This window comes from Leopardus geoffroyi, chromosome C1, assembly GCF_018350155.1.
Source record: "Leopardus geoffroyi isolate Oge1 chromosome C1, O.geoffroyi_Oge1_pat1.0, whole genome shotgun sequence".
In the NCBI taxonomy this organism is placed as follows: domain Eukaryota; kingdom Metazoa; phylum Chordata; class Mammalia; order Carnivora; family Felidae; genus Leopardus; species Leopardus geoffroyi.
The window spans coordinates 104804463-104908780 of NC_059328.1; the positions used below are offsets into that span (position 1 = coordinate 104804463).

General features: G+C 47.3%; 12 protein-coding genes, 1 long non-coding RNA gene and 1 pseudogene across 24 annotated transcripts; 6 read left to right on the plus strand and 8 right to left on the minus strand.

The window, feature by feature from the left end:
- Positions 1–11037: 11037 nt before the first annotated feature.
- Positions 11038–11662, minus strand: LOC123598626 (histone H2A type 2-A). The gene has a single exon (XM_045478974.1). The coding sequence runs from the start codon at positions 11536–11538 to the stop codon at positions 11146–11148; it is 393 nt and encodes a 130-aa protein (XP_045334930.1). The 5' UTR covers positions 11539–11662; the 3' UTR covers positions 11038–11145.
- Positions 11663–11749: 87 nt separating this feature from the next.
- LOC123598627 (histone H2B type 2-E-like) lies at positions 11750–12749 on the plus strand. The gene has a single exon (XM_045478975.1). The coding sequence runs from the start codon at positions 11894–11896 to the stop codon at positions 12272–12274; it is 381 nt and encodes a 126-aa protein (XP_045334931.1). The 5' UTR covers positions 11750–11893; the 3' UTR covers positions 12275–12749.
- Positions 12750–20464: 7715 nt separating this feature from the next.
- Positions 20465–21950, minus strand: LOC123598628 (histone H2B type 2-E-like). The gene has a single exon (XM_045478976.1). It carries the CDS (start codon positions 21849–21851, stop codon positions 21471–21473), a length of 381 nt encoding a protein of 126 aa, XP_045334932.1. The 5' UTR covers positions 21852–21950; the 3' UTR covers positions 20465–21470.
- A 67-nt stretch (positions 21951–22017) lies between these two features.
- On the plus strand, positions 22018–22707 carry LOC123598625 (histone H2A type 2-A). The gene has a single exon (XM_045478973.1). It carries the CDS (start codon positions 22207–22209, stop codon positions 22597–22599), a length of 393 nt encoding a protein of 130 aa, XP_045334929.1. The 5' UTR covers positions 22018–22206; the 3' UTR covers positions 22600–22707.
- Positions 22708–22817: 110 nt separating this feature from the next.
- On the plus strand, positions 22818–24150 carry LOC123598623 (histone H3-like). The gene has a single exon (XM_045478972.1). It carries the CDS (start codon positions 23518–23520, stop codon positions 24091–24093), a length of 576 nt encoding a protein of 191 aa, XP_045334928.1. The 5' UTR covers positions 22818–23517; the 3' UTR covers positions 24094–24150.
- A 643-nt stretch (positions 24151–24793) lies between these two features.
- On the plus strand, positions 24794–28208 carry LOC123598624 (annotated as a pseudogene).
- An 18547-nt stretch (positions 28209–46755) lies between these two features.
- On the minus strand, positions 46756–49009 carry LOC123598633 (histone H2B type 2-E). Its single transcript, XM_045478982.1, has one exon. The coding sequence runs from the start codon at positions 48959–48961 to the stop codon at positions 48581–48583; it is 381 nt and encodes a 126-aa protein (XP_045334938.1). The 5' UTR covers positions 48962–49009; the 3' UTR covers positions 46756–48580.
- A 246-nt stretch (positions 49010–49255) lies between these two features.
- On the plus strand, positions 49256–49725 carry LOC123598631 (histone H2A type 2-C). Its single transcript, XM_045478980.1, has one exon. It carries the CDS (start codon positions 49289–49291, stop codon positions 49676–49678), a length of 390 nt encoding a protein of 129 aa, XP_045334936.1. The 5' UTR covers positions 49256–49288; the 3' UTR covers positions 49679–49725.
- A 94-nt stretch (positions 49726–49819) lies between these two features.
- LOC123598632 (histone H2A type 2-B) lies at positions 49820–50380 on the minus strand. The gene has a single exon (XM_045478981.1). It carries the CDS (start codon positions 50225–50227, stop codon positions 49835–49837), a length of 393 nt encoding a protein of 130 aa, XP_045334937.1. The 5' UTR covers positions 50228–50380; the 3' UTR covers positions 49820–49834.
- A 4995-nt stretch (positions 50381–55375) lies between these two features.
- Positions 55376–56873, minus strand: LOC123598634. The gene is made up of 2 exons (XR_006712731.1): positions 56652–56873; positions 55376–55977 (listed from the first exon to the last, which is right to left on the minus strand). It is a non-coding gene; the product is annotated as an uncharacterized LOC123598634 (long non-coding RNA).
- A 3839-nt stretch (positions 56874–60712) lies between these two features.
- BOLA1 (bolA family member 1) lies at positions 60713–61905 on the plus strand. The gene is made up of 2 exons (XM_045478989.1): positions 60713–60821; positions 61166–61905. Exon 2 carries the CDS (start codon positions 61169–61171, stop codon positions 61580–61582), a length of 414 nt encoding a protein of 137 aa, XP_045334945.1. The 5' UTR covers positions 60713–60821; positions 61166–61168; the 3' UTR covers positions 61583–61905.
- Positions 61906–64504: 2599 nt separating this feature from the next.
- On the minus strand, positions 64505–78916 carry SV2A (synaptic vesicle glycoprotein 2A). 5 transcript variants are annotated; one of them, XM_045478987.1, is made up of 13 exons: positions 78189–78304; positions 73654–74604; positions 72179–72359; positions 71197–71348; positions 70952–71085; positions 70226–70315; positions 69876–69986; positions 69617–69705; positions 69150–69314; positions 68824–68957; positions 67717–67923; positions 66965–67124; positions 64505–64550 (listed from the first exon to the last, which is right to left on the minus strand). In XM_045478987.1, exons 2-13 carry the CDS (start codon positions 74273–74275, stop codon positions 64520–64522), a joined length of 2076 nt encoding a protein of 691 aa, XP_045334943.1. In that variant the 5' UTR covers positions 74276–74604; positions 78189–78304; the 3' UTR covers positions 64505–64519. The 5 variants fall into 5 exon arrangements, with proteins under 5 accessions (XP_045334943.1, XP_045334940.1, XP_045334939.1 ...); XM_045478984.1 differs by lacking the exons at positions 64505–64550; positions 78189–78304 and adding exons at positions 64723–66567; positions 78784–78916; XM_045478983.1 differs by lacking the exon at positions 64505–64550 and adding an exon at positions 64723–66567.
- Positions 78917–88640: 9724 nt separating this feature from the next.
- Positions 88641–93374, minus strand: SF3B4 (splicing factor 3b subunit 4). Of its 2 annotated transcripts, none has more exons than XM_045478999.1 (6): positions 93289–93374; positions 92688–92816; positions 91684–92226; positions 91148–91354; positions 89288–89461; positions 88641–89076 (listed from the first exon to the last, which is right to left on the minus strand). In XM_045478999.1, exons 1-6 carry the CDS (start codon positions 93320–93322, stop codon positions 88889–88891), a joined length of 1275 nt encoding a protein of 424 aa, XP_045334955.1. In that variant the 5' UTR covers positions 93323–93374; the 3' UTR covers positions 88641–88888. The 2 variants fall into 2 exon arrangements, with proteins under 2 accessions (XP_045334955.1, XP_045334956.1); XM_045479000.1 differs by having other exon boundaries at positions 91166–91354; positions 93289–93369.
- Positions 93375–94402: 1028 nt separating this feature from the next.
- Positions 94403–102258, minus strand: MTMR11 (myotubularin related protein 11). 7 transcript variants are annotated; one of them, XM_045478998.1, is made up of 18 exons: positions 101943–102134; positions 101492–101582; positions 100953–101074; positions 100669–100729; positions 100369–100511; positions 99820–99898; positions 99553–99688; positions 99216–99303; positions 98971–99059; positions 98761–98885; positions 98303–98369; positions 97987–98057; positions 97270–97436; positions 96798–96971; positions 96364–96546; positions 95575–95868; positions 94922–95106; positions 94403–94651 (listed from the first exon to the last, which is right to left on the minus strand). In XM_045478998.1, exons 1-17 carry the CDS (start codon positions 102006–102008, stop codon positions 94960–94962), a joined length of 2103 nt encoding a protein of 700 aa, XP_045334954.1. In that variant the 5' UTR covers positions 102009–102134; the 3' UTR covers positions 94403–94651; positions 94922–94959. The 7 variants fall into 7 exon arrangements, with proteins under 7 accessions (XP_045334954.1, XP_045334950.1, XP_045334953.1 ...); XM_045478994.1 differs by having other exon boundaries at positions 94403–95106; positions 99571–99688; positions 101943–102258; XM_045478997.1 differs by having other exon boundaries at positions 94403–95102; positions 101943–102258.
- Between the last annotated feature and the right edge of the window lie 2060 nt (positions 102259–104318).

Sequence of the window (104318 nt, forward strand, 5' to 3'; positions counted from 1 at the left end):
TTTAAATAAAAGAATGCATAATAGTTCCCATCTATTGAATACCTACTATGTACCATTTCAAATCTTCAGAACAACCCCACAAAGTCAATAATACCTTTATTTTTCAAAGCAAGAAACTGATGTTTAAGCTGCTTGAATAATTTGGCATTCTCTGATACATCCTGGTGCTCCTGAATCTTACTAAAATATTTGTTTAAAATTTTCAAATCGCAAATAATAGGATCTTTGAATACATTTGTCATATTCATTTAATGAAACCAGTCCATGTGGATGATGGAAAGGACCTCATCTGGTCTAATTTTCTCATTATGTTTTTCCTCTGGTTTCGAGACAAAACTTTATGCCAGCTTCCATTTCCTACCAGATCCCTCATTGGTATAGATGTTCCTAAGAGGCCTGTCCTTCGGGCCATCTCTTTGGAAGCTCTTCCCAGGAACTCCCAAGTGTTTCTCTAGCTCCTAAGGGCAGATGAGAGAATCCAGCTGGGTCTCTAGACCTACCTCCAGATCTACATTCCCAGCTGCCTGAAGGACACAGCCACTTGCCACTGCCTGGTGACAGCTCTGACCCAGCATGGCCTGACGTGAACCCCTCAGCAGCACCCCCCCACCCCTGCCCCCGGCTGCCTGTTCCTGTGAAGATGGCAGGATCCTCCAATAGTCACTCAGGCAGGACGGTCTCGAGATATCTTTGATTACTTTTTGCCACAACAACCTCCTTCTGTCCGTTCCCCCATCCAGGCCCAGGCAATCTTCTACATTCAAAAATATCAAAACTTTCCCTCCCTTGTTCTCTTTTATCCTCATTTCCTGAACATCCCTTCACTCCACAGAGAAAACTACTGTTTAAAGTTTCTTTTTGTTTCTATGTATGACTGCAAAATATATTAATGTATTTTTTTAAGTTTATTTATTAATTTGGGAGGTGGGAGGGGCAGAGAAAGAGGGAGAGAGAATTCCAAGCAGGCGTCTGCATTGTCAACGCAGAGCTCGAATTCACAAATCATGAGATCCTGACCTGAGAGGAAATCAAGAGTCAGCTGCTTAACCAACGGAGCCACCCAGGTGCCCCTAATGTATTTTTAATTTACATAAATAGTACTGTTTTAAGTCAAATTCCATTTATTTTTATTATTTTTTTTCATGTTTTATTTATTTTTGAAAGACACAGCATGCATGGGGGAGGGGCAGAGAGAGAGGGAGACACAGAATCCAAAGCAGGCTCCAGGCTCTGAGCTGTCAGCACGGAGCCCAACACAGGGCTCGAACCATTGAACCATGAGATGATGACCTGAGCCAAAGTCGGATGCTTAACCGACTGAGCCACTCAGGCACCCCATAAATCAAATTCCGTGTATTATCTTATTTCCCTTAGAACTATGTTTTTAAGATCTGTCCCTTTTCCTTTTTTAATTAGAGAAAGAGAGAGTGTGTGAGCAGGGGAGAGGAGCAGAGGGAGAGAGAGAGAATCTAAAGCAGACTCTACACTGAGTATGGAGCCCGATGCAAGACTGTCTCACAACGCAGGGATCATGATCTGAGCCGAAATCAAGAGTTGGACACTCAACCAACTGAGCCCCAAAGATCTGTCCTTCCTATGTGTTTCCTCCTGCTGCAGTCCTCCATGGAGCGAATCCACCGCACTTTCTCCATCCACTCTCCCAGTACGAATGCCCATATTGTTTCTAACGTCCCATCATCCTTATCATGTGCCCTCATCGACCTGTGTGAGATTTTTCAAATAAATATCCAGAAACAGAATTGTTGGTTTCTAGCATGTGTGTCCTTAATTGGCCCAAGAAACACCAGGCTGCTTTTCAGAATGGCTGCCCTCATCTGTCCGTACCCCACCGGCAGGGCACCGACCATCTAGGCCCTCCATCCTTGCTAAGCCTTGGCGTTATCCAACTTTCCAATATTTCCCAGAGTATCCAGAGTGACATCTTCTATTGCTTTAATTTGCTTTTCTCTTATCACTAATATTTCTGAGCATCTCTACATATGTATGTTAAATATTTTGCTTCCTCTTTTGTAAGCCTTTCTCCTACACTGTTTACAGAATAAAATCTGCACCTCCCCCCCACTTTGGCAGGCTGACTCCCCAAAAAGACTCCCATTAAGCTGGCCTCAAAGTCCCCACCACTGAAAAGTCATTTCCCATTCCTGGCCTTGGCCCCACCCCGTGGACCAGCCACCATGCACAGTTCTCCCTATTTCTGCTTCCCCTGCCTGGGTTAGACTCCCTACCTCAGCCTGAGTTCTCCTACAGGAAGTGTTCCCTGATACCCGCGGTTAGAAGTGACCTTTCCTTCTGAACTTCCGGAGAACTCCTCTGCACCTTTTCTGCCACCTACCAGAGCATGCCTTCCATTCTAGTGCATGTACTCTTATGCGGTCTGAAGAAAGGATTCCCATTTCTATAAACGCATACACATGCTTCCAGGTCTGAGAGATGCTGGGACTCCTGCTCAACAAAAGAACAATTTTTTCATCTGAGTGGGGATTTTACTTTGTTCTTCGTAATTTTCTCTATCGCAAGTGGTTTTCAGTTGCAGGTTATAACCCATTAGCAGGTGGTAAAGTCAATTTAGAAAATGGGAACCAGTGGGGCACCTGGGTGGCTCAGTCGGTTAAGTGTCTGACTTCAGCTCCAGTCATGATCTCATGGTTTGTGAGTTTGAGCCCCACATTGGGCTCTGTGCTGACAGCCCAGAGCCTGGAACTTGCTTTAGATTCTGTGTCTCCCTCTCTCTCTGCCCCTTCCCTGCTCACACTCCATCTCTCTCTGTCTCTCAACAATAAATAAATGTTAAAAAAAAATTAAAAAAGAAAATGGGAGCCAGTATCTTTTATTAATGAAGCAAAATAAGATTGAAAATATCAGGGTGCATCCCGTGGTGGGGGGAAATCCTTTTGTACAACTGGTTTTGATTTTTAGATGAGTGTGAATATGCAGTAGGTAGTATTGTAAAATTGTATCTTACTGTGGCTTGAAGTCAGCAGAAATCAGAGCTACTGATACAGTGATATTGTATCTCTCTGTATGTAATTATCGCAGGTATTGCTTTTTTCTTCTGAAGAATTGAATCTACTACAAAAAGAAAAGCAAAATACAAGACTCAGGTTCAAGGCTATTTTCTGGCTGGGTGACCCACATTCCCAGGTGTGTTTCCTTCACCAGGTTATGTTTCATCAACTATTCAACAGGAATTAAAAAAAAAAAAAAAAAATCCCTTCCTGCCTCCCAGGGTTATTGTGAAATGGAATGAGAGGAGAGGTGAGTGAAACATGAGCTATCAGCCATCTAGGAACCTGGATATTATTACTGCCTGGGCCACACAGTCTAGAAGCTCGTCATGTATTTAAAATTATTCATCAATTTTATGTTTTATGACACGGTTGTAACTTGGACTTACATTAATTCACATTAATGTCACTAATATTTACATTGTCAATGTTAATGATATCATTAATACTGATTAATGACCACATGTAAGGCTCTGTTCCAAGCATTTTGTATGAACTGTACGGTCTCTTTTCATCCTTGTAACATTCCTGAAGTGGGTACAATTATGATCCTGCTTTACACATGAGGAAATGGAGATCCCAGTCTTTTCTCTCTGGAGACTTTCCCTGGTTAGGGGTAGGAGTCCTGGTCCTACCACAAAGGCCTCAGGCCTCTGCCCCAGTTGGTAGCAGCAAGGACCATGGACTTCATTTTCTATCCCTTCTCTGCCATCCTTCCTCCTCTGCCCACTTCTGCTATGTACACTTTACTCTCTCTGCACTGATCACCCCCATTCTCCTATCACATCTCAAACAAATCCTATCAGCAGGGCTGAATCTGATGTCTTGGGGAAATAAAGACAGACATTCTGCTCCAGATCATCTGCTTTGAGGAACAGATTATGGGAGTATCTCAGTGAACTCTTCTCAGTTACTATCATAGGAGCAGTTTTTCCAGACACCCTGCCCGTGGGCAGTTTCCTGCTCCCATTTTCCAGGACACCCCCCGCAAGGACCCTGGAGGTTCTTTGCGGAGGTCCAGTTCAGACCTGCTCTTGATCTGTGACTGCAAGGACCTTAAAAGCTAGAGCCTCTTGTTCCCAATTCTCTCATATAAGGCAAGAGTCAAAGGGCAGATGAAGCAGGCCCCTCGCCAAGCGTTGCCTGACCACGTGTGGCACGCCAGGCACTGCGTGGGTGCTAATGCCACAGGGACCAAAGAGAGAGAAAACAAGATGATCTTCCCCCTGAGGAATGCTGCTGGCCTCATGTTGAGGGCACAGTATAGGAAGGGGTGTAAGGAAGGGGTGTAAGAGGGAGAGGCAAAGACAAGGGCCCAAAGAGGTGAGGACGAAGAAGAGAAGGGGGAGGGGAGGCTACATAAGGCTGGGTCTTGAAGAACGAGTGGGGGTTCTTTGGGGCTACAAAAAGGGGGAGAACAGACAAATTCTAGACAGAAGAAATGGAATGTGTGAAGACATCGTATACTTGGGGACTGCAGATGTTCTATGGGGCTAGAACCCACTTGTTTGGCTGGCGGAGCACCAGAAAGCCAGGGAGGCTCTGAGAAACACCACCAACTAGAGGTCTATTACTTCTTCCTGGGATCTTTTCCATTTAATCACGGTTAACAGCGTAGCTACAATTAACTGAATGTTTGTTCTGGACCAGACATGGTGCTGGGTCCTTTATAGGAAATACACTTTTAATATTTCCCAAAACACTATTAGCAAGATGCTATTGTCCCTTTTACAAATGGGACATGTGGGGCCTATGGAGATTTACTTGCTAAAGTCACATACCTGTTATAGGGGCAAGCCCATCAAATTGGGGTTTGTCTAACTGCAGAGTCCCTACTAGTTATTAACCTCCATTGCTCTGAACTACTATGCAGAAGAAGGTGGATTTTAACCTGAAGGGAACAGGAAGGAGGTGGAAAAAATTAAAGCATGAGAGTGACAGGCTCAAAAAAAAAAAGTTCTTTAAAAGAGACAGCTCTCACACAGACAGGAAGCCTAGTGGCAGGGCAGAGAGTCTAGCCTGGACACTTAATCTTCCAGATCAGGGTGGGTGGGGGCCTCAGTTAATGAAGGGACCATGGATGGATACAGAAAGAGTGATGGAACTGAAAGTCAGAAAGTAGATGTCATAACATTTGGTGACTCATGAAATTTGGACAGAGGGGAAGAAGAAGGAACTTCTTCCCTAAACAGACTGGGGGATGAAGGTATCTTTCAGTAAGATGGGGAACATGGAAGGAGAAAAATAGCTTTGGGAAGCAAGATGATGCTCTTTTGGAAATATGCTGAGTTAGAAGCACCTATCCAGAAGGACCTGGCCACCAGGCAGTTAGAGATGTTGGTGTGGAGCTCAGGATGGTGGGCTCAGCAGGAGATACCAACTCGGGAGCACTTGAGAGAGGCAGAGATATGGCAGGCAGGGAATCCATGATCTCACTTGAGTTGCAGGGGAAAACAAAGCCAAGGCCAGGAATATTGATGGGCCTGGCAGAGATAGAGGAGGACATGAGGTGGAGGTGGATAAGGATGTGGAGACGTGGAGACGTGTGCAGACGTGGAGAAGGATAAGGAGGACCAGGAGAGGGTGTGAACCCAGAGGCCAACTCCTCTTCCAAGGAAGCAAAGGGTAATGTCTACAGGTCCATACCTCATCGTTTACCTCTACCCATACACACATACCCGTCCCCCACTACCCTAAGGCAGATTTAAATCTGAACAGACACTGTTTTTCACTTCTTAAAAATCCCAGGTTCAGGGTAGACATTTCCTGCAACCGAGCTATCCACATAGAAGGTAATTATTACGGGAAGAGCATTTATTTACCTTGTCCTTAACTATCGTTTAACTCTCATCGGAGTTAAACTCTCATCTGAGGGTAGAAAACGATTTAAGTACAGAAAATATTAAATGTGAAAACTTACATTTTAAATTGTTCTCTTCGGGGCACCTGGGTGGCTCAGTCTGTTAAGCGTCGGACTTTGGCTCAGGTCATGATCTCGCAATTCATGAGTTCGAGCTCCGCATCAGGCTCTGTGCTGACAGCTCAGAGCCTGGAGCCTGCTTCACATTCTGTCTCCCTCTCCTCTCTCCCCCTGCCCCGCTTGCAATCTCTCTCTCTCTCTCTCATATAAATAAACGTTTAAAAAAACTTAAAAAAAATAAAAATAAATTGTTCTCTTCTATTGATGTCCCCAGGTTGCGCTGTTCTCCTAACAAAAAGATTGGAAAGATTGCTGGGAGGGTAGGCTTTTACAGTCACAGGAACATGGATTTTATTCTATTCCTGACTGGGTATAAACAATGCCACTAAAGTTCCCTTTGGGGTTCAGACAGGGAGACTTGTTGAGGCTAGAGTTGCTTTGGCTGCTAAAGTAAAGCAGTGTGATATTGAGGCTAACACAGGACAGAAAGGCCTGACATCTGTAAGCAACATCACAGGTTTCCGGGTCTGTGCAGCCACTCCTGGGCCCGAATGCTGCCCAAGCTACCCGAGAGCCTCAGATTGTACCCCAGAAAGCCCTTTCAGTATGTCAGGCTGTCAGTCGGTCAGGCTGAGTGGAGCACTCTTTGACTGTCAAGACCCACCTGCTGTTGTGTAGAAGCGCTGAAAGGCAGATTAGTGATGCAGAGGAGGTCCATCCTCTGAAGGGCTCACCTTTGACAGGAAACCAGTTAAGACCACCCAGGGAAGGCCACCACTGTCCCGCACCAGTGAGGGGCCAGGTCCTAACTCCCCCGTGCTCTTCCTCCTCTGCTTTCCTATTTTCCTTCCACACCCTGCAATCGTGGATTTGGGGAGCGAGCGCTCCACTTGTTGTGGTGGGAGGAGCACACGTGGGTAGAAACGCGAGGAGAGGGGTGAAGGCAGATCATAGCCATTCCCACTAAGCCAGGAATCCCTGAACTGCCTTAGCCACGGCAGATGCCCGCAGGCTGTTCTCAAATCTCAGGGCCACGGGCAGGTCTTGAGCATCTTTGGTATTTTAGGTTGGTTGAAGCTGATGTAGTATCAGTTTGAGGCATGGGATCCTGAGGAGGAAGGGCTCCGGCATGGAAATCAGGGGTCTGCTGAGCCACTAAGGGCTCTGCCACTCTGGAACGTAGTTCTCCCTTTGAAGACTTCCAAAAGGCTGCACTTTTGGAAACAAATTTCAACGGACAAGAGATGCGGGCTGCAAAGGGGTCATCCCTGCAGAGCTCCGAGTCACTGCTACTTCTGCTTATAACTAAGTCACAGGGGATCCCATCCCGTACTGTTGGTCTGAGCAGGGAATGAGGCCCCGGGCAGAGACCATGGGGCCTGTATTGATTTCCTAGGGCTGCCCTCACAAGATACCAGACTGCCTGGCTTAAACAACAGAAATTTACCGACTCCCAGCTCTAGAGGCTAGAAGTCCAAGATCAAGGGGCACCTGGGTGGCTCAGTTGGTTAAGTGCCAGACTTTGGCTCGGGTCATAATCTCACCGTTTGTGGGTTGGAGACCCGCGTTGGACTCTGCGCTGTATGGAGCCTGCTAGGGATTCTCTCTCTGTACCCCCGCCCCTGGTGCTCTCTCTCTCTCTCTCAAAATAAATAAATAAAAACTTACAAAAAAACCTTTTTTTTTTGTTAAGAAGTCCAAGATCAAGATGTCATCAGGTTTGGTTTCCTCTGAGGCCTCTCCTTAGCCTGCAGGTGGCTGCCTTCTCACTGTGTCCTCTTATGGTCGTCCCTCTGCTGACTGTGTCCTGATCTCCTCTTATAAAAAAGACACTACTCATATAGGATGAGAGCACATCCTAATGACATTTTAACTTAAATGCCTCTTCAAAGGCCCTATCTCCAAATACAGTCACCTTCTGAGGTACTAGGAGTTAGAGCTTCAACACAGGAATTGCTGGGGGGGGGGGGGGGGCGGGGAGGAGAGACACAATTCAGCCGGTGTCAGGGCCTATTCTGAAAATCTCTGAGTCTGGGGCTGAAAACTGGGGACCCTCTGGCAGGAGCAGAAAAAGTTTTCTTCCCTCCTTCCTCTCTCTCTTTCTTTCCTCCCCACACTCCTTGCAAAGGGCAAAAGTTTTCAAAAGTTATCTCTGCCTGTTTCTGTTCCCCTCAGTGAATTTTCACCAATCTCTGTGTGAACCAAACCACCAACTCTGGTCTCTTCCGGGTGTACATAAACGATGATCGAGGATAAGAGGTGTCATCTGAGACGCACACAGCTGCTGCTGTTTGAGTTCTTGCTCGTGTAATGCCAGCTTCCCGAGGTCCTGCCCCACTCTTCTAGGTAAACAGACTCATTTCTAAGACCCCGAGAGGCGTGAAGACTTCCATTTCATCTGGTGTAATAAGAGTGGCCCCTCGGAGAGAAACTCAAGCCTCCGCCCGCACAGATGCTGGGGCAGACAGACGTGGGCAAGGAGGGGAAGGGAGCAGGGCGTGCTCTGCCTTCCCTTGGTTCCAGCCGCCCGAGAGCTTGAACTACTGAGCGCCCCCGCGCTGGATAACTCAAGTACCTGCACAAAACTCCTCAAATGTCTCCGCATGTGGGGTTGTCCTCCTGGAAGAATCGCGAGTCTCCTGCTGTGGACGTGAGCAGGGAAGGATACCGACCAGGCGGAGCTCCCGGGGAGTGGTGTCGTGTTGAGGAGGCCTTTGAATCCCGGTCCATCTTCCCACCGCCGCTGTTTTAGCGAAACCCATAGGACTGTCAGAGCTGAATGCTGGGCCACACAAGCCAGACCCTCCTTGTCCTGTGTGTTCCTGCCCGGAGCTGCCCAATCCTACCTTCTTCCTTAAGGTTCCTTGGCATTCAAAACGAAGGGCGGGGCGGGGCGGGGCGGGGGGAGAAAGGCGGGGTGAGAAAGTGCAGAGCGCGAGACCTCTGGCAACGTCGCTGCGGCGAGCAAGGGAGTTTTGACAAAGTGGGTGAAGGGGATGAATGGCACCCGCTAAGTGTCCCGCTGCCCGGGGCAACCTGGGCGTTGCCGACACCCGACGTGCAGGCAGGGTTTGGGAATCCCGACAACGACCTAGCAGAAACCTGGCGGTACCAAGGTGGCGGGTGGCGGATTTGCCCCCTCCCACCAGCCAGAGCGCCGCGCCCCTGGGGGCCACTTCCGGCGGGGGTGTGGAGGCCGCGGGAGCACGGCTCCCGCTGGGGAAGAAGCCGGGCCAGCCGAGTCCGGACCGCTCCCTAGGGACTCTTCGTCGTCTCGGCCCGTCCTGGAGCCCAAGGCCCCTCGTCTCCTGTCCCGACAGCTTACAACCCGGGGTCACCGTGGGGCACGTAAGGACACCCCAGGAAGAGAGCACGCATGCCCACCCCACAGAAGCCGAAGTGGGGGTCCTGGCCGCACCCGGAAAGGGAGCCAACAAACGGGACGGGACGCCCCTGGACTCGGCGCGTGGCCCCGCGAGCTACCTCTACCTGCCGGGAGACCCTCAGCTTTACCCGGTTCTGGTGCCTCATCCGCGCGGTGGGGGGGGGGGGGGGGGGTCTGCTTTGTACAGGGGAGGTGGTAGAGTATGAGAGCGTCGGCCGGGAGACAGCGAAGACGAGTGGCACAGCTTCTTTCAGGTGCCGTCGTGGGTGGCTCTGAAAAGAGCCTTTGGATGGGATGGAACCTCGAGCCGAGCGCGCACTTTAAGCCCGCTCCCCGCGGATGCGGCGGGCCAGCTGGATGTCCTTGGGCATGATAGTGACGCGCTTGGCGTGGATAGCGCACAGGTTCGTGTCCTCGAACAGGCCCACCAGGTAGGCCTCGCTCGCCTCCTGCAGCGCCATCACGGCCGAGCTCTGGAAGCGCAGGTCCGTCTTGAAGTCCTGCGCGATCTCGCGCACCAGCCGCTGGAACGGCAACTTGCGGATCAGCAGCTCGGTGGACTTCTGGTAGCGCCGGATCTCCCGCAGGGCCACGGTGCCCGGCCGGTAGCGGTGCGGCTTCTTCACGCCGCCCGTGGCGGGCGCGCTCTTGCGGGCCGCCTTGGTGGCCAGCTGCTTCCGCGGGGCCTTGCCGCCGGTCGACTTGCGGGCGGTCTGCTTTGTACGGGCCATAGCGAACCAAAACACCAACTCACCAGCGCAGCGGCAGCGAGAGTAACGGGGCCTCGGCCAGCCGCCGCACTCTTTATAGGCACCGTCTTCTTCCGATCGGGCGGGGCGATAATTGAAAGTCCCGCGCTGGCTGTCCATTGGCTGTGACGTCACCCGTCCCGGCATCACTCATTGGCCTGGGCAGAATCCTCCCTACCCCGCCCACCCGCCTCGCTTTCTACTTTCCAGTTCGCCAAGTCTTTCTCCTACCTTGTTTTTCCTTTCTTTTCGGCGGGCGGGGAGGGAGAAGGGGGGAGGGAGAAGAGGGGGGGGGGCTCATTTTTGAGCTCAACTCTGTCCGAATTTTCCTCCCTGACCCTTTTACCCCTTTGCCGCGCAGTACCCTCTTCCTTCCCTCGCGGGCTCCCCAACTCCACCTCACTCTTCCGTTTGCTCCCCGCCCCGCAAAGAGCCTTGTCCCCTTCTAAGAGCCCCCTCGTTGGTGTGATGGATCTTCTTTTCCCGCCTTGTCGGTACTTTTCGGATGGGAAAGTTGTCGGTCTCACCCCACCCCCTCGCCTCCCGAGCGCAAGATCCCGCCTCCGGGAACCCAAGCGGGGACCTGTCCCTCCGCTGCGAAGGCGGCCCCCTCACTTTTACTTGAGACAGCCGGCTCAGCTAAGCCAAGGTCAGGGCCGCCACATTCCCGCAAACTGCCAGCTCCCCCGCCGACTGGGGGGTGCACGTGTGTGTTGGGCAAAGGCCTCGCGAGCCCCGGAGTCGCGTACTTGGCACCCACTCCCGAGGGAGGAGCCCGGGGGCCACCCAACAGTACTACTCCTAGCGCAGTCGACCGTGGCTGCGCCCAACGGGCTCTGGCTCCTCTCCCAGCCTTCAAGTCCTAAGTAAGATCTACGAGATGGTTGAGGCGCAAGATTTGAGAGGCCGGGAGCGGCTCGGCGACTACTGGCCAATAGTGGAACGGAGAGGAGTCGCTACTGTGAACAACTCTTTATTTGAAAGGGTGGGTGGCTCTTAAAAGAGCCTTTGATTTCACAGGTACCCCTTTGCCACCAGGGCTGGCTGAGCTTCCGGACGCCGGCCTCACTTGCCCTTTGCCTTGTGGTGGCTCTCCGTCTTCTTGGGGAGCAACACGGCCTGGATGTTGGGCAGCACGCCGCCCTGGGCGATGGTGACTTTGCCCAACAGCTTGTTCAGTTCCTCGTCGTTGCGGATAGCCAGCTGCAGGTGGCGGGGGATGATGCGCGTCTTCTTGTTGTCGCGGGCCGCGTTCCCCGCCAGCTCCAGGATTTCCGCCGTCAGGTACTCCAGCACCGCCGCCATGTAGACCGGCGCGCCGGCCCCCACCCGCTCGGCGTAGTTGCCCTTGCGCAGCAGGCGGTGCACTCGGCCCACCGGGAACTGCAGGCCGGCGCGGGACGAGCGCGACTTGGCCTTGGCGCGGGCCTTGCCTCCTTGTTTGCCACGGCCAGACATGACGGCAAAGCTCACCGCGACCACCTCCCGCTCGACGACCGAGAATAGTCGCCGCAAACGCCGCCGCTTCAGCCTTTTATAGGCAGAACCCGGATTGTCTACGGGGCACTTTGATTGGCTAAGGCAGATCTTTGTTCTGACGACCAATAGGCCGGCTCGGCCAGAATCCGCTCATTTACATAATCTCGTCCCCCTCGCAGGAGCGCGGCCGAAAACTCGCGAATCACGACGCAGCGTAACCAGAACCTTAATTTGCGTGGGGCCTCTTTAAGTACCGAGTCGCTTCCGGTAGCCTCGGCCCTACGGTGGGGTTTGCGTTCCCGGTGGTCGGCGTCCGTGCCTTGTGCTCGCCGCTATGCCCGAGCCGGCAAAGTCCGCCCCCGCGGCCAAGAAGGGCTCGAAGAAGGCGGTCACCAAAGCCCAGAAGAAGGACGGCAAGAAGCGCAAGCGCAGCCGCAAGGAGAGTTACTCCATCTACGTGTACAAGGTGCTCAAGCAGGTGCACCCCGACACCGGCATCTCGTCCAAGGCCATGGGCATCATGAACTCGTTCGTCAACGACATCTTCGAGCGCATCGCCGGCGAGGCCTCCCGCCTGGCGCATTACAACAAGCGCTCGACCATCACCTCCCGGGAGATCCAGACGGCCGTGCGCCTGCTGCTGCCCGGCGAGCTGGCCAAGCACGCCGTGTCCGAGGGCACCAAGGCCGTCACCAAGTACACCAGCTCCAAGTGAGTCCCTGCCGGGACTCGGCGCTCGCACGGGTCGCCGGCCGCTTGACTCCAAAGGCTCTTTTCAGAGCCACCCACCTTCTCGGGGAAAGAAGCGGTTTTTCCCTATTTCAAAATGTTATTTTTCCATGCTATTTATTCTTTTCAATATCAGCCTTTTCCTTTGGGTGACAAGAAAGGACTCTAAGATTGGACCTGATTCTTCTAACATTGTGGAGAGCTAGAGTACGTGTATTTGTTCTCAAAAGTAACTCAGCTTTAACAGTGAAGCGGTCAGCAATGCATGGCAGTCAACGTGTAAATAATACTCATGATTATAGAAATTAGTGCTAAGCAGTGTTTGCTGTAAGGTAATTAGCTTGAATCTGTTTATTGTAATTGCATTTTTCTTTGGAAAATTAATGTGTTTGTAAACATGGAAAGCAGTACTTCTGAAACCACGCCCAGCACCCATAAATAAATTTTTCTCGGTACCTCGATATCTTGATTCTGTGGTTGAAGTAATTTCTAGTTTACACACTTTTTGCCCCAATTCGGTGTTTCTTTCAGGTACACTGAATCGGTACGTATTCACCGCTCAAATTGGAGACGTTAAACTGTCAGAATAAGATAATGCAAAAGCCACTCATCTATAATAAACCCTTCTTGCTCAGGTTGATAACCTACATTCTCCATAGTTGTAGTTTTGCTGTTTTCCAACCTGGATGAGGGAGGAGGAAAGAGGGTTTATAAATCCAGAATCTGGGCCTGTTAATCATAAAATGTCCAGAAACATTGTTAAAACTACTTAGGTCTTAAAAATATCGTGTGCTTAGGGGCACCTGGGTGGCTCAGTCGGTTAAGCGTCTGACTGCGGCTCAGGTCATGATCTCCTGATGTGTGAGCCGGGGTTCAGCCTTGGGCTCTGTTCTGACCACTCAGCCTGGAGCCTGCTTCAGATTCTGTGTCTCCCCCTCTCTCTGCTCCTCCCATGCTCATGCTCTGTCTCTCAATAATAAATAAATGTTAAAAAATAAAAAATACCGTTTACTTAGAGCTAGAGCAGTTCATTTTCTTTTTCTCTGAAAACAGGGGCACTAAATATTAGAGAATAAAAAAGGTCTTCTCCATTTCTGAGTTAGATGTTTAAAAGCAGTGTTTCCTAAAACAGTTCAAAGGCCATTAGAGCCTGAATCAATCAGTGGGTTTATCCCTTAACCCCCACATACTTCCACTGAACCCAAATCACTGGGGCACTGTGATTGGTGGGGTGAGAACCTCTGGGACACACCAGGTGATTCATGTTTCATAACGGACATATTGGCTATGCAGTTGCCATGTTATTTGGTAACCATCTGTTTGCAGTTTTCAGTTACCATCCAGACATGTCCTTTTTCCTAAATTGTCTTTTCCCATAATTATTCATAATTATTTTCCCATAATTATTCCCATAATTATTCATTATTCCCATAATTATTACATACAAAACTAGCTTCATTTTTTCTCTCATTAATCCAGGGCACCAAATATAGCATAAGACTTTGCCTTTCTACTTTTATTAAGGTTTGGAAACACATTTTAAAGAGGTCAAATGAGAACAAAAAATAAAGTACTAAAAGGCACAAAAATGAAACTTTCTGAAAAAAAATTAAGCACACTGCAAGTGTCCTAGCTCATCCCCTTGCTTATATACTTTTTTTATGTACCTACATAAAATCTCAGATATTATTGGCAGACCGTCCTATCTGCCCTGCCCAATTAAAAAACAGTAACTTATTTCCTAGTATTGTGCTAAAGCCATCCCTTCTTTCCAATGCTTAGGTCTCAGGAAACATTTCCCTACTTTTGCACATGTCTTGCTTGGATCTACCAAGAGATTAGAAAGAAGGCCAAAGCTTGAAAAGTTCAGGTAAATTATGGAGATGGGGAAGGGAAAAGAAAATAGGAGAAGGTTTGCATTTACAGGGTAGGAATATAATGAAAACATATTAAGAGGCACACAGGATGTTGGGCAAATACTGTAATTACATGTGGGGGAGGGAGTGGTCACCTTTGGTTCTGAAGATTCTCCAGATATGGGTAGGAAAGCAGAAAACAGCAAATTCTTAAAAGTGGAGGTGACTCATTATAACTGTATTACCTATCAATAGTTCCCTTTAGCACCAAAATTTACACTTACAAGTGTGAAAGCAAAACAAATATCCTGTTCAGGCTCCACTAGGAGTATTTTTGCACACAGTTTCCTGCAATAAGGGAGAGGGGGAAAAAAACACATTTTGCACCCTCAGATAAATAAAACATGCTGGGGGTGCAGCAGTAAACAGAGAAGGAAAAGTCGCTATCCACATAAAGCTATATTTTAGTTAATGGATGCTGAAAACAAAAAAATGAAAGAAATGCATAATAATATAATATTCAGGGGAATGTATGTGTTATGAAGTACCACAGAATATGGAAAGGAGTGTGGACAATAGGTCTGATCTGTTAATAGTTGAGCAGAGGCCTGAAGAAAGTAAGATAGCCATAGGCTATCTTAGAGAAGAGTATTCTAAGAACTGTGTATTCTAAAATCCAGTGCAAAGCCCCTGAGGCAGATACAAGTTTAGAGAGTTTAAGGAATAAGCAATAAGCAATAGTGTGGCTGAAGCACAGTCCACAAAGGAAATATCTGCAAGGAGAAAAGATCACAGAGGTAGTTGACAGATCATGGGGGCTTCATAGGCCATGGCAAAGATTTTGTCATAAAGGAGTTGGAGTGCCTTTGGAGAGTTTGATCAGAGTAATGACATTATTTGATGTTTTTTTTTTTTTAAAGCTCATCCACGATGCTATGTTAAAAAATAGACTATAAGAGAACAAGAGTAGAAGCAGGGAGAATTTCAAAGAGGCTACAGTAGTAGTTCAGGAGAGAGAGAGGTGGTACCAGTTGAGATCTGAGAAGTAGTTAAGATACATTTTGGTACATTTTGAATATATTTGATAATATATTCAAATGTATTTGATAATCTTGGACATATTTTTAAATTGATGACCTGAATGTTATGACAGGAGAAGAATAAAAGATTAATTGCAGGTTTTTGGCGAGAGCACTTGGAAAGAGCTGCTATTTACTGACACGAGAGATGAGAGATTTGGAGAAATCCAAGAGTACTGTTTTGGACAAAAATTGTGAGACTCCCGGTAGCTATCCAAGTGGAAATATCGAAAAGGAAATACTAAATTCCCAAACAGGAATATGATATATGAGAATCTGGAGTTCAGGGAAGAGAAAGGGGTTAGGTGTATAAAGTCTGGCTCTTGCTCTGTTGTAGATGATCTACCCTTTCTTTTTGAAAGCACTTAGAATCCCTATAACACATCAAGATACATTTTCTCCCTGAAAGTTACTTAGCTGTGGTCTCAGGATGTGACTAAATTCCCCTATTCAACTCCACTTTCAACCTCAGATTTTAGAAGACAGAATAACCAAATGTCTAAGCCCATGTCATTTGAGCATCCTTGTGGTGCTATCACTTAAGTCACCGTTACCACTAATGACTATAGCAAGTATGATAAACAGGTAACATTCAAAGTTCTGGTTAGTATATGATCACTGTCAAACATTCATAAGCCTTTTGATGAGGTGAAAAATCTTACACATTCATGATGAAATTGTATCAGGGTGCTCCTGGGTGGCTCAGTCGGTTAAGTGTCCGACTTCAGCTCAGGTCATGATCTTGCGGACTGTGGGTTCGAGCCCCGTGCCAGGCTCTGTGCAGACAGCTCAGAGCCTGGAGCCTGCTTTGGATTATGTGTCTCCCTCTCTCTGCCTCTCCCCTGCTCACACCTCTCTCTCTCTTTCAAAAGTAAATAAACATTAAAAAAATTTTTTTTAAAGAAATTGTATCAGTTAACAGATTTACTGCACAAACAAAATGGGATGTCTATGAAAGCTGTTTCTGTAGTATTTAAAGTCTTTAATTGTAACTTTTAAAAAATTTCTGAAGGAGGGGGGAATTCAAACCTATAGAAAAGTTTGTGGATGTTCAACCATTTCTTCATCTAGATTCACCAATTGTTACTATTTGCTGCATTTGCTTTATCACCTTTTTTTAAAGATTTTATTTTTAATTAATCTCTACACCCAACATGGGTCTCAAACTTACAACCCTGAGATCAAGAGTCGCATGTTCTATGGACTGAGCCAGCCAGGTGCCCTGTTTCATCACTTTTCATGCACACATGTTTTCTAAACAATTTGAAAGTAAATTGTAAGCATCTTGACACTTCTCCTTAAACACGTCAGCATGTCTCCCTTAAAAATAAAGACATTCTCCTATATAATTACATACCATTATTACATACAACACATTTAATAATGACTTAATATTAAATAATACACAATCCATATTCAAATTTCTCCAATTGTCAAAAAATATCCTATAATATAGTTGTTGTATTAACTTCCTATGGCTTAATTAGAAAGTCTTTGCAGATGTAACAACTTGCAATTGACCCTTGAACAACAAGGATCTTGGGACACTGACCCCTGAGCAGTCAAAAATCTGCATATGAATTTTGATTTCCCCCAAGCCTACTGTTGGCTGGAAGGAATCCTCTCCAATAACATTAGTCATTAACACATATTTTGTATGCTATATGTATTCTATACTATTGTCTTATAATAAAGTAGGCTAGAGAAAAAATGTTAAGAAAATCATAAGGAAGAGAAAATATATTTTGAGCCCTGTGCTGTATTTATCGAAAAATATGTGTACAAATGGAACCGTACAGTTCAAGTGTGTTGTTTAAGGTCACCTAAGTGTATTAAAAACTTTGTGGCTTAAAACACACACATGTATGCTCTTACATTTCTGGAGGTCAGAAGTACAAAATCAGTTTCACCAAGTGGAAACCAAGACTGCTGTCTCCAAAAGCTCTAGGGAGAGAATCCATTTCCAAACATTTTTGAAAAGCTTCTAGAGGGGGCTTTTTTTGTTCCTGGTCCCTTCTTTCCTCTTCAAAGCCAGCATCACATCATCTTCAAATCTCTCTCTGCTTTTATCACCTTCTTTCCCTTCTTGGCTTTCTGCTTTACTCTGATAAGGACCCTGGTGATTACATTTGGGGTTCCCGCAAATAATTGAGGATATTTTCCTATTTCCAAATCATATCAGTAAAATCCCCTTTGCCATGTAATATTCACAGATTCTAGGGATTTAGATGTGCACATATTTGGGGGCCATATTCAGCTTACCACAGCTATTGACTGCTGTTATGGGTTGAATTGTGTCCCCTGAAAAGATGTTGAAATATGACTCCACAGTGCCTTAGAAAGTGACTTTATTTGGAAATAGAGTCTTTGCAGAGATGTACAGGCATGTCTCTGAGATCCTGTGGGTTTGGTTCCAGACTACCGCAAGCGAGTCCAATGACATTTTTGGTTTCCCAGTGCATATAAAATTATGTTAACACTATACTGTATTTTATTAAGTGTGCAATAGCATTATGTCAAAAAAAAAAAACCCTGATATACATACACCTTAATTACAACATTTTATTGCCAAAAAATGCTATCACATGAGCTTTCACCAAGTTGTAATCACTGATCGCAATCACCATAACAAATAGAATAATGAAAGTCTGAAATATTGTGAAATTACCAAAACGTGACAGAGACACTAAGTGAATAAATGGTGTTGGAAAATGGCACAGACTTTCTCCATATAGTGTTGCTGCAAGCCTTCAGTTTGTAAAAAATGCAGTATCTACAAAGCACAATAAAATGACATATGCCTGTAATCAATTTAAAATGAGGTCATCGGGGTGGACCCTAATCCAATGTGACTAGTGTCCCTATGAAGATGTAGAAACACAGGAAGAAAACTGAGCCAGAAGTCAGAGTTATGCTGTCACGTGTCAAAAAATAGCTGAGGCTACCCAAGGTGAAAAATAAGCAAGGATTCTCCTTGAGAGCCTTCAGAGGGACAGGACCCTAGCAGCACCTTCAGATTTCTAGCCTCCAGAGCTATGGCAGGATAAATCTCTGTTGTTTTAAGTCGCTCAGTTCATGGTACTTTGTTATGTCAGCCCTAAAAAACTAATACAAATACTACAATTTTAAATAATAGAATTATATTAAGTTTTTATTTTTTTTATTTTTATTAAAAAAAAAATTTTTTTTTTAACGTTCATTTACTTTTGAGACAAAGAGAGACAGAGCATGAACGGGGGAGGGTCAGAGAGAGAGAGGGAGACACAGAATCTGAAACAGGCTCCAGGCTCTGAGCTGTCAGCACAGAGCCCGTCTCGGGGCTCGAACTCACAAGCCGTGAGATCATGACCTGAGCGGAAGTCGGACGCTCAACCGACTGAGCCACCTAGGCGCCCCTTGTTTAAGTTTTTAAATCACATCTGTGATTTGTTTAAATCTCAGACATTCCTTCTTGATGGTAATATTAACCTCTGGCCCTGGTCACATACTGATTTTAACACTTGGAGACTTACTCCAAACATGTAGTTGGAGCCCCTCTATTTTTTTCTTATCTACCCTATTTATCCTCTGAGACCTTTCAGGACAAAAGGCCTATCATCTTTTATGCTGGGAAATTATGTGCTATTATTTCACAAATATTTCAAGAGTCAAAGTAGTTGAAATAAAATACGTCAGACAAACAGGCTTAACCGGATATCCGAAGGTACAGCAGGGCTCCAAGGTTGGCTGAATTCCAGGAGTGGCTCAGAACACTGATTCTCCCCTGAAGATGTTCCTTCTTCTAGTGTTGTCTACAATTCTTCTTTGCCTTCACACCCCAGAGCACTCCATCCTCCTTTGCCCTTCAAAGAAACTTCTTTCCCAAAAGATAAAAGCAATCTACATTGCCTTACTCAGTTACTTCAATTTCTGAAATGTTTGTGCTAATCAGATTGGTCTAGATTTCTGAACTAATCAATGTGCAAAGGGGGCTGGGATTACACTCCAACCAATCAGGCCAACCCTGTAGGATTTGTTGTCTGGGAAACACATGTGGCAGTGGTTCTCAAATTTCCCTGCCCCTTAAAGTCACTTGGAGAGCTTTTTAAAAATCACCCAAGTGCAGACTGTTAGATCCCAAACCACTTAGATAAGAATTTCTGGGGATGTCATCCAAGCATCAGTATTTTTTAAAGTTCTCCAGGTGATTATAATAGACAGTCCAATCTGAGAAACACATAAGGGATTAGGTGGATTGCTTAATGAAAATCAGGACGCTATTAGAAAAACAGAATAAGAAAAATAAATGCTACAGTAATATTATAGGACTATCAACTACTAAGCTGTATTTCATGACAAACACATAAGAAGAAATAACATTTTCAAGAATACATTAAAGCTGGGCACCTTGGTGGCTCAGTTGGTTGGGCGGCCAACTTCAGCTCAGGTTATGATCTCACAGCTGGTGAGTTTGAGCCCCCCATGCGGCTCTGTGCTGACAGCTCATAGCCTGGAGCCTGCTTCAGATTCTGTGTCTCCCTTTCTCTCTGTCCCTCCCCTGCTCACATTCTGTCTCTCTCAAAAATAATTTTTTTTTTTTTAAAGAATACATTAAGGAGTCAAGGAGAAATAGTCTGGAAGAATACTTTAAGGTGATAGTCCTTCATCCCCATTCCTCTGTGTTTGTGTTCTTTTCCCTGAGTACTAGATGCACTCTCAAATTGCCAATGCCATATATCCACCTGAATATTAAAAGCTTCTCAAATTTGACTCAGAACTCTAGATCACTTTTCAGTGCCCCAAAAGCCATACCTCCTCCCAATATTCATCCTCATTAATAGCACCAGATGTTCAAATAAAAAACTTAGGGGTTTTGCTTTTAACTACATCTTATTCCTCACCAAAACCTATCACTTTTACCTCCAAAATCTAATCCTAATTCCAACATATTTAACCATCACATTATCATTATACTCCAACAGGTCTAGACTACCAGTGGTTCTCACACTTTAGCAACCATCAGAATCAGCCAGAGGACCTGTTAACACTGATTACTGGGGCCTGAAATTTTCATTTTTGATTGATTCTCAGGTAATACTGACGCTGCTCATCTGAGACCAGACTTTAGTAATCACTGCTCTACTTCACAACACTGCTATATAGTCTAGTAGTTGGTTTTCTTGCTTCTACTATGGACAACCTAGAATCTAGATCCACTAAGCAACCAGAGTAATTTTTTTTTTTTTTTTTTTTTTTTTTTGGTAAGGAGCAGCAGGCAGAAGTTTATTACAGATCGGAAAGTATGAATAGTATGAAGTCTCTCTTTACAGAGAGGGGGCATTTACAATGCGCCCAGAGTAATCGTTAACGATTACTAATGAGGTCATGTGTGCAGATCCTTGCCTAAAACAATCCAAGAGTTCCCAAAACACCGAGAACAAACCCTCAAGCCAATCTAACTCCTTTTCACTTTCCCAGCCATATTGGGGCTTTCTACTCGGCTAGCATTTTACACTCTCCTGCTTCAGAAATTACGCATATGTTGTACCCATTCTGTGGAAATAGCCTTCAAATTGGACAAGCTTTTCTAATAATTCTCATCACGACCATATATTAGGCAATTTTGAGGATTTGCACCAGCATTAACGGTTACCAGGTATCAAAATCCGCTTAAATCTTTCCATGAATGAAAAAAAAAAGAGCAGGTGCTCGTGAATCAGGGATACCGAGTCAATGAATTTGTCAGAACCAAAACTAAAAGTTATCCTTTTTAGTTCACAACTCTAAAGCACATGATGGAAAGACTGAAGTACCACCACCGTTTTACCAATTGGGAACACCAACCAGATAGTTGGTTGTACCTTTGTTAACCTGACAACTTCCTTATCCGGCATAAATAAGTTAATGAAACAAACACAGCATTTCTCAACGTTAACGACTTAGCAACGCACACGTTCAACTCTACGCAGCAAAGCCAAAGCCAGTTTCAAGGGAGGTCCTCTACAAGCCAAATAACACCATTTCCCATTACGTTCTTCTACCCAACTATACAGGAACTACTCTATCATCTAACAAAAAAGGAAAAGGAACGGTCACTTGTGCTTCACAAAAGAATTCAGTGTACTAAAAGAAAAACCCCAAAGGCAAACTAGGAACCATAACAGAGAAAGCGAACAGCGTCTTTCCCCGAGAAGGTGGGTGGCTCTGAAAAGAGCCTTTGGAGTCAAGCGGCCGGCGACCCGTGCGAGCGCCGAGTCCCGGCAGGGACTCACTTGGAGCTGGTGTACTTGGTGACGGCCTTGGTGCCCTCGGACACGGCGTGCTTGGCCAGCTCGCCGGGCAGCAGCAGGCGCACGGCCGTCTGGATCTCCCGGGAGGTGATGGTCGAGCGCTTGTTGTAATGCGCCAGGCGGGAGGCCTCGCCGGCGATGCGCTCGAAGATGTCGTTGACGAACGAGTTCATGATGCCCATGGCCTTGGACGAGATGCCGGTGTCGGGGTGCACCTGCTTGAGCACCTTGTACACGTAGATGGAGTAACTCTCCTTGCGGCTGCGCTTGCGCTTCTTGCCGTCCTTCTTCTGGGCTTTGGTGACCGCCTTCTTCGAGCCCTTCTTGGCCGCGGGGGCGGACTTTGCCGGCTCGGGCATAGCGGCGAGCACAAGGCACGGACGCCGACCACCGGGAACGCAAACCCCACCGTAAGGCCGAGGCTACCGGAAGCGACTCGGTACTTAAAGAGGCCCCACGCAAATTAAGGTTCTGGTTACGCTGCGTCGTGATTCGCGAGTTTTCGGCCGCGCTCCTGCGAGGGGGACGAGATTATGTAAATGAGCGGATTCTGGCCGAGCCGGCCTATTGGTCGTCAGAACAAAGATCTGCCTTAGCCAATCAAAGTGCCCCGTAGACAATCCGGGTTCTGCCTATAAAAGGCTGAAGCGGCGGCGTTTGCGGCGACTATTCTCGGTCGTCGAGCGGGAGGTGGTCGCGGTGAGCTTTGCCGTCATGTCTGGCCGTGGCAAACAAGGAGGCAAGGCCCGCGCCAAGGCCAAGTCGCGCTCGTCCCGCGCCGGCCTGCAGTTCCCGGTGGGCCGAGTGCACCGCCTGCTGCGCAAGGGCAACTACGCCGAGCGGGTGGGGGCCGGCGCGCCGGTCTACATGGCGGCGGTGCTGGAGTACCTGACGGCGGAAATCCTGGAGCTGGCGGGGAACGCGGCCCGCGACAACAAGAAGACGCGCATCATCCCCCGCCACCTGCAGCTGGCTATCCGCAACGACGAGGAACTGAACAAGCTGTTGGGCAAAGTCACCATCGCCCAGGGCGGCGTGCTGCCCAACATCCAGGCCGTGTTGCTCCCCAAGAAGACGGAGAGCCACCACAAGGCAAAGGGCAAGTGAGGCCGGCGTCCGGAAGCTCAGCCAGCCCTGGTGGCAAAGGGGTACCTGTGAAATCAAAGGCTCTTTTAAGAGCCACCCACCCTTTCAAATAAAGAGTTGTTCACAGTAGCGACTCCTCTCCGTTCCACTATTGGCCAGTAGTCGCCGAGCCGCTCCCGGCCTCTCAAATCTTGCGCCTCAACCATCTCGTAGATCTTACTTAGGACTTGAAGGCTGGGAGAGGAGCCAGAGCCCGTTGGGCGCAGCCACGGTCGACTGCGCTAGGAGTAGTACTGTTGGGTGGCCCCCGGGCTCCTCCCTCGGGAGTGGGTGCCAAGTACGCGACTCCGGGGCTCGCGAGGCCTTTGCCCAACACACACGTGCACCCCCCAGTCGGCGGGGGAGCTGGCAGTTTGCGGGAATGTGGCGGCCCTGACCTTGGCTTAGCTGAGCCGGCTGTCTCAAGTAAAAGTGAGGGGGCCGCCTTCGCAGCGGAGGGACAGGTCCCCGCTTGGGTTCCCGGAGGCGGGATCTTGCGCTCGGGAGGCGAGGGGGTGGGGTGAGACCGACAACTTTCCCATCCGAAAAGTACCGACAAGGCGGGAAAAGAAGATCCATCACACCAACGAGGGGGCTCTTAGAAGGGGACAAGGCTCTTTGCGGGGCGGGGAGCAAACGGAAGAGTGAGGTGGAGTTGGGGAGCCCGCGAGGGAAGGAAGAGGGTACTGCGCGGCAAAGGGGTAAAAGGGTCAGGGAGGAAAATTCGGACAGAGTTGAGCTCAAAAATGAGCCCCCCCCCCTCTTCTCCCTCCCCCCTTCTCCCTCCCCGCCCGCCGAAAAGAAAGGAAAAACAAGGTAGGAGAAAGACTTGGCGAACTGGAAAGTAGAAAGCGAGGCGGGTGGGCGGGGTAGGGAGGATTCTGCCCAGGCCAATGAGTGATGCCGGGACGGGTGACGTCACAGCCAATGGACAGCCAGCGCGGGACTTTCAATTATCGCCCCGCCCGATCGGAAGAAGACGGTGCCTATAAAGAGTGCGGCGGCTGGCCGAGGCCCCGTTACTCTCGCTGCCGCTGCGCTGGTGAGTTGGTGTTTTGGTTCGCTATGGCCCGTACAAAGCAGACCGCCCGCAAGTCGACCGGCGGCAAGGCCCCGCGGAAGCAGCTGGCCACCAAGGCGGCCCGCAAGAGCGCGCCCGCCACGGGCGGCGTGAAGAAGCCGCACCGCTACCGGCCGGGCACCGTGGCCCTGCGGGAGATCCGGCGCTACCAGAAGTCCACCGAGCTGCTGATCCGCAAGTTGCCGTTCCAGCGGCTGGTGCGCGAGATCGCGCAGGACTTCAAGACGGACCTGCGCTTCCAGAGCTCGGCCGTGATGGCGCTGCAGGAGGCGAGCGAGGCCTACCTGGTGGGGCTGTTCGAGGACACGAACCTGTGCGCTATCCACGCCAAGCGCGTCACTATCATGCCCAAGGACATCCAGTTGGCTCGCCGCATCCGCGGGGAGCGGGCTTAAAGTGCGCGCTCGGCTCGAGGTTCCATCCCATCCAAAGGCTCTTTTCAGAGCCACCCACGACGGCACCTGAAAGAAGCTGTGCCACTCGTCTTCGCTCTCTCCCGGCCGACGCTCTCAATACGCTACCACCTCCCCTGTACAAAGCAGACCCCCCCCCCCCCCCACCGCGCGGATGAGGCACCAGAACCGGGTAAAGCTGAGGGTCTCCCGGCAGGTAGCTCGCGGGGCTACGCGCCGAGTCCAGGGGCGTCCCGTCCCGTTTGTTGGCTCCCTTTTCGGGTGCGGCCAGGACCCCCACTTCGGCTTCTGTGGGGCGGGCATGCGTGCTCTCTTCCTGGGGTGTCCTTACGTGCCCCACGGTGACCCCGGGTTGTAAGCTGTCGGGACAGGAGACGAGGGGCCTTGGGCTCCAGGACGGGCCGAGACGACGAAGAGTCCCTAGGGAGCGGTCCGGACTCGGCTGGCCCGGCTTCTTCCCCAGCGGGAGCCGTGCTCCCGCGGCCTCCACACCCCCGCCGGAAGTGGCCCCCAGGGGCGCGGCGCTCTGGCTGGTGGGAGGGGGCAAATCCGCCACCCGCCACCTTGGTACCGCCAGGTTTCTGCTAGGTCGTTGTCGGGATTCCCAAACCCTGCCTGCACGTCGGGTGTCGGCAACGCCCAGGTTGCCCCGGGCAGCGGGACACAGCGGGTGCCATTCATCCCCTTCACCCACTTTGTCAAAACTCCCTTGCTCGCCGCAGCGACGTTGCCAGAGGTCTCGCGCTCTGCACTTTCTCACCCCGCCTTTCTCCCCCCGCCCCGCCCCGCCCCGCCCTTCGTTTTGAATGCCAAGGAACCTTAAGGAAGAAGGTAGGATTGGGCAGCTCCGGGCAGGAACACACAGGACAAGGAGGGTCTGGCTTGTGTGGCCCAGCATTCAGCTCTGACAGTCCTATGGGTTTCGCTAAAACAGCGGCGGTGGGAAGATGGACCGGGATTCAAAGGCCTCCTCAACACGACACCACTCCCCGGGAGCTCCGCCTGGTCGGTATCCTTCCCTGCTCACGTCCACAGCAGGAGACTCGCGATTCTTCCAGGAGGACAACCCCACATGCGGAGACATTTGAGGAGTTTTGTGCAGGTACTTGAGTTATCCAGCGCGGGGGCGCTCAGTAGTTCAAGCTCTCGGGCGGCTGGAACCAAGGGAAGGCAGAGCACGCCCTGCTCCCTTCCCCTCCTTGCCCACGTCTGTCTGCCCCAGCATCTGTGCGGGCGGAGGCTTGAGTTTCTCTCCGAGGGGCCACTCTTATTACACCAGATGAAATGGAAGTCTTCACGCCTCTCGGGGTCTTAGAAATGAGTCTGTTTACCTAGAAGAGTGGGGCAGGACCTCGGGAAGCTGGCATTACACGAGCAAGAACTCAAACAGCAGCAGCTGTGTGCGTCTCAGATGACACCTCTTATCCTCGATCGTCGTTTATGTACACCCGGAAGAGACCAGAGTTGGTGGTTTGGTTCACACAGAGATTGGTGAAAATTCACTGAGGGGAACAGAAACAGGCAGAGATAACTTTTGAAAACTTTTGCCCTTTGCAAGGAGTGTGGGGAGGAAAGAAAGAGAGAGAGGAAGGAGGGAAGAAAACTTTTTCTGCTCCTGCCAGAGGGTCCCCAGTTTTCAGCCCCAGACTCAGAGATTTTCAGAATAGGCCCTGTGACCGGCTGAATTGTGTCTCTCCTCCCCCCCCCACCCCCCCCACCCCCCACCCCCAGCAATTTCTGTGTTGAAGCTCTAACTCCTAGTACCTCAGAAGGTGACTGTATTTGGAGATAGGGCCTTTGAAGAGGCATTTAAGTTAAAATGTCATTAGGATGTGCTCTCATCCTATATGAGTAGTGTCTTTTTTATAAGAGGAGATCAGGACACAGTCAGCACAGAGGGACGACCATAAGAGGACACAGTGAGAAGGCAGCCACCTGCAGGCTAAGGAGAGGCCTCAGAGGAAACCAAACCTGATGACATCTTGATCTTGGACTTCTTAACAACAACAAAAAAGGTTTTTTTGTAAGTTTTTATTTATTTATTTTGAGAGAGAGAGAGAGCACCAGGGGCGGGGGTACAGAGAGAGAATCCCTAGCAGGCTCCATACAGCGCAGAGTCCAACGCGGGTCTCCAACCCACAAACGGTGAGATTATGACCCGAGCCAAAGTCTGGCACTTAACCAACTGAGCCACCCAGGTGCCCCTTGATCTTGGACTTCTAGCCTCTAGAGCTGGGAGTCGGTAAATTTCTGTTGTTTAAGCCAGGCAGTCTGGTATCTTGTGAGGGCAGCCCTAGGAAATCAATACAGGCCCCATGGTCTCTGCCGGGGGCCTCATTCCCTGCTCAGACCAACAGTACGGGATGGGATCCCCTGTGACTTAGTTATAAGCAGAAGTAGCAGTGACTCGGAGCTCTGCAGGGATGACCCCTTTGCAGCCCGCATCTCTTGTCCGTTGAAATTTGTTTCCAAAAGTGCAGCCTTTTGGAAGTCTTCAAAGGGAGAACTACGTTCTAGAGTGGCAGAGCCCTTAGTGGCTCAGCAGACCCCTGATTTCCATGCCGGAGCCCTTCCTCCTCAGGATCCCATGCCTCAAACTGATACTACATCAGCTTCGACCAACCTAAAATACCAAAGATGCCCAAGACCTGCCCGTGGCCCTGAGATTTGAGAACAGCCTGCGGGCATCTGCCGTGGCTAAGGCAGTTCAGGGATTCCTGGCTTAGTGGGAATGGCTATGATCTGCCGTCACCCCTCTCCTCGCGTTTCTACCCACGTGTGCTCCTCCCACCACAGCAAGTGGAGCGCTCGCTCCTCAAATCCACGATTGCAGGGTGTGGAAGTAAAATAGGAAAGCAGAGGAGGAAGAGCACGGGGGAGTTAGGACCTGGCCCCTCACTGGTGCGGGACAGTGGTGGCCTTCCCTGGGTGGTCTTAATTGGTTTCCTGTCAAAGGTGAGCCCCTCAGAGGATGGACCTCCTCTGCATCACTAATCTGCCTTTCAGAGATATGGCCTTGCTGCCTAGTTGGCGGCCCCTAACTGGGCTTCCTGCTCTGATAGGCTATAGAGCCATGGAGGGCCCTTTGCTCTGGGGTCATTCTGCGATGCTGGAGGAAAAATTAGCTTGATTTTTAGTGCAGTGCTTGTGCGTTACTGTGTACACACGTTTAGCTAGTAAAACCGATATTTCAGGATCTCTGCTCATTTTCTGAGGGTTCCATAAAAGGCTTTTTGCAATGGAATTACCTTTGTAGGTGGTTTTGCAGTTTTCTTAAGACTTTTCCCTCGCCACCCCACCCCTTTTATCATCCTTAGCTGAACAACTCTTTCCCGGCTACTGGCTGCCAGAAACTCATTGAAGTGGACGACGAACGTGAACTTCGTACCTTTTATGAGAAGCGAACAGTCACAGAAGTTGCTGCTGATGTTCTAGGTGAAGAGTGTAAGGGTTACGTGTTCCAAATCAGTGGTGGCAATGACAAACAAGGCTTCCCCATGAAGCAGGGTGTCTTGACCCATGACTGTGTCTGCCTGCTGCTGAGTACAGGGCCTTCCTGCCACCAACCCAGAAGGACTCTGGGGGAAGAAAGCGCAGATCTGTTCAGGCTTGCATTGCGGATGTCAATCTCAGTGTTCTCAACTTGGTCATTGTAAAAAACGGGGAGAAGGATACTCCTGGACTCACTGATCCTACTGTGCCTTGTAGCCTGGGGGCCCCAAAGACCTAGCAGAATCCGCAAAGTTTTCAATCTCTCTAAGGAAGATGATGTCCGCCAGGATGTTGTGAGAAAGTCCCTAAACAAACAAAGTAGAAAACCTCATACCTGAGCGGCCAAGATTGGGCGTCTTCTCACTCCATGTGTCCTCCAACACAGACGTCGGGGTACTGCTTTGAACAAGCAGTGCATGAAGACAAATAAGGAAGAGCCTGCAGAAAATGCTAACCTTTTAGCAAGAGAATGAAGGAGGCCATAGGAACAGACTGCTAAGAGACAGAGGCTGTCTTCTCTAAAAGGTTCTACCTCGTCTGAGTCCAGTCAAAAATGAGATTTTGTAAGAGTGGCAAATAAATATTCATTTCTTTGTTGAATAAAACAAATGAATTTTTATTTATTGAGCGTCTCAGGGAAGCTCAGGAGCAGGAACTAGCCTGGTTGAGAATGGGGAACAAAATTCTAGGCCTAGGGGTAAGGGAAGAGACACCCAGAAGGAGGCGGGGTCTCTTCTGATTACCCCAAATAGTCCGCTGGGGCAAATGTGAGGGTACTTGGAGGACGCTCCTTGTACAGGGAAAAAGGGCACTTTTTCATAAGGGCACTTTTCATGCATTGTGTATAGATCATTAAAACTATATTCCTCAGAGTGTACAAAAGATTTTTTAAAAAATCTGTCTTTCAGCTCTCCTATACAACAGCAGGTCTGGGTCTTGACAATGGAAGTGTTCTCTATTCAGCCTGACTGAGCCCCCTGTCTTCACATAGGGCCAGGAAACCACAGGCAGTGGAAGCAGGTGTATGCACACTCACTTTCTGAGGATTTGGAGCCTATTGACCGAGTCTTTCTCACCCAGCAGAGGGTCAGGCCTTGGCAGGACACTGCTGCCTTACCTATTAGCTGCCATATTGGTGATTTGCCTCAAGGGGCTAGGGCAACAGAATCTGATTCTCACCGTGAACATATTCTGGGAGGACTATGAGGAATTTCCCAGTGCCTTCAAGGGCTTCGCAAATTGCCACAGGCATTCTAGTGACAACTTGGACACCTGTTTGGCAATAGGACAAAGTTGACATCCCTGCCACTATCCTGTGAAATCCAAACTTCCTAGGCCTAATAGGAAACTTTTGGAATGTCTTTGTGGGTTTGAGAAACTAGGGTGAAAATTAGTACCAAAAACTAGTACCAAAAATTTTTAAGTCAGCATCAAAATCTAATTGTTTTAGGTACTTAAGTAATTTCCCACTTTCAGATCAGTCAGAAAGAAAAAAAAAAAAGTCAGGCAAAAAGCAATTCATGTTCTCTTCAAAAGTCTTCTCATGTCCAACCTGGTTGGAAAATCTGTCAGCCAAGGAGCTGGTATTGTTCATTGGACTTTGGGTCCTTTAATCAGAGCTGATGGTGGCCTCAGCTATAGCAGCAACTAGGAGTGGACAGAGATGAAGTGATGGATTTGAGGGAATTGTAGGGGGAAAAGTTGGTAAGATGTGGTGATTTAGGCATTTGGAGAATGCAAGAGAAAAAGGAGATTCTCCTTGACCCAAGGAACTAGGAGATGATAGAAGATTTCACTAAGGTGAAGAATTCAGGGAGAGCAAACTGCTTTTGGAACCAAGAAGATGCTTAAAGGCCCTTCTGACATTGATGTTGAGAATCCTGTTAACCATCTAGAAGGACGCATTCACCAGGAATTCTGAATATTAATCTATTCAGTAAATGGGCTCACCTGGAAATACTTTGGGGGGAAGCCCTTAGCAGAAGGATAAGGGAATAAGGGCTAACAGAAGGCAGGGAATTGGATGAGATGTAGCCAGAAGTCCAGGAGAAGAGAAGAGGGCTGAGGCAGCACCCTGGCTGCAAGAAGGAGCAGTGAGGGGGCTGGTAGAAGAAGGGAACGTCAGGAGACAGAGGATAGCTGGAGACAGATGAGGACCACCAGGACAGCATATGTCCCAAGGAGGCATAGGTGGTAGCAACAGCACTGTATTATGCACATCATTCAGAAATGATGATAACCACTCATGTTCATCAAGCTCAGTCACTTTTTTTTTATGTTTATTTTATTTTTGAGAGAGAGAGCCTAAGCGGGGAAAGAGAGACACAGAATCCCCTCTTGTGAGAGAGAGAAATGAAGACACAGAATATGAAACAGGCTTCTGGTTCTGAGCTGTCAGCACAGAGCCTGACACGGGGTCCGAACCCAGGAACCACGATATCATGACCTGAGCTGAAGTCAGACACTTAACCGACTGAACCACCCAGGTGCCCTGTGGCTCAGTCACTTCTAACTATGCTTTCTACTGCATCTCTCTTTTAATCATCGACAACCCTGCAAGGCAGGTAGGTGTTTTCTCATCATTTTACAGGCTAGGAAGCTTAAAGTATCTTGCCTAAGCTCCCACAGCTAGTGAGTGCCATGATCCAGGATTCTGCCTGAAATGCTAGGACTCCAAAGTTCAAATTCCTAAGCAGAAAACATCAAGTGAAGAGGACATCCTGGCAGCTGAGCAGGGACGTGATGGGAGGTTCATGATGTACAGGGTTGAGGGCCTTGCTGCTTCAACGGGCCCTTTGATACCTGCTTACCCACAGTCCACCTGTCACCACCACTATCAAGTGGAGAAAAACGTCTACCCTGTGCCAGAGTTGAGCTTTACAGTCTCCATCTCCTCCACCCTGTTACCTTCAGCAATGAAACACGTGCCCATGTGTCATGATCAGTACAGAGAAGCAGAGGCTAAGTGCAAGGCCACAGACTTGAGTTGGAGTCCTGGCTCTGCCTCTTATTACCTATGAGGCTTTGGCAAGATGCTTCATCTCACCAGGCCTCAGTTCCTCATCTGTAAAATGGGGATAACAGTACCTGCCCAGTGGTGGTGTCTGGAGACGTTTAAAGAAAACAATTCCGGGGCGCCTGGGTGGCGCAGTCGGTTAAGCGTCCGACTTCAGCCAGGTCATGATCTCGCGGTCCGTGAGTTCGAGCCCCGCGTCGGGCTCTGGGCTGATGGCTCGGAGCCTGGAGCCTGTTTCCGATTCTGTGTCTCCCTCTCTGTCTGCCCCTCCCCCGTTCATGCTCTGTCTCTCTCTGTCCCAAAAATAAATAAACGTTGAAAAAAAAAAATTAAAAAAAAAAAAAAAAAGAAAAAGAAAACAATTCCCATGAAGTGACAAGCCCACGTCTGATCCAAAATAAACAATAGGGAAAATATGTAAGACTATCATTAGCTATTTAGAAAAGTTGAAACAAAATTATGAAGGTAAATACCCTTACAATTCCCAAATTGCAAACCTTCCCTGGCTTTTAATTAGATGCTCATTAGCCATTCCCCTGTTTACACAAGTTTGTTCTCGCCCTACCCAATGTCTGCAATTCACAGCTACTCCCATGACTGGGCATAACCCTTCCTTCCGTCCACGTATGTCCCCCACTTTGCAGGCTTACTGTTTAGTCTGTAAAATTCAGCCCTGTGATGCTCTCCTCATGTGCCCCCCACCCCACCACCCCTGCTCCTCCTCCTCAGACCAACAGCACTTTCCTCAGGTTCTAACAAGCATATGCTCCCCTCTGTTTTAGCGGTTCCTCCGGTATTGTTTATCCTTCCAGTTTCCCCATCAGATTCTGAGTTCCTTCGGGATGGGCATTTTGTCTTACTCATTTCTGTAAGTCAGCATCCTGACTGCCTAGACGGTCAGGGAATGCCTCATGAAGGACCTAAAAACCTTGGCCTCTGAATCTTTACTCGAAAGGACACACCACCCAGTACCCACACTCTCATCCCACCCACAACCCACCCGTCTCTCAGGGAACTCTTAGGAATTTGCGGGTCAGGAGCAGGCCTAGCCTGTACCCTGGAAGGAACTTCCTATAGGTTGTAACCCTTGTCCACAAATGGCTAAAGCCACCACTAGCCTGTTTCTGTGACCTTAGCTGAAGGCAGAGTTCACCACCACCGATCCCTTCAATGGAATCAGTGCTTCAAGGGTGATTCTTTAGGGAGGGGGGCACATTTGTGGTAAATTGGACAGCCCCTCCCCCAAGATGTCCACATCATGATCCCTGCAACCTGTGAATATGTTACTTTATATAGCAAAGGGACTTTGCAGCTGTGATTAAATTCAGGACCCTGAGGCAAAATTTATCCTGGATTATCTGGGTGGGCCCTAAATATCATCACAACTGGCCTTATTAGAAAGAGGCAAGAGGTCTAATGGGGAGAAGGCAAAGTAATGACAGTGCTGAGGCCAGGGGCCAAGAGAGGCTAGCAGCCTCTAGAAGCTGAAAGAGACAGGAATGGATTCCCTCTCTAGAGCCTCCAGAAGGAATCAGTCCTTCTGACACTGATTTTCGCCCCTTAAGACTCATTTTGGGATTTTGACCTGGAGACCATAAGAGAATAAATTTGGGGTCGTTTGTTAAAGCAGGAAAAGGATACACACGGTCCTTTTCATTCATCAAAGATGCCAGGTTCTTTTAACTTGGTGAAGGGGGGGATGGGGATCTGAGTGTCATCAGGAGCAGAGTAGGAAGTGTACTTGCAGAAAGGAGTGGGGGTGGGGTGGAGGAAGATGTGGCTGAGGAGGAAAAAGGGGTCTGGGAGACCTGGTGTTCCACAGCGAACAGGTTGGCTCCTCCACGAGCCTGACCAGCCTCCCTGACCTGCTTGGCCCGGAGTTCCTCAAGGCTTCCATCTTCATGAGCGGCGCTGAGCGCTCCCAGACACTGCTTGGCCTCTCCCAGACCTGGGCCTCTGTAGGGCTCCCCAAGGCCATGCGGGGCAGGAAGAACCCAGACTCGCTTCACCTTCACCGTGGGCTTGTAGCAGTGGCCAAGCTCTTCTTGCTCTTGAGGAAAGCTCACACCCAAACTGCTGCTAGAACCTGTTAGGGTCCTAGGGCTGCCAAGATTCCCACAAACTTGGTAGCTTGAAGCAACAGGAATTCATATTCTCACATTTCTGGAGACGAGTGGTCCATCCAAAGTACCGAAGTATCAGCAGGGCCAGGATTTCTCCAAAGCTTCCCCGGCGGAGGGGAGGGTGGGGGGGAAGAGGGCGGGGCTTCCTCACCTTTTTCAACTTCAAGTGGCTCCTGGCTTTCCTTGGCTTGCGGCAGCAAAATCTCCAATCTCTGCCTGTGTCTTCATATGGCCTTCTCCCCTGTGTCTTTCCCGCTCCTTTCTCTCTCTCTCTCTCTGTCTTTTTTTTCCTGAGTCCCATGTCTGTTTCTTTTTATTTACTTATTTATTTATTTTTAATTTTATTTATTTATTTTTTAAATTTACATCTACGTCAGTTAGCATAGAGTGCAATAATGATTTCAGGAGTAGATTCCAGTGATTCATCCCCTATGTGTAACACCCATAGTGCTCATCCCAACAAGTATCCTCCTTAATGCCCCTTACCCATTTAGCCCGTCCCCCTACCCACAACCCCTCCAGAAACCCTCAGTTTGTTCTTTGCATTTAAGAGTCTCTTATGTTTTGTCCCCCTCCCTGTTTTTATGTTATTTTTGCTTCCCTTCCCTTCCCTTATGTTCATCTGTTTTGTATCTTAAAGCCCTCATATGAGTGAAGTCATATGATATTTGTCTTTCTCTGACTAATTTCTCTTAGCATAATACCCTCCAGTTTCATCCATGTAGTTGCACAGGCAAGATTTCATTCTTTTTGATTGCCGAGTAATACTCCATTGTGTGTGTGTGTGTGTGTGTGTGTGTGTGTGTGTGTGTGTACATCTCTATCCATTCATCCATCGATGGACATTTGGGCTCTTTCCATACTTTGGCTATTGTTGATAGTGCTGCTATAAACATGGGGGCGCATGTGTCCCTTCGAAACAGCACACCTGTATCCCATGGATAAATACCAAGCAGTGCAATTGCTGGGTCATAGGGTCATTCTATTTTTAACTTTTTGAGGAAGCTCCATACTGTTTTCCAGAGTGGCTGCACCAGTTTGCATTCCCACCAGCAGTGCAAAAGAGATCCTCCTTCTCTGCATCCTCACCAACATCTGGTTTTAATTTGTATTTCCCTGATGATGAGGGATGTTGAACAGTTTTTCATTTTTCATTTCATTTTTTCATTTGTCTGTTGGCCATCTGGATGTCTTCTTTTCCTACTCCTTTCTCTTATTCCATCCTACATCCAGGAGAATTTCATCTAAACATCCTTAATTACATCTGCAAAGACCTTATTTCTAAATAGGGTCACATTTTGAGCTTCCAGGTGGACATGACTTTTGGGAGGACACTATTCAACCCACTGCAGATTCTGAGCTCAGAGCCTCTTAGAGGGCCTTCTCAAAGCAGAACCAGACTTCCCCTAATTTTCTCTTTTTAGGTGCCCCTGCACTTTCCATCTCCAAAAGGCCCTTCTGTCTGTCAGTTACACCTGAGTATAAACCACGAGGAACAGATTTGCATTTTTACTCACACCCCCTGTGTCCGACAGTGTGGGGGCCAGAGGGGAGGCTGTGTCTCCACTTAGAAAACTCCAGCCTTCAGAGCAATACACAGAGACGTCTGTGACCCTTGGCTAGATACCTCTGGTGACCTGGGGAAGGCCCAAACTGGACAACTAGGAAACTGTTCCCCAGATTCACTTGTCTGGGAAAAACTGGAAGAGAAAAGACAGAGCTATTACAACCGGGGCTTGATGTTGCAGTTTGAATATCTGTAAAATAGTGACAAGAAAGGTACATACCTCATAGGATTACCATAGGGATGAAATGAGATAAACACAGTCCATGCAAAGTACTTAGGGCAGAATCTCAACATGGCAATAAATAATTATTAGTCATTTCATTAACATTCTGATAAACACTAACCAGTACAAGTCCTAGATCTTTACCTTGGGAACCTCACAATCAGGATGTGGAAAGACTCACAGGAAACAATGGGTACATTATATAATCTAGAGGAGTAGCATCTAGAGATTCTTCTAGACTGTGACCCAGACAATAAGAATATTTGGGTTCCTGGATGTTTTGTGACTCACAAAAGCCTTCCCCTTATGTCTTCTCGTTTGATTCTACAATAACCCTGGAAAGGAAGTAGGTCTTTTTATTCCTGTTTTACAGATAGGGAAATTTCTGGTGAAGATGAGCCCCCTGGGGATACGGGTCACCCAGCTAAAAAGTGACCAGGAAAGGGGCGCCTGGGTGGCGCAGTCGGTTAAGCGTCCGACTTCAGCCAGGTCACGATCTCGCAGTCCGGGAGTTCGAGACCCACATCAGGCTCTGGGCTGATGGCTCAGAGCCTGGAGCCTGTTTCCGATTCTGTGTCTCCCTCTCTCTCTGCCCCTCCCCCGTTCATGCTCTGTCTCTCTCTGTCCCAAAAATAAATAAACGTTGAAAAAAAAAAATTAAAAAAAAAAAAAAAAAAAAAAAAAAAAAAAGTGACCAGGATGGAATTTGAGCCTACGCTTTGTGTTTTACTTTTCTTTTGTATTAGGTTCAAGGTTTCCAGGGAAAGTGATTACACATAGATACAAATAATATCAATATTTGCACTGTAGTGGGGGTAACTGGGTGGCTCAGTCGGTTAAGCATGCAACTTCAGCTGAGGTCATGATCTTGCAGTTCGTGGGTTCAAGCCCCGCACCAGGCTCTGTGCTGACAGGTTGGAGCCTGGAGCCTGCTTCCGATTCTGTCTCCCTCTCTCTCTGCCCCTCCCCCACTCACACTCTGCCTCTCTCTCAAAAATAAATAAACATTAAATATATATATATTTGTACTATAGAGAAGAGAAAATAATTTTCCCTCTGTCCTTCTGCATTCCTAGCTGAGACTCCCATAATAAAAGACAAATTAACAAGAGAAAATCAAACAGAAGTTTATGTACTTATTTATTTTAATATATTTTTTTAATGTTTATTTTATTTCTGAGAGAGAGAGACAGAATGCGAGCAGGGAAGGGGCAGAGAGAGAGGGAGATACAGAATCCAAAGCAGGCTCCAGACTCTGAGCTGTCAGCACAGAGCCTGGCGCGGGGCTGAAACTCACAGACAGTGAGAAAGTGACCTGAGCCAAAGTTGGACACTCAACCAACAGAGCCACCCAGGTACCTGTAAACAGAAGTTTATTAACATGCATACCTCATGTATACATGGGAGACACCCAAGGAAAAATAATTAACTCCCCAAGATGGCTTAGAATTCAGACATAAATACCATCTTAATAGTGAAAGAGGAGGGGAACTGGAGGCCTCTTAGGAGACAGTAAATGCCTTTTTAAAAGATGAATGGGCCCTTAGAAGAATACACGGGAGATATGAGAGTTTGTGACAAAGTTTGTCTGGCTGTGGAGTCGAGTTCTCCTGTGATAAGGGGTAATATTCCCTGCTTGATGAAACTCCCAGGAAAGGGACTTATGACAACTGAGTTCCTTCTGGAGGCTGTATCTTGAGGCAGGTAAGTGAGGGGAGGGTCAGAGAAAATCTGTCCTTACATTGTTGTTTGAGCCTACAGCTCAAAATATCAATATGCCAAAGTAGCATATATTGGGGGAATATGTTATATGACCCTTCCGCACAGTAGAACAAACCTCTCGACCTCAACTCACAGTAAGAAATTCATTTTACATTGCCTCTACACAAGAATATAAATTGAAGGGGCACCTGGGTGGCTTAGTCAGTTAAGCGTTCAACTTCAGCTCAGGTCATGATCTCATGCTTCATGGGTTCGAGCCCCGCTTCAGGCTCTGTGCTGATAGGTCAGAGCGTGGAGCCTGCTTCAGATTCTGTGTCTCCCTCTCTCTCTGACCCTCCCCTGCTCGCACTCTGTCTCTCTCTCTCTCTCTCAAAAATAAAATAAACATTAAAAATATATATATAAATTGCAACAAGTTTCACAAAATGATACTATTTGTGATATACTCTATCTTCTTCTTAAAAAAAGGGAAAAGTAAAAAGATGACCTCTATCAAGTAAATCAATTTTCATAACCCACTAATGGTTTACAATCTATAGTTAGGAAAAAACCACTGGCTACAGGAAACTACAAAGAACAAAGTAAAAATCATCTTACTCATGTTTAATAAATCTTAATATTTCTCTGAATATGCCTTCTGAATCTCTCTATGCTTGCACAAACCTATGCCTGTCTTTGTAGGGAGGTAATACCCACCTCAGTAGCTAGAGTGGAAGGCTTATTGTGGTAGATGACTAAAGGAAATGTAGGTTGAGCTCTGTGGGAGCTGAGAGGAAAAGGTCCATTCCAGCTGAGCAAATTTGGTGGTGATATTTTGAGCTGGGTTCTAAAGAGTATTTAGGTTTTGAGGCATGTTTAGATTGGGGGCTAGGAGAAGGTGGTGTAATCCAGGCAGAACAGACAATGAAAACAAAGAACTTTTATGGGGCCACATGTAGCATGGGCAAAGGGCAGTGACGAGAAGTGAGCTTTAGGGGTGCCTCTGGCTCAGTCAATAGAGCATGCAACTCTTGATCTCAGGGTTGTGAGTTTGAGCCCCATGTAGGTGTAAAGATTACTTAAAAAAAAAAAATCTTAAAAAAAAAAAGTGAGCTTTTAGTACCAGGGACTCCATGCCAAACTAGGGAGAGGCTAGGTTTTATTCTAGAAACAATGTTGGAGCAAAGGATATGAACAGGCAATATACAAGAGAACAAACACAAAAGCTATCGAACTCATGTAGAGATGCTTGAACTGATTAATAATCAAAGAAACAAAAATGAAAAGAATAATGAGATATCACTTTACACCAGCGAGTGTAGAAAAACTCATAAAGTTGGATGACCCAAGGGTTGGTTGGAAGTAGGCTCAGAGGAGCACTGATACCATGGTGTTGGAAGTCTGGGGCAACCATTCTGGAGGGGAGCTTGGTACTCTTTGTTCAGTTAAGAATAAACAGATTCTGGGCTTGCCTGGTGGCTCAGTCAGTTAAGCTAGGCTTTGGCTGGGGTCATGATCTCACAGTTCATAAGTTCGAACCCTGCATCCGGCTCTGTGCTGACAGTGCAGAACCTGGAGCCTGCTTGCAGTTCTGTGTCTCCCTCTCTTCCTGCCCCTCCGCCGCCCCTGCTCACACTGTCTCTATCTCTGTCTCTCTCAAAAATACACATTAAAAAAAAAAAAAAAAAAAGAATAAACGGATCCCAATAAGCAGTTCTGTTCCTGGGTCTTTATCTAATTTTTTTTTTCAACGTTTATTTATTTTTGGGACAGAGAGAGACAGAGCATGAACGGGGGAGGGGCAGAGAGAGAGGGAGACACAGAATCGGAAACAGGCTCCAGGCTCTGAGCCATCAGCCCAGAGCCTACGCGGGGCTCGAACTCACGGACCACGAGATCGTGACCTGGCTGAAGTCGGACGCTTAACCGACTGCGCCACCCAGGCGCCCCAGCCTGGGTTTTTATCTAAAAGATATTCTTACCTAGGTCCATAAGGGAAATGTACAACAATGTTCATTGTAGCACTTTTTGTGATGGGGAGTTAGAGCAAACCTGAAAGTTTGTCACTGAGAGTGAGGAGATGAAATGTGGTTTTGCCCATCATGCAGTTTAATGCAGCAGTTCAATCAACAGATTGAATGTTCACATCACAACAGGGATAGCACAGACACAGGTTGCGTTCTGTGGGAGATGAATGAGCAGGAAAGGCCAATTTTTAAAATAGGATTAGAGAAGGGAAAAAGTAAAACATAGAATAAGATATAAAACACGATCCCACTTACATACATTCTCAGAGAGTAGAAATTAACTAGAACTGAGAAAGTAAAAATGTGTTCTGCTATTCATCAGGCTGGGATAATAGATACAGCTAGCCAAAGAAATAGCAGGAAACATAGGTCTCAAGGACATGCTGCAGCTATATTGTCACGATCCCCTTCTTTGAATGACTACTGCTTTCTTATTCACTGAGAAATCTGTTCTAAAAGTCACAGACTACCAGAACCTTTTCAGTTTGAAATCACATCAACTAGAATGAAACATCCCCCTCCCGCCAAGAGGACCTAAATCACTTTGACACAGACCTTGGTTTTCAACCCAAGTACAAAACTTCAATAAGAGGTTTCTAAACACAACATTCATCTTTATCTTAACTTTGTGGTTTCCAAGGAAACAGGAACCTGAATACACTTCAAAGCCTAATTCTGATGTCCATCCTTTCACACAGCCCTGCTTTGCTTTAAGCCCATCAAAACTCTACAGTCCATGCTTCCCCACAACCTATTAACTCTAGTTTTTCCTTGTTTGGTGAGACACTTCACTGTTTCTCTGGTATATGTTCTTCCTCTTTGAAAACTAGTCAGTAAATATGGCTTGATATTAATAAATAGCTAAGTGCTGGTTGCAGGTTGATTGAGATAGGATGATTTTTTTTTTCCTATATTTATTTCAGCATTCCTACATTTTTGGTTATTTACAATATTGTTAACTGCTGTAAATGCTGCCTCAATATCTTGCCTCTTTGACATTAGTAGTACAGCATAATGACTGAAAAGAGACTCTGACTTTTAATCTTGGCTTGGCCACTTACTGACATGTGACTTAACCCCTCAGTGGTTCTGTCTCCACATCTGTACAATGGAAATAATGATGCTACCTGCTGATAGTGTTATTAGGTTATTAGATAGATTATTAGGGGAATAAAATGAGGTAATCCAGGAGCGCCTGGGTGGCTCAGTTGTTTAAGCATCCGACTTCAGCTCAGGTCATGATCTTGTGTTTCATGGGTTCAAGCCCTGCACTGGGCTCTGTGCTGACAGCGCAGAGCCTGGAGCCTGCTTCGGATTCTGTGTCTCCCCCTCTCTCTGCCTGTCCTCTGCTTGTGCTCTCTCTCTGTCTCTCAAAAAATGAATAAATGTTAAAAAAAATTTTTTTTAATGAGGTAATCCGTGTAAAGTGTTTAAAACATTGTCTGGCACCAAAGAAGAATTTTTCTATTGAAAACAATATATATGACATTCTATTTTACCTTTGCATCTATTTAATTACTAGTAAAGTATGTTCTGTAGCTTTTTAGTGTTTATTTTGAAATGGTAATAGACTCACAGGAAGTTGCAAAAACAGTACAAAGAGTTCCATGTGCCCCTCACTAAGCCTTTCCCCATGGTGATGTGTTAAATACCTGCAATGCAATAGCAAAAACCAGAAAATTGACATTGGTACATTACTGTTAACTAATATGCAGACCTTAATGACTTCTCACATGTTTTTTTAACCTGAGTTCATGTGCGTGTGTGCATGTAATTCTATGCAATTTTATTCCATGTGTAAATTCGTGTAACCACCACCACAATCAAGATACCGTCCCATTCAGTCATCTCAAAAGAACTTCCCAGTGTCTTCCCAACCACCTCCCATCTCACCCCCATTCCCTGGAAACCATTAATCTATTCATCTCTGTAATTTATTATTTCAAAAATACCATATAAATGCAATATATAGTATGCAAGGATAATTTTTTTAAATTTTTTAGTGTTTATTTTTGAGAGAGAGAGAGAGAGAGACAGAGAGAGAGAGAGCACGCTAGCGGGGAGGGGCAGAGAGAGAAGGAGATACAACATCCGAAGCAGGCTTCAGGCTCCAAGCTGTCAGCACACAGCTTGACACGGGGCTCGAACTCACGGAGTGCGAGATCGTGACCTGAGCTGAATTTGGATGCCTAACCCACTGAGCCACTCAAGCACCCCAAGAATAATTATTTTTAATGCATAGAAAGCAATACACCTTTTGCACAAACACATAGAAGCAAAATTAGAATGATTGTCTGCAAGGGAGTAAAAAATAAACATACAAAGGAATAATAAATAAGAAAAAAGGGCAGTGGTTCTGCTAAATATATACAGCAAATACAGTAAAAGATCCTCAGATTATGTGTGATTTGCAAATTTCAGAAAAATAAGTAACATTTAGGAGCACCAATTTATCCTGCATGGCTCTGTCAGAGTAAAGATTAAGAGGGTCAGAATAACCTTCCCCAAATACTGCTCTTGACTTGCTCAGTAACCCATGCCAACTGTCCAGGGCCAACCCTCTGTACTCTCATCACCTGATTTCACACCCCTCCATGACCCAGTCAGTCCTCCTTAAAGAGCCTGACTGGCTCTCCTGAACTGGCTGAGGACTTAATCTATGACAGAGGCCTCAGCAGCAAAATTGACTAGTCAGGAAAATCACTTCAGAGCATAACTCTTTTAAAGTTGATGTTCACGATTTTTTAAGTGATTGTACTAGCAGAGTCCCAATCCCAGACCTGTAGGTCCATACACAAGTCCCAGGAACACTTGGAGTCCATTGTTGCTGTCTAGATTGAGTGCTGGTTATATTGTTGAAGATGTTTTATTTATTTTTTTTATTTAAAATTTTTAACGTTTATTTATTTTTGAGACAGAGAGAGAGACAGATCGCAAGCAGAGGAGGGGCAGAGAGAGAAGGAGATGCAGAATCTGAAGCAGCTCCAGGCTCTGAGCTGTCAGCACAGAGCCCAACACAGGGCTCGAACCCACAAACAGATCTTGACCTGAGCTTAAGTCAGGTGCTTAACCGACTAGCCACCCAGGCACCCCTCTTGAAGATTTTTTAAACTGTTTTTCAGAATTAATGAAGATGAATTGAGGGTCTACTAGATGCCAAGCATTAGGATAGGTATTTGAAGCATTATTTTCACCAAAAATATTCTCACAGCACCGGGTTTTTGTTTTTGTTTTTGTTTTTCCTTAAGGCCAATAACCCCACTGTCCAAATAACCTCTGCTGACAATGATTTCAAGCATACATTCATCAAAAATTCAAATAATGTTGAAAGATATAAAGAAAAAGTAAAATCCTCCTTCTGGGCTACCCAAACTCTTCTCCTTATGACTAGCCACTATTATGAGTTTTATCATATGAAATTCCAGAAAAATGTTTCCTTCATATATGCATGTATACATACCAATACATACATACACTTTTTTATTTATATCAAAAGGGATCCTGTCACTCTCTTTTCACCTATTAGATAGTTAAGTACTTTCTGAGTGTTTAATATGAAAAATAATACTGCTTTCTCTTTATTGAAGCTTGCCAGCTAATAAAATTGAGGAGTGCTAGAATATCATTTTGCAGCCACTAATGAATTAAAGGATCCAAGCATTAAGCATCAACAGCTATTGTCACAAAAAGGGGAGCAACTACACATTGTGTGTCTCCTGATAGAGAAAAAAAAAAAAAAAAAATAGCACCACCTGTGCAGCAGTCTTGCCAGAAAGTACAAAAATGAATCTAAATCTAATCACCTTCTGCTCCATTTATTCTCTCTGTTTCTACAGGAAACGTAAAGGGACAAAGAATCACAACAAACTACATCACAGGGAAGCCATAGGCAAAATCCCAACTGGAAAACTCTACAGGAAAAACAACCATGTCTCTTTAACAAAGAAATTACACGAAAATAGGGATGGTGGCACCTGGGGAGGCTCAGTCAGTCAAGCGATTAAGCGTCTGACTCCAGTTCAGGGCATCATCTCTCAGTTCGTGGGTTCGAGCCCAGTGTCGGGCTCTGGGCTGACAGCTCGGAGCCTGGAGCCTGCTTCTGATTCTGTGTCTCCTTCTCTCTCTACCCCTCCCCTACTCACGCACTCTCTCTCACTCTCAAAAATAAACAAACATTTAAAAAAGAAAAAAAGGGGGCACCTGGGTGGCTCAGTTGGTTGAACGTCTGACTCTGGCTCAGGTTATGATCTCGCAGTTTGTGAGTTCAAGTCCGCGTCGGGTCTGTGCTGACAGCTGGGGGCCTGGAGCCTGCTTCAGATTCTGTGTCTCCCTCTCTCTCTGCCCCTTCCCTGCTCATGCTCTCTCTCTCTCTCAAAAATGAATAAACATTAAAAAAATTTTTTTAAATAATTAAAAAAAGAAAAAAGAAAAAAATAGAGATGGATGGGAAACATATATTAGAGTTGAAAGACGTGTCAACCAACCATTATGTTCAGAACTTATTTGGATTCAGATTTAAACCAAGCATTTTTTTAAAGCTGTGACATGTAGATTAACTTTAACACCAACTGGATATTTGATGAATTAAGGAACTATTGTTAATTTGTTTAGATGTGACTTGGTATTGTGGTCCTTATCTTTTAGAGATACATAAGGAAATATTTATGGATGAAATAATATGCTGTGATCTGCTTCAAAATGATACAGGACAGACAGTCTTAAGTTGGTAATTGATGAAGTTGGGTAATGGGTATCTTCCCCTCTGTGTATATGTTTTAATTTCTCAATTATCAAGAATTAAAAATATGCTTTTAATAAAAAGCTGCTGTTGGGACACCTGGGTGGCTCAGTCGGTTAAGCGGCCGTCTTTTGATTTAGGTTCAGGTCATGATCTCAATTTGTGACTTCCAAACTTTGCTCTGCGCTTGGAATTCTGTTCCTGTCTCTGCTCCTCCCTGGCTCCCGCACCCACACTCTCTCTCTCTCTCTTTCAAAAATAAATAAATAGAGGCGCCTGGGTGGCTCAGTCGGTTAAGCGGCCGACTTTGGCTCAGGTCATGATCTCACCGTCCGTGAGTTCGAGTGCTGACAGCTCAGAGCCTGGAGCTTGTTTCAGATTCTGTGTCTCCCTCTCTCTGACCCTCCCCTGTTCATACTCTGTCTCTTTCTGTCTCAAAAATAAATAAAACGTTAAAAAAAAATGTTAATAAAAATAAATAAATAAACTTTTTAAAAAGTAGAGGGGTGCCTGGGTGGCTCAGTCAATTAAGTGTCTGACTCCCATTTCGGCTCAGGCCATGACCTCGCGGTTGGTTGGTGAGTACGAGCTCCGAAACTGGCTGTGCGCTTCTGGCACAGAGCTTGCATGAGATTCTGTCTTTCCTCTCTGCCCCCTCCCCCGCTTGTGCGCATGCGCGCGCTCTCTCAAAATAAATTTTAAAAACAATTTTTTAATAATAAAAAAAGTAGGAAAAAATAGAAAATAGAAATAAAAAGCTGCTATTTACCCTCCCTGCATAAGTATCTTGGAGGATTTTGTTTAGACATTTTTGTTTTGTTTCGTATATGAAAAGGGAATTGTGATAGTTATTGTTACATTACCCACTAAAAAGTTTGCACCACATTCTTCTCCCACTAATAGTGTATAAGACTACCCCATTTCTCTAACCTTAACCAGCACTGGGCATTAGCAAACCTTTACATTTGACCTATTATGAATCTCACAGACCCCTCGGAATCTCATGGTTCCTCAGAGCGCCATGATGGCTGGTATCAGCCTGGATGGCCTGATGCAGCCATTTCTATGTTAAGGGATACCCCACTGCAGTGAATGGCTACCCATTTGAGGGCCAGGGTGCCATCTGCCCCAGAAGGTGCTTTAATGGACATAGACCCTGTGGCCTCTGAGACTGTGTTTTCACTGCCATTTGTGTTTTCACTGCCATTTGGCTCCTTCCTGTCTCCATAGTCACATTAGCCTAGAAGCTAATGGGGTTCTCTAAAGTCTGTTTCCATATGTCTGGTCTAATCTGGCAAGGCCTGGGCTCTACCTTCCGGTGTAAACTCGTTTTACTGTGCTCTCCTCCTTGCCCTCCAAATGCTACCTAAACTTGCCCTCTAAACTGCTTCTTGTAGTTCCTCCTACTTCTCTGAGCCGGCTGGCTTTTGCTCTCCCCCAGGCCTTTGCCCATGCCACCCATGGCCTGGAACACTCTTCCTTCCCATCCACCTCAGGCCTCATCCTAAAGTCCCCTCCTCCCAGAGGCCTTCCTCGCCCCCACCAATGTCAAGTTAGGCCTCCCTCCATTGCACTATCTGTGCCGGCACTTATCCCACTTAACACTCATCACACTTTATTATAGTCACTGGTTTAATATCCAACTTCTCTCCTAGGCACTGAAAGTCCAGGGAGGCAGAAGCCACTCTGTTCTGTTGAATCTTGAATGCTCACTGCCCAGCAGATTGCCTGATATCTAACACACTCAACCAATTTTTGAATGAAAAAATGAATCAATGATATCATATCTAGCAATGCTTAGGAGTCAGAGAAGAGGAATGATCCTAGAGAGCCTTTCTTATAGAACTTAATATCAATAGATACTTAATAGATTTACAAAATTAGTAGACAAAGATTTTCCATTGCCCATATGAAATGAATGATGAAACGTAGTCTCCCTAGGCACAGGGACAGTCTTGCAGTTAAGGGTCACTTGCTGAAACCCAAACAGATCTGCCCTTTAGGCTTACTACTCTCTGTGTCAGAATTCCTGATTACCTGTATTGTGAGCTATGTTAACCTCCCTCTTAAAGAAAGGCCCCCTCCCCAGGCCACATTATGAAACCAAATATGGTAAGAATTACTGATAAAGTTTTACATTTTCTGTGTTATTTTTTTTCTCTTGAAGGCCAAACTGAGGCAGTGATACAGGCCACTGGAGGTTTATCAGCAGGTAGGTGATGAGGTCAGACCTGTGCTTGGAAGATTACTCTAGCAGGAGAACATGGAATATCCGAGAGGTTTGATCCTAGAAGAGGTGAGGTGCAACCCTAACACTTTCTCCCACTTGAATAGAACAGGTGCGTGCAAGTGGGTATGATAGAGAAATGAAGGAAGAGATGTCATTTGAGCTGGAAGGTATGACTTTGGCTTGAAAGAAAACTCTGGCCAAGCCAGAAGGAAGGAGCAATCCAATCCAGACCTGGGAAGGAGCAAATGGGTTTAGTGGAAGGTGAACAGACCATTTGAAGTAGAGCAGAAAACCCACCTAACCCTATAGGAGAGCAGTAGAAGACACAGCTATAAAAGGAGGAAGAGGCAGATTTTGGAAAGCTTTGAATATCAAGCTTTTTAAAAATGTGTGTTGGATTACAGCTCCACCACTTACTTCCTAAACAATCCTGGACAAGTTATTTAACTTCTCTGAGGCTGTTTCCTTTATCTAGAAAATAAGGATGATGATAATGGAATCTACTTCAGTGGTGCCAGTTATAGATCGAATGATGCAGTGCAGAGGACCATGAAGTAGTTAAGTGCTCAATAAGTAGAGGCAATTATTATAACAATCATTGTTAACCCCAACATAAGCAAATAGACAACAGATGTCTGAGCAGGAGAAAGAAGTGATGAAAAAGGTTCTTTAGGAAGATTAAACTCACTATCACTAATTAGCTCCCCTCTGGAGTTAAAATTTCAAATTCTATCACCTCTTCCCCTTCCCCACTCTGCAGTTTCCTTGCTAGTGAACACCATGCCCAGGAGGAGCCTGAAACCAGTAACCAAGACTCTCTCATATTAGTGAAGGGATTCCAACTGATAAGCAAGTTGAGATATGGCCTCTCCGATGGAGAACCAGAACCCCCTCAAGTCCCCTCCCCAAGGATTTCAGCCACCACCACCACCATAGATTTATATACAGGGCACATCCTGAAAAGAATAAAGCAGGTGATATTCCTTTTAATTGTAAAGCATAGATAATTTCCCCCCAAAATCCAAGGAGGGATCCAGGTTTTCAGAGATTGATCTTACTCTCTCAAATCCCTTAAATCCTGAACTAGCAGTTTATTCTCTGGAGAGTTTCTGAGCAGAAGTCTTTCTATGCCTCAGTTTCCTCAACTATAAAATGGGAGATAATAATGGTAACTATTTCATGAGGTTCTTGTGAGGATTAAATGAGTCAATATGTATAAAGGGCCTGGAGAACATTGTCTGGCACATAGTAAGTGCTCTATAGGTGTTAGCTAAACTTTCTTAAGGACTTTATTTCTTCTACCTTGTTTATAATGCTTCTTATTTGTGGTCATGTCTTTTTAAATGACTAAACATTAACAGTGTCCTCATAACAAGCTACTTCAACCCCAGTGCACCTCTTGGGTAGAAGTAATTTTGGCCAATGGTTTATAAATATTTATCCTTTTCCACAGACCCAGCAGTGGTTGTATCTGTTTACTTCATTTAATGAGAAAATATATTGCAGATAAAAAGAAAGCAGCCAAGCTTTTAAATTAATCGGTAATTTTATTAATACAATAGCATCTACACATACTTGAAAACACGCATGTGGGAAACAGAAGACTTATTCAGTTCATGATGTCTGGAGTCCGTCTGAATTCACAAAACTCTTAGGGATCAACCCCAGAACCCCTTAGCCAAAAGCAGAGTTGAATAACTGATCAGTGTCTTCATCAGCAAAATCAAGGCTTGGACAGAAAGACTGTGAACATTCTGTAATCACACAAAATAAAACTAAAATGCAATTGTCCACGCATTTGAGGATACAAAGGTGGAAAAGTTGGCTGCATGACCAGTGAACCAATCCCATTGCTTTTCTCAACCTCCTTTGCAAAAGGGTTGTTAACCTTGCCTGTCTTACAGGGTCTATCTTTTCAGGGCTTCCTGATAAATGAGAAGGTGAGTGTAAATTAAATGCTCATCTCCATGGGGAACAGAGGATCAGGGTGGAAGTGATGGGTTTCAGAAAAGGAGACTGGAAAAGGATTCAATGCTCTGAATTTAACGAAAATCCAAAAGAGGTTACGCTACACTAAGGAGCGTAAAGGGAGAACCAACCATTGTCACCTATTTGGCGCAAAAAGAATCTTAACACGGGCCTCCTCAGAGATCTTGCCCTGAGGTGACCACGGACGGACTTGGGCAAAGAGCTCCAAAAACATTTCCATTTTCATGTCTTCACATGTATCTAATGGAAATGAACGGCACCCATCCATCCATGGGAGCGATTAAGAAAAGGATGGGGTGGGAAAATTAATTCGACAGATCTTAATAATTCAGTAAGTATTTAAGTGTCCGCTTTGTGCCAGGCACTGATTGGCACGGACAATACAGAAAAACAGACCAGCAAAGTCTCTGTTAAGGGGTTGAGAACAAAGACCATACCTAAGAAACGAACCAATTTCTGACGCTGCGAGGAGGAAGAGAAAACCATGAGACCGGATGACAGGCAGGAACAAGAGGCGCAAATTCCTGAGTGGGACTTGGGAAGGCCTCCGAGAGGTGGCTTTTGAGTCCAGACCTCAATGACCAGCGCCGTGCAGTGACCTAAGGCCGGAGCGTTCCGAGAAGAATTAAATGCAAAAACGATCCACAAACCGAGAAATAACAGGGATTTCAAAGACCCAAAGTAAGCAGCGGAAACCAGAATCTACAAATTCCGGAGCGGGCGGGTGATTTTAAATATTCATGTCGTCCAATCAGGGAAAGGCTAGGACCCGGCAGCACAGGCTCCACCCTTAACGCCCAGACCGCTGGGATCCACAGGAGGCCACACCGCAGGGCAGAACTGGTGACTGGGCACCCAGGCAGCTGCCAAACGCTCGTAAGAATTCTTCAGCGCTCTGACGCAATATCCGCGGCCCCCGGGGCTTAGTTGTCCTGGGACTCTTTCTTAAGTGAGGATGACCGAAATCACTCATTTCGTTTTAGAACACCGATGAAACATACACCCAACAGAACGACCAGGACACAATAGTCTAGGGACGGAAGGTGAGGAGGAACAGATTCTCCAGTATCTTAATTTGAAAGGATTTGTAGGAAAACTAAGACAGTTAAAAGTTTTTAAGACGCGCTCTAGATTAAAAAGCAAAGCCAGTCACGCGCCAGGAGTCTCAAGTTTAAGAAAGGCTTAGATACTACGTGTGCCATCTTCCATGACCTTTCGCAAGTAAAACTTACTTTGTGAGAAGGAAGTGAGGGGAAAATAAGTGAACAAAGCTCTTTTCTGGTGATTAGGTGGGTGGCTCTGAAAAGAGCCTTTGGAGTCAAGCGGCCGGCGACCCGTGCGAGCGCCGTGTCCCGGCAGGGACTCACTTGGAGCTGGTGTACTTGGTGACGGCCTTGGTGCCCTCGGACACGGCGTGCTTGGCCAGCTCGCCGGGCAGCAGCAGGCGCACAGCCGTCTGGATCTCCCGGGACGTGATGGTTGAGCGCTTGTTGTAATGCGCCAGACGGGAGGCCTCGCCGGCGATGCGCTCAAAGATGTCATTGACGAACGAGTTCATGATGCCCATGGCCTTGGACGAGATGCCAGTGTCGGGGTGCACCTGCTTGAGCACCTTGTACACGTAGATGGAGTAACTCTCCTTGCGGCTGCGCTTGCGCTTCTTGCCATCCTTCTTCTGGGCTTTGGTGACCGCCTTTTTCGAGCCCTTCTTGGGCGCGGGAGCGGATTTTGCCGGCTCAGGCATTGTACAACACCACACGCGTTAGCAAAGAAAAGAAGTGCGAGAATGGGCGGGCCTGATCCTTTTATAACCACCGTATGCAAATTAGGGCTCCAAAAGTCCTTTATTTCCATTGGGCCTTGCAGGGACCTTGCGTTATCGGTAATAACTACGTAACAGCACCTACTCTTGGCCTTATTGGCCAGTTCTGGAGCCAATTTAGGACCAATGAAAAACTCGTTCCTGACCCCACCCCTAGCAAAGCTTATAAAGGCTTTTCAATCGCTGAGCTTTCAATCCTGTTTTGTTGTGAGGTTCAGAGCTTTAGGTGTTCTAACCTCACTTTCAGTCATGTCGGGTCGCGGAAAGCAGGGAGGCAAGGCCCGCGCTAAAGCGAAGTCGCGCTCGTCCCGCGCCGGCCTGCAGTTCCCGGTGGGCCGAGTGCACCGCCTGCTGCGCAAGGGCAACTACGCCGAGCGGGTGGGGGCCGGCGCGCCGGTCTACATGGCGGCGGTGCTGGAGTACCTGACGGCGGAAATCCTGGAGCTGGCGGGGAACGCGGCCCGCGACAACAAGAAGACGCGCATCATCCCCCGCCACCTGCAGCTGGCCATCCGCAACGACGAGGAACTGAACAAGCTGTTGGGCAAAGTCACCATCGCCCAGGGCGGCGTGCTGCCTAACATCCAGGCCGTTCTCTTACCAAAGAAAACCGAAAGCCACAAAGCCAAAAGCAAATAAACCATGACAAGCCAAAGACCAAAGGCTCTTTTTAGAGCCACCCAAATTTTCAAAAAAAGAGCTAATGCGCTATTCCGTGATCAGCCCCTCATTTGACACTTTGGTGGCTCTTAAAAGAGCCTTTGGGGTTAGTGGGGATGGTCTCAAGCTTCCTAATTACTTGTTCTTGCCAGGCTTGTGACTCTCCGTTTTCTTGGGCAACAAGACCGCCTGTATATTGGGCAAGACGCCGCCCTGGGCAATGGTGACACCCCCGAGTAACTTGTTGAGCTCTTCGTCATTTCTCACGGCTAGCTGCAAATGGCGAGGGATGATGCGCGTCTTCTTGTTGTCGCGGGCCGCGTTCCCCGCCAGCTCCAGGATTTCCGCCGTCAGGTACTCCAGCACCGCCGCCAGGTACACCGGCGCGCCGGCCCCCACCCGCTCGGCGTAGTTGCCCTTGCGCAGCAGGCGGTGCACTCGCCCCACCGGGAACTGCAGGCCGGCGCGGGACGAGCGCGACTTGGCCTTGGCGCGAGCTTTGCCTCCCTGCTTTCCGCGTCCAGACATTACGGCCAAAAATGCAGTTACAGCTTCTTATTCAAGGAGAAGGAAGTGGAAAGGATAACCAATTTGGTGTAATTTATAAGAGCTACCGGGAGGGGTGAAGGGAAGTAGCCCAATCAAACAGCCAATCGGAAGGCAGAAAGCGGACTCTTCGTTTGCATCCTGCACTACAAGGAAATGACGGATTTCGTACGTACCTACCAATCGCTGGGAGCCACATTAAAGCTCCTAATTTGCATGAGAGGATTTTTAAAGAAAGAAAGCTTTCGGACAAAACGCTGGTTTGGCGTTTTACTGAGTGGCAATTTTTGTTTTCAGTTTAGAGAAGGCGAGGCGGAGGTAGGCGGGGGGTGGGGAGAGGGGGGAGGGAATTGGTTCTTTTTTTTCCAGTTTAGAGCTAGAAGGGAAATCCTAAGAAGGACCCAAAAGGCCTGCAGAGGGGCCTCCAGCAGATGCAGAGTTGTTCCCACTCAAGGGTAGGGATTCTGAAGCCAGTTATCCCCTTGAGCCTTAAATTCTCTCCAAGTCCCGCCTTTTCTGTCTGTTCACAGCCGAACTCCCAGAAAAATTACCAAGGCCGTCTGCTTTCTCTGCAATTTAGTCGTGGCCTTCGGTGTGGCTTAGCCCCACCCCCAGCCATCCCCGCTCCTCGGAATACACTGTAACCAAGGACTGAAAAAGATCTTTCCTCCTCCGGACCTCCAGGAGGCATCCGATTACCGCCTTGAAACTTGCTCCTTTGGCTTTCAAAATGTCCCCCGACTTTCCCTATCCTGCTCATTTTCCTCTACCTGGCTCTAAATTCCCGTGTCTGTCTGGGCTCTGCCCCCTACACAAAACCCCCCTCCATTCTTCGCTCTTCCCGAGGAGTCTTCCCACTTCCATGCTTTCAGCTATCCCAGATTTGTTCTAGAAGCTCAGACCCTTACACCAAACTGCTTAGTGGGTACCTCAACTCATTTGTCCCAACAACTCGACCAATCCAGATGCGAATTTACCCAAACAACCGCCTACCTCCTCTGTTTGCTCTTTTTCACCAAATTACACTTAGAATCCACTCACCTGCATCTCAACAGCATATCTGGCTACTTACTTAGCATCTCTTCAGTTTTTAATCCATGTTCCTGTCTGCTTCCTCACTGCTCTCTTAGATTTCAGCAACAGCCCTGTAACACTTGTTTTCCTAATCTTCCAACTGCCTTCTAGAGAAACCTTCTGGAAAGTGGTTTCTTCCTCCTCAGTTCCCATCCTGGGTGGTTCTACATCCCTCACACCATTTGCACCCTCTCCTGAGTGTTCCATGAGGACTGGAGGACTTAAATCCTATTCATCGAGCCCATTTCTGATGTCCTCTCTTTTATCCTCACCTTTATTGAACTGACATTTATCAAGTACATGCTACCTACCAGGCAATGGGTATACAGATAAGTGAGACTAGTGCAAAGAACTGTCATAAGATGCTTCTAGAAAATAGAGGAAATCTCAAGTCTGCAAGTTAATATCAGCTATCTGTAGCTGGTAAGAATGTTGGTATAAACATGTGAAACACCCAGATCCAATCAAAGGTGATGGGAGAGTGCTTTTTCAATAGCAGAATGTACCTGAAGGTAATTCTAACTCAATCAATTATATCATTTCAGAAGATGCATGTGTTAATAGAAAGATGTAGTCCACACAGAGTCTACATGAGGCAATTACAATAGGAATGTGTTGTTTCTCCAGCACTGTGAATACACACACACACACACACACACGCACACAACCAAGGGTACTTGGTTGTGAAATCATCAGCCTTTCTTACAACCTGGATGAAATATTTCTGAAGACTGCCCAACTCTCTTAGCTCAGATACTGGGCTCGACAACTTTCTGATTATTCTACTTCAAGATAAAAATATGAGACTGAGAATGCATGAGCTAGTTATAAGATACATCACTAGAAGTTAATGAATTTGCACCCTAGACTATTCATAAATTTCTTGTCTGTTTTGTTAGTGTGAGTCTCTCCCCCATGAGCCAATCAACGCTGGAAGTTCTGACAGTGTCAACTTTTCAGACCTACAGGGTCTGAACCCAGACAGTCCAGATTGGGGTGGAGGGGCTACTATAACTCTGGTAGCTTGAGAGACCCTGCTTGAGGGGGCACTGACCTCCCCAACTCTTCCACTTTTTATCTCTTTTTTACCTCTATCACAATGACTCTGTGCTGTTAGGAAAGATGAAGGGCAAAGAGAATATATGGAACCTTATGTGATAAGCCCTATGCTGGGGGCTACCTATGAAGTAGATGTAATTGTTTCGCAGAAAAGGAAAGTAAGGCTCAGAGAAGTTAGGGCATGCTGAAGGTGACATGGCCATGTACTAAGACATGATTAGAACTCAGGTCTGCCTGACTCAAAAATTGTGCTCTTTACACTATTTCACTCACTAGATGTTGGGCTTCACAAGCCACTTAACTTACACAGCCTCCCCTTCTTCCTCTGGGAAAGAGAGAAAGAGAATGAGAGAAAATTAGATTTAATATTTTAGATTCCATCCAGCTATAAAACCTTATTAGATTAATTTAGATAGGCCAATCTCCCACAAATTATACCAGGCTCAATTACTATCTATTGCTCCCCAGAGCTCTTTTCCCAGCATTCTTACCAGAGCTATTAAAACGTGAAGTAGAGCAGGCCATCCGTACAAGTAGTACACCATCACAGACAAACAGACTGGATCTTACCTCCTTTAACAAAAAGACAACCGGGATTTTTAACCAAAGGCAACTGAGTTCCTTCCCAAGGAATCCAGTTAATCAAACCGTTATTTTGCCTCCTTGCCCCATTCCATAATCCTCTCTCTTCCCCTCTCCCTCCACCTCTGTCACCACAACCACCACCTCCAGCCTCCTCCATACTGAGCTGCACACCATTCAGTTAGGACCTTTCCATAGGTCCCTAACATTGCATGTACACTTGCCTTTGATTAGAAGGCTTCATCTTCCTCTTGACCTGGCAAAACCCTCCTCATCCTTTGAGTTTCAGCCCAGATATCACCTCCTCCTTCATGAGGCCTTCCCTACTCCCATACGCACACAGCCTCAGTGTACCCATCTCTGTGTTCAAATCCTGGTGATAGTGCTTACCCCTCTGCTTTGGCTTTGGTCTCACTTCCTTTCTGTAACCACCTCAAGGGAGAGACCATGTCTTCTTCATCTTTGAATCTGAGTCCTTAATTCCTTCTACCTGGCTCTTAAAAAGGTAATTAAATGTTTTCGGCATGAATACATGAAATAACACTCTTAGGGAATTAGTGTCTTCTTTTCAAAAATATTTCTCTTTACTCAAGAACCATTCTCCAAATGCCACCTATAAATAGTAGACTGTGATAGCCAGAGTGATGGAAGATATACTGGAAGCTCGTCAATTAAACAACTAAACAAAAATATATATATATACACATACATATATATCCAACCATAACAGACTTGTTAGAATAAATGATGATAAATGTAAAGAACCTAATACAGAGCCTGGAACCTGAGAGGTCCCAAAGCTGTATTAGGAGGCCAAATAGCTTAATGTTTAAGAGCCCAAATTCTACAGCCTGACTCTGCATTGTTTACCAGATTTGTGATCATGGGCAAGTTACCTAACCTCTAAGCATCTCTGCTTCCTCACGGGTAAATCAAAAGTAATAATAGTAGATGGGGCACCTGGGTGGCTCAGTTAGTTAAGTGTCATACTTCAGCTCAGGTCAGGATCTTGCAGTTCATGGGTTCGAGCCCCACATCAGGCTCTGCGCTGACAGCAGCAGAGTCTTCTTTGGATCCTCTGTCTCCCTCGCTCTCTGCCCCTCCCCCGCTCACTCTCTCTCAAAAATAACAAACCTCAAAAAAAAAAAAAAAAAACGTAATATTAGGTACTTCATGGGGCTGTTGTAAAAATTAAGAGAGTTCATAAATGTAAAACATTTAGAAAAGTACCTAGCACCAACAGAGCAGGGGCATCCCCAAAATTCTTTGAACCAATTGTTCTTTAAAAAAAATTTTTTTTTATGTTTATTTATGTTTGAGAGAGAGAGGGACAGAGTGCAAGTGGAGGAGGGACAGAGAGAGAAGGAGATACAGAATCCGAGGCAGGCTCTAGGCTCTGAGCTGTCCACACAGAGCTCAACGCAGGGCTTGAACTCACAAACCGTGAGATCATGACCTGAGCCGAAGTCGGATGCTCAACCTACTGAGCCACCCAGGTGCCCCTGAACCAATTTTTCATTTCAAAAATAAACATTAGGGGGACGCCTGAGTGACTCAGTCTGCTAGGTGTCTGACTCTTGATTTTGGCTGAGGTCATGATCTCGTGGTTGTGGGACTGAGCCCCGCACCAGGCTCTGTGCTGAGCACGGAGTCTGCTTGGGGTTCTCTTTCTCCCTCTCTTTCTACCCCCTCTCCCTGCTTGTGCTCTCTCTGTTTCTCTCAATAATAAATAAATAAGCTTAAATACATACATACATACATACATACATACATACATACATAAAAATAAACATTAGGTTTATCATATGACCTAGCAATTCCACTCCTGGATATGCAGCAAACAGAAATGCAATGCACTTGGATGAATCTCACAGACAATGTGGAACAAAAGAAGACAAACACAAATGAATTCATGCTATGTGATTCTTTTTATATGAAGTTTTAAAATGGGCAACACTAATCTATGGTGATAGAAGTTAGAATAACGATTACCTGTGGGGAGGTGGTATTGATTTTCCTGGAGCCTTCCAAGGTTCTGGAAATTTTCTGTATCTTGATACACGTGTATTCATATGTAGAATTAAACTGTACACTTAAGATTTGTAAATTCCTTATGTGTAAATTATACATCAATAAGCACAAATTAAGTTTTTCATGATCAAATATTGAAGTACTCATCATGGGGGGAAATGAGTATTTTGTAAGACACCCCATCCTCATGTCACAGATTAGTGTTTATTGGTTTTTTGTTTTGTTTTGTTTAATTACACCTGAGGTGGCCACCATAATCTTTTGATGTTCAAAGCCTCTAAAAGTCTCAATCTGGCCAAGACAAACCTTCACTAAACAGGAGATATTATTCTTACTATGTTTTTATTAAAAACAAAGACACTATAACTTGCCCCATGGAGTTTACAATTTACAAAGCTTCCATTTATTTTTGCAACAGAAATAACAATGACATCAGCCCTATTTGCACATTAGTTCACACATCCATCCAATACATTTAAGAACAACAAGTATGCCAACACTGAGCTTAACATAACACATCCAGAACATAATGAATACATTCCCTCTGCCCAGATCTCTCTTTCCTCATGGTTAGTTACCCCCTAATCATTCAGATCTCTGATTAAATCACCTCCCTAGCAAGGCTTTCTCCAACCACAGCCTCCCAACATTCCCTATCAGTTGCTGGATTAGCAAGTTGCAAAGCCCTGACCAAAAGCAAGTCCTACAGATTCTATCTTTTTTAGCAACATTCTGATCAATTTATTTCTCTGTAGCCCATCTCCTGCCTTCACTCAGATTATCTTTCACCATACTACTGTGAACGGCTTTTCTATTCTTCCTGTTCCTCTAATACCATCTTCACATGCTAGCCAAAGTGATTTAATAGAAAATTGGATTCTTTTTCACCATATGCTCTCTCACCCTTACCCACTTCCTCACCCACCCATCCATGATGATCTCATTCCATCTTCAATAACTCTTGCTTCAGATACACTTCTCAGATGCTAAAATTAGTAGACAAAAGCTTAATGAGAAACAAGATAGTACATAGACTCAAAATATCACCCACAATTACAAATGGAAAAAGAATTTTACAATGGAGAAACTGAAAGATATCCCTTTAACGAATGATCAGAATTATCATCAGCAATAAGACAAATCAAGCTAATGCCCACTGGTATGGTTCACTGAGAAGGACTCAATATCATTTGGCAGTATTCTTGCCAAAAATGCATATCCTAAATCTGCAGACAAATCCAAATTGAGGGACATTACAAAATAAATGTTCTGTACGCTCCAACAATGTCAAAGTCATGAAAGACAAAGACTAAGGAACTATTCCTGATTAATGGAGACCAAAGAGATCTAACAACTAAATACAACATGTGATCCCAGATTGGATCCTGAACCAGAACATTTTTTTTTTTCATTTTATACAAAAGACACTAGTGGAAAAATTAACAAATTTTGAATAAGATCTGTATATTAGATAATAGTACTATATCAATGTCAATTTCCCGAGTGTGACAATTACATTGTGGTTATGTGAGAAAATGTCTTTTTTTTTTTTAACTAAATACTCATTAGTAAATATCAGAGTTCTCCAGAGAAACAGACACATAGGAAATATACGGAGAGAGAGATAGAGAAGGATTTATTATAAGGAATTGGCTCACACGATTATGTAGGCTAACAAGTCCCAAGATCTGCCAGGTGAGTCAGCAAGCTGGAAACCGGGAGAGCTGACGGTGTAGTTCCAGTCCAAGTCAAAAGGCCTGAGAACAAAGAGAACCAATGCTGCAATTCCAGTCTGCAGGCCAGCAGGCTGAAGACCCAGGAAGAGTCAATGTTTCAGTTTGAGTCCAAAGGCAGGAAAAAAGCCAGTGTCCCAAATCAGAGGCACTCAGGCAGGAAAGAACTCTCTTTCTCAAAGATGGTCAGCCATTTTGTTCTATTCAGGCCTCTGACTGAGGAGGCCCACCCACATTAGGAAGGGCAATCTGATTTGCCAATTTAAATGTTAACCTCATCCCAAAACACCCTTACAAAAAGACCGAGAATAATGTTTGACCCCATATCTGGGCACCCAATAGCCCAGTCAATTTGACACATAAAATTAACCATCCCAAGTACTTAGAGGTAAATGGGGCTTTATCTCTGAAACTTACGTTCAAATGGTTCAGCAAAAAAATTATATGTGTGTAGATAGATACATAGATATAAAGCAAACCTGATGAAATGTTAACATTTGGATAATCTGTATATCAGAATGAGGGATCATATATTGGAAAAACTTAATTTTCCACTTGTGTCAGGGAAAACCTTACTTCAGTCTATCTCCTGTGTGTTTCTTCCCTGTGAATCTCCTTCACTAGTCACATAAAACACTTCACTTCCAAATGTGTGCTTTTTCCCCACACCAAGCAATTTTCTGCAACACCAGCTGGGTGGTCTGCAATTTTTTTTATGAGTTTATTTTTATTTATTTTTGAGAGAGACAGAGCGTGCATGTGAGGAAGGGCAGAGAGAGAGAGAGAGAGAGAGAGAGAATCCCACACAGGCTCTGCACTGTCAGCTCGAAGCCCCAAAGTCGGGCTGGACCTCACACCATGCGGGGCTTGAACTCACAAACCATGAGATCACGACCTGAGCTGAAATTGGGTGCTTAAATGACTTAGCCACCCAGGCGCCCCCACACCCCTGGCCTACAATTTAATTCAGTTCTGACACTCTCTACCCAGAGATAGCATCAGATCCCACAGGTTAAAGGGCTCGGTCCTATAACACTGTGCCCCACCCACCCCAACACACACACACACACACACACACACACACACACACACACACGCTTAAGATGCCAGCCACAAGCCCAGGTTGTCTGTCACCTGTGCTTCTGACCAACTGATTATAAATTGAGGTTCCACTGACCCCTCCTTTGGGGTCTATAAATTTGCTAGAGCAGCTCACAGAACTCAAGGTAATATTTTACTTACATTTACCAGTTTATTATAAAAGGATATGATAAAGGATACAGCTGAGCATCCACATAGAAGAGATAAAGCAAGGTATATGGGAAGGGGCTCTCCAGCATGCCACTCTCCCGGCACCTCCACATGTTCACCAACCCAGAAGCTCTCCAAACTCCATACTTTTGGGATTTGACGGAAACTTCATCATGTAGGCATGATCGATCATTAACTTCATTTTCAGCCCCTCTCCCTTCTCAAGAGAATGAGGGCATAACTGAAAATTCCAAGCTTCTTTTTTTTTTTTTTTTTAATTTTTTTTTTTCAACGTTTATTTATTTTTGGGACAGAGAGAGACAGAGCATGAACGGGGGAGGGGCAGAGAGAGAGGGAGACACAGAATCGGAAACAGGCTCCAGGCTCTGAGCCATCAGCCCAGAGCCCGACGCGGGGCTCGAACTCCCGGACCGCGAGATGGTGACCTGGCTGAAGTCAGACGCCTAACCGACTGCGCCACCCAGGCGCCCCCAAGCTTCTTTTTAAAAAAAAAAATTTAAGGTTTAATTTTGAAAGAGAGAGAGAGCACACACATGTGTGCCCACAGGGACATGAGCAGAGGCCAGGCAGAGAGGAGGGTGGGGGGGAGAGAGAATCCCAAGCAGGGTCTGCACTGTCAGCACGGGGCTCCACACAGGGCTCTAATTCACCAACCGTGAGATCACCAAACCAAAATCAAGAGTCAGATGCTTAACTGAGAGATGCAAACTGAGTCAGATGCAAACCATGAGATCATGACTTGAGTCGGACACTCAGCTGACTGAGCCACCAAGGTGCCCCCCCAGTAGTCCATATCTTATGGAACTAATGCCATCCATCCAGATGCACAAACCTGATACTCATCCTTGACACTTCCCCTCCCATAACTAACCTATCACCACATCCTGTGAATTCCCTCCTAATATATATCTTGTAAGCACAGTTTCTCTCCACCTCTGCCTCTACTGCTGCCACCTTGATCCAAGCCATCATCATCTCTCACCTAGACTGCTACAAGTAACCTCCCAGCTGCTCTCCCTGCTTGCTCTCTAACCTCTCTGACAATTCACACTGCAGCCCAGTGATCTTTGCAAAAACACAAATTTAAAGATGGTTTAATGCAATGCATGATCCTTGACTGGCTTTCCAAAAATAAAAAACTATAAAGATCACTAATGAGACAACTGGGGAAATCTGACTATCAACTATCAAGTATAGATAATAGTATTATATGAAGGTTAAATGTCTTGAGTGTAGTAATGGTATTGTGATTATGTAGGGAAATGTCCTTGTTCTCAGAAGATACATGCTGAAGTAGATAGTGGTGCAATGTAAACATTTTTGCAACTAAATTCCCAAATGATTCAGCAAAAATAATAATTATTTCATTATTGTTATTATATACATACAAATTCAAAGAGAGACAAAGCAAGTCAGGTAAAATGTCAGTGAATCTGGATGAAGGGTAAACAGGGTGCTCATTGTACTAATCTTGCAGCTTTTCTGAAAGTTTAAAAAAAAATTTTTAAGGCTAGGGAAAATATATGTCATTATGTTAAATTTCTTGAGTGTGACAAGTTTATTGTGGTTATATAGGGGAATATTCTTGTTTTTAGGAGATATATGTTGGAGTACTTAATGGTGAAATGTCTGCTATCTGCAACTTATTTTCAAGTGGTTCAACCAAAAAAAAGTATATAAATATATTTTTAAAGTATATAGATATATACAAAGTACTTAAATATATAAGTATATATGTATAAGTATATTATATATATAAATGTAAAAAATAGTGAAAGGTAGAAGACGTTGCTTTGGATTTTCTGAAGCTTTGACATTTTTCCCGAATTAGAAGTTGGGGAAAATACTTAGGAATATATGGAGATATAATCGATAAAATATTAAAGATACAAAATAAAATACAAATTGAAAGCTTATATATCATCTTGGAAAAAAAAAAATCTCATCCTGTTACAGCCCTGCTTAAAATCTTCATTAGCTTCCCATCGCTCCCAGGAAAAAGACTGGCCCACAAGGCCCAGTATGGTCTAGCCCCTGCCTTCTCCCAGGCAGGCCTTCCTACTTACTTCCCATCGCCATCATCTCTGCCCCGTGGGCTCCAACTACACCTAAGTACACCTAAAGTAACCACTCCCCCAAAGTTCCCTCTTCTGGCCTTTGCATGTGCAACTACCACAGCCTGACTGCGAGGAGCTGAGATAGGCTTTCGTGCTGTCTCTTCTAGACTGTTACCCTAAAATCTCCTCTGAAGTTTTCTCTGCACCCCCAAGTCTGGGAGACATGACTCCTTGGAATCCTGTTCTCCCAGTCCCATCATAGCACTTAGCACACGGTATTGTAATTGCCTGCTTACTTGCTCATCTTCAGGGTTCTGTACACTCCTTGAGACAGGGCCTGCGTTATTCAGGACTGGTCTGCGCTCAGTAATTATGTATTCAGTAAATGAAATGGGCTTCCATTTTCTCGTATATAAAATAAAGGAATTCAGCTAGATGACAATAAAATGCAACAAATAACAGCAGTCCCAACTGCGCAGGAATTCCCGGCGGTGGTTTTTTGTTTTGTTTTGTTTTGTTTGTTTGTTTTTTGCATCATTCTGCTTTAAAACCTAAAACCACGAGTTGGGGGGGGGGGGGGGGGGGGGGAATCACAGACTACAATTCCCGTGAGACCTCGGGGCATCACGTGGCGTCTGCCCAGGCTACTATCGCGTAGTCAGAACTCCATTTCCCAGCGTGCCTCAAGACGCGGGGTCCGCATTTCGCCGAGAACTTCAGGAGTCGGGTTTCTGAGCGACGACTGCGGTAGCCAAGGCTGAGTGGAAGGTAGAAAAGGCCCAGCCTGGGGTTCAAAGGGGACAGTGGCTCAACCACAACCCGGAGTTGCACATACCCTACCTTTGCAACCCCCAGCCCACTCCTGCTAAACGTGCCTCTCGGAGGCCCTTTCCAACCCCTGCCCCCCGTCGCTCCTCTGCTGTCCGCGGCTGGAGGCCAACCCTTCCCCCCCGCCCCCCCGCGTCACCCGGAGGAAAGGGGCGGTGTTTGGAGTCGAGGCGGGCACCCTTCGGGAGCCGGGTGTGGACGTGGGCGGCTGGAGGTGGGAGACGGGGCTCTCACCAGGTGGAAGGCCCAGACCCTCACTGCTCTGGGCCTTGTCTCTGCGTTAGCGGATGCTGAGTGTGCAGCTGGTCGGGCGCCTGTTCTCGATGGCCGGTCGTGTCTGTCTGTCCCGGAGCAGCCCCGGGTTGGGGACTGTCGGTCCCGTCGAGGCAGCCATTCGCACGAAGTTAGAGCAGGCCCTGAACCCCGAGGTGCTGGAGCTGCGCAACGAGAGCGGCGGCCATGCGGTCCCACCGGGCAGCGAGACACATTTCCGCGTGGCGGTGGTGAGCTCTCGCTTTGAGGGACTGAGCCCCTTGCAACGGCACCGGCTGGTCCACGCTGCGCTGTCTGAGGAGCTGGCTGGACCGGTCCACGCATTGGCCATACAGGCACGGACCCCCGCCCAGTGGAAGGAGAACCCTCAACTGGACGCAAGCCCCCCTTGCCTGGGTGGGAGCAAGAAAACTCGCGGAACCCCCTGAGCCCCCAGAGAGGGAAGACTAGGATCCTAATGGTTTGGGAATAAACTACGGGCTTTCTTCCCTTCAATACGTTCTGGTGTTTGTACGGGACAAGGATCCTTGGGCCCCATTCAGCCAGCACGTACATATATATCCTCTGGAGATAGCAACTCATTTCAGATCAAAGCTTATCCAAGGAAAGAGAATCACTCACCACTGCCCTTGCCCTGGACTATTTAGGAAAAGCTGCCTAGTCGTTTTATGTTAAATTGTGACTAAGGAATCACCAGACCTGATGAGTTGGAAATAATCCTGTACATTAAAAGATAAATTATCATAGGAGATACACTGCTTTGTGTTGATAATGGCCTGTTGAATGAGTGCTACAGATGTTCTTGGGAAAAGATACCTGTAGCCTAGAGTAGGCTAGAGGGGCTTCATTGTGGGGAGTGACCTAATTGGATCTTTAAAGGAAAGCACAGAATTAAACCAGAAAAGAGAGGAAGGATGTTATAAGGAGGGGGAAGAGCTCAAGCAAAAGCATAGAAACTGCAGCCACCGATTGGACGAGGCAGGAGTTATAAGTATATTTGAATTTCCTACTGGGAGAATGTTTGGTTTTCTATCAGCCTACCCATTTCCAAAAGGATTTGCATTTGTTTCTCAGAAATATCCTTTATGAGGCGTGCCTGGGTGCTCAGTTGGTTAAGCACCTGACTCTTGATCTTGGCTCAGGTCGTGGGTTTGTGGGTTCGAGCCCTGCGTAGGCCTCCGTGCTAATGGTGCAGAGCCTGTTTGGGATTCTGTCTCTCCTCTCTGCCCCTCACCTGCTTGTGCTCTATCTCAAAATAAATAAACTTTAAAAAAGAAAACAGAAAAATCCTTACAAGACAAGTGAAAACACACTAAGGCAGTGAAAAGATAACATGGAATATGAGTATAGAAGATGGAGAAAACTTTGTATAGCCCTTTTTCTTACAAGCCTTCTAAAGTCCTATTTCTGAGGGGAGCTCAAGTGATGTCTAGATAAGTACCTTGATGACCTTAATGTGGCAAGAGAATCTAGATACTGAAGAAAAAGATTAACATACATCATGACCATTTTGAGCTACAGTTTCGACTGCATCTGGTTGGACAATAGGAAGTCATTGAAGAGTTTTGAGGAAGGACATGCCAAAGAGCATTCTGGTGTAAATCCTGGCAGTGATGTGTAAGGAGGTTGGCATAGGAGATTGGAAGCATAGAGAGCAACCAAGAGTGAAAATGGGACCCTGACTTCAAGGTCAGCTGTAGGAATGGAAAGGAAGAAGTTTTGAGAGCTACCATAAAAAGTCAGAAAATGTCTTGATTAGAACAGAAATATGAGGGGCTCCTGGGTGGCTCAGTCAGTTGAGTGTCCAGCTTCAGCTAAGGTCATGATCTCGTGGTTAGTGAGTTTGAGCCCCACATAGGGCTCTGTGCTGACAGCTCAGAGCCTGGAGCCTGCTTCAGATTCTGTGTCTCCCTCTCTCTCTGCCCCTTGCCTGCTCATGTCTGTCTCTCAAAAATAAATAAACATTAAAGAAAAAAAAAAAGTGAGGGAGAGTCAAGGGTAACACCCAGGCAGTGATTTCCAGATAGCCTAACATAAGAATTCCCATGGGAGCTTGTTTCAAATGTGGATTCTAGGTCTCCTCTCTTTAAAAAAAGGGGAGGGGGAATTCTGATTCCGCAAGAATGGAATCTGGAATCTATCTTTAAAAGACACACAAGAGGATTTGGAGGAAAGCTGGCTCTATCCTCAAGAAACGCTCATAAATTTTTGTTTTGATTTAGGGTTTTTTTAATTTTATTTTTGTAAATTCTGTTTTATTATGGTGGTAACACAACATAAGGTCTATTCTCAACAGATTTTTAAGAATACAATTCATTATCATTGACTATAGGTACAGTCATACACATCTATAGGGCTTATTCATCTTGCTTAACTGAAACTTCATGCTCTTTGATTAGTAACTCCCCATTTCCTTCTCTTCCCTGCTCTTGGCAACCATCATTCTACTCTTTGATTCTATGAATTTGACTATTTTCAGTTAACTAATAGAATTATTTGGTATTTGACTTTCTGCGACTGGCTTATGTGACTTAATATCCTCATGATTGGTTCATATTATCACATATTGCAGAATTTCCTTTTTAAAAGCTGAATGGCTTTCCATTGTGTATATATACCACATTTTCATTATCAGTTCATCTGCCGATGAACATTTAGGTTATTTCCATGTCTTAGCTATTGTGAATACTGCTGCAGTGAACGTGGGAGTACTAATGTTGCCAAGATCCTGATTTCAGGTTTTTTTTTTTATGTTATTTTTGAGAGAGAGAGAACGCGAGCAGGAGAGGGGCAGAGAGAGAGGGAGACATAGAATCCAAAGCAGTCTCTGTGCTGATCGCTCAGAGCCTGACGCAGGGCTCAAACTCACAAACCGTGAGATCATGACCTGAGCCGAAGTCTGACGCTTAACCGACTGAGCCACCCAGGCACCCCTGATTTTAGTTCTTTTGATAAATACCCAGAAGTGGGATTGTTGGATCATATGGTAGTTCTATTTTTAATTTTTTGAGTAACCTCCATATTCTTTCGCATAGCAGCTGCATCATGTTGCGTTCCCCCTGTGTACTACTGTTCCAGTTTCTCCACATCTTCACTAACACCTTTAGTATTTTGTTGTGTTTGGGGTTTTTTTTGGGGGGGGGGGGATAGTTTTTGGTAATAGCCATCCTGACAGGTGTGAAGTGTCTCATTGTGGTTTTGATTTGCGTTTCCCTGATGGTTAGTGGTGTTGAGCATTTTTCCATATACCTGTTGGCTACTTGTGTTCTTCTTTGGAGAAATGTCTATTCAAGTCTTTAGCCCCCTTTTAAAATCAGGTTATTAGTTGTTTTTGCTATCGAGTTGCAGGACATTACTCCAAGTTTTCAAATCCCAGAGACTGAGAAGACCCTCCATCTGTAGAAGTGAAAAGGTCAGGATAAAGTGGCCAATTGAGGAAATAAATATGGTGCATCATATTATTCTGGCTTTCAGTTTGGGGAGAGAGGAATGGCATTTCCATCTCACCACCTTTCCTTCCAAGCAGGCAGAGGATGTAGGTGGAGTGGCAAAGAAGGAGATGTAGCCATTTTGGATCTTAAGGATTTATTTCCTTTTTATTTTTCATCAAGATTTTTCATTTCATTTTTCACATCAACAGAGTTGGGTTTAGGGTGTCCCAGGAGAGCAGGAGAGATGGATGGGTCCCTCCAGGGGGTAGAAGGGACAAGGCTGCGTCCAGCAAATGAAGGGTGAGGAAAGGGGGTACACACTCATACACTGGGCACTGGAGAAGGCAGTCCTTTGAGCACAGACACCAAAGAGTTAAACAGTCCCCACCTGGGTCAGTGTTACAAAATGTGGGGGAGTGACTATAGGGTGGGGGCACCAGACGCAGAATGAGGAAGATGAATTTGGATTTTTCGTTGTTGTTTTCACTTTTTTTCCTTTTCACTTTTTTTTTTTTTTTTTTTTTAACGTTTTACAAACAGCTAAAAACTACAACACATCACAGCTACAGTGGAGGGCAGGAGGGCACCAAAGAAAGCAGCCACACAGAGTGGGGTGGGGCAAGGGCAGCTTAACCTACAGGGGGTATCTTGTAGAAAGGGTGAGACAGGGAAACTGAGGCTTCTGGTCCCACATTAGGGGTCCCTGGCTTATTGTCTAACCTTCTTCCCCCTTCAGAGGAGTCCCTGGGAGGGCCCCTGCCTCCTGCCCCTGCCCCAGCTCCTTGTGCTTTTTGATCTGCTGGTTTGACCATATGCCTGGTTTCTTTCCCTCCCCTGCTACCCTGCGTGTGAGGGGACAGGTTGGGGGTGGGAGGGCAGCTGTGCTGTCCCTGTCTGTGCTATAGTGGGTGGAGCCTCTCACTCCAGAGGCCTGTGCTTCTTGAGGGAGGGGAGGATTTGGACCTTGTCAGGTGCCCTCAGGTCTCTCTAGACTGTGGGACTCTTATCCTAGCCTGGCCTGGGGCACCTCCCTCCCAGGCCTGGCACAAAAATAAGATTAGGGGAGGTACTGTGGGAGGCAGAGTAGTGTGTGTGTCCACTGAGATTATCCTTGGCTGTATCTTAGGACAGTATGGTGACACCCCGCCCCACGGCACATACACACACGTACATAAGTGTTACACATGCATTCACACACACAGTCCTGCTGAGCTGCCTCAGAACTCAATATATAAATAAATAAGAATCAGAAAGCTAATTTGATAAAATTCAGGCTTCTTACTTATAGCCCAAATTGAGGGGAAAGTGGAGGCCAGGGGGCTGAGGTTTATTGCTACTCCCCCAGCATCCAACAGGTGTGAGAGGGCACCTGCGGCCTTTCTGACTCTTAAGTTCTTTTGGTCCATGGACTACACCAAGCCCCAGCTCCCAGCATAACCACATGCCCATGGTTTCACCAGGGCCTAGGCAGAGGGAATGAGGGAGAGGGCAGGAAGCCTGTGCTGGAGCCCCTGGAGCCAGGAAGAGCTAGGGCCCCTCACTAACACTGGGGGAGAAGGGTGTGCACGTCAAGGGGTGGGGAGTAGAGCTGCATCCCAAAACTGGGATGAAGGAGCCTTCCCTGTATCCCTGCCCACGGGGTCACACACATGCATACGCACACACACATGGCTAAGACACTGAACACAGGGGCGTGGGGAGTGGGGGCTCTGGGGCCAGGATGGCAGGGCAGGGAGGGAAAAGGAGGAGCTGTTGGTCTCACAGTGTGCCTGCCACCCTCAAAGGCCCTGAGGCCCTCTCACTGCAGCACCTGCCCGCGGGTCTCAGGCAGCTTCAGGGCCAGAGAACTACCGAGGGCAAGGGCAGCTGAGGCAAACAGGATGGGGGCAGCCTTGGTGATTCCCACAAAGGATGTGAAGATGCTGATCCCCAGCACAGCTGCCAGCTTACAGAGGGCATTCAGGAAGCCGAAGGCTGTGGTCCTGCTCAGGAGACCCCCAGTGCAGTGCAAAGGGGAGACAAAGGAAGAGGCATAGGAGGGTTTGCAGGGGACAGGTGAGTAGGTGGGAAAGTGAAGGAGAGATGGCAGGCAGTGTGCAAAAGGGAGATGAAGGATGGAAAGATCAGAGAGGTGAGGCATGTACATCAGGGAATACAGATTGGGAGGCAAAGGGAAAAGAAGACCAAAAAATTAGGTTAATAGTTCAGGCTGCAAGGAGTGAATACAAAAGCTACCAGCTCTTAGAGCAGAAACTCAATGGGAAAGTATATCCTGTTAACCCTACGGATGATTTCCCATTCAGCCGCCTCCTCACCCCACTTTCCCGCCGCCGTGTAGACCCTAAACCGGCTGCCCTGCCCCCACGACACTCCAACTACCTCTTGTCCGAGGGGTAGAGTTCAACAGTCAACACGTCCAGCGCGTTCCAGGATGCAATGCTGACCCCCCCAAAAAGGCAGAGCAGAGCGATCATGGCTGACTCGCTGTTCCCAAAAGACAGGAAGAAGCAGGAGACACAGGACATCACGCTGGAGCCAGCTAGAGCCAGGAAATGAGGGAGTGGCATGAACCTGGCCAAGTGATGCTCATCCACAACCAACCCTGTGCCCTCAAACTAGGTTTGAGGGAAGCCCAAGATGAGATCTTTTTCCCAGAGTACTCAAAAGGAAGGCGCTTCACCCATCCCCATCCTTCCTTATAATTATATTTTTATTGATAATATCAGTAACAACCATCTCTTCAATGACAGCTATGGGTCAAGCAGCTTGATGCTTTATATGCATTGATCTAATACATCAACCCAATGGGGTAGGTACTATCATCACCCCCGTTTTGCAGATGTCACAGCTGGGCTCATAAAGTAACTTGGCCAAGGTTAAGTGGTGGAGCTGAGATTCAACACCCATAACCTCAAAGCCGGTGCACTTGCTAATCTGTCTACCTCCTTTTTCCCCAGAGGAACTTCCAGGTCAGGCCCCACCCCATCTTGTAGCCAAGACCTAAGCAGAAGACACGAGAGCAAGAACCTTCTCTAGCTAAGCTATTCCTTCAGAATAAGGTAAGAAGCCTGTTGACAGCCTCACCCTGCTCCCCAGCCCCCTTATCAGTTCTGACACACCCACCCCCTTACCAAGCATTCGGAGCCTGCCAATCTTGTCCATGAGCAGGGCAGACACGATATTCCCAGGAAGTACAGCCAGCGTCCCCAGGAAACTGACAAAGTACACCATGTAGGCGCCTTCACCAGTCCCTGTCACGTCTAGTGGGCAGCCCTCCTTGTTGTGCAGGAACGTGCTGTTCACCAGACGGCTGTTCACGAACTTGTACTCAAACAGGTCTGCGGGCAAAAACCAAGACAGGAAGGCAGTCACGGCAAATGTGAGAGGGAGGGGGAAGCTGCTACTGCTTATGGCTCAGGACTCTGCCTTTGTGGGGTTAGTTGTGGGGGCGGGGGGGGGGGGGATGGGGCTCTCAAAACTGCTCAGGGCCTTCATTGTAAAACATCAAATAATATCACCATAGGAACTAGAAATCTTTACAGCAGAAAATGACCATAGTCTATGAAATGAAACAGTGGGACTGGCTGTTTCCAAGTTTTCTCGTTAATAATCTTTGCTTCTTATTCATTCTTTTGGTCTGCCCTAGCTGACTATAAGCAGTAGCAGTGCCATGGGTTTAGGAAAAATTACCAAGCAAAATATTAAAAATCATTAAAAGCCCTTTCCATTATTTTTCCCTGCAAGTTGGGAAAAACTCACCCAGTGCTCCATTAGGGGTGGGAACCTCAGTCTAGCTGGCAAAGTAGCATTTCATGTGCATGTAGTTTGAGAATCACTGTTTTAAAAAACCGGACTTATGTAATGATTCGCAACCTTTTACCCAGAAAATATTCCTTTTTTTTGTTGTTGTTTTTCCCCTGAAGGCCCTGTTTGAATGAGTTTTGCCCACTTCAAAAGTACGCTGATAACAATGCAGATTTGCTTTAATTCCAGCTCAAAGGTAAAGAAACTTGATGTTTTTGCCAGATATTCTTAAAACTATTACAGAAAAATGTTCAGTGTCCGTTCAGTTTTTAGAATTATTGGTGGTAGATAATAGGCCCCCACACCACCTTCCTACAGGGCCCCAGAGAGCTCAGTTTGTGAACCCTGAACTAGGGAGTGAGGAACGTTCCTTCTCCCCTCTTCAAGGTCCACTCAACCCTTTGGTCCGACAAGCACCAGCCAAGGCATCTTACCAGTATTATAGAACACAGTGTTGATGAATGTGCAGTTGCGGAAAAATGTGTTGCTCGAAGTGACATCCTCAAAATAACACTCCTCAAATAGGGAATCCTCAAAGGACACTGACTTCAGACGTAGCCCAATGAACCTGTAAGGCCAGGATGATGAGAAACACTTCCCCCTTACCCTCATACCCTCCTCCAAGACTCACTCCCTTGGAATTGAGGAGAAACCACAAGTATTTACTCCCAAAGACCCTGTCTCCAAACTCCCAGACCCGTGCAAGAGACAAGGGGTAGAAGGAACAGGGAAGAAGTGAAATGTAAGCGTCCCCACATACTTGTCATTGAAGTACTGTCCCCCTCTGTGGATCTGATTCTCCAGAGTGAAGTTAAAGGTCACATGCTCTACATGCTCCCCAGAGAACAGTTTGGTGCGGGCTTCGTAGTCCACCGCCTGGAGGTGGCGGATCATGTCAGGAAACCAGACAGTCAGGCCATAGTAGCTGAAGAGTCAAGCGCGATGGAATCAGATGGGCTCACGATTAGAACCAGAGGGTCCAGAATGAGGGGGTGGAGAGTCAGGACCTTGCTTGCCTCTCCAGTCTCATCCCTCAGCACTCCTTCCTTCATTGCTGTTGGTCTCAGGGACTTCAGGTTCTTCTGCCCACCCACTGTACTCTCATCTCCCAGCCATTTGCTCCTCCATTGGCCTAACAGTCTCCCTGCCACCACCCCACCCCAGACTGTCTAACCTCCGTTCATCCCTCAGGACTTAGATCCCCACTGCCCCCACACACCTCCTCACCTGAATGACATGGTGAACCACACACCCATCATCATCAGAGTGATGCGTCGATATTCTGGACCAAAACAGGAGAGGAAATTCCCCCAAACCTAGGTGGAACAAAACAAAGTCAGATAGCAGCTGTACTGACTTCTAACACTCCCACCCCGGATCCCCCACTTTCTCCCGTCCCCCTTCCCTTCAGTTCACCCCACAAACAGGCCTTTGTCTCCGCCTCTCCCACTCCCTTCCCTCTCTTCACCACACCGTCCTTCATTACCTGCCCTCCCAGGCTCAGGGCCCGGACCCCCCAGCGCTGGTACCAGGTCCCTGTGTCTGACTGGATTTCAATCAACTCATCCTCCTGATGAATTGTCTTAATGTGAGTTACCTGGGGTCAAGAGAAGCGGTTAGCAGTCACATAGTCTATTTCCCAACCCCATCCAGGGGCTTCAGTTTCAAAACAGTAGCAAAATGGCAGCAGGGGGTGGACGCGATACTCTGAGAGAGGACATTGAGGGAGAATGTGGTGGGAAATGTCTAGGGAAGCATGGGGTGGTATCCAGAGAGGGGCTGGGTGGGGCTGGGGCTTGAGGGCCTTGGAGGTTGAGGGGAGGGGCTTTGGCTTACTGAGAAGACTCGCTCAGGATGTCCCTTGGCTCGCATGTTGGTGTCATGAACCTGCTTCAGCACCATCCAGGCCTCATCATGCTTCCCATTCTAGAGCCACAGACACAATTCCCACCTCCAGGTTAGCTCCTCCCTGACCCAGGGTAATAGACCCCCTTCCTCGAGTGTGGCTTCTGTAGTCACAGGACACAAAAAGTCTCCCACCCCTACCTCTGACCTGTGGGTGTGTACATCACCCACAATTAAAGAGCCCCAAGCAGGGGTATAGCAAAATGTAATAAGACTTGAGCAAGCATAGGGGGAGTCCAGGAGACAGCTACAACTACAGGTCCTAGGGATCCCCTGGAACAATGGAAAGAGAAAACTGAAGACAAGGGAATTGCTGGCAAGGGGCAGGGAGGTTGTCAGAGGAGGGACAGCATCCTAAGCTTCTGGACCAAGATCTACTTGGAGGGGGAAGAAGCACAGGGTGGGAACTTCTCTTGAGTGATAAAGTCAGGGGCAGAGCGCCCACCTGCAACATCTTAAACCACCCATGGTTGGGCAGGTACCCTGGTTTCTCCACCCACAGAGCCCCTCTGGAGATACAATGTAAGAAAAAGGAAGCAAGATAAAGTCCCCAGGAGTATGGGCCCTGTGAGGGTCCCACAAACCAAACCCACCGTGAGTGTTTGAGCACAGAGCCCCCTGCTGCCCCTCCCCCAGCCTAGCCCTGGCCCCGTTCACCTCCAGGAAGAAGCGGGGGCTCTCAGGCTGTGTGGTCAGAGCTCCGATGGCAAACACAGAAGGGAAGGCGCAGACGAGGACAAAAACCCTCCAGCTGTGGAACTGGTAAGCGGACCCCATCTGAAAGCTCCACCCTGGCAGGGACAGTCACAGCATCAGAAAGGCCAGAGGCTGGGGGCTCCCACCACAGGGCACACAGGAGAAGAGGGAGAGAGGCTGGGATGCATTCCCCAGGGACTGCCTACCGTAGTGGGGGATGATGGCCCAGGCCATAGCAGCTGCATACACTCCACCAATCATCCAAAACATGCAGAGCCAGCTCAAATGCTCCCCACGTTTCTCCTGGGCCAGAAACTCCGAGAAATAAGAGAAGACAATGGGGATGGACCCTCCAATCCTGGGGAGCATTGTGAGAATTCAGCATTAGAAAATGGCCCTATTTCCGATCCCCTGCCCCAGTGCTCTGGATCCCCAAGTGCCTTTCATCTTCCACACCTTGTTAAAGAGACTTCTCACACAGTGCCCTATACACTCCCTCACCACCAGCTGTTACGCACCCATCCTCAGGACCCTGGGGAACAGGCAGGGAGGTCTGAGGGGAAGGGAAGGAACAAACATTGAACCTTGAAGATGGCTACTGAGTTGCAAGAGACAGAAGATGATTACAGAAAAGAGGGAAAATCCCCACAGGAAAAAGCTAGGCAAAGAGGAGTCCGAGGGCAGGGATGCAGGAGCAGGCCGGAAAAGAGCTTGCAGACAGGGCAAAGAATGCACGCAGACGGCTCAGGGAGTATGGAAGTGTGGTGGGTCAACGCGTCACATTTCTGGCAGCTGTGGGTGTTAACAGAAAGGTCTGCTGTCAAATGCAGGAAAGATGGAGACTCGGAAGGGGATAACTCCGGGGTTCACAGGCACCCAGGGGTACAGCTGAGACCCACCAGGCCTCTCGTCATGGAGCCAGGCTCAGAATGGAACTGGAGGGTGGGGTGGAGGACTCAGGAGTGGACGAGACATGGAATGGTGCTCTGGGCAGGCGGTAGGTGGGTCCAGGACAGGGGGAAGCTGGCCTAAAGACGGTAGGAGAAAGGAGTTCATTCATTCAATTCATACATATTTGAGATGCATCTGGTGTGCCTGGCACTGTGCTGGGTTCTAGAAACATAACGGCGACAAAGGCACAGTCCTCCCTCAGGACTGCCTCCAGGGGCTTAGGAGGTGGCCACTCACCCAACCCCAGAAAGGAGGCGGCAGAAGAGGAAAGTGCCATAACCCTGGACGAAAGATGAGAAAAAGGCGAAGACGCTGTTGACTGAGAGCGAGATGAGCAGACATTGCCTCCGACCCAGCCGATCAGCCAGACCTCCCCAGAGAAAGGCTCCCACCATCATGCCCAGGTAGACTATAAGGCCTGCAGGGAGGGAAACAGAGACAGCAGAGGTATGAGCAGACGCACCTCAGTTTGCTCACTTTTTGAGCATTAAATGAGCTAGAGCTGCAGCAGAACGGATTGAGGAGCTGGAAGACTTCTAGGATAGGTAAGTCTACCCAGAGATGAGAGCAAGTGAGAGTTCTGTCTTTGCTCACGGAATGTCATCTCTGCAGACCAGAGATTCAAAGGCAGGAATGCAGACATGGGAGACCCCCAGAATTCTTTCTCTCCCTCCTGCTCTCTCTTGCTTGCTCTCATCTCTCATTGTCTGTCTGTCTCTCTGTCTCTGTCTCTCTCACACACACACAACACACCCCCATCTCTGGCTTGCCTAGAAGGAGTAATGGATCTACCCAAATTCCCAGACCTTCCCAGGGTCCCCTCTCCCTCCCTGCCTTGACGTCCTGAAAGCAGCAGGAGAGATCTCCTGTGTCCCTAGGAAAGCACCTCCATTTCTTCAGTCCCCCCTACAAAATCCCCCCCGCAGAACCCGTGCTTTACTCCCCCAGCTCCAATGCTTCTGGTCCTAAAACTCTCCTGTTCCTTATTTCCTTCCTACATTCAGAGTTGGAATAACTTTAAAAATCAATCTACTCCAAACTCTGCATTTTACCCATGCTTCAGCCAAGCCCCAAGGAATGGGGATCTCCCCAACATCTCATGGCAACTTGGGAGCAGTGCAAGACCAAGAGACCTTTTGTGGGTGAGTCCAGGCGGTTTCCTCCCCCAGGGTCTACATCAGGAAGAGCCATTAGAGACCACTCACTGGCCCTTGAACACTCCCAAGGCTTGCCAAGAGCAAGCATGGCCAATTTCTCTGGCTGAAGGCAGACCTGGGCTTCTTCCCCGATCCCCACCCTACTAAACTGACTCCTCATTTAAACTAGGGAGTTTGGACACTGACTTCTTGTTTCCCTGATCAGGGAAAAGGAACAAGATGACAGAAGGGAAGTCTCTGAAGAAACACCCAACAGGGGCCCATCCCACCATGGCCACCTCCTGCAGAACTAACTAAGCAGACCACCACCCAGCCACTGCCCCAAGCCCCAGCCCAGCTGCCCTTCCCCAAGCCTCTCTTGCACAAACAACCTCACTGTGACCCAACCCCAAGAGGAGGGTTTGTGAGGGATGAGCATGCAGAGGAACTCCATGCCCTCTGGGGACATCTTGGGATCGGGGTCCTAGGGAGCGGTAAGGACAGGGGTTCTCAGGAGCAGAGGTTTTTCTAGAGTTTGGGGCAGGACAGGGCTGGAGGGCCCCCAGTGTGTCTTACCTAGCATGCCTTTGTTGGAGTCCGACAGGCACATGTCTTTCTCGGCGCTAGGCAGCACAAAGCCCACCACAAAGACCTCGACACCATCAGCCATCAGTGCCAGACCAAGCACGAAATAGAGTGTCCACTGGAAGCGGCCATGGCCACACTCCCGTAGGATGGCTTCATACTGCTGAGCCAGTTCTTCCCGTTCTTTCCGCCGCTGTGCCTCCCCCCGGCCACCAGGGGGGCCCTCCCCATCGCCCAAGCCCCCCCTTACTCCAGCCAGGGGAGCCCCATCAGCCATCCGCTCGCCTTTGCCCCCAGACTCTGCCCTGGGGATGCCCTGATATTCCCCCTCGTAGATCTCGTCATCCTCGTCGTGGCCTTCAGTAGCATCACTAGATGCACCACCTTCTTCCTCATCCTGGGCCCCTTCCCCACGGTAATAGCCATCAGCAGGGGCAGGGTAGTCATCATCATCCTCCTCCTCCTCAAAGCGGGAGTAGGATCTGCGGGAATATTCGTCCTGGACTCTGTCCAGGCCCTTTACCACCTTCTTGGCCGCATGCTTCTTGACTTCCTTGGCAATGTCTTTGGCCCCACGGATGAAAGCTGCCCGGTCTCTGAAGCCTTCTTCCATGATGGGTCTTTGGGAATGCTTCACTAGACTCCTCCACTCCCTGCTCAAGGACTTGTGAAGTCAGAAAGATTCCTTCCCCCAGTTACTCAGATGAAGTGGATTCAAGTATCTCTGGGCACAGAATAGGAGCAAATAGGACCTGGCCAGTGAGTGTGTAGGAAGGGAAAGGAGGGAGAGGAGTTCTGGCCAGTTCAGTTGGATACATGGGGAAGGGAAAAGGGGAACAGCAGAATGGGAAGGGGAGGGGGAGCTAGGTTGTGCAAGCTAAATGGGGAGCCAGGATAACTCAGGAAAGGCCGCCTACTTCTCTTCAAGAAGCCTCTTGAGATCTAGAAAATATAAGGGGGGGGGGGGGGAAGGAGGTGGTGAGGCCTAAAATGGTAAAGAAAGCCAATACAGAGCCCCAACCAAGACCATGTGATACGGATGGTCTCCTTGCTTCAAGCCTGCACACAGTTAAAAAGGGATGCCTACCTGGGCCAGCTGTGGATCATTCAGTATAAATCCCCTCACTTTGACCTTGGAGATCAGGCCTATGAGATATGCTCCAGAGTCACGGTCACCTATCTAGAGCCCTCCTTCTGATCCCCTGCCCCACATCAAGATCAGACCCCTTGCTTTACCACCAAACTGCAAAGAACAAAACAGGAAATATGAGAAACCATAATTCTCTGTTTTAGTCTGGTCTGGCTTGCTTACTGGGGGAAGAGCTGGGGGGAGAATGTGTAAAAGGAGAATCAAGTCCTCCAGCCTGTGACTTCAATCCACTGATGGCATCTCAAATGGGGCTCTCGGGGTCCTCCCCTCAGGTTCCCACAAGGAACGGTTTTCTCAGTGGGTGAAAATTCCCTTCCAGGGTCCGACAGACTTGGGTTTGACTTCTTGCTTCAGCACTTACTAGCTAAGTGACCTCGGCCATCTCCCCATACAGCCAGGCCTCAGTTTCCTCTTATTTAAGAAGGGGAAAGTAAGGATTAAATGACATAATGTGTATAACTCCTTACCATAGTACCTAGCACATAAAAAGCGATTAAGAAATGTTGGTTATTGCTCTTTGTGATGATAATAATACAGTGCGATCCCCTCTACTCCCTCACAAGACCCCAGAACAAAAGCCACGTCTGGATGCTTATGAGGATAAGGAGCAGAAAGGGATACTGGCAAGAGAAAGCTGGTTCAGTGCAAAGCACATGACAGTTAGGTGATCTAAGTTAAAATCCCAGCTCTGTCACTTACTTGCTAACTGCTCTTGGGCAAATTATTTAATTTCCCTCAACCTCAGTGTCCTTATATTTAAACTGGGGGTAATAATCTTTAGTTTTCTGAGTCCACAAGAGAATCCAACCTCACAGTAGATATTCTATAAATTAGTTTCCTTCCTTCCTATTAGACTGAAAAAAATGTGGAAGAAACAGGAAGCAACAAGGGAAGAGTAGGGGTCATACTTGGATGCTGTTGTCCAGTATCCTCCCAAAACAGAGTCCCAAGACCTCTCTGTGTTCAAATTAGTTCCAGCAGATGGGCCCACATTGTCTCCCTCCAGACAAAGAAGGGAAGACTCAAAAAAAGGGAAACCTGGAACCTGAGGTCATGGAGAAGAAGTGATGTCTGGCTCCTGCCACCTTCCTTCAGGACATCATCCATGAGCCCCTTCCCTGGTGGGGGCAGGAACAGAAATGGCTGATCAAATACATACTTTTTCAGCATTGGGGGCTAAGGTCTATAGCTACACCTCCTTTCTCCAGGGCCTTCTTTCCTAATCCCCCTTAATCCTTTCTGCTCCTCCTCCAGGAGTCAAGGAAAAAGGAGTCCACAAATACCGCACTGCGTAGGAGGCCAGTATAGAATGAAGGGGGCCTTGGGCCTCCCCCCCAAAAAAGACATCCTCCAGAGGGAAACATAGGAGAACACCCCCCACCCCTTCATTCAGAGAAGCAGAAGAAGTAGGACTAGATTCTGATCAGAGATCATTCCCCTAAAAATATCCTGCCTCCTGTTCCCACCCATCCAGGGCCTTCATTAAATGTCACACGCACACACGGTAGCCCTGGTAGAAGGGGATAAGTAATGCTACGTGGCTCAGAGAGAAGCACTGGCAAGCATAGCCTTAGCCCCTCAGGCCAAATGTAAGCAGTAGACCACAATGACCAAAACCAGTGACCCCTGTGTCACCTTCTTTTCTTTATGGTTCAAGGCCCAAACCCACCCCCATGCAAGAGAGGAAAGTGGAATCCCCCCACTGAATGGCCATTTGCTTTCCTCTCCTTTCCTTCCCACCTAGGATCTCCCCCCCCCTCCCCCCGGCTCCCCAAACCCTGAAGGAGACAAATAGACCCATCAGGAACCACATCCTGTGTTTATCAACACTGTTTACCCCTGAGAGGTGCATGGAGGGTAGATAAGGCTCCCAGAGCCACAGCAGGATAGGATGTCTCAACAGCCAGCTCCCCCAGGGCCAATGAGCCAGGAGGTCAGAAGGGAGAGAAAGAAGACAAATTCTTTCAGTTGGTGAGGAAGTGGTGCTATTTTTAGCCCCCAAAGCAGCACAGGGTGGCTAAGCCTGTGGGAGAGAGATGGGGCTTGGAGAGGTGGAGGTTATGGGAGACAAGACTCCGGGTTACACGGCCCTTTAAGGTTGGCCGGCTCCACCTGACCGGAAAAATGTGCCCGGGAGATTTTCCTGCAGAAGGGGGGGAGGGGCTCCTGAGCAGATGCTTCCCTTCAGGAGGACTCACTCTGCCCTGGATTATAGGAGGGTCCAGAAGCCCCCACCCCCAATCAAAGTCCCTGACTTTGGGGGTCACCCGGATTCCCCAACCCTCCCTAGCCCAGGTGGCAAGGTCATTAAGAAGCAGTCACTTGTCAAAACAACCACGGAGAGGGGGGAGGGTACAAGGAAGCGGGGTGTGCTGGAGCACCGCTCCCTGTGACAGCTGGGTGACTGAGCCTCAGCCCCCCACCCAGGACGCCCAAGGCTGCACCTCCCCTCCCTACATCCTACCGCAAGGGTTAGGAAGATGGAGCATTCACAGTTCGGACGGGGAAAAAGGTGTCAGCTGAAAATGCACACAACAGAGGAACACAGGGGCAGGGAGACAGGGAGAGACCTCCACAAGCAAAGGCAAGAGACCGCCCCTACCAGCATTTGCCACGACAGCCCCCAGCATCCCCCACCCCGTCTCGCCTCTGCTCTGGCATAACAGAGGAGCCCCTAGAATTGACTGAATCCATTCTCGGAGTGTCTTCCCCCGCTTAGTCCTGCCTCTGGGCAGGTGCCCATCATCACTCAACACCCCTTCCCCCCACCCAGGAGCAACTGCCCAAGTCCCCCCCCACCCCCCCGCCCCGCTACGCGTGCCCCCGACCTTGGTCGTTTACCATCTCCCTACCCAGCATTTCCATTCTTCCTTTCCCTTCCCTCCCTCCTTCACCTGCCCTTCCTCCACTGCCCCCCACCCCCGCCCAAGTGCAGGGGAGCAGACTGAGGCAGCATCCATTCTCTGGCCCCAGCCAAGGTCACTTATGGCGGGGGTGGGGGGCGTGCAAGGTGAGGAGGGCATTGGACTTCGAGGGAACCCTACCTCACCTAAATCCTCCTCCCCCACAAACCTGTCAATATCTGAGAGCGTACTAGGGACTTGGCTAAGGTAGAGAAAAACACCCTTATTCCATATAGATAGATAGGTAGATAGATAGATAGATAGATAGATAGATAGATAGATAGATATTCTGATCAGCACAGCAACTTAATTAAATGTCCTTTCAAACCACCACCGGCCCCCTCACCCCTAAAGCAGAGACGGTCACCCTCCCCACAAGCAAAGCATCGGAGGATAAAATGGCTGCAAGGCAAGGCAAGGATGCTTCTGCCCCGGGCGGGGTGGAGGTAAGAGACTTGAGAGAGGGGTCTCACCTGGGCTGGGTGCCCCCGGGTAAGGCAGTCCCGGGTGAGGGCGGGGGTCCCGGCCGCGGGGCTGGCGGCAGCGTCGACTGCTCCGGGTACCAGGGGAAGCGGCAATGCAGACCTGCCTCCCCCCACACACTCCCCACGCTCCGGCCCCGCCTCCGCCCGCCTCCTCCCTCCCCCCAACCCCCCAGCGCCACCGAGCACCGGGAGAGACCATTGTTGGGGGGGTGGGGAGCGGCAGAAGAAAAGAGGATGGGGAGGGCCTCAGGGCACCGGGGAGCAACGATGAAGCAGCAGAGGGGACTGTCACAGGCACAGCTGGAGATAACACACACAGCCCTTCCCAGCCCGTTCCGAATAAAAGATGAAAGGAACTAAGGCAAGAATACTGTCGGGGAGACAAGTGGGAAGGCAGAAAGGGAGGTGGGGAACGAGGCAGACCCTTTCTCAGCGCCCCATCCCTAGTAGGGCAGGACTCACAAATTTGAGGGCTTCTCTGCCTCCAAAGCACCCTCCTTTTTTCCCTTTCTCCTCTACTCCCAGCCAAACCTCTTTCCCACAGCCCTCTTCCGGATCCAGAGTGCTCAGAATCCGAGTTTACCTGGCCATTTTAGAGAACGCCGGAATAACAAAGTTTTTAATCCTGAACTGTCAAGAGGTGAGACTCCTGGATCCCTGCCATCTTTTTCCAGAACCAGAAACAGTCCTGGTTATTTACTGCCAGTGCAGACCTCCCATCCTCCATTCAGTTGGTAGCAGCAGAGGTGAGTGGGGGACGAAGCTGAGCGGGATTTACAGGCCTTACCTTCTATTAATTTGCTCCAATGACTCAAAGAGGGACTCCCTCCCTCAATGCTCTATCCAATTTCTTTTACTACACACACACACACAAACACACACACACACACAAACACACACACCTGCTTCTGGGGCAGGAAGGATTGAACTAGTTTCAGTTCTTTGCTTTGCCCCTGTACCAACAACCTGGGCTCAGAGATCCAAGACATCCCGCTAGGTGATTGACCCTGCTTCAGAGGTGAGGGGAGCTGGGTGGTTTGGGGATATACATACTGAATGTGTCTCCCTATTCTAGGTAAGGGCTTAGGGTACTCTGGACAGTGCACTGACCTGGGTTCTCACTTCCATAAGCTGTGGGCTCAAGTTCTCTGCCTCTCTGAACCTCAGTTTTCTCATCTGGAAAGTGCCAGGCTTGCACTAGAGGCTGTATCAGCTCCCTTTCGGATTTAATAGTGTGTGATTCTACTTTGATAAAAATGGAGGCTTCAGAATGCTGGAATATGTTACATGAAGAGGGCTGGCGGGCCGCATCCCAAGAGAGCTCGCAGGTGGCGTTTGCAGTGTTGAATTTACCACTAACTTTTAGACTTGTTTCAGTCTAAAAACAAGAAACCAGTTCAAAAGGCGAAGTGTTGATTTCATATCACAGAATTGCAATTCAGGGCACATAGTTTAGGTTGAAACCCAAATAGTGTCCCAATTACAGGAAGTGGGCTCAGGGTTTTTATTGAGGAAAAAGAGGAAGATTAGGTAAGTTTTTTAAAAAGAGGTTCATCGGTGCTGATGAGCTGGGCTAGATTTGTACTTCCTTGACTGGTCAGGGGAAGTGGTGACCAGGCAAAAGTTCACTTTTTTCAGTTTTTTCAAAGAAGATTTTCTCATTCTCGTGGACATCTTGGAATATTGGCAATTCAGCCCAGGTTCAAATGTTTAGAAAACAAGATGTGCAAGGAATTTCCTCTGAAATGGCTGTTCTGACTTAATTATTAAAAAAAAAAAAAAAAAAAAAAAAGGCTATACTTACGTCATTTCTCATAGGGATGTGGGCCTGGGTTTCACAGACTTCAAAACTACATCTTGGAAATACCTGTTTGTGCCAACGAAGTTTACAATTTACTGAAACATAAAGCCATAATACATACGTATTCATTTACCATGAGAAATCTTCCGTTGCTCAGACTCACGTCCAGTGCACTCTCTTCTTTAAGCCAAATCAGAATCAGAATGTCAACATATAGATGCACAATGACATAACCGAACAGGAATATTTTTATCTTTAATGGCATCTGGCCATCCCCAGGAAGGAGCTGTGCCAATGGGTTCAGAAAACTCTTCTTGGCTACAGTTCTCCACTCCCCTCTCTATGTATGGGCAGCCTTGCCAATCCTCCTGGACTACTCTCATTCTGTTGGCTAAAGCACTCTTTCCAGGATGGTACTTGGAAAGGCTATGCCTGTGTGAGCCTCAGCGACTCTCCCTTCACTAGATTTCCATTGCTGACCCCTCTTCAGGTTGATACATTCTTTATTTAAATATGTTAATATTTTCAATTAGGTTACAGCCAAGCCTTGCTGGCAGGGAGCCGGTTTTTCTCTTTAAGGTGACTTTGCATACTCTCCACTTATCCCTTACTTGCTAAAATAGAAATCTTGTAATCTTAGAGAGAAAGGTTGTATATGTTTTTCCAATGCTGAGGAAAGACTTCATCATTTTTTCCAGGAACCACAGACCCATGCAGCTCACCAGCTGCTTCACTGTCCCCTTTGCTGGGTCCATTAACATAAGAATTCCTAGGGGATCAGTCCTGGCCCCTTTTCCCCTTCCGCCTACTCTATTCTCCCTTGTCACCTCAGGTAATCCCATGCCTTTCGTACTGTCTATGTGGTGACGATTCCCACATTTATGTCTGCAGTGCAGACCTTTCTACCAAGCCCAAACTCAAAATCTCCACCTGTCAACTCAGTATCACCACATGGATATCTCATCAGCGTCTCTAATATAACACCCAGAAATAAACTTCAGACTGAGGTCTTTCTCAACTCTTCATCAAGGTGTTCAGGCCAGAAACCTTGCAGTTGCCCTGTTTCCTTTCTTGCTCTTATCAAGCCTTGTCGGCCCTACTTCAAAACATGTTCTAAATCTACCACTTGTCTACCACTGTCCCCTAGTCTAAGCCACCATCATCTCTGTCCTTTGCCACAATAGCCTCTTAACTGATTTCCCTACTTCCAATCTTGCTCTGCCCATTATTCTCAGTCGTCAGGAGGATCCTCTAAATCAAACCTGATTTAGCAGATACTCTCTCCCTAGAGAAATTAGTGCATATGTCCCACAAAAAAAAAAAAAAGAAAGAAAAGAAAAGGTACAGGCAAAAAAAAAAAAAAAAGGTACAGGGGCGCCTCGGTGGCTCAGTTAGTTGAGCGTACAACTTTGGTTCAGGTCATGAATGTGCAGTTCATGAGTTCAAGCCCTGCATCAGGCTCACTGCTGTCAGCATAGAGCCCTATTGGGGTCCTCTGTCCCCACCTCTCTCTCTGCCCCTCCCCAGCTCCCACTCTCTCTCTCCCTCAAAAATAAATAAACATTTTTTTAAAAAAGACAGGTACAAGTATTTTCATAGCAGCTTCATTCATAAGATTCAAAAACTTCAAATGCCTATCAGCCAAAGAATGGTTACATTTAGATAAACAAATCGTGGTATATTCATATAAGGAATACTATTTGACAAATTTTTAAGAGACCGAACTACTGTATACAACAAGATAAAAAGATCTCACAAACAAAATATTGAGTATAAGAAGCTGGACCAAAAGGAGTACATACTCTATGAACCCATTTGTATACAGTGCAAAGGAAAAGCAAACTTATCTATAGTGATGAAGAAAAGAGAGGCTACCATCAAGAAGTGGAAATTGACTATGAAGGGGCACAAGGGAGCCCTCTGGGTGCTGGAAATGTGCCAACATCTTGATGATACAAGGTTAAAAGGGTGCATACATATATAAAAATTCACTCCCGACCTAGGTGTTTTTCTGAACATGTTAAACTGCAATTTTTAGGAAAAGTTTTAATGAGATTTTACCACTCCCCTTTCTTTAAATCCTCCAATGCCTTCCCATTGTACTAAGAATTAAATCCAAACTTCTAATCAAGGCCTAAAAGGCCTTGTGGGATCTGGCCCCTGCCTGCCTCCCCAGCCCTCTTCCTTGAATCTCTTCAGCCTCCCTGGTCTCCTGCTACAGCTCCAGCATGCCCACTGCAAATCCATCAGAGGACCCTAGCACTTGCAGTCCTGCTGCCTGGAAATCCCTTCTCCCATATCTTTGCCTTACCATTCAGGTCTCCACTCAAAAGTCACCCTTCAGAAGCAAAAATAATATAAAAACAGGGAGGGGGACGAAACATAAGAGACTCTTAAATATGGAGAACAAACAGAGGGTTCCTGGAGGGGTTGTGGGAGGGGGGATGGGCTGAATAGGTAAGGGGCATTAAGGAATCTACTCCTAAAATCATTGTGGCACTATATGCTAGCTAACTTGGATGTAAATTAAAAAATAATAAATAAATAAATAAATAAATAAATAAATATTAAATTTTTTAAAAAAGTCACCCTTCAGATGACTCTCCCTACTTCCCAGGCAGTATCCTATCACCCTGCCTTATTTTTTTTTTTTACAAGATATCTCTATCTAAAATTATTATTTTTGTTTACTTTTTTATTTTTTGCCTTCTCCTACTTAGATTGTCATTTCTAAAGGAATAAGGACCTCATCTGACATATTTACTGCTATATCCCCAATATATACTTAATTTCATTAAGTAAACACTTAATGAAATATTATTCCAAATAAGTTCAATTTTATTACCTTTAGTATATATGATAAATTTCTGCTTACTCCCATTAAATATAAGTGTTGAACTAATAGGTAAATAATTTGTTTCAAAGAATATAATTTAATTACCTACTAAGAGTTGCCCCATTTTTAGTCTAGAATTATTCCTATCCCTAGACTCAGCTCTTCTCCACAATGGCTTATATTAAGTGTGGAAATAAGACTATGGCCCAGGAGGTGATAAGTGGGTATGTGGTAATGATGGTTAGCCTCATTAGAGCATTTACCTGACTTGAGCACTTTTCTCACTACTTTACATTGATGAACTCACCCCACCTCCACATTAACCCTATGAGATGGTCACCATTTACAGATGATGAGACTGAGGTACTGGATGGTTAAGTAACTTGATATGATCACACAACTCAGAAGTGGCAAAACTGAAAATGGAACCCAGGCAATATAGATTCAGAGACCTAATGCTTTTTTAATGCATCCATTTAAAGTATGCAGTTGTGGAGTGCCTGGGTGGCTCAGTCGGTTAAGCCTCTGACTCTTGGTTTCAGCTCAGGTCATGATCTTGTGCTTTGTGAGATCGAGCCCCAAGTCAGGCTCTGTGCTGGCAGCACAGAACCTGCTTGGGATTCTCTCTCTCTCCTCTCTGTCTCTCTCTCTCTCTGCCCCTCCCCTGCTTGAGCTCTCTCTCTCTCTCTCAAAAATAAATAAATAGACATTTTTAAAAATTAAAAATAAAAAAATGAAATATACAGTTCTATGAGTTTTAACAAAAGTATATGCCCATGTAAGCACCTCCTTGATCAAGATAAAGAACATTTCCTTTGCCCCCCAAAATTCCCTTGCCCCTGCAGTCAATATCCCCATCCCTGGCAATTACTGATCTCCTTTTGGCCACCATACATTAGATTTGTCTTTTCTAGGGGTGCCTAGGTAGCTCAGTCAGTTAAGCATCCAACTTTGACTCAGGTCATGATCTTGCAGTTTGTGGGTTTGAGCCCCATGTCAGGCTCTGTGCTGACAGCTCAGAGCCTGGAGCTTGTTTCGGATTCTGTGTCTCCCTCTCTGTCTGCTCCTCCCCAGCTTGTGCTCTGTCTCTGTCTCTGTCTCTCTCTCAAAAATAAATAAACATTAGGGGCGCCTGGGTGGCGCAGTCGGTTAAGCGTCCGACTTCAGCCAGGTCACGATCTCGCGGTCCGTGAGTTCGAGCCCCGCGTCGGGCTCTGGGCTGATGGCTCGGAGCCTGGAGCCTGTTTCCGATTCTGTGTCTCCCTCTCTCTCTGCCCCTCCCCCGTTCATGCTCTGTCTCTCTCTGTCCCAAAAATAAATAAACGTTGAAAAAAAAATTAAAAAAAAATAAACATTAAAAAAATTTAAGATTTGTCTTAGACTAGAGCTTCATTTAAGTAGATTCATACAGTATATAGGTCTCTGGCTTTTAGAGCTTTCCAGGTGTTTTAACCACTGCCTTATAAAGCTTCCTAGTGTAGCTTCTTTGCCCAGTTACCCATCAGCCAACCCCCTGTATTCTATCACTGCTTCTACCCACCACACTCTAAGCACAGGAGATTGTCAGGATGGGGAAACTGAGGGACAAAATGGGGTCAATGATAGCACTTCTAAGATACCATAAAGTTCCAGTGAGAGATGCTAACAATTGAAGCAAAAAAAGCACAAAAAAAGCTCCTATCCTTTAGGAGTTTATAACCCAGTTAAAGAGGGATTATCTTATAAGAAAGCTGGTTAATAGCAAAGGAAAACATTCATTCATTCAACAAGTATCTATTCAGTAAATATAGTATAACATGACTATGCAACTGGCTCTAGAATTCATGCAGATCTTCGTTCAAGTATTCCATCTATCATTTTGTAGCATGTGACCTTGGTCAAATAACTTAATATCCATTTCCAGATCTTAAAATGGGGGTAATAACAAAACCTACCTCGGGGGGTTGTTACAAGGATTAACTGAGATAAACATTTAGTACAGTATTAAACACTTAGTACTGGCATATTAGCAAGAGTTCAGTAAACATTAGCTGTTACTATTTTTACAATTATTATATATGCCAGGCATCTCGGGTACTCTCGGGAGATAGATTAATAGAATGAGATTCCTTCAGGGTTCTTGAAGAGATTCAGTGTAATACAAGGATACTTAGATTGGGATCTATGAACCTTATGTAATTTTTGCTTCAGGATATTGGAAATACAGGCATGTATGTATTTTTCTTGGATAGGGTCCACAGTTTTTGTCATGTTCTCAAAGGGCTGTCTGGGGCCCACAAAACATTAAGGACCAATGGTCCCATGCATTCTCAATGGGAGTGGTATCCCCCCCCAAAGGGGACAAAAACTGGTTTGGGGAGCAGGAATCTTAGATATTACAATGGTTTGTGTCCCTCCAAAGGGCCCTAGTACATAAAAAGATATAGAGCACAGGGGCGCCTGGGTGGCTCAGCGGGTTAAGTGTCCGACTTCAGTTCAGGTCATGATCTCACCATTGGAGAGTTCGAGCCCCACATCGGGCTCGGTGCCGACAGCTCAGAGCCTGGAACCTCCCTCTCTCTGCCCTCCTCCACTTTTAAATAAAAATTTAGAGAAAAAGACATATATAGTATATCTGTGATTTAAAATTTCATGCGGGGGTAGGGGGCAATTTGAAAACAATGTCTCAGGGGCGCCTGGGTGGCTCAGTCAGTTAAGTGGCCTTCAGGTCAGGTCATGATCTCGCGGTTCGTGAGTTCGAGCCCCGCGTCGGGCTCTGTGCTGACAGCTCAGAGCCTAGAGCCTGTTTCGGATTCTGTGTCTCCCTCTCTCTCTCTGACCCTCCCCCGTTCATGCTCTGTCTCTCTCTGTCTCAAAAATAAATGTTAAAAAAAAATTAAAAAAAAAAAAAAAAAAAAGAAAACAATGTCTCCAACCGTGGTGGTAGAGGGGCAATGATTAAAAAAAAAAAAAAAAAGTGGAAAAACCCTGGTTTAGTGAATAACAAATAGATGTGTGAACTGAAGTACTAAAATGTACCAGCAATACTGGGCCTGCACAGAGAACCGCTGAGCACCAGTATCTGCAGGAGCCAGGGGCGGGAGAGCTGGAGGAGAGTCTGGGGGAGTCAACCTCATTGACTGGAGGAGGCACTCAAAAATTAGTGTTGAATGAGTGAAAGCTCCGAGATTCTGCGAATGAATGCCTGAGGAAATAGTGGTTCCAAAGAGAGACGTGGGGAATTCAGCAAAGGCACTAATTTACTCCTCGACGGTGTGAATTCATCAACATGCTATCAGATAAGAGCCAAAAATACCACACAGGAGCTTATATGAAAAAACACGCTAGAAATCTTCAGCATAAGGGTAACAGTCCTTGAAGTCCTCACCAAGGATCAGTTAGAAGTCAGTTCATTTGATAGATGCCATGGAGGCAGAAAGGACACAGGGACTGAGACAAAGCCTGCTACCACCTGGGGCTGCTGGAGTACTGGCTGCGGGCACCTGGGCTCGGAGCCAGCGGCCAACTATGCTAGGTCCCAAGTGCCTCGGCTTATGACCACATCAAAGTAACTGCACAACAGTGCTGTTTGAAATGAAGTCAATTAAGCCCATTACGATTTAGAAGCCTGGCATCCTTAGCCATTCATTGTGTGAAATGATCACATGGAATCTTCCCCAAGTTTTGACAAGTGCCCACTAGGTGACCCCACTTGCCTGTGCCACAATTCACCTGAAAGTCAACATATGCCAAACCTAATTTACCATTTCCATCCCAAATCCTGGGAAATTCTTCCTGCTGCATACTCTCATCCTGATTCCACTCTCCCTTTCCTCCACTATATCCAATCTAACACCTCACCCTATTCTTTTGCCTTCTAGAATACGTCCCCAGTGCATCCCCTCCTCTCCGTCGGGCTTGTATCACAGCCCTCGAGGACTGCATCTCTCCCTAAATTACTGCTGAATGCCCTGCTTGGCTCCTTGCCCGGTCTTCTCCCTCAGATCTTTTCCCCCCACTACCACAGTTCTAAAGCGCAAATCGGTCACTCCCTTGCTCAAATCCTCCCTGTGGCTTTCCCTCATGGATAGCAGCTTCCCAGCCAGTGTGCCCTGCCAGTGGTGCTCGGATGGCAATTCTCTCAGCACTCCGGGCCGCTAAGCAGATCCCAGGACGGCTAGAATTCCTGAGCCAATAGCTTCCAGCCCGAAGCAGCCTCCTCCCTTTGCCTCAGTGTGCTGTTTCGAATGGTTCTGGGCCATACAAGAAAGGGCAGAGAAGCCCTATCAACAGGAGCTCCCCAGCTAGCTCCAATGCCATGCAGCTCTAGTGGATCACTTGTAGTGCTGTTGACCAATCTCGGCTTCTGCTTGGGAGCATCCAGTCCACCAGGGGGGAGCTTCCCCTTCTTCGCCTGGGAAACATCTACCCTTCCTTTAACATTACATCTGAACTTACTCTTTTTTCTGGAAGTTTTCTCGGATTTTTCTTGCCGGGATACCCTTCCTCACGCTCCCAGAATATTTTGTGTCGTAATAATGGCACGTGTCAGCCCACTGCCTTGGTAACACCAGAACAGAAGCGCTCTGCATATCTCTGTATCATTCAGCTGCCACTGGCAGGTCTTATAGGTACAACATCACGTGAGTAAGAATGGTGCAAGAGACGGGTGCCTGGGTGGCTCAGTCGGTTAAACATCCGACTTCGGCTCAGGTCATGATCTCACAGTTCGTAGGTTTGAGCCCCACATCGGGCTCTGTGCTGATAGCTCAGAGCCTGGAGCCTGCTTCGGATTCTGTGTCTCCCTCTCTCTCTGCCCCTCCCCAGCTCACACTCTGTCATCTCTCCCTCTCTCAAAAATAAACATTAAAAAAAATTTTTTTTTAAGAATGGTGCAAGAGAACGAGAAGGCCGGGTGCACCGTTTCTTGCCTAGACATCAGCAAAGTCCATGGTCATATAGACCAGAAAGAGAACTTTAGGAAAGTGGTGACGTAAGAGGATTAAATACAGCAAAGAACAGAAAAGGGGCCATTGGATTTGGTCTAATTACTCAAAGTCTCTGAAGACAGATTTCCATGGGATGGAAGTCAGGTGTGGAAGGACTGAGGAGGAAAAAAATAGGAGTAAGATCCAAATTCCTCATTCATGATGTCTGAAGGGAAAGCATGGAAGAAAATGTAGGTTTACCGAGTTCCAACGGTCCCAATTTCAACAGTTTCGCAATTATGTAAGACATTTATGTACATAGTGTCGAAGTTAACCAAGTTTAACATAGTATGCTCAGAGAAATCTAGCTCCCCTCCCCATCCCAGTGTATGAATTTCCTTTTTGGTTTATCTGGTTTTTTTAATGTAAATAAATGCGTATGTTAGATGAGGGAGCATAGGACGTTCTGTTCTGCTTGTTACTTTCTTCCCTTAATGTATCCTGGAGGTCTCTCTAAAACAGTAGGTAGTCTTCTCTCTCCTTTTTACCGCTGCTGTGTAGATTTACCAAGTTATTCAACCAGTCCCTGACCAACAGAGGAGAGCGGTTTCCAACCTACTACCATTACAAGCAGGACTGCAGTGGATGGCTTTGTGCATGTTCCTTCCTGTTTTTGCCAGCATTATCTCCAGGAACTTCACCTCTGTTCTCGCTTCATATTCACAAAAACCCTATGTCACGGGTACTTAGGGTTTCCAGCTTATAAGCTAAATGTAAGCCTTAAAACATAGAATAAGCATGCTCCCTCCTACCTTACCATTCTTTTCCCAATATACTGATGTCTCTTCTTAGAGAAAACAGAGAAGTTATTTTGCCAAGGAAAAGAGCACAAAGAATAAACAAGGAGTTTAATTTTATTTTCCCTGTGCATTTGCAAAACACTTAGGACCAACATAAAAAAAAAAAAAAAAAAAAAAAAAAAAAAACAAACAACCTCCTGTGAAAAGAATTACACTTAAAAAAAAAAAAAAAAAGGCCTGAGAGGGATTAGTGCCTTAGCCCTAAGGAGCTACAGCAACTTGGATTGGTCCAAGGATTTGAAAAAATATTGGGAAGATAGAACAGGAGGCAAGAGAATGAGAAATTACTGAGGAAGAGGGCCTCGAAGTGGGCCACGAGGGGGAACTGGAGGCCGGGGGGTGGGTCTGGGTGGAGGCAGGGGGCCCCGCTGGTAGCCGTAGGGTGGGGGTCGTGGAGGCCCAGTGTACCCGTGAGGAGGCATCAGTGGAGGAGGCCCACGCATCCCATGTGGAGGCATAGGACCTGGGTGACCTGCACACAAAAAAAGAAAAGTTGACTGACTTCAGCAACAGTTGGGAAACAGGTACTAGTTGATGTTGGGAGAATGTACAGAGAAGACTGGCAGGGACACCACGAGCAGAAATGTAAATAAAAGAAAGGGCAGGGGACAGGAGTATGACAAAAGAAGCTGCAAGAGTATGACATTTGAGGATGGGGCGGGGGGTGGCTGGATCCTACTCACCCATGGGAGATCCAAACGGAGGCCCTCGAGGGGGCATGCCCATTGGAGGAGGTCCGGGATGAGGCATTCCAGGGGGTGGTCGGGGTGGCGGCTGCCCCCCAGAGCCTGGGGGCCCGGCATGGGGGTGTCCTAAGCCGTGAGGGCCATGGTGAGCCAGCTGCATCTGAGACATCCCTATGAGAAAAAAACAGACACAAAGAGAAAGGAGACAAAAGGCATACAAAAAGCAAAGAAAAAGAGAACAAAATAGAGAAAGACATGATGTCAGGAAAAGAAGAGTATGGAAAATAGGGCTGGTACAAAGTGCCCTTATCCTCAACCCCATTCCAAGGTTACAAACAAATCAACTACCAACCCACCCACCTTGCTCCTTCCACGACTTTCACAGTATCACGGTGCTGCAGAAGTATGTAACGAACAGAGTGACGACAGGATTTGGGAAGGTAGCAGAGACACTGTCTGAGCAAAGATCTAATTCTAAAGAGTAAGTAAGAATTTTTCAAGTGGACAACAAAGTAGACTAGAGCATCCCAGGCAGGACATCAGCATGCGCCAATCACAGAGCCATCAAACAGCACAGTATGTTTGGGGAAAACCAGTAACTCAGAGAAATGCAGAGCAGCAGCATGTAGTCATGGGAGTAATGAACAGGCACCAGATCACGAAAAGCCTAGAATGCCACGGTGATAAGTTTGAGTTTCACTCTGTAGATAAAAAGGAGCAACAGAAGAATTTTGAGCAAGGGTATGTGAGCATCTGTGTTTTAGAATTACTCTATGCAAGTGGATCAAAGATAGAGAAACTGGAGGCAAAGCATGAGAAAATTACTACAGTAAATCAGGTGTGAAATAATCAGTACAAGAGGGCCTGAACTAGGGCACTGGCAGTGGGGCCAATACCAGAGATATTAATAAGACTTGGTATCTAGAGTGGGGTGACAGGAAATGGTTTAAAATGGCCCTCAGATTTCTCAATTAAGCATTTGAAAACAAAGAATACTAGAGGAAGAACAGGTTTGAAGACAGGGGTAGAAAAGTGGAGAGGTCCATCACACAGCAAGATTAAGGGTCACAGACCAGAGACACTTATCTAGGAGGCATCAGTGTACAAGTAATGGAGCCATGTGGAGAAGAGAACCGAATATAAAAACCTAGCTACGTGGGGAGAAAAAGAAGCCTATTAAGGTGACTGAGACTGAGGAGTCAGAGACAGATGAAGAATCCAATAAAACCAAGAGACAAGATTTTCAAACAGGACAACATGCCCAATTTCAAGTATACCAAAGGGCAAACCAGATAAAGAATGGAAGCATCCCCTAGATTTGGCAATTAGGTCACTGCTTTAGGGTAGAAATCAGAGAAGAAAAATGAAGTAAGTTAAAGGGAAGGGCGCCTGGGTGGCTCAGTCAGTTAAGCATCCGACTTGCACCCAGGTCATGATCTCACTGTTTGTGAGTTTGAGCCCCACGTCGGGCTCTGTGCTGACAGCTTGGAGCCTGGAGCCTGCTTCAGATTCTGTGTCTCCCTCTCTCTCTCTCGGCCCCTCCCCGCTTGTACTCTGTCTCTCTCTCTCTCTCTCAAAAATAAATAAAACGTTAAAAAAAATTTTTTTTTAAGTGAAAGGAAAAAAAAATCAAGTACAGTTATACTCTCTGGAAAAACTTACATCAGAAAAAGGAAACAGGATGATAGTTGTTAAAGTAAACAGAGAACAGTATTTTGTGTTTTATATGAAAAACTGAAGAAAAGTTGAGCTCTGGGGCTATTATTATCACTGTTGAGGGACAAGGACAGGAGCATAAGTGGCAGTAAAGCTCCTCTGCCAAGGCCATCCCTCCCTTTCCCAGCAAAGAATACCCACCTGGATGGGGCATCCCACCTGGTGGGAATGGGTGAGGATGTGAGTGTCCATGTCCAGGATGTCCAGCCCCTGGGGTTCCCGCTGATGGTGGGCCATGTCCTCCAGCCCCAGGAGGCATAGGCGGCGGGGGCATGGCTGGGGGTATCCCGGGTGGAAGGGCTCCAGGAGGCGGCACTGGGGGTGGGAAGGACCCAGGAGGAGGCATGCCTATAGAGGAAATGGAAGAAAAGTTAATGACAGGGAGAAGAGAATGTCTGTAGAGCCTGTTCCATCTGGCCTCTTCAGGCAGGAAAAGCTGTTTCCCCTCCTCCCAGCTCTTCAAAGTCAGAAGCAATACTAGACAAGTATGAACAACAACTTCAACCTCCTGGAGAAACTCAACAGCCTTCTTCCCCACCATGACTATCACCCCTCAATCCCTCTTTCTTCACCTACTGACTCCACATCCCCCTTCATCAGGTCCTTTGTCCTTCCTCCTGCTCCACCACCACCATACCCCAAACACAAGACAAAAGTATTTTGAATAAAAGCATTACCTGGTGGAGGAAGCCCAGACCCCAGTGATGACACCACAGGATTGGGGGCAGAAGGAGGAGGAGGTGCATCTGCAAACAGCTGATGAGGGCGGTCGGCCTGGGAGAGGGGGTTCTGGGCTGCCAGAAGTCTTTCAGCTGCAGAGCCATGGCGCTCGCCCTTGGAGTCCTTCTTGAAGGCATAGGACACAGTGATAGGGCGGTTACAGAGATACTGCCCATTCATGGCCTCGATAGCTGCATCCGAAGCATCAAATGAAGCAAAATTAATAAAGGCATAACCTTTGGAGTTGCCTGTGTCAGGGTCCCGCATAATTTTGGGGGTTTGTAAGATGACCCCAAAGGCGCTGAAAGTATCATAAAGCAGCTTCTCATCAATCTCTGGGTCCAGGTTGCCAATGAAAATGTTGGCCCCCACATCCAGGTTCTTGTTGTGAGCTGAAGCTTTGTTCACCCGTATTGGTTTCCCATAGAGTTTGATCATGTTCATGATCTTAATGGCATAGTCAGCATCTTCCTCACTCAAGAATTCCACAAAGCCATAGCCTGGGAAGTAAAAGAGCGGAGATTAACAACTTAAGTGATTCAAAATGGGGTATAACTCATTCACCTTCCAAACCACAAGAAATAACGACTTTGTTTCCATTGGGAATGGTTCCAGAAACAAGCTGTGGGCTACGCTTAAAAGAATCTGCAGGGGCTCCTGGTGGCTCAGTCGGTTAAGCATCCAACTCTTGATTTTGGCTTAGGTCATGATCTCAGGTTCATGAGTTTAAGCCCCACACTGGGCTCTGTGCTGACAGTGTGGAGCCTGCTTAGGACTCTCCTTCTCTTTCTGCCCCTCCCCTGTTCATGCTGGCTCGCACTATCTCTCAAAATGGAAAAAAAAAAAAAAAAAGAATCTGCGGAGAATTCATTCCAAAACATCTATAAATAAATACTGCTGGAGCCCTCCACCAGCAGTTTGTCCCCTCAATACATAAACGCACCTCTTGTCATGTACTCACCTTGGTGCTGACCTGTGACTCTATCCTTCGGCATGTGGGTGTTGACTACTGGCCCTGCCTGGAGAAATAGCTCCCACAGCAGTGGTTCGCTAACCTTCTCGTCCAGACCTCCCACGTAGACAGTGGCATCTAGAGGATGGAAGCAGGTTAGGCCAAGGATGAAAGAATGACAGGAAGGAGATGACAGGCGGAGGAATTGGGAGTGGAGATGGAGTATAGGAGCAAAAAGAAAAAAAGAAAATTCGGTTAAACTCTTACACCTCCCTTTCCAGGAACTAAAAAGCCTTCCGAAAGCTAAAGGTTCTGCTACAAATTCTCTTGGTGAATTGTTTTGTTTTTGGTTTGGCTTTTATTTTTTGTGGGGTTTTTTTGTTTTTTGGGGGTTTTTTTGAATAGGAAGGGAGAAGGGATTGGGCACAGACAGCACCACCCCTACAGGCCTCAGCCTACACTCGGCCACCCTCCCTCCGGCAGGCACGGGGGCCGGTCTCGCGCCCTCCAGGGGGGGGTCCGATCTCCTGCCCAGGCGAAAACACTGCTGGCCCTAGTCGATGCCTGCCAGCCCCCGTGGGCCTATTCCGGGTTCATCCCCTCCAATCACCCTGGTTCCGCTCGGAGATCGGCCCGGCCGCCATGGCGAAAGAACTCCCGCCGTCTCCAGGCAGCGGTCCCGCCTTCTGAACTCTACTTCCACTTCCGGGGCGAACGCGGACGTGAGGGCAGTGGGCAGGGCCGCGGCGGGGGAGGAGCCGGAAGCGGTCGCGGCCATCTTAGGAACGGCGGAGACTTCCCGCGATTCGGTGGGCCGCTTCCCATCAATGGCCCTGCGAGGAAGTGCTTATGCGGGCGGTGAAAGCGAGGGAGGCGGGATGCAAGTGCTCAGACCCTCTTAAGGCAGTACTGGACGCTAAAGGATCACACTGCTCCCAAAAATGGAAATTCAGAAGCTGAAAGAACAAAACTTCACTTTTTTATATTTTGTTGCCAAACGATCCTTCTTTGTTCCCCAGAGGAGGGTGTCCTGAGGACCCCTACCCCCCCCCCCCCCCAGGGATTCTGCTGCCTTAAGACGCGGAGGCAGCTCCCACTCCGGCCCACAACCCTCGGACAGCGGACAGCGGTGGCCTCAGCCCCAGCCTGGACTTGAGGTGTTTGGTTTTCCTTCATGGGAAAGAAGCGGAACGTCTAGCTCACCTAGTCCTATTGCGTGTGGGTGGGGGTGAGGGCTCCTGACGGGAACCTGGGGCTCCGAAATGGAGAGTGGCCAAAGCTGAGGAGTAGTTGACATTGAAGCCCAGAGGCCTCAGTTTCTACCTTCAGAACACCCTGGGCCCGGCAACAACGTCTTGGTGTGCTTTTGGCCCGTCTGCTCCTTCGAAGGGAACCCTTCTCCCAATCGCATGTGGACTTCACCTGCCCTATCCCCTTACTTCCTTAAGGACAATATGATGGGTACCATCCTTTCCCGGTTCGCACCCACCCCTTTCCTACCTAGGGTCTTTTTAATGTTTATTTGTTTTTGAAAGAGAGGGAGACCGAGAATCCCAAGCAGGCTCTGTGCTGTCAGCCCAGAGCCAGCTGTGGACTTCACACTCAAGAGCCAGGAGCTCATGACTTTAGCACAACCAAGAGTCACATGCTTTATTGACTAGGGAGCCACACAGTCACCCCTTACCTAGGATCTTTTATTCAGACGCAAGAGATAATGTCAGCAATGTGTATAAATACTGTGCTTTAATGAACTCCTTAAATAGAAATGTCAGTGTATAAAATACACAATTGGAAGAGACAGTGCGTCTCCCATACCCACTGCGTGCCCATATAAAACCAAAGGGAAGAAACAAATTGGAGTTAAGGAAGCAGCAAGAGGAGGTGAGAATGAGGTCTGTAGGCCATCGTGTTAAGACTGATGGACAGCATCTCTCACAATTTAACAGCTGGATATCCAAAGGGATAAAATTGCCCTGGAAAAAAGGTAATCATGTTCTAGATTGCTTTTGTTTCTTAATTCCTCAAACCACAAGAAATCTTCTTGAACCAAACAGGACAGGGCAAGAGTTGGAGAAGTTTAGCACCACACACTTGCAACAGAAAGGTCAGTGAGCTTGTTGAGTGCTGGAGTGTCAAAAGCTGAGACAGCAAGACCAGATAAGAAGAATCAGAAGGTTAGAACCCTCCCTCACTCTGGACCACGCTCTGCCATGCCCATAAAACAGACAGTAATTAAGGGGCACCTGGGTCGCTCAGTCGGTTAAAAAAAAAGACAGTAATTTCAGCGGGATTGGGAGAGAATGGTATTTGGGTCTCTTTTCTTGGAATGATCCTCAGGAGATATTCTTGGTGTCCATTTCCTTAAAAGCTCCTGAAGATGGGATAGCTCATCCTGGAGGCCAGAGATTGTGGGAGCTGAGAGGCCTTTCTGGGGAGGGGGTAAAGAGAGGCAGAGAGGGATATTATTGTAGCTCTAGCTCCCTGTTTCTGAGATCTCTGTCCACTACTGGCATCATTTTTTTTTTTTTTTTAAGTATAATTAACTACAACATCCTATTAGTTTCAGGTGCATATTCTAGTGATTTGATATTTTTATACATTACCAAGTGATCCCCATGACAAGTCTAGTTACCATCACCGCTGGCATCTTTAATTCTCTCTTCTCCCTCCAGCTATGCCTTAGGTTCTACTTGATCTGAGCAACAACCATCTGCATCCCCACCACATACACACTCCCAAACCTATCCACTTGGAGTCCAATAGGAATGGTACTTCACTTCTCGATCTCCCCAGGCCCTTGCTTTTCCACTCCTAGAAACATTTACTTTCTCCTGAAACATCTGGTTTAGTAGTCAAGCCCATTCTCCCACTCCCAATCCCTGTCTTCCCTCCTCACCTGGACCTCAGGCCTTCCCCTCAAGTAGCAGCGTCTCCACAGCCTGATCTGGGGTCCCAGATATCCAGGCAGCAGCAACCCCGGGGGTAAAGGGCAAGCCCCCCAATGTGAGGGGAGCCCCCACTCCTGATCAGCCAGGCTTTCAGAGGAGATAGCTGCTCGAGGGAGCCAACGAGAAGAGACTGCCAGCAGGGAAGGATTGTCCCGCCAAGGACAGAGCTGATTGAGGGGAGTCAGGGCCCCTCTGGAGAAGAGCCACACAGAACTGGGGGGTCCAGGAACCATGAAGCTTGGCTAAAAGGAAAAGAGAAATCAACTGGCAACCTAGAAACTAGATGACCCCACTTTCCCCAAAATGGGTCAGGAAGGAATGTCTAACTGCCACCTACTCACACTGCATTAGTGATTGAACTACAGGCCTCCCCCTGAGAACTCTATCTTCTCTCCTCATTAGGCTTCAAACTTCAAACTAGGCCTCAGGTCTCATGAAAGTCAATTTTAGGGAAACTTGTAAAATGTGTGTAAGAGACAAAAACTAATAAAGATGAGGACAAGAAGGCTGCCCTCTGTGCTATTCTAGGACTTCTGCCTAATCAGGAATGTGAGGGTGTCAGGAACCCTGGCACTGTCATGAAGAGCAAAACATGTGACAGCTACAGAAGAAGTGTGGGGCAGCTTTCCCTGGGGAACTCAGACATGAGTTCATGGGAACTGTGTCTTTCTACTTCTTGTCTAATAGGATGAGCCTGTGAGAAAGGCAAAGGAATTTAGGAAGTGTAGACATCTCACCTGCTGTCTGGGAAGCCAGGAATCTGGGCAGTGTTCTGGGTCATAGCCAGGATTATGGAATTGTAGTATCTGTTCACTGTTGTAGCGTAAATCCCAGTCCCAGACAGATAGCTGCGAGTTAACAGAATTCCCAGCAGGGGGTTGGCAGTACCCTGGGTTATAGATTTGTGTATAGGAGTTGAACTGGACAGAGAAAACAAGAAAAAGGATGGTAAAACAAATAAAATAATCCTTTTCCCAAGTCTGTATAGAAATCATGAAACGCTCACCTCTTCCTCTGGGAATCAGATGTAGGGTGAAAGTCCAGTCGTGAGAATGGGCACCAACCTCCCCCTTTCCCATCCACAGACCTCACTTTCCATAAATTAAGACTAAACTTCAGAGGGTACTTCTCAAGGAAAAGAAAAGACAAATCAAAACTGGAACTCACTGACCTGTCCACCCTGTTTTCCACGCTCCCAGGGAGTATCTCTCAGGAATGTGAGGGTGTCAGGAACCCTGGCACTGTCATGAAGAGCAAGAAGGAAAAACTCTGAGAATTCAAACTCAGCTGGAAACTGCTGGAGGAGCTGCCAGACACAATCAAGGAAGAGGAGAAACACTGGAGCCTGAGAAGGAGGAAATTAAGAGGTTAGGAGGGATTGTGGGCACCTAAGAGAGGAGGATGACAATGACGAGGGACGAGAGACACAGACAACAGGGCCACTAAGATCAGGGAATGGAAATCCGATTGAGGGTAGTAGGGAGTTGTGGTGCTTCATTCATCTAGGTCTCCCTTCAAGCTTAGCCTAATCTCAGGAACCTTCTAACCTGATATCACCTCCAGTGGATTATACTATATACTTTTCTCATCCCCTTACATCTTTGGTAATACCTCCCCCCACTACTCTCCCAAAATGATCTCACCTCTTCACTGGCTCCAGTTACCCCAAGTCGGGTCAGGAAGGGGTGTCCAGCTGCCACCCACTCTCGCTGCACTAGTGATTGGAAGCCAAGCAGTGTTCGGGCTTCAGGGACTGAAAGCAGCTGGACGAGTGAAGAGAGGAGGCCATTGAAATCACGATCACCGCGCTCTGGGTGATAAAGAGGGAGAAGGGACAAAGAAGAGGGGCCACGAAACTAGGGCAGAAGAAAATGAGGAAAGGAAACGTGGCAAGAAGAAGAGAGAGGTACAGAGGGTTAAAGTTTTGGTAGGTAGGATTGAGAGGGCAAATAGAAGAGAAAATAAAGACCTTGAATGATTCAGTCCATAGACTCCACCTGGATTGAAATACCCAGCTTCACGTGCAGGAGGTAGAATCACAAATCTCAAACCAGCTTCTCCATTGTTCTTCCCACCCCAACCCCGGTCACCATCCACTGATGGAAGCACGAGAACAGAAGGTGAATAACCCTACTGTTAGGGACCACAAACTGTAGCAGCACTAGAGCTAGTAGTAGTACTACTACTGTGAGGCACAGGTAGCACTGAAGAATGATTTAGGTAGGGCCCATGGGTAGTTCCTAGTAACAGGATAAGGTCCTAGCACTAGAAGAGGACAAGGAAAACTTCTAGGTCTCCCTCCCAGTTGGGTGAGTAAAGGAAAAAGGAAGGAATGGAGTAGGTTAACCCAAGAAACTCACCTTGTAGTACTACAGAGCGAACCCTGGATGTCACTAGGACTGAGATGTCACTGGCCTTTCGAAGACAAGACCTAGTGGGGCAGAGGAGAAAAAGGAGAGAAGAATGATAAGCCTGGAGGAAGGGAGTGATGGGTCATGGGATGGAATAGACGCAGACTCCAAAATTCCGCCCCTTCCTCCTTCTAAGGAGCAGCAAAAAAAAAGAGTCTTCTTGAAACCAAAGAGAAGAGTTAATGGAAGGCCATTTAGGAGTTCAAGTTAACAGAAGGTTGGGGAGGGTTGAATTATAAAACATAGCTAGAACATGAGACAGTACCTGACATAATCCAACCATCGTGTTCCTTCCAGGGCTGAGAGCCATTTCTCCTCAGCTGCAGATGAATCTGAGAGAGAGTAGAGGGGTCAGAAGGACAAAGAGATTGGGAGAACTCAGGATTCATGATTCAGGATCTGCTCCTGAGGCTACTAAAATGAATCATACATAGTTGTACAACCTTGTAAATGTAATAAAATTAACCAAACACTTAAGATGGGCGAAGGGTGGGTTTTATGGTATGTAAATTATATGTCAGCCAATAAAGCTGTTACAAAAAAGAGAGAGGATACTTTGAGGTCAGGAAGACAGGAAATCTGAGTCTGTGGGAGATGAGAGTGGAATAGAAAACGAAGGATTGGGCTGCAGGGTTGGTTACTCTTCTGTAACAGGAAAAAGGGTAAAAACCAGGTTAGGATCAGCAGACCTGGGATGGAGGTAGGGCCCAGAGGTTATCTCACCAGGCAGGCAGAGGGCCCTCAGCCTCAAGTGGGCAAGTTGGACATCTGCAAGACTAGGCAGCTCATCCACGGTGTCCACCAGGACAACATCTGAATGCCCAGCCTGAAGCATCGACTCCACTGCTCTGGAAGGGAGGGAGTCACAACGTAAGGGAACGAATCTGCCCTGAACCTCCAACCCTTGATTCTACTCATCAAACTTTCCCTCACCTGATATCCTCCTTGTTAGGGTCGCTGGCTGTATAGAAGCCACCACAGCGGAGAAGATCACTGCCCCCAGGGTGATGCCAGGACAGACGCTTCAGATGGTGGGAGGTTAGGATCACCATGGGAGAAACTCCTAGCCCCACCCTGTCCTGCCCCCACACTGACCTCCCTCAACAATGATCCCCCCTGACCCCTCCCTCCCCCATAATCATCTAATCCCAAACCATCACCCTGGTGCTTATACTGACCGGTCCACGGCCCTGATGGAAGTGGCCAAAGGCTCTCCTGACTTCACTGTCCAGGGTTCGCTTAGGGACCCAGAAGTAACGGGGGAGGCTGTGAAATTGAGAGTGTGTCACAGCTTAGCTCAGTGACCTCGTTATAATGCAACCTGTCATTAGCAGGAAGTTGCTTAGGAGGGCATTATTCCCAGGAACCTCAAGTTTGGAGATCTAGGTGGTAAGGGGGAAAGCTTTGTGGATGTCCTTAGAGGCTGGAATTTGTGGGAAGTCCTAGCTTTAGAGGATCTAAGAATTGTGGGAAGATTGGGAGGGCAGCAGGGGTTGGGGTGGACTTGGGGATCACCTGGTGGCTATGTCGAACCTCTCATTGACGGTGCTGACCCTCCAGCCCCTGGCCCCCTGCTTTTTCCGCTCAGCCTCCCAGTCTTCTGATGTCTCCAAGAGGGGAACAGGTGGTTTTCTGGACCCTGAACTCTGGCCTAGGACAGGAGTGAGGCACAGAAAAAAAGGAAGAGGAACCAGAGAGAGCTTCTCAGCTCTTTTGTCTACAGCCAGCCTCTGCTCTCTCAGATTCTTTACCTTTTCCCTACCCTAAAGCACCCTCACTCACCAGCCTTGCTCAGGGGTATCCCTGCATACTGTTGAACTTGACTATTCTGAGCTCTGGCTTGGACAATGGCCATGGTCACCTGTGGAAGAAAGGACATCACAGCCTTCTGGCTCAGACTGAAGAAGTGTAGAGGATGAAGTGGGGCCCATGTGTTGTTCAACTGTCTTTGCCACCAGTAGAGACACAGGACAACAGCAAAGACAGTCGCTGAGGAAGGGAGCTTCCACAGGTCATGGGGCCTGGGTTCAGGAGAACACATCCAGAATCACGGAACCACAGAATGTGAATTCTGGGAAGAATCTCAGGAACAGTCTCATCCAGCCCTCCCTGTTTTTCAAAGGAAGAAACTTGCCCACTGTCACACTCCTGATAATTGGCAACCCCAGGGCTAGAATTCAGGCCCCTTACTCTTGTGCTTTTAGCCTCTCCTTGAGGAGAGAAGCAGACAGAATGATGAGAGGGGTTGTAAAAGATAGGGCAGTAGTGGGAATACCAGGGAAAGGATCCCCAAGGCTCTGAAGAGGAGTCTTTGGGTTGAAGGTCTCTTACCTGAAAGGCTTGAGGCTCTAGTCCTCCAGCCTCAAAAGCAACTCTGAGCAGCCGGAAGTCTCGGCCATGAATGAGAATCTCCTCAGGGATAAATTTAAGTGGGGACCCTGGACGGAGGAGCTGGACTCTGGACAGGCCACTCACTGAAGTCAAGAGTTAGAAAGCAGTGTAGCCATTGGTCAGAGTCCCTCTACAAGGAAGTCTTCTGGCCCATCCCACTCCATCCCTGTTGCCCTCGGAGAATTGAGAAAGGGTGAGCCCCCAGTGAGCCCCTTCACAAACACCCCACCACCCACTTACCAGCCTCTAATCGCCCAATGTTGACCAGGGCAAAATCATATTCGCTGCTCAGGGGAGTCTCCTAGAGGAAGCACACGACTGATGCCGAAGACACCTGAAATCTTGCTCATTGTCCTACCCTGGCAACCCCCAACCTCCCAAGAGATAATCCCAACTGACCATCCCTGATACATTCAAAAGACAGCCCTTAAGCATAATTCTCCCTGTCTCACTTGTCTAAATCCTTCTAGACCCCCCAGTCCATTTCTCACTAACTGTCCTTTCCATTGCCCTGTCCATCTCACCTGACTCCGCTGCCATCCACAGGGCTGGAAGGTGACCCTCAAGTTGGTGCAGATCAGAGTTCCAGGCAATTCAGGTTCCAGCCCCTTCCTCACCCCTGGGGCCCATGCTAGGATCTGCTCCCCTACAGGGGAAGAAGGAAAGCTAGGTTATGACTATTCCCAGTGTCGCCCACACTGGTATACACCGACTCTTCTGAAACAGGAGGATCCAAAGAGGGAAGATTAAGATCCTCCCCTAACCCCACTAGAAAGAAAGCTTAGGAGGGGATCATTTGTATTCTTTTATACATAGTAGGCACTCAAATACTTATTGGATAAGTAAATGAGAAAAAGAGTAACAGAGTCCAGAAAACAGGGACCATCAAGATCCATGTTCCCAGTCAGCGCTGGACAGGGAAGAGAGCCAGCCTGAGGCAGAAGCACTTTGAGTGGGTAGAAGAATACAGAGGTATCTTTGGTGAAGTTTGAAGCAAGATTTGAGCAGGATGGAATTTGGAAGAGTCTTTGCAGGTTGGAAGTATTGAAAGGGAAGCTACTACCTGGGAGGCATCCAGAGGCAACGTGACCGTCAAGCTGCTGACTCCTGGGCTCCAGCATCCCAGTCCTCTGGACACACTTTGGTCCAGAGTGCTGCAAAGGGTGTAGGGTTAATCCCCAGGCCTCTCCAATTCTGGGACCTGGGATTACCTCAGCAGCCACCATTGGAGGCCTACACTCAGGCTCTCGGGGGAAACTGAGATCAGTGGCTGCCGGGGAGTTTAGGACCCAGTTGGCAGACAGTAAAGGGAGGGGCTGGTTAATGGGTAATGAGACGATGAACTTGAGACTGTGAAAAAGACAGACCAAGTTCCATCAACCGAAGTTGATATGGGACCACACCATCCTCCTCTAGATCTTTTTCTTACCCCTCTTTTATCTCCCAATCCTCCTCATTCACCCCCTCCTGCCCACGGTCCCCTTCCCTCCCAAACCCAAATTTCCTCTCCTTACCCCCATCTCTGGCTCCTCCTTCTGGGGGGCGATGTTGAAACTCTGGCCCCGGCCCCCCCACCACATTTCTCTGGCTCCATCCGGGGACGGAGCCGTGAAGGGTGGGAAACCTTTAGGATGCTCAAGCCCTTTGGGGAGAGGCTGAATCTTGTAGTTGAGAAGAGGTAGGTGAGGGAGAGGGGCAGGGGGACAGCACTAGGGTAAGGAGCGGTTGTGGTGCTTGGAGCTCGATTAGGGGTCTCTTGAAAGGTGTGTCCAACCCAGCCAGAGGAGGCTCCTCGGAAACTTCAGTCGACTCTGGAGAGGGCGGGAGAGATGCCCAGCCCCTTAAAGGGGAATACACACAATTTTGGAAAAGTGGAGAGAAAGTGGAGGAGCCTGGAAAAGGTGAGGAAAAACTGGGTGACTGGGGAAAAAAATGCCCAGATTCATTACCCCAGTCCCAGATCTTATGCTTTCTGTTCACGAGCATTGGAAACTATTTGAGGGGAGCAGTAATGCTGAATATTAACCTGGGATAATTTGGGCTTAATTTTTTTGTCTTCTTAAAGGGCGTGGAGAGGTGGGAGGAATGCAAAAGCAGTTCGGGCCTCTTTACTGCCTCACACCTGGCAAAAGTAGTAGGAAATCAGACCTCAGGGGAGTTTTGCCTGGGGGGGTCCAAGAAATGAGGGAGTTGAGTTAAAGCATTTTGTATGTTCTTCTCCAGAGAGCATTAAACATACCTCATGTGGAGGGTGCAGTGAGAATATTGGGGAGAGAACTTGAAATCTCTCCAGGATGCAGACACAAGTACAGGTGTGTTTACGTGCAAGTTCTGGGGTTGGGGCAGGCCCAAGGAAAAGATCTTACCCCCCCCCCCCCCCCCCCCCCCGCACACACACACCAGTGGGAAACCAGAGCCCATTCTAGGTACATGACCCCTCCCTGCAACCCAGACACCAGATCTCCAAATTAATGATTCATGTTTAGAACCTTGAAAGTTGAGGGCTGAAAACCTCTATCAGTTCAACAGACCCACCCCCCCCCCCCCACCTTACCCCCTGTAACTAGAGAAGCAGAGATGGGTGGGGAGGACCCTAGGAGGGAAATAAAGGAACTGCAGCTGATGGTGCCTGGGTCGGAAGCAAAAATCTGCATTTAGATGTGAAAAAGACAGGAAATGAAATACAAAGTAGGGGTTAATGAGCTGCTATTTTATTGATTTTGAGTCTGTACAGAGGTAGCAGTCCTTAGGTGGGGGCCCCAGTTTTCCAAAGTGACACTCAATTCTCCTCCCCTCAGCACACACACCCTTCTGGCCTCGGCTTTAAAAGTTCCCTGTCTTGGCTGCTACTATGGAAATAGTGAGGATATTATAAGACAGGAAGTTAATTTGGAACAAAGAGGCATACACCTGCTAGGAAGGTGGCCCAGAAGCCTTATTCTAGAAGTCCTAAAAGCTACCAAGCACCCCCAACCCCACCTACTTTCCATGCGCCTCAATCTCTTGGGGGAAAAAATCCTTCCCAAGGTCTCTTGCAGTAGGAAGAGCTGTGTAACCACAATTTTTAAATCCCATTATCCACTTTCCTTCCCCCCACCACCCTGCATTCAAGAGCCTTATTCTATTCTTTAATATTTTGAGGTATAGCAGCAGCAGAGGAATCCAGTGGGAAAATATCAAGGGAATGGGAGGAGGTGGAAGGCAGAAAAAAGTGGGTGACTTGCATCAGCGCAAGGAATGCAAAGGGGCGGCAGCTGAGGGCGAAGTCCTAGGAGGACCATCTCTCGGTACCCCACACACTAGTGGAGGTTTTAGTGGATGGAAGGAAGGATGTAGAAGCAAGGGGCTGTATCAGATTTTTCCATTTTCAGAATCCTGGTCTAGCTGCAGGTTTGTGCCAAGAGAGAAGGCTGCTGGGAGGGGCAGCTGGAGGAGGGAGGTGGAGCTGAGTGACTCACAAGATGAGTCACAGATCCAGTTATAAGCACAGAAAGAGGCCAAGGTCCTCCCCACCCCCCACCGCTCTGCACGTTACCCTCGGCCAGCGTCAGCCGGCTTCCGTTCCCCTTTTCCACCGCCCCTTACCCACGTAGCCAGAGAAGGGCGGTGGCTTGGAGAAAGTCTACGTGAAGGACTACGTCATAAGAAGTATTTCATTACTCAACTTAAGTGCAGGGGCAAAACACCCTGCGATTTGCAGGCTGGGTATCCACAAAGTGAGAGGGACAAGAGTGCCTGGACAAGTCACCGAATCTGCAGTTGAAGGGCCTTGGGGGGAGAGGGGGAAGAAATTGGAAAAATCTGGGGTGCAGGTGATTCTGCAGGCCAGGAAGGGACTTCTAATTGTCTTCTCACGTGTGTCTGGGGCACTGACTGCTTGGAGAAAGAAG

Bases quoted from the DNA above. Each gene is read 5' to 3' on its own strand.
- SV2A (XM_045478984.1), bottom strand. From the start codon at position 74,275: ATGGAAGAAGGCTTCAGAGACCGGGCAGCTTTCATCCGTGGGGCCAAA. The intron at 71,349-72,178 runs GTGAGTGGCCAC...AATGCTCCCCAG, and splicing joins CGCCTCCTTTCTGGGGTTGG to GATTGGAGGGTCCATCCCCA. The intron at 70,316-70,951 runs GTGAACGGGGCC...CTGTGGCTCTAG, and splicing joins GCCCCCGCTTCTTCCTGGAG to AATGGGAAGCATGATGAGGC.
- LOC123598625 (XM_045478973.1), top strand. From the start codon at position 22,207: ATGTCTGGCCGTGGCAAACAAGGAGGCAAGGCCCGCGCCAAGGCCAAG.
- BOLA1 (XM_045478989.1), top strand. From the start codon at position 61,169: ATGCTGAGTGTGCAGCTGGTCGGGCGCCTGTTCTCGATGGCCGGTCGT.
- LOC123598627 (XM_045478975.1), top strand. From the start codon at position 11,894: ATGCCCGAGCCGGCAAAGTCCGCCCCCGCGGCCAAGAAGGGCTCGAAG.
- LOC123598631 (XM_045478980.1), top strand. From the start codon at position 49,289: ATGTCGGGTCGCGGAAAGCAGGGAGGCAAGGCCCGCGCTAAAGCGAAG.
- LOC123598628 (XM_045478976.1), bottom strand. From the start codon at position 21,851: ATGCCCGAGCCGGCAAAGTCCGCCCCCGCGGCCAAGAAGGGCTCGAAG.
- LOC123598626 (XM_045478974.1), bottom strand. From the start codon at position 11,538: ATGTCTGGCCGTGGCAAACAAGGAGGCAAGGCCCGCGCCAAGGCCAAG.
- LOC123598623 (XM_045478972.1), top strand. From the start codon at position 23,518: ATGCCGGGACGGGTGACGTCACAGCCAATGGACAGCCAGCGCGGGACT.
- SF3B4 (XM_045478999.1), bottom strand. From the start codon at position 93,322: ATGGCGGCCGGGCCGATCTCCGAGCGGAACCAGG. The intron at 92,817-93,288 runs GTGATTGGAGGG...TCCATCCTCTAG, and splicing joins GATCTCCGAGCGGAACCAGG to ATGCCACTGTCTACGTGGGA. The intron at 89,462-91,147 runs GTGGGTATTCTT...TTTTTCTCATAG, and splicing joins AGGTGGGATGCCCCATCCAG to GGATGTCTCAGATGCAGCTG.
- LOC123598633 (XM_045478982.1), bottom strand. From the start codon at position 48,961: ATGCCTGAGCCGGCAAAATCCGCTCCCGCGCCCAAGAAGGGCTCGAAA.
- MTMR11 (XM_045478991.1), bottom strand. From the start codon at position 101,654: ATGGTGGCTGCTGAGGTAATCCCAGGTCCCAGAATTGGAGAGGCCTGG. The intron at 100,730-100,952 runs GTGAGATGGACA...TGCTTCCTCTAG, and splicing joins GTGGATGGCAGCGGAGTCAG to GAGACTCCCCTGAGCAGCGA. The intron at 95,107-95,574 runs GTGAGGAGGGAA...CCCCCTCCCCAG, and splicing joins GGGGAAGGCCTGAGGTCCAG to AAAGGCCTCTCAGCTCCCAC.
- LOC123598632 (XM_045478981.1), bottom strand. From the start codon at position 50,227: ATGTCTGGACGCGGAAAGCAGGGAGGCAAAGCTCGCGCCAAGGCCAAG.